General features: G+C 46.1%; 2 protein-coding genes and 1 long non-coding RNA gene across 10 annotated transcripts; 1 reads left to right on the top strand and 2 right to left on the bottom strand.

Annotated features, from left to right (window-relative positions):
- Positions 1–5453: 5453 nt before the first annotated feature.
- Positions 5454–6523, bottom strand: LOC144616010 (uncharacterized). The gene is made up of 3 exons (XR_013554855.2): positions 6342–6523; positions 5905–6149; positions 5454–5573 (listed from the first exon to the last, which is right to left on the bottom strand). It is a non-coding gene; the product is annotated as an uncharacterized LOC144616010 (long non-coding RNA).
- Positions 6524–12534: 6011 nt separating this feature from the next.
- Positions 12535–84476, bottom strand: ACSL1 (acyl-CoA synthetase long chain family member 1). 8 transcript variants are annotated; one of them, XR_013554992.2, is made up of 22 exons: positions 84327–84476; positions 62261–62487; positions 48462–48576; positions 44254–44318; positions 41588–41689; positions 39182–39281; positions 38782–38960; positions 33318–33350; positions 33102–33153; positions 31773–31846; positions 29113–29190; positions 27075–27209; positions 23574–23708; positions 22549–22644; positions 21521–21593; positions 19666–19754; positions 18072–18188; positions 16329–16472; positions 14730–14831; positions 14552–14623; positions 13993–14187; positions 12535–13716 (listed from the first exon to the last, which is right to left on the bottom strand). XR_013554992.2 is itself a non-coding variant. In XM_060652898.3 (21 exons), exons 2-21 carry the CDS (start codon positions 62453–62455, stop codon positions 14047–14049), a joined length of 2097 nt encoding a protein of 698 aa, XP_060508881.1. In that variant the 5' UTR covers positions 62456–62487; positions 84327–84476; the 3' UTR covers positions 12535–14046. The 8 variants fall into 8 exon arrangements, 7 of the variants coding, with proteins under 7 accessions (XP_060508881.1, XP_060508880.1, XP_060508884.1 ...); XM_060652898.3 differs by lacking the exon at positions 29113–29190 and adding an exon at positions 28961–29038 and having other exon boundaries at positions 12535–14187; XM_060652897.3 differs by having other exon boundaries at positions 12535–14187; positions 84327–84475.
- On the top strand, positions 24424–25771 carry LOC144615940 (heterogeneous nuclear ribonucleoprotein A1). Its single transcript, XM_078444607.2, is given in 2 exon segments — positions 24424–24649; positions 24652–25771. Coding segments are annotated over 2 exon segments (960 nt in total). The 5' UTR covers positions 24424–24504; the 3' UTR covers positions 25467–25771.
- Positions 84477–110322: the final 25846 nt, after the last annotated feature.

Below are 110322 nucleotides of genomic sequence, written 5' to 3'. Positions count from 1 at the left end.
TTCCCAGTCCCTTCCTGATTCCTCCTCACTGAAATCACCTTACCCAGGAATCATTTGGGCAGTTGCCATAGGGGAATAAATCACCTTTCAGGAACTGAAGGTACCACCCTGCTGATGGGTTTAGAAATAGGGTTCCTGGAGCCACTGAAACTCGTCACTCTTAATAGAGTCGACAGGTAGCTCCATTTTCTGGAAAAAGGGCCATGGGTCTCAAACTTGTGGATCCGAAAAAAGAAACTGCCCAACTGTGAAGACGGGAAGATGTTCAGCACTGGATATGAAATAAAAACTGAACCCAAATAGGTGTAAAAAAATGAAAGGAGTTTATGAGCTTATGTCACTGAAAAGCCCAGATGCAGGATGGCTTTGACAGCGATGACAGTTTGACCTAGAGGTTTGAGAAGCCGTCAGGGCTCTGACGGGGCCATTTTCTTGCCCTTCTTATACATCAGCTTGTTATCAGGCCATGTATATCAGCAGCAGCATTGGCAGCGACACTTGGGTTTATTGAGCATTTACTATGATCCAGGCACTGTTCTAAGTAGTAAACCATTTCAACCTTTCCCTAACCCTATGTGGTGAGCACTATAATCCCACTTTGCATACGAGGAAACGAAGGAGCAGTCCCACAGGTGCTAAGAGGTAGTGCCTGCATTAGATCTTAGGATCCGAGCCCAGAGCTTGCACCTAGCAGCTGTTCCAAATCTCACATCAGAACTCCACCATTCAAAACAAAGGGAGTAGCTATGTCCCAGTATTCCCAGAAAAAAGCTTAAGCTTTAACGGGGTTTTGGTGACATACCTACATGTGTCAGTGTTCTCCTGGGAAGCAGAACCAATAGGAGGTGCGTGCACACCCACACTGCCTATATATATGTATATGTATGTATATTTATAAATATAAAATAAATCTCTCTCTCACGTATACGTATTTAAAAAATAAAGTACCCAACTGTTAATACAGGAAGAGGTTCAGCACTCTGGATGGAATATGTATATACATCTACATGAGAGAGATTTGTGTTCGGGAATTATCTCACACGATTGTGGAGGCTGGCAAGTCTGAACTGGAGAGCGCAGGCCAGCAGCCTATACATTCAGGTAAGAGTTGATGTTGCAGCCTTGAGTCTGAATTCTGCAGGACAGCATGCTAGAAACTCAGGCAGAATTTTTAGGCTGCAGTCTTGAGGCAGAATTTTTTCTTCACTGGGAAATCCCAGTCTTTGCTCTTAAGGCCTTCAACTGATTGGGTGAGGCTCACCCACATTATGGAGAATAATCTGCTTTACTCAAAGTCTACTTATTTAAATATTAATCACATCTAAGGGGCCCTTGGGTGGCTCAGTTGGTTAAGCAGCTGACTTTGGCTCAGGTCATGATCTCGCGGTCCGTGGGTTCGAGCCCCGCGTCGGGCTCTGTGCTGACAGCTCAGAGCCTGGAGCCTGTTTCAGATTCTGTGTCTCCCTCTCTCTGACCCTCCCCCGTTCATGCTCTGTCTCTCTCTCTGTCTCAAAAATAAATAAGCGTTAAAAAAAATAAAAAAAAATATTAATCACATCTAAAAAAAAAAAACAAACCAAAAAACCCTTTCCAGCAACATCTAGACTTGTGTTTGACCAAGCAACTGGGGATTATAACCTTGACCCAAAAACATTAACAAAAAAACAACCTCTGGATCAACTCCTGGGGTCATAGAACTGGAATACACTCACAAACTTCCCAGAACCACATGGATTCCTATTGGGATTGGGGTGGTGGGTAGGGGTTGGAAATTGGGAAAGCAGGAAATGGATGCTGTGGAGACAGGCAATTCCAATTCCTCTGCAGAAACTTGCCCACGGTTGGTTGCAGAGCTCATCTGTCATAGGGAAGGCAGGATTTCAACCTAGGTGTTCTAATACCAAACACATTCGTTCCACTCCCTCATGCTGCCTTCTCGGTTAAACTGTCAGATTCGAGCAGCGATTCTCAAATTGGGTGAATAAAGGGGAGAGGAAAGGGGGCGGATTCCAGGCTCTCTGGGGTGCGCGTGGTATGATGAAGCAAGTAATGCTATAACATGGACAAGACTCCCAGTTGCTCTGGTGTAGAGCCCAGTCTGGGTGGAAGAAAGTGAACGCGAAGGCCTAAGACAAGTATCAGAAGTGTGGGGGCTGGAGGCCAGCGGCTCGAGAGGGGAGAAGGATCAGTAAAGGGAAAAAGAAAAGCCCAGCAGATCAGAGAGGTTGCAGCCAAGGGAAGATGCGGTCACTGGGAAACTACGAAGACAGTGGCAGATTACTTTTTCAGGAAGCCGTTGCCCATCAATACAGGAAAACCTTGGTTTGCGAGCATAATTCATTCTGGAAACATGCTTATAATCCAAAGCACTTGTATATCAAAGCGAATTTTCCCACAAGAAATAATGGAAATTCGGATGATTCATTACACAGCCCAAAAGTATACATATAAAAATGATTACAGTACTGAAATACAATACAACAAAGAAAATACAAAATATAAAGAGAAATAAACAAATTAACCTGCACTTCTGTTTGCAAACTTCATGGCTGGTGTGAGAGAGACAAGACAGAGGAGGGTTATTGTGTAGGAGACTTTCATTATCACTAATGGGTGTTGACTGCAATACAGTATTAATAAACTCTTGTCATTTACTGTATTTCATGTAACTGGCAATAAGACAGCAAAGGAAAGGGTCCATATCTGCAGGCAGCCTGACCTAGAAGGAAGCAAAGCATTCCTAAGCTTACTCTTGGATGGAAAAACAAGGGACTGTCCATAGGTGCTTGGAAGTGACATAAAATACACAAGTGCCAGTTGTGGGACTTGTGGGACAAGTGCCAGACACAACCTTCCAATGTTCTGAAAGATCACTGATTTCTGCAAACACCACAGCCTGAGACCAAGCATCCAAGCGTGGGAGATGATCACCCACAGTCCCACAGTGCATGCGTGCGAGATAGAGAAAGAGAGAGAGAGAGAGAGAGAGAGAGAGGAACCGTTGGCTCGGTTGTGATCATGTGACATCCGGCGTCTCGTACTACTCATATTACAAGACATCGCTCATTTATCAAGTGAAAATTTATGAGGAATGTTTGCTCGTCTTGCGGAACACTCCCAGCAACAAGTTATCCGCAATCCAAGCTTTTACCGTATTTTCTATTGTCAGATGCGTGCGTTGTGTGCACTCTTCCCATCGTCGTTAACCCTTTGGGAATGTTCGTTAAAGTCAACAACCTTGTAATCTTAGCGTACCTAGGGAGGTTGGGAAGAATCAGGGACAGTGGCCAGGACGGGTGAAGCATGGGTGTGGGAAGAGGGCTAAACACACAGGAGTGGAGGGAGGACGGTCTGGAGCCCTGTAAGTAGCCTGGGCAATGTGAACAACCAGAGGGTGCTGAGGGATAGCAGAGGACAGGTGATTGCAGAAATTCTGGAGGACATCACGGTGGGAGGAGCGTGATATAACATACTTTCATGTTTGGACAGTGAAAAAAACCCCACCACTATTGGAGGACATGGGTGGCTCAGCAGGTTGAGCATCCGACTCTTGGTTTCGGCTCAGGTCATGATCTCTGGGTTGTGGGATCAAGCCCTGAACTGAGCTCCACACTCAGCGTGGAACTGCTTAAGATTCTCCCTCTCTTTCTCTCTCTCCCCGCCCCAACCCCTCTACTCTGCTCCCATTCTCTCCCTAAAAAAAAAAAAAAAAAAAAATGTTTGATAAAACAAAACAACAACAACAACAAAAAACCCCACCACAACGACTGCTTTTATAATACAGATGTAGAAAATAACTACAAAACATCCTGGACCTCGGGATGTACTGAATGCTTGGGCACAGACACTCCTCTGTGGAAATATATCTTCCCCATGAAATGGGTTGATGTATATATTAACTTCATGTTTTGGAATTATTAGTTTGATTTTCATTTCTTTATTTATTTTTGAGAGACAGAGAGAGACAGAGTGCGAGCAGGGGAGGGGCAGAGAGAGAGAGAGAGAGAGGGAGACACAGAATCTGAAGCAGGCTCCAGGCTCTGAGCTGCCAGCACAGAGCCCGACGCAGGGCTTGAACTGGGCCGCCCAGGCGCCCCTATTAGCTTGATTTTTAAGTGAGAATATTATTTACCTTACAGGTTTACCATGAAGATAAGAGGTAAAGAATATGGGGTATTCATATACATTTATGTATACACTTACATATATACTTACATATACACTTACATATACGTCCATATCCATACATATACACATGCTTATTATTTCTTACTGGGCCTCTGCTTTCTTTCGGGGGAGCTCTTCTGTGGAATTTCCTGTTCAGAACCATGGCCACCAGAGGGCAGATGAAGACCAGGACTGGAGGTTTGAAGATGTAATTGGAGACCAGAGTTCACATTTTCTGGTTCAAAGTCTGTTCAAGATTAGTAAGGCTACGTCTCTTAACTACCTGTTGCTCGACTCATTTTTCCTTGTCATGTGCATTATCCTTTCTTATACATCAAGCTCATGCCTTTAAGTCTCCCTGAAGGCAAAGGGTATGATATTCTCATGTGGGAAAGAAAATAAAGGAAATAATTTCTTTCTCAAATTTCCCTTCTGTGTTTTTTTTTTTTTTTAACTTCCTGCGGCACCTACTAATTACTGGGTGCACAGGAATAACCCACTGAACTTGGCAGCTCTCTTTGGGAAGAAACTAAGGTCGTTATCTGTGGTAAACAGACCAACTGCTCACCATCTGTAACAATGACGCTGCGAAACTAACTGAAAACGTCCCGCGGGGCAAGGCCAGGGCCAAGAAGGAGGAGACCTCGGCTTGGACGTTCCCTTCATGACAAAGAGGAAATAAAATTCAGAAAGGCAGTAGTACGCGGTATATTTTTCAGTTGGGGGGCAGAAAGAGTTTTCCATTGCCGCGAACTGCGATGACGTTCGATCCCTCCGTGTGTCACAAGCTCTCTGACGTTTCCTTGGCTCTGATACCCACTACTGAACTTATTTGCCGTGCAACCAACGTCCTACTTTTTCTAGACCTAACTGGCACTGCCCGCAGCCAAGCTGAGATCACATGCCTGACCACTGCATCATGACCTGCAACGTCACATGTTTCAGATTCCATTCCCAGCTCCCTGCAGGGCTGCGTCTGGTGCAGGAAGCCTGGCAGGACCATTCCAGCAAAATCCAGGATTTCTCTGGCCAAGCAATAGCTGATTCCAACCTGCAGAGGAATTCGTTTTATGACTCAAACTTGCGAAAGGGACACATGAGCGGCACAAGTGAGAAAGAGAAAGCAAAAGAATACCCCAGAGGAAGAGATTTTGGTAAGAAAATAAGAGAAATAAAATCTCTACAGTAGAAACTTTCTTTGTCTCTATGATTCGCTCTCAAGCTGTGCCCCCCCCCCCCCCCAAAAGAAGAAAAAGAAGTTTCTGGAAACAGTTCTCATCCTTTTAATGTCCTTGCTCTCTGACACGACTTTTGGGTGGCCTGAGGACACACAGTTGTGCAGCTGACCTTGTTCACAGAGTTCAGGGCAACTGGAGTCCTTACCTCAGGGATCCTTCACTGCTCAGCTGAGAATGGAAAAGAGCCAGAGTACCATCAGCCAGACAACCTCACGCCAGACGTACTTCCCTCTCCAACCCCCAGGTGACACAAAAACCTTCTTTCTGGAACCTTCTGTAAGAGTAAACAGCTACCCCTACCCTCTGGCTGCCACCCTGTTCTCACAGGCCAGCTTGCTCACCCCTTTAACCTTGTCACTTAGCATAAAGAAAATCACTACCAACCACCCTACCCCTCCACCTCACACCATTGCCAGGCCGCAAACATGCCAGGCTCTTCATTTCCTAGGCTTGGAGAATGGGAGAAGGCTTCTCAGAGGAAGTGGGATCTACAGTTTACCTGGAATAGGAGCAGGAGCCAGGTAGGCCAGGGGAAGCGTGCTCTAGGGAGACAGAGCACGTGCAAAGGCCCAGTGGTGAGCGAGCATGTGACGTATTCTGGAAGCTAGCACAAGTTCAGCGTGGCTGGAGCAGGGTTGGGGAGGGAGCAGAAGACGAGGCTAGGGACATCAGCAGGGGTCCTCCAGTTCCTTGCTCCTCAAAATGCCCTGCCCAGACCAGCAGCGCTGGCATCCCCTGGGGAGCCTGTTCAAAACGCACAATTTTAGGCCCAGCGCCCAACGTGTTGAATCTGCATCTGCATTTTAAGATCCCCAGGGCATCTGAGGCACAGTAAAGTCTGAGAAGGCCTCCTCTAAGTCTTTTAAGCTGTTCAGACTTGGGAGCAACAGGAACTTTCTGAAGGTCTAAACAGGGCAACCACACGATAAGACTTACGAGTTAGAAAAATCATCCTTGCTGCAAAGCAGAGGAAAACAGGGTGAGTCAGTAGAGACCAACACAGAGACAAGGAGGCCAGCGAAGAGGCCGGTGCAGTGGTCCCAGTGGAAGACAGCTGCCACTCTGGGCAGCAGGAAAGGGGGAGTGGACACATCCAACAGATGATAGGAGAAAGCCTCAGCAAGACAGTGGCGGCCCTGGAATCCCTCCTGGGTGCACCACCTGGCGGGGTGGGCGGGGGGTGGGGGGGGGGAGGGTGCCGGGGGAGCTGGCGGGAGTGCAGCAGGGTGGGGCAGGCGTTATCAGTGGGTGTGGGAAAGCACAAGACTCTTAAGGGAGAGTCCCTCTGTATGTGCACAGGCTGCACATGTTGCCCAACGCAGAATGTGAGCAAACCGGTTTCACACACACTTCACACGTCCCGGACCGTGCCTGGGGCTTAGGTGGCCCTGTGGCAGGGCCCCACTGCTGCTCTCAGGACTTACCCTCCGACTTTGGCCACATGCAAAGCAGGGAGCCTGCCCAGAGCTCTTGGGGGAAAACCCAGCAGCTTCAGTATTTAGCAAGGACAATTTCTCTTAGGGAACGCTGACGTTCCCCTCCCCACCCCCACGAAAAATCTCAACGAAAGTGAGTGGCTAAGAACTTGTATTTACGCAAAAACAAAACCCTGCATCTGGCCAAGAGCAGAACATCTCTGTACCTTAAGAACAGTGCCGAGAAGCAGAATTGAGCCAGCAAGACGCCTACCATTTCAGCAGGCCGACAGTGAGAAGTTAAAAGTCAAAAAGGAAAAAATGTGGATTTTTTTTTTTTTAATGCCAAATAATGGATAACGGGTAAGGTGGTCAATTTCCCCGTGACTCGTGCTGAGCGAAGGAGGGAGTTCAGATTTGGGCATCTCTTCCAGGACCCCGTGGAGAAAGGGCTGCCCTCGGGGACCTCACATCTGCAGACTCACGTGGTAACAGGGGCTGCACTTTCTCAGCTCTGGGTGCTGAGGCTGCTGCGGCCGAGGACGGAGGAACGGCCACTTCCGGTGATACATGCAGAGGGGGCTGGGGGTGGAGGGATGGGAGGGACGCTCGGTCTCCAGCCCTAAGGCCTTCTGCCCTCTGTCCTCCTGCCCTGCCTGGCAATTGGGACGGACTGGCAGACTTCTCTCCTGCTTCTGCTGCCAAGAAAGGAAAAGATCACTGGAAACGTGGACGAAAATTCCAGAGTCGATGGCATCTACCCGCCTCCACCTTGTGACATGAACTAAGCTGCCAAGTCTCCATTTACAATGGAGAGATTAGCTGTACCTGAGGACTGTCTAATGAAGGAGACTTGTCTGACACAGTGATGGGCATCACACCAGGGAGGGGGAGGGACAGCAAAAAAGTTGACCGAGGTAGAGAGGTCCTGCAGTCGGAAAACTCAGGAGTAGTTAGCTGATCTCCCTGACTTCCCCGGAGCCCCTGTCCCCACCGCCCGCCCCCCCACCCCCCGGCTTCTGCCCTTTCTGCCCTGCTGGAACACTTATGTCCACGGTGGCCACCACTGCGGGATCAGCGGACTTTCCTCTGTCCCCTACCTTTTGATAGCATATGACATAAGTGATCGCCTTCCTCCCCGAACCTTTTCTCTCTTGGCTTCTGGGACACCCCATCTTTGGTTTCCCACCTTCTTCCATGGTAGGCCATTCTCAGTCCCATTGCTGGCTCCTTAATTCCCTTTCAAATAGGTGAGGCCGGTTCTGTCTTAGACCTCCTCTGGTTCCCATCCAGGTTTTCTGGTCCCCCAGGGTCCCCGGCCGAGTCTCTTTCACCACCTCCAATAGAAACGGCCCAAATTCAACCTCCTGACTCCCTCCCCCCAAAACCGATGTGAGTCTTCCCAGCTCGGTGAGGGCGGGTGCACGTCTACCCCCCTGCGCTCACATCCTGAACCCTCCGCTCCCCTGGTTCCCCACACGCGGTCCTCCCCCCCCCCCCTTTCCTCCTCTGTCTCTGCTGCCACCAACCTGGTTCAAGCCACCATGCCCTATGCTGTCCTCACACGGTCTCCAGGAGTGGTCTTTGAGAAGGGGAACTCAGGGAGGGTAACTCCTTGCCTCAGACACCTCTTTGGTTTCCTCCTGAACCCAGGGTAAAATCCAGATGCCTTCCTGGGCCGCGAGGCCTGCTAACTTGGCCCTCCTTCATCTCTAACTTTTCCCCAGTACTACACTTTCCCTTGCTTATGATGCTCTAGCCTTACTCACTTTCTTTTGGTCCCTGGGATACATCGGGCTCTTTCTCACCTCAGGACCTTTGCACTCACGGTTCCTGCTTTTTGACCTCCTTCCCCAAAACTTGCAAGGCTGGTTCCCCTCCTCCTTCTTCCAATCATCCCCCACAGTCACCTCCTCAAAGGGACCTCGTCTGACCGCAACACTTAAAACAGGCCTGTGGTCCCCTCCCCAATCCTCTAGCAATTGTTTTCTTCAGAGCACCATCACAATCTGAATTCTTGTGTTTGCTTTTTTGTTTCCTGTGTGTCCGTCCATCTCTGTTACACAGGGAGCCTCGTCAGGGCGAGGATCGTGTCTGCTGAGCTCACTGCTGTGTCCCCATAGCACAGAACTGGGCCTGGCACTTAGCTGAGGGTAAACACATAACCGTGGACTCACCCCCTGCCTAACAGGGGTTTGTGAGGACTGAATGCGGACGTCAGTAAGGAATGCACACTGGCGGGCACACTGGCCGTACCAAATCCACAGCCCCTGCAGCTGTTACTGAGGAGGGTTTCTAGAACTTCTCGGGGACCTCATGAACCTGCCGTTGGCCTGTGACCCAGCTTTCCACGTATCTTCTTCCTCAAACAGAGCGGCTGGCTCTAGGAAACTTTTAGTCCTTGGTGGATTTGGGGTTACCAAGATCACAGAGAGCAACTCTAATTTCTGAGAAGCCGTAAAACCAGAACAAAACTCTGGGAGGTGGTGTTAGCTCTTGCCAGGACAAAGAACAATCACAGGGCAGGAATCGAAACCATCTGCACCGAAGCTTCGAGGCAGAACTACTGGCACCGAGAAATAACTCTGCCGGCATGTCTCGTCAGGAAGTTCACGGTCTAAGACAAGAAGAAACATCCATGGCGTGGGGTTGAAAGCTTGGGTCCGGAGCCAGACGGAGTCCATGCCGTCTGGGCGTGGGACACTGACCACATTATCTGTGTGCTGACATTTCCTCGTTGTAAACTGGGGACAACGGTAGCATTTGGCTCCAGGGGTTGTAATGTAAAGTGGGTCATCTGTGTAAAAATGCCAAGAATCGTGCCTGGCACGGGGCGACGTCCAAAGCGTTTTAGTTATTATTATTATTCCAAGTAATCTGAAATGTGGGAGTGGGGCAAAAATATTTACCAAGTGCCAAATATACTTACAAACAAACTGCTTTTCTGAGTTTAGATCTAGAATGAGGGTGGGTCACAGCTGGGGCCTGCAGGGAGGGGCAGGAGGAGCCGTGAGGGCACAGCCACTAAAGCGCTAAGTGGTTTGGCATTTCTGCCCCACTCACACCTCCTCGCTAGGGCTCTACGGGGGAGACTCCTGACCTCTGGCTGTTGTGTTGTTTTGTTTCAGAGAGAGAGCATGCACAGGGGAAAGGAATAGAGGGTGGGAGGGAGAGAGAGACAGAGAGGGAAGGAGGGAGGGAGGGAGGAAGAGAGAGAGAGAGAGAGAGAGAGAGAGAGACAGAGACAATCTTAAGCAGTCTCCACGCTCAGCATGGAGACCAACACAGGGCTCGATCCCACAACCCCGGCTGGGATCATGACCTGCGACGGGATCAAGAGCTGGACACTCAACCGACTGAATCACCTCGGTGCCCCTTTGGCTGTTCTTGAAAGAAGCTTAACTCCCAGGGCATCTGGACGGAAGAAAAGACTGCCTCATTCCAAGTCAAGCCCCTCTCTTCTGTTCTGGCTGGGTTTGAGACACAGACCACAGGGCTTTCGAGGTCTAGTTTTGATTTGTGGGATGGAGTGCCACTGAATATCTACTGCCGTTGAACAGGCACGGACCCCCAACAGAGCACCATGAAAGTTCAGAATCGAAAGGCAGTGTTAGAACTCCCAGAGCTCAATAAAACACACAAACAACCCAACTTGTAAAAAAAAAGAAAAAAAAAAAAAAAGGGCAAAGGACGTGAAGAAGGCATTTCTCCAAGGAAGATGGACAAACAACCAATAAGCACAGGAAAGGGTGCTCACCCTGACTAATCACCACAGAAATGCACAGCGAAACCATGATGAGATAGCTCTTCACACCCACTAGGATGCGCACTGTGAAAAACACAGAAACCAACAGGAGAGGATGTTTACAGACAGGATGTGGAGAAACTGGAATCTCTGTACATTGCCAGTGAGATGGTCAGTGCAGCCGCTGGGGAAAACAGTATGGTAATTCCTCAAAGCTTAAGCACAGAACTACCCTATAATCCAGCGATGGCACTTCTAGGTAAATACCCACCAGAATCGAAAGCAGGGACTAAAACACGCTCTCAGCAATGTTATTCTCAATAGCTAAAAGGTACGAGCGACTCAAATATCCGTCAACGAACGAACGGATAAAGAAAACGTGGTCTGTGCACACAATGGGGTATTCCTCAGCCTTAGAAAGGAAGGAAATCCTGACACATGGTACGACCTTGAGGATATTGCGAACAGTGGAAAAACCAGTCCCAAAGGACAGCTACACCGTAGGATTTACCTAGGGTCAAATTCATGGCGACAGCCAGTAGATTGGTGGTGGTCGGAGGCTGGGGAGAGGAGGGGATGGAAGCTAGTGTTTAATGAGTAGAGTTTCGCTTTTGCAGGATGAAAGAGTTCTGTGGACCGATGGCGCTGATGGCCGCACAATGTGAACGCACCTGATGTCTCTGAAATGTAGGCTTGAAAATGACTAAGACGAGGGGCCTGGGTGGCTCCGTTGGTTAAGCGTCTGACTTCGGCTCAGGTCAGGATCTCACGGTTCATGGGATCGAGCCCGTGTTGGGCTATGTGATGACAGTGCGGAGCCTGCTTAGGACTCTCAAAATAAATAAATAAAACATTAAAAAAAAAAATTAACTGGGGGCGCCTGGGTGGTTCCAGTCAGTTAAGCATCCGACTTTGGCTCAGGTCATGATCTCACGGTTTGTGAGTTCGAGCCCCACGTGGGGCTCTGTGCTAACAGCTCAGAGCCTGGAGCCTCTTCGGATTCTGTGTCTCCCTCTCTCTCTGCCCCTCCCCCTCTCGCACCCTGTCTCTCTCAGAAATAAACATTACACAAATATTTTTAACGATTAAGATGATACATTTATGTATAGGATACAATTTTTTTTAAAAAAAGGATAAACCCAACGTGTACATCAGCTTCATTATAAGAGAAGTTTTGTTCAAAATTCCAAGTATTTGTTCATATTTACATGGGAATCCCCTATTTAAATGGGATTTATTTAATGAACTCCTACTGGTGTGCAAGCCACGTTGGGCACGAAGGGAGGGAAAAGGAGGTCATGTCCTAGTGTGAAGAAACTCACATTTCCTCAACTCAGGGGAGGAAGAGAAAGATGAGGGAAGACAAGATAAGGAATTTAATAACTCAAACAAAAGGCAGAACGTGTTTGGAGGCTTTCAAGAGATATGCGCAGAGGGCTTGAGCTTTAGAGGGAGGAACCAAACATCTCCACACCAAACATGAGATTTAAGGGAGGGAACGAGGGCAGGAGGCGGATTTCAACGTCACAGACTCCATAAGGAGCCGGGGGCGGACTACAGAGCACCTGGAGAGGAAATATTTACAACGAGAGCACAGCGTGGAACCAGAGGAAAAGGGAAGAGAAAACAGCAGCTGCTGTAAGCGAGACATCTAAAACAGTGCTTCGTAAGGGAATTACTAAAACACACAGAATCAAACCCAACTACAGCCAGTGTCTCCTGAAACCTGGCTGCCCAGCAAAGAATTTGCATTTCCAAGAATATCTGTATTGCTCACACCATGGTTTTCTTCACCACCCAACAGGGCTGTCGCCAGAGAGCCCAGCCAGGGGCCCCGGTTGGCCCCTGTAAGTGTTGGCGAAGACACGGGAGGGCGGGGCTGAGGCCAAGGGCCCTTCTGGCTCCCTTGTGCACATCCAAGGCTATCCCGAATATTACCCCTGACACGAAAAGAGAGGCTTTCACCCACTTGAAATGCAGAAATATTTATTTTGGTTTCCTTCATTGTTTTTGGAAATTCTGTTTTGGTTTATAAAACATAGAAATAGCCAACACTTAAAGCAAACATTCAAAACCCCAAGGTGACAAATTATTGACTTTGTGTGCAATTAAGAATACACGTACGAAGTTAGGCTACCAAATAGTGTTACTACAATGACAATTCTTTAGTGCAAACCCTGTTGTGCTTGTATAATACACGGACGCTCACAAATCCCAAACCAACTGCTTTCGGTATCGAAATGACAACTTGATTCAGTCACACGTGGCAAAGACTTGCAGTAAAGTGAAATGCAGCTAATTTCCCAAATTAACTTAGAAAAAAAAAAAAAATCCCTTGAGAAGTTAATCCCAGGAAATGAATTTTCCAGATTTCTACATCCTAGAATTTTGGCTTGGCAAATACATTTCATAAAAATCAGGTAGCATTGTAAGAGTGTTTATTACTGTCCATTTCAATAAGTACCCAAGTAGATCTATTCCCTTAATATTTTGAAAGACATGCCTTGCCTGAGAGTTTACTGGGGGCCGGGGGAGCCCGTTAATCACAACGTAATCTTCTGATGTGAAAACCACATTAAAACTCCATCGGCCATCACAAATAGTGACTGGTTCGGTGAAGATAAAGTCAACAGTTACACAGGCGTCACAGTTGAGCATGGTTGTCCCAGGTGATTTTATTTCCTTCTTGAAATGCTTCTCTTCACTGCAGAGTCTAAGGCAGATTTTTTAATAACCCCTGGGAAGGGATGGAGGGAGGGAAGCGGGCGTAGAGAAGAGGGTCTGAGCGCATTCTGCCCCATGGATGCCAGAATCCATTCATTCGCTCAGGTGAGCAGCCATTCATCGGAGACTCCGTAATCTGTGCTGTTTTCAGTGGAGTCTGTTCTGTCCTTCTCTGGGAAACTTCTGCTCCTACAGGACAACGGGGACAGCGGGGAAGCGTGCGCGCTCCATACCCCGGGATCAGAGGGGTCGTCAGAGTGCGTGTGAGGTGGTGAAGGGAAGGAGGCAGGGATTAAAAAAGAATCTCTGGTCCACTTGTGATGTTCTCCAGCTGGGACAGTTCTTGTTTTTAAGGGACAGGTTCCCTCCAGGGCACTGTACTCGAGAGCAGCAGACAAATGCAGAATTTGCAGCAAAATCCTAATCCCTTGGTTAGAAAAACAGGGAGACAGGAGTTTTCACCCGCCTTTTTTTTTTTTTTTTTAAACTGAGGAAGTCATAAATAACTTAGCACATTTATAGTTCCCCCTTTACAATTTTAAGGCTCATTTTGGAAATTGTGTATCACCATAAGCATGGTCTGCAACACGAGGGGACTGTAAGGCAGTGTTCCACGTCCTCTAATATTCCTATGACAAGAACCCCGAATGCACAAGTCAAACACGGACGCTCCCTTTCCTACGCGTGCTCTAGTCAAAATTACCAACGTGAAGGCCATCAGTAGGAGACGTTGGAGGTGTGTGGTTTCTTTCTCACGTTAAACTTTGATGGTGGAATAAAGTTCATCTATCTGTGACCTGAAATAGTTCCGAAGCTCTGGCCGTTTAGCCTTCATTGTTGGGGTCAGGAGGCCATTGTCGACAGAAAATAATTCAGGGTGGAGAGTAATGCCTTTGACCTGCAAATAAATGAGGTGATTGAAGCAAAAACGAGGGCAGACACAGCTTGAATCTAAAAAGCCCGTAGACCTGAAGGGACGGAGGCCCTGTGGCCAGTCCAGTCCCTCCGACTCAGGCCAGCCGGCTCTGTCCACACGGCATAGGGGCTATGCCCACGACAGAATCCGGGCCTGGATCCCCACCTCCAGGAAAGGAGAATGCCTACTCCTTGGTTACAGAAACCCCCTCCCGCTGCCGAGCCGCTCCATCATTCATTCCCCGTGGGTTTCTTTAGGTCACCTCGTGCTCCACACCTACTCACACGAAATCCTCAAGTCGGAAACCTGTTTTGCAGGGGTTCGTGCGCAGTGATGAAAGTCTTACCTGTTCAAATGGTTTCAGGCCAGAGTCCTTCCCGAGCCTCACCATGTCTTCTAGGATGGCTCTTCTGACATCCTAATAAGGCAAGAAAACAACACGCTTGCTGTGCTGGAGGTCCCTGGAGGCAGGCCCGGCGCCAGGCGAAGGTCCGGGAGGTGGACCACATGCTTCGGAGCCTTACCTTGTTCCTGCAGAGTTCCTCAAAGGAGCCTGCAAATCCTCTCTTTTGGGCCCAGGGACATAACGTCTCAACATCCGGTACCACGATTGCGATGAGAAATGCCTTTAACACAGACAAGTGGGTTAGGACACGGCTTGATGCAGATACTCTGAGATAGTGCTTCTTTGTCATCTTGTACCACGGACCCCGGGAGGATCTGACAGAGGTCACGGACGCTCTCTTCAGAACATATTACCAGCCCCAGGGGTCGATGGAGCCCAGGTTAAGAACTCCCAGCTGTAAACTACACCCAGCATCAGGAATTTTGCGATTAAATGTTTTAAAAGGGCCACTGGGCATCAAAATCTGACAAAACCCTAATTTGTATTTACTTTTGCATATTATATATATACAGATTTTAATAAAACTGCATCAAATAAGCAAGTGGGGCAATATATATCATCAAATAACTGCTCTAAAAAAGAGAGAAAATTTATACAGATTCATTTTCTTTACATCTTTCCAATTCTGTCTCCCTCTCTCTTCCCCCCCCCCCCATTTGCACTCTGTCTCTCTCTCTGTCAAAAATAAACAAAACATTAAAAAAAAGGGGGGCGGGGCGCCTGGGTGGCACAGTCAGTTAAGCAGCCAACTGCAGGTCAGGTCACGATCTTGCGGTTCATGGGTTCGAGCCCTGCGTTTGGCTCTGGGCTGACAGCTCGGAGCCTGGAGCCTGCTTCCGATTCTGCGTCTCCCTCTCTCTGTCTCTCCCCCACTTGTGCTCTCTCTCTCTCAAACATAAAACATTAAAAAAATTTTTTTTTAAATCTCTAACGCCTTTTTCTTTTTTACAATTTAGTAACAATAAAACTAAATAAAAATCAAACGCATGGTAAGGTACCAGGTCAAAAAAAAACCAGTACACACTCAAAGAAAAATAGGTGTATTCCTTACAAGATAAGAAAATATTCTTTCAAAAGTATTTAAAAGTCTCAAGATTTGAAAAAAAGATGAACTTTCAGGAAACCAGACCCCTTTCTCTTCCTTGCCATCGTCCGCCCCACATTTTGCAAAGAGACGTGCCCCTACAGCGTTGACCTTGGTTTTCAACTTTATGTATATATACCGGTTCAGAACCACCACTGCTCAAAAACAGTTCAGGAGGCACAGCATAGCTATGATGCGTTTAACATGTTCGAAAATTCTAAACTTTCTCATAATCAACATATCAATATTTCCTTTCATAATTAAATTCGAAGCGTATTGTACCCTCTCCCTCATATCTTTTTTTTTTTAATATGAAATTTATTGTCAAATTGGTTTCCATACAACACCCAGTGCTCCTCCCAACAGGTGCCCTCCTCACTCCCTAACATCTTTATCCAACTCCCCTTGGCACACCAGGCCACTCGAGCCAGGTAAAATAAAAATATGCAATTTAAAGAGAAAAACTCTTCTGGATAAGAAATGCCAGGCAGCAAAACCCAGTAGTACTCTGGCACGTCGCACATGAAAGTCAATTCAATACCCATCGCCAACTCCCCGTGGCACCGAAAAGCTCCGGAGCACGAGGCCTGGCCGTGCCCCCGTGACACGGCTCCCAGGGCAGAGGGCCCGTACCTGCAAGCTCTCTCCGTACACAAACACCTGAGCGACAGGTTCGCTTCGCACGTAGATGTTCTCAATCTTCTCCGGTGCTATGTACTCTCCTTGCGCCAGTTTAAATATGTGCTTTTTCCTGTCGATAATCTTCAAGGTACCATTCTGTTTATTAGAGGGGAGGGAGGGGCTGGCAGTGGGTCCGTGGCTGGTGCCCCCTGCCCCTGCCCTCCCCGTGTCAGTCACACACAGTTCAGGGCACTTTGCACAGGGCATCATTTAATCCTGGTAACATGGCACAGAGGTGGGCTATCAGCCCATCTGAGAGACAAACTCAGGCTTGGAGAGACTAAGTGACTTGCCCAAGGCCAGTGAGTCAAGTAGAAAGAGAGAGAGAACAAGAGAGAGAGAGAGAGAGAGAGAGAGAGAGAGAGAGAGAGAAGGGACCCCAGAGCTCATGCTTTCACTTCGTCCCTAGTAGCTTGCTACCTATCTGGCTCCCTAAGAATGAGTCCTGCTCCTTGAGAGTACAGACAGGGACGTATCCTCCCAGAGCACTCTGTCTGCACAGAGTGAGGGCTCAGTGGATGTTTGCTATAGAGAGGCCTAACGCCTGCTTCCTTTGTCATTGTTTTGGGGCGGGCGGGGGAGGGGACTGCTCCTGGCCCCCGGGGCAGCGTCGGTCAGCTGCCCACACAATAACCGTGGGGAGGCTACAATCTCTGCGCTAGACTGGCCAGATGCCAGGAGTGCCCGCTTCTGGTAACCCAAACCTCACCCCATTCAACCCATCCCCATCCAAGGGTCATTCTTATGCTTCCAAAAGTCAGCTGTTGGGGAGTTTCTGTGGTTCTCTCATTCCACGTTGGTTCTGCGCCATTTTCACAAGGAGTAGACTGAGGTCCAGAGAGATTATGAAATGTGTTCATTAGCGCCAGAGCCAGAATTAGAACTGACACGTAATCCCTCTTGAACTTGGAAAGAGGGACTTAATTTATTTCTGAATAACTGGGGTATGCTGAAGTCTGAATTAATTGGCTCGGCGGGATGAGGGGCGGATTTTCCACTTCACTAAAAATTTCGGGGAGTATTGTGCACCTTAACTCTATAAGAATCGACCAATACACAATAATGAAAATTATATTAGCCATTCCAGTGCTTGTAATTAAACATGGTAACCACTTAGAAAAAGCAGTGGTTGGTACCACAGCAAGCAAAATTGGCCCAACCTGTGGATGTGGCTTCTTGTACATGACTCTCCCTCTTATGGTGGACTCTGGAATTTCTCTACATAAATTTAAGACTAAATCCAAAGGAGCTGGCCTAATCCGTGGAACACTTCTCCTATTTGTAATGAGATGGCAGATCTAACAAACGCATATATTCACAAATTCTTGCCCACCACACCTTCCTGGAGGCCTACCACAGTGCTCCCCACACCTTGTTAAACCAAGGCCTTAACATCGAGGTCCAGCCCGGATATATAAAAGGCCGTACGGAGTCTCTCTGGATTTCAAATGGGAAGCAGCCACCAGAATTGATGTCAAGCATCAAAAACAAACCTATTTGTTATAGTTAAGATGAAAATCCCACCCGGGCACGCTCAGAGCGTAAGCGTGTTCCCTTCAGGAAATGGAAGAGCCTACACCATACCCCCTTGGCAGGAAAAGAGAAAAATGAGGCCGCCCCCTGCAACCCATGGGACATTTTCTTCCCTATGGCAGAAAACAACAGTCTCTGGGGACAGGGGAGGGGAGAGCTTACTGGTAACCACTTTCCAATGTCCCCTGTGTGTAACCAGCCATCTTTATCCAGAACTTCCGCCGTTTTTGCCGGGTCCTTCAAGTAGCCTTTGAAGACATTTGGCCCTTTCACACACACCTGAAGAGGAAAAGCATGGAGGGGGGTGAGGAGAAAGTAGAGGAAGGGGGTGAAAAGGTACAAACTTCTAGTCAGAAGAGAAGTACCAGGGACAGAATGTGCGGTGTGGTGACTACAATTGACACTATTATGGGATATATTTACATGTTAAGAGATGAGGGGGCACCTGGGTGGCTCAGTTGGTTAAGCATCTGACTCAGGATTTTGACTCAGGTCATGACCTCATGGTTCATGAGTTTGAGCCCCATGTCAGGCTCCACGCTGGGCTTTTTCTCTCTCTCTCTCCCTGCCCCTCCCCTGCTCTCTCTCGAAAAAGAAGTAAACTTTAAAAAAAAGTTAAAAAAAATGAGATCCTAAGAGTTCTCATCACAAGGAAAGAATTTTCTTTTTTTCTTATATCTGTGTGAGATGACGGATATTAATGAAACTTATTGTGGGTAATTCACTTCACAATATATGTATGTCAAATCATCATGCTGTTTAGCTTTTGTTTTTAATGTTTATTCATTTTGGAGAGAAAGAGACAGAGCGTGGGTGAGGAAGGGGCAGAGAGAGGGAGATACAGAATCTGAAGCAGGCTCCAGGGTCTGAGCTATCAGCAGAGAGCCCAACACGGGGCTCGAACCCACAAACCCTCACAAACCGTAAGATCATGACTTGAGCTGAAGTCAGACACTTAAACTGACCGAGGCACCCAGGGGCTCGAACCCATGAACGCTCACAAACCGTGAGATCATGACCCGGGCTGACGTCAGATGCTTAATCGACTGAGCCACCCAGATGCCCCAATCACTGTGCCATTTAAACATACAGCACATACAGTGTTGTAGGTCGATTACATCTTGACAGAAGTGTGGGGGGAAAAGATAATCTGTTAACAGCATTTACTGGGGGCTGTCCAGAGAAAGCTGGGGTGCATGTGTGTGTGTGTGTGTGTGCACGTGTCTCCACCTTTAGCCAGAAGCCCTGAATTCTATAATCCAGGAGTTACCAAAGCCACGCTGGGATCTTGGGGGTACCTCCAATGCTCCTGTTTCCTTGTCTTAACGACCTCAGCTGCAGTCAGGTTGTAGGGCTAATGCTTGCCTGAGGTTCCTGCTCACAGCTGCTGGAAAGCCCCAAGGGGGATGAAATCACTTTGAAGTCATTAGGCTTTCCTTCCGCTAGCCAGTAGCTCGCTAACAGGTATCCAGGGCAATTAGCCCACCAGAGCTGTGCTCTAGACCCTGCAGCACTGGAGCCTTTGCTCTGAAGCCCAAGTCCCTCTGCTGTCTGATAGACGAGATGTTAGTGGTACCCCTCCCGCATTAGGAACCTTCAGAAAGAAGCCTGTTGGATCCCGGAGCACCAATGACATCAAGCTCAATGCCTTTACACGACGGTGCCGAGGTCACGGCAGTGCAGGGGTCACGGCCGGCCGTCAGAGGAATGGCGAGGAGGGTGAACGACGAGGGGCGGGGGAGGGGGGTTCACTTACCTCGCCCTCGCCCTTGGCTGCCAGGTAGTTCATTTCTTCTACATCAACAAGTTTTATTAAATTACAAGGCATTGGGGCACCAACGTGGCCTGCATGTTCAATAAAAGAATGATCATTCCCAGGAGGACTACTAATACCCTGAAGCCGAATTGCTTTTATAGCAAACAAGCCTGCTCCTGCTCATAATAACAACAGCTGGTGTAAACTCCTGTTTTCTCCCATTATATCCTGTCCCTCCCCCCCCCCCCCCCCCCACCCTCCGCAGGAAGTGAACATAGAGTGTTTATTCTTCAAAGAGAGACAAATATTCAAAAGTCTTTTAGGGACCTCTCCCAAGTTTGGTGCTCCAAATTATTTTTCAGAGTAGAAATAATTTGGCTGCTGGTTTTAAGGGTTTCCTACAAACACCCGGAAGCAAGCTTTCTAAAACTTCAACTAGGCTCCCAGGATCCGATGGCCTCTGCTTATCACCTGCCGCCTCTCTCTCAACAGACTTAACATCCCTGCTTTCTGTAAGAAAACGACACAGGGGTGCCTGATGGGCTCAGTTGGTTAAACGTCTGACTTCAGCCCAGGTCATAATCTCACGGTTTGTGAGTTCAAGCCCTGTATCAGGCTCTGTGCTCTCAGTACAGAGTCTGCTTTGGATCCCCTGTCTCCCTCTTTCTCTCCCACTCACGCTCTCTCTCAAAAGTAAATAAACATTTACTAAAAAAAAAAAAAAAAAAAAAAGAAAGAATATGCGCAGCTTTGCCAAACCTGGTTTATTCTCTCCCACGCCCCCTGGCTCTGACCAAGACCATCTTTACTTCCTTACATACGGGAGAACTTGTTTTAGATTTAAGTTTATTAAGATAGGATGGTGCTTATTTTCACAGCTAACTCAACTCTCCTGCCCAAAGTGGTTCAGACTGGGGCTGTCTTTTCCCAAACAAACAAACAAACAAACAAACAAATAACAGAAATGAGATAGGTTCTAAGAGCATCACAAAGAATTCCTCCTATGTTTTAATAATTTTTGCATAAGTTAAGCCATGAAAAAGGGTCACAGACAGTTGGTGGCAGTCCCAGCAGAATTGTGCTACTAGGGTCCAAGACACTAGAATCCGTGTTACTGGATCGCGCTCGTATTTCTAACACGCCAAATAAATCAGCGGGGTCTGCAGAGTGGAGAACTCTGTACTACCTGTGTGCTACAGAGGAGAGCACAGAAACTTTGCAGTCAGACCTGGGCTGGAATCCTGGCTGCAAAGCCTACTGCTGTGCAAATTCTTATACATTATTTACATGCTTTTTAATCAACAATCACTTCCTCTCCGGGGTCACAGGGCCTACTTCACAGGGATGCGATGAAGTGCACATGACGTACATCTCAAGCACCTAACACACAACCTCATCCATGACAGCTGCTCCATCGATGATTTCCGTATTTGCCTCAACTTGTGCCTTTTTGGAGAAAGGACTTGTTTCTTTTGCTCTGCGGTCTCGTCACCTAGCATAGCACCCAGTGTAAATTCAATTCAAATTTACCAGCAAATAATTAGACCCCAATCAATTCCTTGTAGGCTCTGTTGGGCCCAACATTCTGAACCTGGTAAAAAGGGCATCATGTCTCAGCTGTCAGCCTCAGAATCTAGGTACATTGCCCCCTGTGTTACAGCTGGGTCCTCAAAGCACATCCTGCTCTGCCACAGCGGCTGTTTTCCACCAGGCGCCCTGATTTATGAGGCTGCCCCAAGGCCTAATCACTCGAGACACAGAACTTAAGTTGGTTAATGAACCAATGATGAACCCAATTCCAGTAATTCTGGTTGGAATAACAGGCTTCCAATAAGCAGTGGCCCGCTGTGCGTACCTGCTGTCCAGTCTCCAGGCATGGTCAGGCAGCACCCGGCAGTGCATTCGGTCTGTCCGTAGCCTTCGTAAAACTGGACCAGCAAGAGATGAAACGTTATTAAAGGAAACAGTCACACCCATGCTGCAAGTGCACAAACCATTAAGTTCTTGTAACTCCTGAGCAACGGCTGACCATGACCATAGTGAAATCTCTTTTTAAATGTTGTACAAGTAAAACCTTGGATGGCAAGTAACTTGTTCCGCGAGTGTTCCACAAGACGAGCAAACATTTCTAATGAATTTTAACTTGATAAACGAGCGATGTCTTGCAATAGGAGCAGTATGTGAGGCCGAACGTCACATGATCACAGCTGAGCCAATGGTTCTGGAGATTTGCTTTGACATAGGAGTGCTTTGGATTACAAGCATGTTTCCGGAACGAATTATGCCTGCAAACCAAGGTTTTACGGATATGGTAAATTTGTAGGCTACTGCTACGGCTTTGTTATGGCACCCAAACATCTTCACCCCCAACACAAAACACCAGCCTCTGTCCATGGTCATCTTCTTCTACTTAACCTCCTGCAGACAGGCTAGGGGGACACTGACGTGGCCCGACAGGTCACACTGCACACCACCCACTCGGGAATGTCCTGGCTCTGTGAGCTCTCGGCTCTGCCCCACGCATGTCTTATATGTCACCCAGTCTCTCCTGCCTCCCCCGACCCCTTTAAGGCAGGTTTTTCTCCATGGTTTGCAAGTGGGGCTTATCGCTTGCGACCCATTTCTATACCTCAGGCCTGGTTAAAGGCGAGTCTCCTGGACTGTGCTTGACCCTAGAGAAAATCACACAGTCCGTGGTGGCCACAGACGCATCTTCTCGCGCCTCGTGTTAAAGACATACACGCTCCTTTCTCCGAGCAACCCACGCATGACACGATCTTCCCAGCCAAAATAAGACACCGAACTATAAGGATGACTTTTGGAAAGGAGATTCCTGGGCTTGGAAAAGGCGGAGACAACCGGCTGCAGTGACGCCCATCTCACCTGACAGCCGAGCGCTGCTCTCAGAAACGTCAGCACGGTGGCGGACACGGGCGCGGCTCCTGTGACCATCAGCCTGACCTTTCCTCCCAGGCTCGACTTACAAGGCAAGGAGAGAGGAGACAGTGAGGGTCAAATGGCTGCACGTTGGTGGGCTTCTCCAAGACACCTTTTGGGAACCCAGTACCCCCAATCCACCACTCCTTCTCCGCAGCCACACAGAGCTCACCCACGCACACACAATTCACAGGCGTTCAAAGGAGGAATGCCTGGCTGGAGCTGAAGCGACACCCTTCACTCTCAATGGGTCTGAAGAATAACCCAACACCACTACTTGTGGGTATTGTTTTGTTTTTTTTTTTTTACTTGCAATTAAAAAATATTATTTTTTCAATGTTTATTTATTTTTGAGAGAGACAGAGACAGAGCTTGAGCAGGGGGGCGGTGGGGGGGGGGGGGGGGGAGACAGAGGGAGACACAGAGTCCTTAGCAGGCTCCAGGCTCTGAGCTGTCAGCACAGAGCCCAACACGGGGCTCGAACTCACGGACCGTGAGATCGTGACATGAGCCGAAGTCGGATGCCCAACTGACCGAGCCACCCAGGTGCCCCTACTTGCATGTATTTTTAAGGAATTAGCACAAGAGTGTGGTGGACTGGGGGCAAACGCCACATTTTTTGGCATTTGTTTGGACATAATATCGTTATTCCACATTCTTTATCACTTGTACCTAAAAAATGACATTGAAAGTAACATACCTGTTTCAGAAAGCAAAGCAAAATAAACAATTAGAAAAGCTCTAATACCCTGATTCCTTTCCTTCCCTGCCATCTCACCACGTTGCTCAGGTTTATACTGGATACTGGGGTTTACTTAGTGGCTTGGTCCTTAATTTTTAGAAATGTGCCAGACTTAATAAAAACATGCCATTCTCTCTTACCTTCATACTTTGCTTTAAAAAAAGAGCCCTCATAGAAACTCTGAAGCCAAAGTTAGTTTACATGACAAACAACAGTTTTGATCTGTCACCTGTATCTTGTGGAAGATCAGTTTATCCCACAGGCTGTTGTTTCTAATGATGCCACTGCGAAGCTCTGATTCTTTTCTCTTGGAGGCAAAGTCCAGGAGCCATCGCTTCAGGGTGGTGTTTGCCTGCCCAAAAATCTGATGGGTCAAGAAAAGAGAAGGTTTTAAAATGACGAGGATGGCTAGAATCAGAAAGTCAGACAGCAACAGGTGTCGGCAAACGTGCGGAGAAACTGGAACCTCCCCCCCTACGTTGCTGGGGGTGGGGTGGGAAATGTCATACAGCTCGGTCACTTTGCAAAGTAGACTGGCAGTTCCTCAAATAGTTAAACACAGAGTTACCATGTGACCTGGCAATTCCGCTCCAATGTAAGTACCCAAGAGAAAAGAAGGCACGTGTCCATGCAGAAACTTGTACATGAATGTTCATAGCATCATTATGCATGATAGCCAAAGAGGGACGACAACCCAAGTGCCCACCCATGCATGAAAAGATAAATAAAATGTGTTATATCTGTTCAATTTAAGAAACACAATAGATGAACATAGGAGAAGGGAAGGAAGGAAAAATAAGATGAACACAGAGAGGGAGGCAAACCATAAGATACTCAAATACAGAGAACAGCCTGGGGGTTGCTGGCAGGGTGTTGGGTGGAGGCGGATGGGCTAGATGGGTGACGGGCAGTAAGGAGGGCACTTGTTGGGATGAGCACTGGGTATTATATGTAAGTGATGAATCACTGGGTTCTGCTCTTGAAACCAATATGACACTGAATGTTAATTAACTTTAATTTAAATAAATAAATTTAAAAAATAAAATGCCAAACCATTATAACAGGACTGATCTTGTTATGTCAAAAAAAATGTGTTATAGCTTTCTGCCCGTGGATGCCGCCGAGTAAGCATCGTGAAAGTCTCCCCTCCCACCGCCGTCATGTCTAAGTCAGAGTCTCCCAAAGAGCCTGAACAGCTGCGGAAGCTTTTCATTGGAGGTTTGAGCTTGGAAACAACCGATGAGAGTCTGAGGAGCCATTTTGAGCAACGGGGAACGCTTACGGACTGTGTGGTAATGAGAGGTCCAACACCAAGCGCTCCAGAGGCTTTGGGTTTGTCACCTATGCCACTGTGGAAGAGGTGGATGCAGCCACGAATGCAAGGCCACACAAGGTGGATGGAAGTGTTGTGGAACCAAAGAGGGCTGTCTCGAGAGAAGATTCTCAAAGACCTGGTGCCCACTTAACTGTGAAAAAGATTTTTGTCGGTGGCATTCAAGAAGACACTGAAGAACATCATCTAAGAGATTATTTTGAACAGTATGGGAAAATGGAAGTGACTGAAATCATGACCGACCGAGGCAGTGGCAAAAAGAGAGGCTTTGCTTTTGTGACCTTTGACGGCCCTGACTCTGTAGACAAGATTGTCATTCAAAAATACCATACTGTGAACGGCCACAACTGTGAAGTAAGGAAAGCTTTATCTAAGCAAGAGATGGCTAGTGCTTCTTCCAGCCAAAGAGGTCGAAGTGGTTCTGGGAACTTCGGTGGTGGTCGTGGAGGTGGTTTTGGTGGGAATGACAACTTTGGCCGCGGAGGAAACTTCAGTGGGCGAGGTGGCTTTGGCGGCAGTCGAGGTGGTGGTGGACATGGTGGCAGTGGGGATGGCTATAACGGATTTGGTAACGATGGAGGCAACTTTGGAGGTGGTGGAAGCTATAATGATTTTGGCAATTACAACAATCAATCTTCAAATTTTGGACCCACGAAAGGAGGACATTTTGGAGGCAGAAGCTCTGGCCCCTATGGTGGTGGAGGCCAATACTTTGCCAAACCACGAAACCAAGGTGGCTATGGCGGTTCCAGCAGCAGCAGCAGCTATGGCAGTGGCAGAAGGTTTTAATTACGGCCAGGAAACAAAGCTTAGCAGGAGAGGAGAGCCAGAGAAGTGACAGGGAAGCTACAGGTTACAACAGATTTGTGAACTCAGCCAAGCACAGTGGTGGCAGGGCCTAGCTGCTACAAAGAAGACATGTTTTAGACAATACTCATGTGTATGGGCAAAAAAACTCGAGGACTGTATTTGTGACTAATTGTATAACAGGTTATTTTAGTTTCTGTTCTGTGGAAAGTGTAAAGCATTCCAACAAAGGGTTTTAATGTAGATTTTTTTTTTTTTTTGCACCCATGCTGTTGATTGCTAAATGTAATAGTCTGATCATGACGCTGAATAAATGTGTCTTTAAAAACAAAAATGTGTTATAACCATACAGTGGAATATTACTTGACCATTTAAAGGGATGAAGTACGGACCCATGTTACAACATGGATGAACCTTGAAAATACGCTAAGTGAAAGAAGCCAGACACAAAAGAACAGGTATGTCATGATTCCATTCATATGAAAGTCCAGAACAGGGAAATCTATACATGCAAAAGGTAGATTCATTTTGCCTGGGGGTAGAAGGCGGTAGAGGATAGCTATAGGTCAGGTACAACGTTTCCTTTCAAGGTAGTAAAAATGGGTTCTGGTGATGGGTGCAGAGCTCTGTGAATGTCCTAAAAACCTTTGAATTTTACACTTAAATGGGTGAGTTAGGGCGCCTGGGTGGCGCAGTCGGTTAAGCGTCCGACTTCAGCCAGGTCACGATCTCGCGGTCCGTGAGTTCGAGCCCCGCGTCGGGCTCTGGGCCGATGGCTCGGAGCCTGGAGCCTGTTTCCGATTCTGTGTCTCCCTCTCTCTCTGCCCCTCCCCCGTTCATGCTCTGTCTCTCTCTGTCCCAAAAATAAATAAAAAACGTTGAAAAAAAAAAATAAAAAAAAAAAATGGGTGAATTATACGGACGGTAAATTATATCTCAATCAAGCTATTCTAAAAAGTTTCTTTAAAGAACCATTAAAAAAACCGAGCAGGTTCTCATAGATAACAGAAGCCCTGCTTTCCAATAAAGAGCATGAAAACTGCCCGGTCCAAATTCATCTTGAAGAATGCTCATGCCACAGGCTGGTCTGGCCCAGGATGTGTGGTCCGTGCCACAGTGACGCCCTACGGAGAGGCTGGCGTTCTCTCCATCCCTGGCTTGGCTCGGTCGTTTCTTTCTACGTGGCTAAGTAAGTCATGTTATGTGTGCGTGGACATTACAATTTATAGAGTCGTTTCACAGTTATTGTTCTCATGTGATGCGATTAGCGATTTTATGAGCTACACAGCATGGGGCGGAGGGAACAGTCCATGGTGCAGATGAGAGAACAGAGGCTCAAAAGAGTTTACTGTGCAAATAAGGTGACCTCCCACTTACACCTGTGTTGGGCCTTTCAGTTAACAAAGTCTGTTGGTCTGGTTTTTTTCTCAGAGTCCTTACCAACAGCTCTGTGAGGTAGATGATTTCTGGTTTTGCCGATGGGTAAACTGCGCTCTCCTGAGACCACGGGAACAGAAGGTGCCCGGCTGAGCCCGATTCAAACCCAAGTCTCGGACTCGAGGTCCCCCCTCTCGGCTGCTCAGAACTTACCCGGTCAAACATCCGGTTCAGCAGTCTGGGGACCACAGGGAAGATAGTGGGTTGAAGTGCCTTGAGGTCGTCCATAAGCAGCCTGATATCTCCTTGGAAAAATCCGATTCTAGCTCCATGACACAGCATTACACACTAGGGCAGGAAACGAAAACAACATCAGCATCGCAACAGGCGCTACACAACATACACACAGACACACAGGGCTTCAGCTCGAGCATTTTGGACCGGTTTCCAGAAAGCTTGAAGCTTCTACACGTAGGTATCTTTTCAAAAGGTGTTCGTACATTCCCCAGTCATTGCACAACATGGAAATGCGGTATTTCTCTTGATCATCCTGAAGATAAAGGAGCTGGTTAAGAACCAGGGGGTGGTGTTTTTAGGGACGATGATGGAGCTTCCGCTGTTTTAGGTTTATGATAAATGGGTGGTGAATGTCATGTGATCCAAGTGTTTTACTCTTCTAGAAACTTTAGGCCTAATTTATTCTCAAAACAAAAACCTAGCTATGTTGCAAACTTGGCTACTTGCCAAGCTTATTAAAGTCTCATTTTGAAAATCTGAATCTAACTAAAAATTTCTGAAAAGCCACTGGATATGTTGCCATTGAGATCCCGGGCCACCAAACACCAGAGTGGCCTGCTGTAGGATCCATTGTGTGGATGTGTTCCTGTCTGATGCAAATGGCACTGGCAAGCCATAAGTGCTTGACAGTCAGCCTGTTTTAAATTTCAAAAAGAAAGAGAGATTCAAAAGATGATGTCACGGAAGTACAAATGGTCTCAGGCCCGAAAGCAGAAACCACTGGAAAGGGACACCACAGTTCACAGTTGAAATTTTCAAGCGCAGGGGGCTTTTGTTCAGGTGTGCCCTGACCTCCCAGGCATCCTTCCAAAACTGCCATTAGTTATACATGGTCCATTATCAGCTCGCTTGAGATCACTCTGGAAACTCACAAGATCTCCTGAGGTGTGCAGTAGCAGAGGTAACAGATGGAAGATGGGATCTCGTGACCCTTGATCCTTTAGGGCTAAGAGTGCCCTTGAGGGCAGCAGCCAATCAGAGGGCCGCTAGCTCTGGATTAGTCACCTCTTTGTCACAGACACCTCGCACGGTGCCCGGCACACAGCTGCTGCTCAGTAAATATTTGTTAAATGAATGGATGGCACCCATTGTTTTTTTTCCTAGAAGTATACGATCCAAAATTGTCCAAGAGGAAAAGAGATGGTTCTCGGTCAGTTTTTAAACTAGTCACACAGTTGTGCACAGGGAGCCCGGGCAAAGGTCAGCTGTACATCACCCTGCTTTCCCAAGGGCACTGAGAATACTGGTGAAAAAAAGTGTGTCTTAAGCCTACTTGTGCGCTATTAACAAGCACCATCAAAAATAGAGACTTCTTACAGAGGCAGAAGCCTCTCAAGGCTTTGTAGGATGGCGTTCATAAAAATTCTACTTTTAAAGTTAAATTTCTGGAATCATGCCCACATGCATATTCTTTGAAAGTCTGAGCTTCTAATTTTAAGATGAATGATTAATAAAGTTCAGATATCGGGGTGCCGGGGTAGCTCAGTCAGTTAAGCATCCAACTTTGGCTCAAGTCATGATCCCACGGTTCATGAGTTCGAGCCCTGCGTCAGGCTCTGTGCTGACAGCTGGAGCCTGGAGACTGCTTCGGATTCTGTGTCTCCCTGTCTCTCTCTGCCCCTCCCCTGCTTGTTCTCTCTCTCTCTCTCTCTCAAAAATCAATAAACTTAAAAAAAAATAAAGTTCAAGTATCCGGACCCCCACTCCCAAATTTATACTCCTTAAAATAATCAGCACCATTTCTAAAACGGGGCTGAGCAAAGAATTAACTGTGGGGATGACAGTCTACACATGAGACTTACCTGCAGAAGCTGCTCATACATGTGTGCGAGTGGCAAAAACGAAATGTGTGTGTCACTGGCATTCAAGGCAAGTACCTTCTGTAAAACATGACAACTTAGCACAACAAAAACAAGCAAGCAAGCAAGCAAGCAAAGTAAAACAAGGGGCCTACCTCTACAACTCTTTCAAACATATGGGCGAGAGGCAAGAAAGAGATCAAAGTATCATCTGGGGAAGGATCAACCGTATTCTGCAAACAGATACCAGCAAGCAGAAAAGCATTAAGATTCCCAGAAATTCCCCATTTGTATTTCAGAGCACATAATACCTCAAAACCAAGGAGAAACAGCTTTTGCTTACATTCTTAAATTTTTTTTTTTTTTAACGTTTATTTATTTTTGAGACAGAGAGAGACAGAGCATGAACGGGGGAGGGTCAGAGAGAGGGAGACACAGAATCTGAAACAGGCCAGGCTCTGAGCTGTCAGCACAGAGCCCGACGCGGGGCTCGAACTCACAGACCGCGAGATCATGACCTGAGCCGAAGTCGGCCACCCAGGCGCCCCTAAAATTGTTTCTCTCCAAAGGATTAAATGAAAATCAACACTTTAATTATACAGTTAGAGTAGAGCTCACTCCTGATGAAGTAAACCCACTCCTGACGACGTTAATCAAAATAAGGCAGATTTTGTCCAGATTGGGATATTAAGGAATCATGTGCTTGAGTTATTCAGTGTTTCCAAGATACAGTACCCCAAAGCCCAGTAAGCTCCATGTCACCTTAAGAAGTAAAAGGTCCGTTCCAACACAAGGTAACATATTATGTTGTGGAAACAGAAGATCTATTACAACATAAGATAGTGTATTGTATTGAAAAGGGAAAGGACGAGAGAAGAGAAATTGAATTTCCAAGCTCTTTTATAGTATAAACGCCTGTTGAGTATTTTAGTTTGATCAACGTCTTCACCTGAATGGCCTACTTCACCCCATGAAAAATAATCTTGATTTGTTTGGTGCAAGCTCTGATCTGGCACCATCTGCAATAAAATGCTGATTGTGATACAGGTTGCAGCTGGATTGAGCAAGGCATCTGGTTTCCGTTTCAAGGCTAAGAATGTTCATGTTATTTACGTACAAAATTCTGGCCAAAGCAGGGGCTGCCTTACAGCAGCTGTTGCCACACCAGCTAAGAAACGGAGGCCTCGTCGGGTGTCTACGCAACCATTTCTGGGCTGTGCCCGTCCCCTCCTTGAAGCTGGCCTGTCCCTCACGATAATGTGGTGACAGATGGAAGCACCAGCAAACTCAGCAGCTCCAGAAGCAGGTGATGGAGGCTGCACACGCCATAATCTTAGCTTAATTTTATTCAAGCGTGATCTGCGTCCCAAATAGTACATCTTCGTAGGAAACTGCTACATAATGAGGAGTCAGACTCGGTAATTTCTATACTTTTCAATTTTCTGATTTGGTACCCGCCCAGCCCCCCCCCCCCCCCAAATGTATGTTACTAAGATTAGAAGTTTTACAAAGTTGTGAGTGCCCCCGATAGTATAATTAATGTTAAACAAAGTTTGTAGCCATTCGCCTCCATGAGCCACTAACCTTATTTTAAGTTTTCTTTGAAGGCTAATTAGGAAATTAAAATTCCAGGTGGATGAGGCACTAAATGTTGAATTCTGTTTATAAAGTTGTATGTCGAAAAAGGAACTGGGGACTAAGAAAGTGTGAGTGTAGGTAAGAGACAGACCTTCTCCAGCCACCAAAGATGCACATTCCCCAAAACCATTTGGCACAGGCTCCCAGCACAAAAATTAGGACCTACACAACCCTCCCAGAGACCGCAAAAGCAAATTATGTAAAATGTGCCAAGGGCAGGAGGGAAAGGCATGATATTGCTTGATAAGTACTTTTTTTTAAAAGGCAAGTTTGAAATATACCCTTGGTGCTACAGACTGAATTGTGTCCCCCTCCCCAAATTTATGTTAAAGCCCTAACACCCAGTGTGACCGTATTTGGAGATAGAGCCCCTGGGGAGGTAATTCAGGTTAAATGAGACCATAAACTGGGGGGCTGACCTAATAGGGCTGGTGCCCTTGGAAGCAGAGGAAGAACCACCAGAAACCTCTCTCTCATTCTCTGTGTGCACAAAGAGGAAAGGCCATGTGAGGACACATCGAGGAGGCCAGAAGAGAGCCCTCACCAGAAACCAAATTTACTGACACCTTGATCATGGATTTCCAGCCTCTAGAACTGTGAGAAAATAAATGTCTGTCATTTAAGTCACTCGGCCTGTGCTATTTTGTTATGGCGGCCCCGCAGACTAGGACACTTGGAGGGCAAACTTTAATAGGAAACCAACTGAAGGTCAAGGTTTTAATCTTCTCATAAAATAGAAGTCAGATCAACTGTAATAAATAACAGTAATTCAAAAACCTTCCGCAGCATTTAACGTTTCATTGTCCGCTTAAAGAAATTATTTTCCCCACCCCAGGATGGGAGCACTAGAGAGTCATTTCTTCTTGGTCCTCTCCTGGAAACATTTATATAGGGCAGTACCCACATGAAGTGTTACTACATAAAAGTTATAATAACTTGTCCGTCAATTCAGCTTAACGGTCACAAGCAGGAGTTGGAGATTAGGTCCACAATGAAAACTATCTGAGAGAAGGTGATCTTAGACCATATTAGAGCTCAGACCTCATCCCCACGTCAAACAGTGCTCCAAACACAGCAGGGACCAAACATGGCGGTTCTGCCATAAAACACTTTCATTCTTGAGGCCTAGTGCCAACCACTGAGCGTGAAGAAAGATGGCAATATCCCAAACACTTACCTCTGTGATTTTCACAAAAGCTGAACAATCACTCACTATATTTCGATGAGTGATCAGGGCTCCTTTGGGGTAGCCTGAGGAACACACATGAGCAGAAACCAAGTTAAAGAAACACCATCCCCAAATGACAGGAATTAAGGAAGCCCAGAACCCTGTATAATTGGGGCCTCAAATGCCTCTAGTGTTCGGTGCAACTGTGAAAGCCAGATGCTGAATGACACTAAATCCCTAAACAATCTGCAATCCTTTACCTGAAAAGATTGTCTGAAACAACCTTTATTAACATGGGTGAGTTTTAGAGGGCGTGTGTAGTGGGAAGAGGAGAAAACACAGGAATTTTATTTCTGGAAATAAAATGTTGGTTTATCCCAAGAAACGGGCGGATCCACTGTCGCCTTCAATAAATGTCTGAGGAAATACACGGCACACTCAGATCCTGGGAATGTCTGACAGGGCCACAAGGACACTGTGCTCGCAACACTTCGGTCTCTTCTGCTTTTAGTCCATCTGTAGTTCGACTATGTCACCTGTCGGTCACCCAAGAAAGGGGGCAGGGAATACACACCTCCGGATACCACTTAGAAGCAACCGCATTTCATTGGGTAAATTCCTAGCAGTGCTACTGCTGGGTCCTAGGGTAGGTCTATTTTTAATTTTTTGAAGAACCTCCACACTGTTTTCCAGAGCGGCCGCACCAGTTCGCATTCCCACCAACAGTGCAAGAGGGTTCCCGTTTCTCCACATCCTCACCAGCATCTACAGTCTCCTGATTTGTTCATTTTAGCCACTCAGGAGTGCTGATGCATAGGGGCACTTGTACCCCAATGTTTATAGCAGCACTTTCAACAATAGCCAAATTATGGAGAGAGCCTAAATGTCCATCAACTGATGAACTGATAAAAACATTGTGGTTTATTTACACAATAGAATACTACTTGGCAATGAGAAAGAATGAAATATGGCCTTTTGTAGCAACATGGATGGAACTGGAGGGTATTATGCTAAGTGAAATAAGTCATACAGAGAAAGATACCATATGTTTTCACTCTTATGTGGATCCTGAGAAACTTAACAGAAGACCATGGGGGCTGGAAAGACCATGGGGGAAGGAAAAAAAAAAAAAAGGTTAGAGAGGGAGGGAGCCAAAACATAAGAGACTCCTAAAAACTGAGAACTGAGGGTTGATGGGGGGTGGGAGGGAGGCGAGGGTGGGTGATGGGCATTGAGGAGGGCACTTTTGGGATGAGCACTGGGTGTTGTATGGAAACCAATTTGACAATAAATTTCATATTAAAAAAAAAAAAGAAGCAACTGCATTTCAAACCTTACCTGTAGTTCCACTGGTGAAGCAAATCACTGCAAGATCTTCAGGTGCTGGCGGCTAGAGCACATTAAAAACAAACACACAAACAAACAAACAAACTCAAAGGTGTGTAAGTCAGAACAGAAAGAAAACTGTAAGCCATACATTGATCCCCAAGGTTTCTACTAGTCTTGGAGACTAGTTATCAGCAGGGCTTAGCAGGGCTGACATCGTGTACTCACCTTAGGTCTCTGTCTGTTGGCTCTTCCCAGGTCCTTAAGGAGAAGAGAAAAAAAAAAACTTAAATGGAAACATTTTCAAAATGTAAAGAATAAGGCGACATCGATAAAGTCACTTCAACTTGACTCTACTGCGGGATTCACTCAGAGCTGGCTCAAAGACAGTGTCCGTTTCAAATGAAAGAAACTGACCACTTTAATTAACCTGAAGTGACATATTTATGCATTGCTCTAACAAGCCATTTTCCAGGGGCATCTTAGTGGCTCAGTTGCTCAAGCATCTGACTTCCACTCAGGTCATGATCTCACGTTTCTTGAGTTCGAGCCCTGCGTCAGGCTCTGTGCTGACAGTTCAGAGCCTGAAGCCTGCTTCGGATTCTGTGTCTCCCTCTCTCTCTGCACCCCCCCCCCCACACATGTTCTCTCTCTCGCTCTCTCAAAAATAAATAAACATTAATAATTTTTTTTAAAAAGGAGCCACTTTCCAGTTGTCTTCTCTCATATAAAACCAAATAAATGGTGTCAGGACTAGCCCTTGAAACAGGATTTATCCAAAAGACAGGAATCAGAGATTTTTTATGATGGATTTCTTGTCCGCACTCCCACACCCTTTTATGGCTGGCTCTTGACCAAAAGCAAACCATAGTCATAACCAAAGAACTGCAGATGCTCTGCGCCCTCCTGAGACCAGAGCACAGCACCGACGTGTGGTCACCCAGCTCTGGATGACTGGATCACCGGCAGTCCCTGCAGGATGAAACGCTACAGGCTCAAATATCTATACTCCCCACATGGAGTGGATAAAAGATTTGGGAACCTCAGATTATAAAACAGTCCTTGACATGGGGCACCTGGGTGGCTCAGCTGGTTGAGCCTCTGACTCTTGGTTTTGGCTCAGGTCACGATCTCACGGTTCGCGGGTTCAAGCCCTGTGTTGGGCTCTGCCCTGTTAGTGCAGAGCCTGCTTGGGATTCTCTCTCCCTCTCTCTCTGCCCCTCTCCCATTCATTCTCTCTCTCTCTCTCTCTCTCTCAAAATAAATAAACTTAAAAAAAAATAAAAGTGTCCAAGACAGAAGACAGAAGAGCACTGCTGGATGGACACAAAGAGCTGCAGGTTCATTTCCAAGGATGCATCTCCCAGCAGCTGGTTCCCAGTCACTACCTGGGGTCCACTGTGATGTTGTTCAGTTCACTGCATGGAGGTATCTTGGTGGCCACTTCAATTAGCTATTAATTTCTTTAATGAACTATTTATATTCCTTTCCTATTAAAACAGAATAGCTTGAATGAGCATATGGAGTGAGCATGCTAGAATTACATGGAAATTCGATCAGTGTGCTCAGGGCTCAGTGAGTTTCTGCCCAGCATACACTTTTAAACCATTTTTTTAAAAAAGTTTATTTATTTCAGACTTTGAGCTGTACTACAAAGCTGTAATCATCCAGACAGTATGGTTCTGGCACAAGAACAGACACTCAGATCAATGGGACAGAATAGAGAACCCAGAAATGGGCCCACAAACATATGGCCAACTAATGTTTGATGAAGCAGGAAAGAATGTCCAATGGAATAAAGACAGTCTCTTCAGCAAGTGGTGCTGGGAAAACTGGACAGTAACATGCAGAAAAATGAACCTGGACCACTTTCTTACTCCATATACGAAAATAAAGTCAAAATGGATGAAAGACCTAAATGTAAGACAGGAAGTCATCAAAATACTAGAGGAGAAAGCAGGCAAAAACCTCTTTGACCCTGGCCACAGCAGCTTCTTATTCAACATGTCTCCGGACAAGGGAAGGGAAACAAAAGCAAAAATGAACTATTGGGACCTTGTTAAAATAAAAAGCTTCTGCATAGCGCAGGAAACAATCAGCAAAACTAAAAGGTAATGGTCAGAATGGGAGAAGGTATTTGCAAACGACATATCCGATAAAGGGTTAGTATCCAAAATCTATAGAGAACTTATCAAACTCACCATCCAAAAAACAAATAATCCAGTGAAGAAATGGGCAAAAAACATGAATAGACACTTCTCCAAAGAAGACATCCACATGGCCAACCAGCCCATGAAAAAATGCTTAACATCACTCATCATCAGGAAAATACAAATCAAGACCACAATGAGATACCCCCTCACACCTGTCAGAAGGGCTAACATTAACAATTCAGGCAACAAGAGATGTTGGTGAGGATGCGGACAAAGAGGACCTCTTTTGCACTGCTGGTGGGAATGCAAATTGGTGCAGCCACTCTGGAAAACAGTATGGAGGTTCCTCAAAAAATTAAAAATAGAACTACCCTACGACCCAGCAATTGCACTACCAGGTATTTATCCAAGGGATACGGGTATGCTGTTTTGAAGGGGCACATGCACCCCAATGTTTATAGCAGTACTATCAATAATAGGTAAAGTTATGGAAAGAGCCCAAATGTCCATCAAAGGATGAATGGATAAAGAAGATGCGGCGTGTGTGTGTGTGTGTGTGTATATGTATATATATATACATACACATATACACACACACACACGCGCGCGCGCGCATGCACACACACACAATGGAGTATTACTCAGCAATAAAAAAGAATGAAATCTTGCCCTTTGCAACTACATGGATGGAACTAGAGGGTATTATGCTAAGTGAAATTAGTTAAGTCAGAGAAAGACAAATATCTTATGACTTCACTCATATGAGGACTTTAAGACACAAAACAGATGAACATAAGGGAAGGGAAGCAAAAATAATATAAAAACAGGGAGGGGGACACAAACATAAGGAGACTTAAATAGCTGAGTAATAAGGAGAGGGTTACTAGAGGGGTTGTGGGAGGAGGTATGGGCTAAATGGGTAACGGGCATTAAGGAATCTCCTGAAATAATGGTTGTACTATATACTAACTTGGATGTAAATTAAAAAAATAAATAAAAATTAAAAAACAGTAAAACAATAAAAATATTAAAAAAAAGTTTACTTATTTTGAGAGAGAGAAAGAGAGATAGCACACAAGCAGGGGAGGGGCAGAGAGGGAGGGAAAGAGAGTGAGAATCCCAAACAGGTTCTACACTGTCAGTGCAGAGCCCAATGCAGGGCTTGATCCAATTAACAGTGAGATCATGACCTGAGCTGAAATCAAGAGCCAGATGCCTAACTGACTGAGCCACCCAGGCACCCCCAAACCATTTTTAATCTTAATTACATTTTAAATTATGTATATAATAGACTGCTGATTAAAAACAGGAACAGTGAAGTCCAAATAGAAGTCAACTAAGAGCTAAAGCAATAATAATTCCTTTTTTTTTAAAAGTAATCTTTATTAGACCCAAATCTCCACTCATCTGTTCAAAATTCTTACATAACTTCTTGAGATCTCTAATTCTTCAAAAATTGATATTAAGTAAAATACAGCCACAGCTACATGCAGTTTGGCTTTTATTTTATTGGGAACACACATGATCAAAATTAGTGCCCTATATGCCAAGAAGGTTCATAGCCTCAAACCTGTATAATGACATCATGTAGAAAAGAGTACGGCAACCATAAAAATAAATGAGTTGCCATCTTCAGGCTCCAAATGCCCAAACAAAACAAAACAAAAACCTCGCCCAGAAGGAAAACTGAATTCTAGTTAATGAATAACATGCTGAAGTATTTGGGGGTAATAAAATCTGCAACTTAATGCAAATGCATTAAAAAAAGGTAATGAATGAATAGAGGGACAGAGTAATGCACGAATATGTGATAAAGCAAATATATTAAAACATTAGCTGCAGATGTTTGGTGGGCATATGGCAGTCTACTGTACAATTCTTGGTACTTTGTACCTGTTCTTGTTCGCATGTCTGAAAATATTCATAATAAAATATCCCCAAAAGCAAAAACTCCAAATACCAATATTTCTCTTTTTGATCCTATAAAAACATATATCAACATAAACTTGATCATATGATCAACCGGAAGGCCAATGTTAAATTCCCTTCTTAAAAATTACTTAATCTTTTGCTTACAAATTTTTAAAACCCAAGTATGAATCATATGACACAGGTAAGTGGAAAACAATGTCTTTTATAAATAAAATCTTTAATGTTAACTTTACATTACAATCTTCATTTACCTAAATGTTTTCATCTTAAAATTATGTCATCATAGAAAAATCAAAAAATACCAAAAAATTCCTGTGGGTGTGTGCATGTGTGTGCACGTTTGTGTGGTGGGGTTAGGGAAAAGATGGAGGAAAAAGATTACATTGTAAATGGCATTATTGCGATCACAAGTGAAATCAACAAATGTGCAGAAATGCTAGGTAAAAAGCTAGCTAAAAACCCAACTGAACAGTACAGCACACCCATTCTTATGGACTAAGCATCTATTCTACTGTGTGCGTCTCTGTATAAATGTGAGGCAGAAGGCTCTGTTAGAACAAATTAGTTTCTCTATGACCGCTAAGTTCCTCCGGGAAGGTATTATATAGATCCTTGTTCATAGCCTCCAATTCCTTGTAGAAGGAGAACTATAAGTAAAATTTCAAACCCTATTTATAACAGTTCCAGGAAAATATTTATAACATTTTCAGAAGGAGAACAGCCAATTCCTGTGATATGTACCTGACAAGATCCTCCTCTTACTAGCTTCTCTGGATTAAACTCTAATCCAAATCCAACTGGGAGAATCAGCTTTTTACATGTGATGTCAAACAACCAATTTAAATATACGCCACATTCGTTTTCCTAGAATGGTTACCCTTAAAGTTCTGATTAAGGTGAATCTCAAGAAATTTAACATAAAAATAAACCAAATCAAACATCTATGCTGGAAATCCACCAGGACGCTACAAAAGCAACTTGGGAAAAAGAATAATGAGGCAGATTTCTATAGCTGGCTCCATTTTAGAAACAAATCAGTAAGTAAATGGCATTAAAGGCTAAAAAGAACATACAAACTTAAATCTCCACCTGAATCAGAAATTCACATTTCTGGAGCACTTGGGTGGCTCAGCTGGTTGAGCATCCAACTTCGGCTCAGGTCAGGATCTCGCGGTTCACGAGTTTGAGCCCCACATCGGGCTCACTGCTGTCAGCACAGAGCCTGCTTTGAATCCTCTGTCCCCTCTACTGCCCCTCCTCTGCTTGTACTCTCTCTCTCTCTCTCAAAAATAAATAAACATTAAGAAGAAAAAAAAATTCACATTTCTACCATTTATTGGCATGGCTGGTCAGTGCTCTAGAATAAATGTGTGAGCACCTGCAACTTGTTTTACGAGAGTACTTTTTATCAGATGGGATGGATTCACACTGAGACATGCACGTAGAACCCTTCCTTCCAGTAATGAGGCAGCAATTTCCACCCTATGTCTTTTATGGGTTGCTGCGATGCCCAACCAGAGCTAGGATTGCATGATTGCACTGGATACCACATGTGAGCCGAAATGGCCTCAGGGGCGCCCACCAGGGAAGTGGGAAGGATGACTCACCTCCATTGCCTTCAGACTGATGATTTCTACGCCACACCTTTTGCCTCGTTCTAACAGATCGATGCCATAGGAGTCCATGATGACTATGGTTTTAAGGCCTGGCGTTAACTTATTTTCTACACCTTCTAATAGCGTGTTGGCCTTCTCTGGCTTGTCAACAAAAACCAGAGAGAGTTCGGCTGGGAATGAAGAGATACAATGAAGAATGAGCTCCGAGATATTAAAAGCCTGACTGTACGGTATCTGACACCAGGCTATTTTCAGGACTTACAGTCTTTGAATAGAAAGACAGATGTGTATTTAAACATAAAATCCCTATCAAATCAAATATAACCAAATGTAAAGTCATCAAATCTAACTGATAACTAGGCCAGTGCCCACCTGGAGACCCCAGACATACCTTTGTTGACTATGTAGGTGATGGCTTCAGCTCCAAGCGTATCATAGAGGGGAACGGACACCATGGAGTAAGCAAAGCATCCCTGTTCAATGATCACCCACTAAATGAACAGTAAAGGTCAGGGAAAGAAAACGAGATGTCATCACGGAACCACTCCAAGGAGAACAACACTCTAGAGAGATTCAAAGTGGAAACACTGGATGGGGCAAAATCAACATTTGTGTGTCTACTCCTATGTGCCAGGCACCACGGAGGATTCACGATGCAAACAAAACACTTGCCCCCTTCTTAGAAGGACAGTGCAATTGGCCGGAAGAATCGAGGCAAATATGTGACAAGATAATTAACCGTACGAGATAGTGACCGGCTCAGACACGAAGGAGCCGGAAGTGACCCACCTCCACGGGGCACGTGACTGAGCTCGCCCTCTGCAAGGGCAGCACGGTTTGGACAGATGGAGAGAAAGGCAAGGAGACTCCAGGAGCGGGGACTGCGTGAACAAAAGCAGGGGGGAGGGCAGTGAGCACTCAAGGGTGCCCCGGCAGGCAGGGTCGCAGGTGGTCTGTGGAGGGGCCTGGCCCCATCCCCAGGTAATGCGCGGCCACTGAGGGCTTCTCGGTGAAATGGAGGCCCTGGGGTGTGAGAAGATCAGCTGTGCAGCCGTGTGCGGTGAGACCTGGGAACTGGGGAAGGAGGGACACCCCTGTCTAACAGGAAAAATGTTCTGGGCAAAATCTCCCCAGAAAAGTGATGAAGAAGTGGTACCGGGACCGGTCTCCTTGCCTCTAACTCAGCAGCCATGTGGCAACTGATCTGCCTACAAGGCATACATGGCAAGATGAGCCTTTCGCTAAAAATCCTTGCTGGTGCCCCTCATCTCCAGCTGCAGGTCTCGAATCTGCAGAATCCGACACGCGGCCACGGCACAGATAAAGGCACAGCTGCTGTGGAAAGGCAGCACACCCACTTACATTCACTCGGTCTGGGGCAGTTTTGCTCCTTTTTCTTTCCTAGCATCAGTTTCAAGTTACCAACATGGAGGGCAGGTCCAAGCTCCTCAGCAGGGTCCATGATGTGGTACATGTAGTCCTGTCTTCCCTGCCCCTCCAAGCTCTACCAGATTGAAATCCCTCAACCCCCAGCACAGATATGCTGCTTGATGCAAACATGTCGTTGTTCCCGACACTCCCTTAGCTTCCCTGCTCTCATATCCTTCAAGACTCCACTAGGAGGCCACCTCCAGGAAGTCCTCCTTGACTGAGCTCCCCATAACCCTTTTCCCTGTGTCCACGCTTGCCACGCTACAAAGCAACACCCTACGGGCCGGTCTTCCCTCACACGGTACCTTAAGAGAAGGATCCAAATCACTGTTGTGCTTTGGTGCCTCGCGATGCCTGGCACATAGTAGGTGCTCCATACACATTTATTAAACTAGTTCATAAATGTAGGAAGGAGCTTATCCTATGAAGTAAGGTCCTAGTGATAGATTCAGCATAAAATGCCACTAATGCAAACATCTGGGATGTGTTCACTTGAATGGGTTTCACTTACAATGAAAGAAACAAAATTCCATAAGCCTAGTCGTAGTCCAACTGTGGAAAATGCTGTGTATCCCTTACCAGTACATAAAACTCTAGGAAACCAGCCTAATTTATCCAATAGTCGATAGCACAGCGATTGAGCCAACATGTCTTTTAGACACAAGAACCAACTCAATTCCTTCGAGCCTAGTGCTTGAATTTTTCCAAGCCAAGTTATGCCATTTGTTCACCAACGCTATAATACGTGTATTATATATATTTGGAACAACAGCTCCAGAAGAGCTTCTCATTTAAATTGACCTTAATGCAAGGGTTTACAGAAGCACCACGCAGGGGCCTTGGCAGCCAGACAGACCGTGTGTCTATACCGAGGCTGACTCGCGGTGAGGTACTTTTCCCGCTGCCCCCGGTATTTTAAATTTTGTAACCTGATCACAGGGAAAGCTCCCACCTTTCAGAAAGCAAAGAGGGGAGTCCGCTACTGCCAAAAACGTATCCAAGTTTCTCTATAATTTATTGATGCTATTTTTCTAATTACAGAGGTAGGCCTAGAGGCTAGGAGGATTCTTTGTTAGTTATCTGTTCTAGTAACTTCTTTGTTAGTTTTTGTTTGGGACCTGGTTTTTGAAAAAACAAAAACCAATAATCAAAAAGTGATATATAGATTTTTTCCACCTAAAGGCCAAGGAGGACCGAGCCTGGGTTTTCATATGTGTAACTTTCTAATGAATAACATAGAGACATATGCTCAGTAGAGATCAGAGCACAAAATCGGGTCCCAAGCAAAGGTCTGTATGAACTCCAGTTGGCTCTTACATGTGAGAACTCTCAAAACCGCACACAATTGGCGTCTAACGGTCAATACCTCAGGTCTGTTCTGAGAAAAGATGCCAATGTACTGATCCGGGGAAGTCTTGAAGCCCTTCTGGATGAGCGCTGAGCCCACACACTCTGACATGTCCGCAACCTGAAACGGGGAGGAAAAAAAATCAGGAACCACGTCAGGCCCAACTCAGGGAACAAAGCTCACTGGAGCGACAGCCGACCGAGTCTGCTATCTTGGCCAGCAAGTGGCGCCGCACGGCGAAGGGCAGCAGGAGCGAACGGGGTTCCGTCAGCCCTACAGTTTTGTAAAACACAAGGCTGGCTTCACCGGAACTCACTATTAGGAGAACTGGTCATAGGGTTCCTTCTGCAAAGCAGAGGAATCGGATTCTGACAGCTGCAGGTCAGAGGTCACTGGATGCCCGGGCTTCTCATGCACATTTCCATTTTACACTTCAGTTTTATAAAATTATAAAAGTAATACGAGGACGTAGAATAATAGAAATTACTTGCATTTATAAAGAGCAGCAAAGCGACCCAAACTTGTCATTTGCTATAAATACAGAAATAGCAAGTTTGGGGGACACCTTCAAAAAACTTGTAACAATTTTAAGTAAAATGAATAAGTAAATAAATACTATTATTGCAACTAAGTAAAAATAGGTAGATTCATAAAAATGAGGTAGGATTATAAACCTGCCCCCAACCTCTCCCCATTCCCACCCCAAATTAACTACAAAGAAATTTTTTTTTTTCAACTTAAAGTTTGGAATTATTTTCTTCATCTCAGTTGCTGAGTTCTCGGGAGCAGTCCGAATTCCCACGCATGCCCGTAGGGAATGAAGCCACACCTGTTCCTGCCCAGAACCCCATTTGTCCTGGCACACAGTGCCACCTCGCTCTGCCTATGGGAACGAGAGCTGAAAGGTGAGGTGACAGCAAGAATGATGTTTCCATATCCCCCGGCCTTCTCACAACCTCTGCTTGCACATAAGGGACGGGAACCCGTGAGATGCTACCCTGGTTTGCGGAGCTTACTAGGCTAGTGTGTGTGCATTTGTATCTCTAGAAAGAGGCTCCCTCAGGTTTTCCCTCAGAAAACCTCACAGGGTTCCGAGCCCCACAAAGGGCAGAGGCACCAGGCTGACGAGAAGACTTAAGTCTACAAATCCAAAGCTGGCTTCTGTTATGTCCTGTTTTATATCGTCACCAGCCTCTGGCTGAAATGTACAAAACACGGATTAGCACCTTCAGGAACCGCCGTGATTTTCAGTCTGCCTTGAAAAGTCCCATCTGCAACGGACCTGTCTTCCGCCTTCCAGCCGGCATCTAACACAAGTAATTCACAACACACCTGTGGATTCCGGGAGGCCGGAACACCACCACGCAGCGTTACGTGTCCAACGCACACGCGCACGACTGTTTCTACACCCCTTGCGAAAATAAGGGACCTTGGCAGCTATTTTACCTTGGCTCTGGAAAGGCACACGAAAAGCGGTGAAATCCCTCTGGTCCCCCGGGCCACGCATCTCATCCCTCCTTCCCCAAGAAAGGTCTGCTAAGCTGTTCTGCCTCTTGGCTCTCTGTCAAGAGATACCCAAGCCAAGCCTTCTGCATCTCACGGATCCTCAGATGAGGGAAGGGAAGGAAAAGTGGTGTGGGGTTCAGTCTAGGGAGGGCCAGCGAGCGCTATTCCCGAGCCGGCTTTGTGGCTCCTCGTGACGACCCCCCTGTCACATATACACTCCAGAGCACAGCTGCCAAACGTGGAAGGAGGAAGCTCACGTGGATTCATGAATGCCACAGGATGATCTGCCTCTACGGCAGGGAGCCATTTCCCGGACAGCTGGGCCGGAAACAAAAGGCAGCAGAAACTGATGCTTCCGGTGGCTCCCATACGTCCTTGGGGTCCTGCCTCCCCAGGGAGAGGCGGGGGCATCGAGATGTCTTGCTATCACGATCGAAATAAAAAGCAGCATCTTCCTGCTCCGCTCCCTCCCTGCCAGTGGAGGCTACTGAAACAGCTGTAGCTGTGGATCAGCTAGGACCCACAGGAATAAATAGAAATACACCCAGATCCCAGCCTCCTTTGTTTGTTACTGTTTATACAGTAACACAGGTGTCACTTCCACATATCTGTTCTGCTCGCTACGGCCGCCCTGGGGTTCTATGTCAGTGCAGTCCCAAGTTGGTCAGGTTCATACAATGCACCAAAGAGCCCTGTACCGGAAGGTATGGACCTCGCTTCTGCTCCTGTTTCTGTCATTGACCAGCTTGTGACGTTAGGCGAGGCCCATCCTTTCCTGGGGTATATTTTCCTCATCTATCACATGAGAGGGCTACTCTATGTTGGGGCTTCTAAATATCACTAGTACCCCCCAAGGCAGAGGAGAAATTCTGTTCTCCCAATGGACTCTGAGCACACTTCTAGAACATCATCTTAGAATTAAATTCAACTCCATAATGCATCCAACGTAAGTTCTAAAATAAAGTGCTTTTGAACCACCAATTAAGTTACTTAACCAGTTTTTCCCCAAACTGCTGTGTAAGACTTCTCCCTTTGCATGCTGCACATTGTCCCTGAAGCTCTGAGCTAGTGCAACACAGGGACTCAGTAGCGACCCTCCACCCCTCACAGCGTCTCCGAGAGCTGACCTATTTCAGTACCACATCCTGCACGAGGACACACAGAGCCAGAAAACTCACCTCTTTGTATGAAAGCCATTCATAGGGTTGGTCTGGCTTCCGAGAGCCTAAACAAGGGCCATTATCTGGAAAAAGGAAAACAAAAAACAAAAAATGGGCTTAACATGCATAAATATTCTAATTTGTACTCCATTCTATAAAGGATCAGGTAGACAGATTTTTGTCCCTAGATTACAAATAATGAGTTCAGGTCGAAAATATGTCCTCCCTAGGTTTCGGTCTCATTTGTTTGTTTGTTTCTATTTTGTTTCTTAAATGGAGTGGGAGAAGAGGGAAAAAATGAGAGGATATAGGTAAATACAATTTTTAAAGACACTCAATTTGTGAATTCTTCTTCAATACCCTATCGGTTTAGAAAGGAGTCAGGAGCTGAATGGCAAAGAAATTCTGGTGTAGGTGTTCAGAAGACTCCCTCAAAATTTCTAAATTTAAAGCATTCTAACTCAGAATATAAAAAGGAAAATACGATTCTTTGATGTCCAAATTCTGATGACCTGGACTTTATTTACACAGGCGAAGTCTTAATTGCAGAGAAACAAAAATAAAGAAAAGATGCAAAATGAGAGAAAATAAGGGGGTATTTATAAAAGTAAATGTTAAGAAATATCAGGATGGGAGCACCTGGGTGGTGTTAAGCGTCTGACTCTTGATTTGGGCTCAGGTCATGATCTCTAGGTTAGTGGGATTGAGTCCTACGTCGGGCTCTGCACTGACATCGCAGAGCCTGTTTGGGATTCTCTCTCCCACTCTCTCTCTGCCCTCCCCACCACCCCACCCCCCACTCACGTGCACTCTCTCTCTCAAAAATAAAATGAACATTGAAAAAAAAAGAAAAGAAAGAAATATCAGGACGTGTCCTGATTCTAACCCGGGTAACGAATAAACAGGAAGAAAGAAAACCCGGTATTAATTATTCACACTAAGTGCTAGCACAGTAATAAATATCATTCAAGTCATTTATATTTGGAATTATGCAAGTTTCTTTCTACAGATTAACCCCAAGCTAACTTTATGCTCAGTTTGTAGTTGTTGAAGGAAAACTATGTCCACTCCACCCCCAGCCCCCCACAAAATGCTGCCATATTCAGATGATGATCAGGGTTGACCACATACCAGAATGTTTCTTTTTTTTTTTTTTAAGTTTATTTATTTTTGAGAAAGTGGGAGAGAGAGAGAGAGAGCACGAGCCAGGAAGAGGCAGAGAGAGAGAGAGAGAGAGAGAGAGAGAGAGAGACAGAATCCAAGGCAGGCTCCAGGCTCTATCAGCACAGAGCCCAACGCGGGGCTTCCACTCACGAACCGTGAGAGCCAAAGTCGGACGCTTAATCAACTGAGACACCCAGGTGCCCCCCCCCCACCGAATGTTTCTCAACTAGGAACACGGGCCCTACCACCATCTGTGTGCCTGCACGGCTTCTACTACAGACTGTTTTGTCACCTCCCCTCTGAACAGGGTATCGGCATTTCTGTCTTGTGACTATAACATATCTGGCTTCCCCATTCCAGGCTCGAGTGGCAGTTCAGATGTTCTGATTTGGTCTGGGGGCCTGAAGAAGAGGGAGGGACAGTGGAGCACAGCCCCCCGTGGCAGCCTTGATACGCTGGACCTATTACACGGAGTCCCCCCGCTAGAGACGGGTGCTGCCTGTGCGGGTCAGTTGTGAGCACGGGGAGGACCCAGGCTGGATGAGTTCTCTGCTCCACACTGACTTCCTGGCTCTCTCTACAGCAGCCTTCATGCAAACAGAAAGAGCACAGAGGGCCTTATTCTCAGACCCACTTCAGTTCACAGGGACTGTAATGAAGACCACGCTGGACAACACAAGGTCCATCAGGGGCTGTTTTCAGACATTTGCCATGCGAAATAATGTGATTTTATTCTTTAAGAACAGGGACTGGCGATCTGTAGGCAGGGGCCGAATCAAGCCTGCCACCTGTTGTTGTAAATACAGTTTTACTGGAACACGGCCTCGCTTGTTCATTTACATATGATCTAAGACTGCAGCTGAGCAGTCATGGCAGAGACTGTATGGCCCTGAAAGCCAACCATCTTTACTCTCTGGCCCTTTACAAAAAATATGCAGACTCCAGCTCCCGGACACTGGGAACTTAAAAAAAAGATTCTATACCCAGGCCCTACTAACAAAATTTTTGATGTAACTGAACAGGGAAGGGGCCTGGGCCTCAGTGGTTTTTAAAAGCTCCCCAGGTGATGTGCAGTGTAGCCGGGGACAAGAATCCACTGACTGGCAGGCAGAGGGCCCCTCCTAGAAGTGGCTTCCTGCATGCGGTCTGAAAAGACCAGGTTTGAAAACTCCAGGCTGGCTGGCTCCTCCTGTCATTCACCAGACTCCTAACTACCTTATCTAGAGGATTTTGCTCTCCTGTAAAGGCTTAATCTTATGGTAGTCTAGAAAATTGAAGCTTAGAATAAAAAGCTCCTCTGGGGCAGGGGGAAGAAGGCAAAGTGATCTGCTGAGTAGTTTCCTTCAATCAGTACAGGTTAAGAAGACTGAACTTCGTTTTCTTCAACTTCTCGGAAACATTCACGTAAGACCCTCATTTTCCAAGTAGAGGAAGGTGACTAAAAAAAAAAGTTACTGTCCTAAGATGAGAGGAGAGTCAGAAGTAGAATGTAAGTTACCACACGACCTAGATGAGTTCATTCTCTACTAATAGTGGAAAATCATATAAACATTTATACACGGGACTCTGTGGTACTGGTAAAGATTACACACACATATGAACATGCATATACATACACACATATGTTTATTTTATATATATATATATATATATATATATATATATATATATATATATAATATATACAAATATTTTGATGTGGCCTTATGTTAGGCTGCTGTACCTTATGGGTATTTACTATCACAGACAAACCCTGCCCCTCACCCCAACTTTGAAGAAGTTCACAAATTAAATGCTCTCCCTTTATCGTGGGGCTTAATGAATCTGCTACAGGAACACCAGGACAAAAACACAACAGAGCAATCCAATTTTACCAGTATCAAGTAAAAACCACGGCACTTCCTGAGCACATACCACATGCAACATGTCGTGGGGACAGAGACAGTAATAGCACACGGCCCCTGGCAGTCAGGAGACTACGGCCTAGGGAGCAGTAGGAAAAATAAAAGCTAACCACCGAAAGATTTAAATAACAAACGTGTGGATCCCAAAGACCATTTCTAGAGAGTAACCCGGAATAAGCCAAAATGAAGGGGCTGAAACAAAAAGGGGTGGGGGGAAGTAGAGAGGACTCTCTCCATCTCTGAGGACACATTAATAGAGCACCTACGGTGTGCAGGTGCCGAGAGAAGAGACAGCTGCCTGGTTCATGGAGCACTGGCTAGTGGGACAGATGGGCAGTAAATGCCTCTGTTCCCTGGAGGGGCTGGTACAGAAATAGGTACAAGATGCTGGGGAAAGTGGGCATCTCCACCTGGAGGTAGGAGATGAAAACAAGGGAATAGGAAGGTTTTATAGAAAAGGTAAAAAAAAAAAAAAAGCAATACGAGGTTTACAGGATTAGTAGGCATATAGCAAGCGCCCGGGGCTGAGGTAGGAAAGAAGCAGCTTTATGATCAGGAAAAAGACAAATGCACAAAGGCACGGGGTGATGAGAAAGGAGAGGGGTTCTGGTTTTGGGAGAAGTTCAGTGTGACGTGAGGCAGGTATACATGGAGCCCTGGAAGAGAGAGAGGCTGGAAAGGCACGCAGGTACACGGGGTCTCTTAGGCCACCGTTGCTAATGAAGCGCAATCCCACGGGCCAACACTCGCCAAGTGTCTCAGGGAACACTGCTTCCTTGGGATGTCAGTGTTTATTTCTCAAAATATGGGTCTCATGCTCAAGTAAGTTTGAAAATGTTGGATTGGGTCCAATTAAACAGACCTTTTGACCTCAGGATATGTCAGAGCCCACAATGAGCTAACATATGTGTGACCCTCCACAAAATGCGGGACATGATGAAAACATATTCCACCATGGAACCCGCTCTGCCAGGGGATAAGCTGGAGGGGCTGCTGTGCTTTGGAGGTCACTCTGGAGAAGTTACAGGAGGAGACAGGGAGACCCGAACAGGTGGAAACAGGTGGAAGATGGGAGCAAATATGACTTTCTCCAGAAAGACCACTCATGCCGAATGAGAACCGTCAAGCATTCATCACACAAATCCCGCGAATGCTTACTTGACACCTGTATGCCCCGCAGGAAACCCTCGTACATGGTTGTGACATCATCATAGAAATACACCAAGGGCTCGTCGCCATCCAGTAGCACGGATCTCCGGGCACCATCACTACCCTGTAAAAAGACACAGACACGCGAGCGGTTAGAAGAAAATGTTGAAAATAAAAGGCCTCGCGTGCACGCCCGCAGTGCCCTGCGGGGGGGCCCCTGTGGAGCAGCTGCTCGGTATTTGCTGAATGAAGGGAAGTGCAGGATTTGCCAAGATGGGGCATTCAGCTGGGGTCAACTCCTGGCTTCAGAGAAGCAAGGCTAAGAGGGGCCCTGGGAAAAGGAAACAGGGGAGCAGATGTCTGAGCAGGGGTCTGGCAGGAGGACTGGAAGCCTGCCACCACCACACACTGTGACAAGCCTCAAACCTCTGCCATCGACAGCACAGGAGACTGCGTCTGGGTCAGCTCTCGTGGAAATGACACACCATTCAGTTGTGCTTCCAAAATGCCATGTATATTCCTTCCGAGATTATTGCCACTGTTACATCTCTGTGTCAACAGCAGTGTAACCTGGTAGGAACTTTAGACGCTCACATAGCATCTAACAGTTAACAATCACCAGCTACAAAACTTAGGGAGGTGCAGGGACATGTCTTGACTGCTTTGACTCGCTGCATTTGTAGGTGCACAGATTTTGTATCTCTGCGTACCCGTCTCTTTGTGGTCTTCCTTGGTTGGTGCAGAAAGTTTACCTCCTATTCACAATAACTCCTAACTAGTTGCAGAACTTATCATAAGAGGAAGTAGCTCTCTAGGGGTGCCTGGGTGGCTCAGTCGGTTGAGCATCTGACTCTTGATTTTGGCTCAGGTCACGGTCTCACAGTTCGGGAGTTTGAGCCCTGTGCTCTGTGCTGACAGTGCACAGCCTGCTTGGGATTCTCTCTCTCTCCCAAGGGGGTAGGGGGGTAAGAGGTAGTAGCTTTCAACCTCTGAGCTGCGCAGCCCTCCAGGGCCACAGAGATACTGTGGGTCCAGATAGCCACAGAAACACCAAGCATTCTCTAGGAACTGATAAATCAAAGCTCAACTACTATGATGTCAGAGCCTACAATTTTTTTCTTTTGAATTTCAGAGAGGGGGGTCTTCACATGTGCAATGGTCAGGAAACACTCTCTTGGGGAAATCACGCTACGATATAAGAACTTCTTGGTACTAAGAGAAAGGACTGTTCATAGTAGGAGAGATCATTTCTAGCATGAGATTTGAAGAAAGTAGATAGGAAAGCCTTCATGAAGAAGGGGGCAAAGGACTAGGTCTCAGAGACTAGAGTGTGAGATGGAAAAACGGGACACATTCCAGCAGAAGAACCAACATGGAGACCTTTATAGGTAACGACGGCCAGAGAGATTTTGGTGGATTCTTTTTCTTCTTCTTCTTGTATTTTTTTGTTTGTTTGTTTTTAGGATTTAATTGGTATCCTTCATACTCCTCCTGCAAGCTCTCCTCCCAACCAATTTATCATATATGTACTTCAAAAAGAGCAATAGTACAGAAGTATATTAAGGAAAAAAAAAAAAAAAAGACTTGTCCCTATTACCAGTTTGATGAGTTCCTTCCAGACTTCTTCTATGGTCTACATTTATATAAAGTCTTTCATTATCTACTACATATCAAATACGTGTTTGACACTTGCTCTAAGGCTACTAATAGCTTTCTGGAGTAAATATCATCCAAAGATATATTTTACAATTGTCACACAGTCTTCTCTATCTTGGCAAAAACTTTCTAACACCTGTAGCCATGATTCCAAACATAATTATTAATTATAACACACTATTTTATAAAGCAGTTATTCTTTGTGTGTATAATGGTGGGAAAATCTCTGCACTGTAGACTCATGATTATTACTCAATCTCTGCATCTGTTTGTTTTGCAAAATGGGGATACTGTGTGTCCACATCCAGGGTTATTTTCCGCTAAACAAAACTGGCCTTATAAAACATGAATATGTAGAATACTACTCGGATATCCTATAATATGCCATAATTATAATACCAGTCCTTCTTAGACTGTATCTTTTCTCCAACAAATACTCAGATTAAAATTCAGAAGCGATTTTGTTGCTTTATATTAAGCATTGGAAGCCTTTTCAATCCAGGAAGCCACCAAAAAGACCCAGGGCCTCACGGCTAAGGTAGGGAAAAAAGGCGCGAGGGACTGAGTGACAGAAAGCTAAGAAAAGAGGCATTATCAACTCATGGCCGGGATGGACAGGCAGCGTGGTAGCCCACAGGGAGGTCCTCATCACCTCAGCCTGGGACAGGGTCCCCTACACCTCTTATCATGACCCTCATTCATTCATGGTATCCCTCAGTGGTGTCTCTGCTAAAGCAATACTGCCCTCCTCATGCGTTCTGCTGAGGACCCTTATAGCTGTCAATGGGTCAGATGGGAATCAGGCGAACAAGACTCAGAGCTTTTTCTGAAGGAGCCCAAGTCTTATTCTTACATCACTCGAGGGGCTCCGAAGAGCACCAGCTAAGCAAAGAGCACAGAGGAAGTCAGAAAGAATAGACAGGAGTAGCCTGGAGTCTTGGGAGCACGGGCTCACCCTCAAGCTGAAGTCCTCCAAGGATGGTGTGGGGAACACCAGGCCTTTGTGAGGAAAGCAAACTAGCTAGCCCTGCGCCAGATGTACTGAATCAGAAACCCTGGGGGTGTGATCCAGCAGGCCGTGTTTTAGCAAGCTCTCCAGGGGATTCTGGTGCACGATATAGTGACAACCACCAGCCTGGAGGCATTAGGATCCCAGCAGGGATGTGGTGAAGATCCGAGTAATGCTTCAGAAAGAAATCTACAAGAAACCTGCGCAGCCTGAAGAAAGGGAGGGAGGGAAATCCACTCATTTGGACCTGAGTGAGGGCAGTGGCAAGTGGGCATGGGGAGAAGGGTGACCCCAGAAGCAGTACTGGCTAATGAATGGGATTTGGCAAGTACCTGGGTGTAGGAGCAGAGAAGGAGGTCTAAAGATAGCAGTTCCATTTTTTATCAGAAACAGAAGGCTGGGCATGGGGGCCAGGTTTGAGAAGAGAGTTAGCTAAGCTTTGGATATACGGAGACAATGTCCCTCTCAACACAGGTCAACTTCCCAAGTCCTATTTTGAGAATCCACTGCTGTAGAGTATAATTTCACAACAAACTCTGGTTAAATAATTCTTGAGTGAAGGTTAATCTTTTGGTGGTATATAATCTTCAGAACTTTGAGAAACATGGAGGTAAAACAGCCAAATCCAAGTTCAAGAAGTTAGTCATATCCCAAAATCCCAAATCATCTTAACAAAGTAATCCGAAGACAAGATATTTATTATTATTCTAATTAGCCATTAGAATAATTAGCAGAAGTTTGAAGAGGAAGCAGTGAAAGAGTTCTATGCCAAAAAGGCACACCGATTCGGTGAGACTGGATAAAAGGTCACACTCACTGACTTGTAAGGCAAGTCTGTAATTTCAACAGAGGAGCCTGAAATGAAGGGGGGGGGGGGCAGGGAGGGCACTAAACAAGATCTATGCTTTGAAATGTGTCGCTCTGTGAAATGAGCACGCATTCCCCTGAAGAATCATCATTTTTGATGTGCATACGTGTTACCATTCTTCTCGAACAAAAATGTTATTTGTAAACACTGGGTGTTAGCAACCTTACTTATGCCTACCAAGGGGAGGGATTGCACGGAGCATTGGGAAGCCCAGCTATAACCACCAAGCTCAAGATGTCTGTATGTGCTACAAATTCGAATCATTTCAAAAGAAGGGTATTTCATTACTGGGTCGTGCAAGTACATTTAGCTATTTCTAGGAACATCTACTTAAATGGAAAAAAAAGTACTTTAAACTTGGCCCTTCTGGACTTCTGGTATAAACCTACAGATTTGGGGGCATGGGGGTGGTTTCAATGGTGCTCAAGAAACGGAGAGCTAAACAGACAACCCCAATTCAATGTGCAGGAAATCAGTCAGTAAGATTGAGTGTCAAGGAGGATTATGCTATACGCTTCTTTAATGTGGTTTTATAGGTTTTCCAGCTAAAAAAAATAGAAGATGATGAATCAAACACACGATGGGCAAATCACTGCTCATGAGTACATTCTGCAACATCTATAGAAGCTAAGGTTCCTCTTGAGGTCAGTCTCCCCACGTGGGCTGAATTAGGAAATAAAGGTTCAAGTTCAATCCACTTAGGGCCAATAAGGGCAGGGCCACAGTGGACATATGCACTATCAGTGGTCCCCAAGACCAGAACCCTTGCCAATACAGGGATCCCTTGCTTTCTGAAAGTTCATTTTATGGCACTTTTATGAAAGACCCAATGAGTACTTGTCTGTTTTCACTAACCGGAAGAAATCTGAAGAGGAGTTCTGCTTTTATGAAAGAGCTGTTACTGTACTAATGTAGGTGTTTTATAAAAGGGAAGTGGCTAACTTGAACTTTTGGAAAATGGCGGACGCTCTTGACTGATGCCATTTAGACCTACAGAAGCTTTCACGGGGGCGCTCTACTTTCGGATAACAGGGGAAGCCTGTATTTGACAAAAAGGACTCTTGATGGTGATGGTCATTTTGTGCACTCTCATATCTAAATACAAAACAAAATGACACCCTTGAGGGTTTCTGAGGGTTGGAAAGACCCAGGCCTTAGAAACTGTGGTGTCACTCACCTCAATGTGGGCCCTGACAGGCAAGTTCCTCCTTTGTTACTACTGTTTAGTCCCTCTAACGGGGAAGGGGCCGGAAGATGGAGGGAGACACGGGAGGGAAGGAGAACAGAACAGTGGTGTAACTTGTAAGGAGACTGTTGAAGACGCATGTGGATTTTAATGTTAAATCCGTCTCTGGGGGAAAGGTTCCAGATGGAATCACAGCCCTGGGTGGGGGGGGGGGGGGCATGGTGGGGCTGGTGGGGAGACCTTTTTTTTTTTATTTGCTGTTGCCGACATCCTCCATGTGAACTACTCTTCCCAGCACTGGCATTTTTACACGTTTTTACGTGCATCTTACCCTCCGCAGACCACACTGTCTGCTTCTTTCTAGAAACAGGCACAAAACTACTCTTCCATCCAGTGACCTCTTGGACTCTCTGCTGTATCCAACCAGGGCCTGTAAAGGCCAGCCAGTAAGTGGCCTTCCAAACCATGTTTCCCGAATGATAAGAGAACATCTAAAACACACCTAGATGCCCCATGATAGGCTACACCGTAAATGCCCCCGCGGAGCGAAGAACCCTCAGGCTCACCGTTGATGCTCACCCTTTAACTAGCTGACTTCCCCAGATCCTTTCCGCCCAGGGAGTAAAGAAAGGGCGGAACCATCACGTCAGTGCTGGGTTCTGTCATCTGAGTGCAGGAACGACGGAGGGTAAGTATTTCCTGAGCACCTGAGTGTAGCCAGCCAGCCACTCCACAGGTGAGCGAAGAGCCTGCGGGGGAGGCTTTCATGTGACATCTCAAATGTTGTCCAGAGACACGGACATCCGATACGGTGAGAAGTTTCTTTGTGGATCACAAGCAGGGTTCAAACTCGCCCCCACGCTGTTAGTCTCCATCTTGGAGGAGCCGGGCCCGGATCATAGATGGCCGCCTGGGTTTCTTCCATTCTTCAACACTTTCCTCTAAAGCCCTAGAACACCTTCCATCTCACCCCTAGTTTACTCTCCTGTTTCCTTCTTCCTGAGCACCTCCCCACTGCCATCCCAAGGGGAGGAGTTGCTTAGGTTGGGGGCTGGGGGGGAGGCTGACAAGCACATTTCAGGCTCATCACCAGGGGAAATCGGCCAACCACAGAAGGGCAAATGGCACCCTCCCACCTCTGCGAGAGGGAAGAAAGTCTGGAGTCACAAAATCCAAACCCCCACAAACACACATTGTTCCAGCAAAACAAAACTGCCTATAACATCTCTACATGCCTGCCATTTGGAATATGCGAAACATTCTGCCCCACTTCTGACTTCTAAAGGGAACCGGTGTCTGTTTCTCATCCATGGTTGGCCTTCTAAGACATGAATGCGAAGCAGGGATTTTTTGTCGAGAGGCTCAGAAGGGTTACATTTGCCATTTTTCACCTGGCACCCGTTGACCCTGCTTGGGGGACGCTATTTTTAAACTTAAATAAATATTCCAGCACACGCGTCTGTCGTTTATGAACATGTGTATGTTCCCTGCTTAATGAAGCCTGTGAGAGGCAGCATCATTTGTACAAAATCAAATCGTGTTCTCAGACCTGCTTTACCATATTCCTGTTCGGTGAACTGAAGCTTTTACTGCCAGGTTTACATGGAATCCAGAAATAAAAAAATTTTCCCCCTAAAACAATCACCTTTCTTTCTTTGAATTCCTCAAGGCCGCTACTTAATACTTCTGCGGCCTAGTCTTGGCACGAAGATCAGAAACCTGCCTTCAGTTCTCTGCAATGCCCGTCTTTCACTCTGCAGCCCACTCACGCCACCCACCGCTGCCCCATGACCATGACCAGCAGTGACACTTCTACCGCCTCATTCGAATCACTGGTCACTTCTAATTAGCAGACAAGCCTCAAAACACAGAGAACCTCAGTTACGTTTTCTGCAACGTGAGTGAAGACAAAGTAACCAACGAGGTTTGTTATACTTAGTTACGAAGAAGCCTGTTTCGTTTTGGAAGAGGTGCTAAAGTTACCTAAAGGCATGAAAATGCTGACGTTCGTACACTCCCAGAATATTAGGTCTAAACAAAGGCGCCCCTCCAAATACATTCTCTGCATCCACCCCCACGGCCCCAACTGCTAGGGCCGCTGGCTGAAAATGCCCTCGGATGCCATAGCACTTTAGAAAAATGCATTTGAAAACTCTCTGAGCACCACAGCAGGCAAGCTACTAGGGGTAAGATTAGAAAGGCGGGGTGCCCGGGGGGCTCAGTCAGTTGGGCGTCCAGCTTCGGCTCAGGCCATGATCTTGTGGTTCGTGCGTTCGAGCCCTGCATCAGGCTCTGTGCTGAAGGCTCAGATTCAGCCTGGTTCAGATTCTGTGTTTCCTCTCTCTGTCCCTCCCCGTTCATGCTCCGTCTCTCTCTCTCTCTCTCTCTCCCTCAGAAACAAATTCAAAAAAATGTAAACATTTTAAAAAGGATTAGAAAGGCAAATCTTTGCCGACATCTTTGACCACATGCACAATTATTTTCCAATCAGACCAGAGAAGAACAGGCAGTGGGGAACAAGGACTAGAAACCTGCAATTACAAATGGCAAGTAAACGAAAGCTAATGCCTAAAAACAGGATTTGCACAAGCATTACCCGCAGGGAGGAAGCCAGAGCATCAAACCAGGAGATTCTTCCAAAGTCCTGCACGTGCTTCTGCTCCACCACTCCGAGTCTTGCCGGAGATGGGAATTCTGTTTTTATCAATGTTTGTATTTACAAGTGACTGCAGAAACGACTAGACCGCTCCTAATATTTCTCCTTTCCTCGTCATGCTCACCTGCTACCTCCCCCTGGGTTCAAATTCGGGAGTCTAACGCCCCCTCTTACAGACGCTCTGCCACTTGTTGCACAGACCGTGGGGCCGGTGTTAGTTCCACCATCTGACTGCACCTGCCCTTCCCAGACAACTTCCCTTCCTGCTCTGCCCTCCCAGCTCCCACTCAGACTCTCCCTGCATCGCTGCCTCACTGTGGAGTTTGGTCCTACCCCACTGGACGACAGCACCCCCACCCGGAACCAGCCCCAGCCATTCAAGTCCAGGGTATTGCCATGGTTTGCCCTTTGTTTTTGTTTGTTTGTTTGTTTGTTTTTTGTTTTTTTTGTTTTTTCCCCAGCCTTACTGAGGTGTAACTGACAAAAGTGTGAGATACCTAAAGTACACGATGTGATTTGATGTATGCTTCCATGAGTCAACTTCTTTTTGGCATTGCCACTTTTGGCTTTGCCAATGTCATTAGCCCAGAGGTAGACACTTTGTCTCTGCAAGTCCTATGTGAGGAAACCATGACATTTATTGAGCAATGCTTCCACAGGCCAGATATGTTCCATTTAGTTTGCTTTTTTCGGGGTTCTTATCAGAGAATGAACCAGCGTTTTGGCTTTATGGCATGAGAACAAGTTGTCCTGTTAGTTTAAGGACAACCCTCACCCTCTGCCAGGGACAGAAGGAGACCTCAAGAGGACCGCTGGCCAGCCTACAAGCTGCATGAGGACAGCAGCCTCTTCTTCCAGGTATTGGGCGCATATCACATGGCAGGTGATCAAGTGCTTGCTGAAGGGAGGCCATCAGATAATTACCCTGTGAAGCATGGAGGATCGAATCCAGAGTGTCACCTCCCATAGCACAGGCTTAAAATGCTAAGGCAAGGGGTGCCTGGGTGGTTCAGTCGGTTAAGTGTCCGACTCTTGATTTCAGCTCAGGTCAGAACCTCACAGTTGTCGGATCAAGCCCTGCATCGGGCTCCATGCTCAGTGTGGAGCTTGCTTGGAATTCTCTCTCTCCCGCTCTCTGCCCCACCCCTGTTCGTGTGCACACACATGAGCTCTCAAAATAAATAAAAAAAAAAAAGAATCAAATCTTTTTTTTTTTTAATTTTTTTTTTTTTTTAACGTTTATTTATTTTTGAGACAGAGAGAGACAGAGCATGAACGGGGGAGGGTCAGAGAGAGAGGGAGACACAGAATCCGAAACAGGCTCCAGGCTCTGCGCGGTCAGCACAGAGCCCGACGCGGGGCTCGAACTCACGGACAGCGAGATCATGACCTGAGCCGAAGTCGGCCGCCCAACCAACTGAGCCACCCAGGCGCCCCAAAAAGAATCAAATCTTAAGGCAAGTTGCTAATCATAAATATCCCAACATGTGGATGTATCAATCTCAAGCTTTTACGCCAAAAGGCCAGCCAGCCAGCATGTGCCTGAATGTCATGAGATCGTTTGGTGTGGAAGTCATCCAACTTGGGAGCCAAGATGAGTGATCCCCGAAGAGCCGATCCTGCATATTGAAAGATATGAACCCACACCAGAACCAAGGTCCAGTAACCAACAAGTTTAAACAGTGAATCTGTTATGGACTGACTTGTTTGGTTACCCGAGGTAAGTCTGAAACTAAGCTCTGATATTCTGAAAATGAAGTCTTAAGAAAGCTATGGACTTAGAGATATAGAAAAGTTTTTTACGTTCTGCAGTCTACTCCCTTCTCTAATATTCAAAGACAAGGCAAATAGCTTGGGTTTTCATTTAAGTACATCATAAATCCTTCCGTCTTAATTTGGCAAGTGAGCCATTTCAATGCTTCTGACATCTCTCACCAAATCTAGGAATTCCCATACTCTTTCCACTTCCTCCTTCAGCAATTACCTGGATTCTCATTTACGCTTTGGAATGGTTTGGTGCCTCAATCCCTTAAACTCCGGTAGGTGGACCTACGACCGACCGGCACCAAGTTTTGCTCTGACCCCATCTACATCTGACCTGGGGCACGGGCAGAGGATGCGGGGAGGCAGAAGCTCACCAGAAATCCGGTTTTGCCACCGCCGCCCCGGCTGTGACAACACTATGCTCCCAGCCCCGGCCTCACGCCCACACCACCCCGCTTTCTGCTCCCACACCCATCTCGTGTGTGGAACCTCAGCCCCCGTTCTTACATCACCAGCCCCGCTTCTTCCTTCCATCTGCATTACCTTCAGACGGTTTTGCCTCCAATACCCATTTTCAGAAGAGCCTGCTCCTGGGTTCAAAGGTCTAACCACTGACTCTTCAGATTAATCTAGACAGACCCCAACTTTATTATCCTCCCCCACCCCCTGTAAAGCCCTATTACAATACCTGACGTTCAAGCACTGTAATGAAGGCAGTATAACAAAGCTCTAGATAGTTCACTAACTATGTAATATAATTTCGCCTCTTGGGACTCGGCTGTTTTCCTGTGTATAAAACTTGAGGGTTAAAAGAGGAGGCCTTCATAGAAGAAGAAAACTAACACTTACTGGACACTCGGTATGGGCCAAGTGGACCCTCTGCAAGTATCTAGGCAGTCCTCTTAACCGTGAGGGAGGGAAGGATCTATCACTTCTGTTCTCCAGATAAGGAATGTGAAGGTCAGAAAAGTCAGGGGAACTTGTCCAAAGCTGTCTTCCTGGTCTAAGCAGAGGAGCGAGGTCCAGCCTCTGCCAAATCCGCTTGCTTCTCCGGTCCCTTCTAGCTGCATCACGCTCTCCTATGTCCCTAAGCTGCGACCACCAAGGCCTGGGCCCCTGACTAGCCCCGAAGGGTTTCCGGTCACTGCGGTTAAGGTCATCTTCACCCGGGGGACACGGGGATCTCAATCTCGGCCAACAGACAGAGACCAGCGGAAACCTGGACACGTGTGAATCACTTGTGAAAGTGAGTAGAGACTACACGGACACAGAGAAACTCGCTTCCCCCCGCAGCTTGGAGTTAGGGAGCAGAAGCAAAAGAATTCCGCGGAAGATGGAACTCCTCCCTGACACGCAGGGAAAGGCAGGCCTTCGGGTCACACTGCTGACACACGGTGTCAGCTGCCACCACAAAGGCACGGGCTCGGCCCTCAACATAGGGTCCGGATCACACCGTGTGTGAAATTGAAGAGACACTTGTTGGACTCAGTTCTGAACTTCAGCTTCTCTGTCCCGTTCTGCAGCTTATGGCCTCACTGCTTTTCTTACACGGGGCACAGCACGGTGCTAATGTCCTCTTTATCACCCTTTTTATTTATTTATTTATTTATTTATTTATTTATTTATTGACTTACTTACTTACTTACTTTTATTTATTTTAGTTCATCCAATTTCTTTAACAGGAAGGGAAATACTACCATAGCAAAATATTTTTTTCTTCACAAAGTAGCTTAGAGAACTATAAATGGGATGTTACTTTTATTTTTATTCATTTGTTTCTCTTGTCGAAAGGCTGACAATTTAATTATTCCCACTTTTATGCAGTTCCCCAAGACAATAATTGACTATTTTCCTTCACAGAGGACACCCTCTACATGTCCACAAAATCAGAATCTGTTTCTCCAGTGTCACCCTGACTTCTAGAAGGAAATGTTAGAAGCTGTAACTTCTCAAGAACCTCCGGGCCACAGCTTTAAGAAGGTGTAGCGTGGAATCAGCCAGTGTGGCTGGTATCAGATGCAGCAGAACCAAAAAGTGCAGACGCCTCATTTTAACACCCATGGAAGGTTTATGGGAAGAGGGGGGTGGAAATCTGGAGGCGAAATGGGGGCAGGGCGGGAGACCAGGGTGTGGACTGGCAAATGGCACTTGTTTTCAAAGGAACAAAGGAACAAAACAACAGTATTTTATTCTGACGATCAGTTCCTACATCGGTGCCAGATACACAGGCTCCTGATGAATACTTAATGAAATGAATTAAGTGCTTCTTTCTGCCACAGAACTCCTTATGACCACGCTACCTACAGGAAAGCACCTGTCGTTATGGAGCATCAGAACTCAAAGCTTGTCTTTATTTCAGTATTTTAAGTTCTCTTTTTAGAAATGCAAAGCAGGGGAGCCTGGGTGGCTCAGTCGGTTACGCGTCCGACTTTGGCTCGGGTCATGATCTCGTGGTTTGCGGGTTTGAGCCCCGCGTCGGGCTGTGTGCTGACGGCTAGGAGCCTGGAGCCTGCTTCGGATTCTGTGTCTCCCTCTCTCTCTCTCTCTCTCTCTGCCCCACCCCCACTCACTTGCTCTCTATCTCTCAAAACAATAAATAAAATCTTAAAAAAAAGAAATGCGAAACAAATTTTGTATCTACTCCCAAGACCGACAAATTCTGAAAATCAAAGCTGAATCCAGTTCTGTAGGCGAAGAGAAAAATCAGGGAGACTCTACCAGGTAGTGGAATTATAGATTTTAATTTTCTTTGTGCTTATCAGTAGTTTTCCACCGTTCTGCAGAGGACATGAATGCTTATTTTAATAAGTCTCAGAATGACTTTATGCTAAGCTGGAACTTAAAAAGCACACTGTAAGTGCCTCCACAATTTCTCATACAATTAGAATTAGGCATTTACAGTTACTGCTAAATTATAAATATCTTAAATCTGCACTTGCCAAGTACTCTTTTCATAGCGATGGCGATGCTACCCTGAGGCACCAGGTCCTCCGCCAGAAGAGAAGGAATGTCAAAAACCCCACACTCATGTATTAGAAAAATTAAATTCTACTCCTTCTTGGCTTGTTATTAGCTGAAGTGAAATTTTGTTTTTTTAATTTTTAATGTTTATTTATTTCTGAGAGAGACAGAGGGTGAGCAGGGGAGGGGCAGAGAGAGAGAGGGAGACAGAATCCAAGGCAGACTCCAGGCTCCAAGCTGTCGGCACAGAGCCCGACGCGAGGCTCGAACCCACGGACCACGAGATCATGACTTGAGCTGAAGTCAGACGCCTAACCCACTGAGCCACCCAGCCGCCACTGGCTGAAGTGAAATATTAAGTCACATTTACCTTCTAAACAAGGTATGAAAACACCTTTTCTTGGCAATAATTCGGCCATTTTATCTTTACATTTTGGTCTGAATTAGACTGATGTATCTTCTACAGATTATAAAAATTTCAAATTAATGAATCCAAGAAAATTGTCTAAAAGAACTAAAACCCTGTAAGTAATAAAATGGTCCTTATCAGGCAGGCCAAGGCTTCGTGTGGAAGGGTACCCTCTCCTCCTCATGGCCATCAGCCTGGGGACCAGGGCAGGAAGGGGAAGAAGAGACATTCTTTATGTACATTTAGAGTTATGAATACTGAAAATCGATTCTGACTTAGGTAGGGAAAAGCAAGAAACCACAACGCAGAGAGTAGGTGGAGAGTCAGGGCACCAGTGAGAACTTGGCTGCTTCATCTTTTCAACCCCTCACATTTTATACGAAAGAGATTCAAAAGGGAGGAAAGCAGAGCAGAAACATCAAGAAAGAATCTCTCTGGGACGCCTGGGTGGCTCAGTCGGGTAAGCGTCCAACTCCTGATTTTGGTTCAGGTCGTGATCTCATGATCTGTGGGTTCAAGCCCTGCATCGGGCCCTGTGCTGACAGTGCAGAGCCTGCTTGGGATTCTTTCTCTCTCTCCCTCTCTTTCTGCCCCTCCCCTGCTCGTAGGCACTCTCTGTCTCTCTCTCTCTCTCTCTGTCTCTCTCTCTCTCTCTCAATAAATAAACATTTTTTTAAAAATTTAAAAAAAAAAAGAAAAAATTCTTTCTGAAAGGGTCCCTTGCTTTCCCTGTCCCATCCCACCTGCTATGCCCTAACCAGGGAATGCACACTCTGGTTTCATTTTCATGAGGACAAGAGCATGGCCTGTAGTTTGGCCATGTTATGTACAACCACAGTCCTCAACAATTCAACCTTGGATCCCTCCCGAATGCCCTTGCGTGATCACGTCCTACCTGAGATTCTGTGGCCATGTTATTCTGGCAAGTTCCTAGCCTCGCCTCATCCTAGGTGCCATCTCAGAGTCCCTTTCAACAGCTGGGGGATGTGTTCTAAGTATCAGGTATACCGCAGATGAAATCCTTCTTTCTGGAACATTTGTTTGACATCTCTCTTCTCTGCTGGAACATCAGCCCTGCGAGAGCAGGGACTCTGGGCCCATCCTTTCTGGAATCCTCCGGGCCCCCACCCTCCATTTATTAACATAGACAAACGTCAGTCTGTTGAACACAGTTTAGCTTACAAAGTGGCCTTGCAAATATCTGATGGTGACGGAAACCGGTCAGTGTCGCATTCAATGGGAAATCTGGGGAAATGCAGAGAAAACCCACATGGCAGGCCGGCAGGCCCCTCCACTTACCGCCACCTCCACAGACTGCAAGGACAGGTCGCATGGTGGCTTCAGGGCTTTGGGTCTCGTGGCGTACCAGAAGGTGGTGAGGGCTGCAAAAGCTCCAAAGCCCATGAGCGTGTTGGTCGGAAGAGTGCGAACGTACTGTCGTAAGTCAACCAGCTCTGGCATTCGAAAATACCGGAACAACTCGTGGGCTTGCATTGTCCTGTGTCGCTGGCTCCCTCAGCTGAATTCTGTCAGGAGAGAAAAGATGTCATGTTCATTCCAGCAAGGCAGGACTTGTCTCCAGAATTCCCGACGGCCAAGCATCCCACTTGATGCCTGGCTGACCAATCGAGGCATTAAACCCACAGGCCTGATGGTCCAGCTCTCTTCCTGGCTGCCGAATTTCATTTTTCTAAGAACACGTCAGAAATTCATTTGACTTCCATCATTTTGTGCCAAGTGTCCATTCCCCACGTTAAAAAGATTTTACTCACAAAGAATTCTCGCCATAACATGCTCAAGTGGCGTAAGTTACCAGTTTCTTCCCTGATAGTGTGCCTCTGTTCTCTCCCACCTAATCAAATACACTCAAGTCTCGCTATCAGGGCTAATGAGGAGAAAAGGGGAAGAGGCACAAGTAAGCCCAAACTACCCAGCAGCCGTCTGCTCCCCCTTCTTCCGAAAGATTTCTCATCAGCTCTGGATCGGTCCAATGGACCAACCTACATGTCGGTATGTCTCTCGCTTTCCCCATGCTCTCTGTACCATAAAAGCAGCAATACAAATGCAGAGGAAACTGCAGTTCTCTATTCTGCTAAAATAATGTTTTATATTCCTCAAGATATTATAACCAAAATATAATAATAATAATAATAAATGGATGTACATAAATTCTAAACCATCTACCACGTATCTAGAGAGAGACTGAAGCATAGTATTTGAGAAGTATAGAATAATATTTAAGATCCCAGATTCTACAGCCAAATTCTGTCTTCCCAGCTTATTAGTTGTATGATTTGGAATTACTTAACTTCTCTGTGCCTCAGTTTCCCTAACCAAAAATGGAGATTGAAAACAGACCTATCTCATGGGGATTTTATAATGGTTACATGATTTACAGAGAGCTTGGAATGGCATGGGGCCCCAGAAGCTACTCAATAAATGCTAAGTACTATCATTATTTCATCTACCAACATCCTGTGATTAGTCCTTTATGCAGAACCGTAAGGTACAGAGTTAATAAAACAACAACAACAACAACAACAACAACAACAAAGCAGTCAGAACACAGGGGTGCCCGGGTGGCTCAACCGGTTAAGTGATTGACTCTTGATTTCGGCTCAGACCATGATCTCGTGACCAGGGGATCGAGTCCCTGTCAGGCTCCATGCCCAGTGTGGAGTATGCTTGGGATTGATTCTCTCTCTCTCTCCCTCTCTCTCTCTGCTCCTCCCTCACACACTCTGTGTCTCTCAAAATAAATAAATAAGTAAACTAAAAAAAAAAAAAAAAAAAAGCCAAAACACACAGAAGAAAATTGGACAAACAACCTAATGTATATGAAAGCCTCAAATTGGATGGGATAGACAATTTATATATACATCAGCATAAAAAGTGTCAGAACAGGAAATAAGTACAAATAATTCTAATTAGAAAACGATTGATGAACCACTACTATAAAGTATGTTTGGCAGTAAAGGGAAGGAAATCATAGCGAATGCTCTGAAAGGCTTTTCTCAAAAACTGCCTGCCAAGTGTGAATGCTTTAGCTGTGCTTCAGATGGTAGCTGTGAGTTCCTTCTTGTATGTCCTTTTAAATACCGAGGTCACAAAACTGAACATAATTTTCTTTTTTCAGATACAGAAATCTTTAAATCTCACTCTCTACCGCTGTAAATTTTGTTTAGAGAGGAGCAGAGTATCAGGTGTTTTCACTGGCCATCACTATCTTAATGTATTTGCTCAGCTCGTGCAATCTTGCGTCACAACTCTGTGTAGGTACGCGCGCGCGCGCGCGCACGCGCACACACACACACACACACACACACACACACACACACACACGAAAGTTCCTTCCATGACAACCGAGAAGGAACAGATAAGCAAAATTTCTTCAGGTCATACTTCTGGAGGAGAAGCTCCCCTACTTACAATACCACTCACCATAGGTGCCACCAACAGCTGACTGCTAGGTGACTACTGCGGAGCAGAAGAGGTGGTGGGAGGGGGGCGGGGGGAGGAGCTCAGCTGGCGTTTGCCCGACCTGCCAAGGTCTCTCAGGACATTTGTCACAGGCCGACTCCTGTCCTGCTGCCCACTGGGCTAAAGGTAACTATCAGACAAAATTCACACTTGACTTCCCAGGAGAAGCGGGTGGAGGATGGGCCAATGAGCAGCTGGGAGCACAGTCACCCCACTGCTCCACCCATGGGCAGGGACAGGCATCAGCCAGTGTCACTGCCAGTGCCAGATCTGAAAACAGACACTGTTTTCTTTCTGCCTGGCTTCCCAATGAGAAGAGACAATGGGCATATTTTTAAAAACCAGTGCAATAAACGATCAGATGCTGGGCGGCATGTCGAACCAACAGGCGACGGACCACGAAAGAAACAGATTGTCCGTGGTATGGCCACGGCAGATTTATTCTAGAGGAACGCACAGGAGCGGAGCTACTCCAGTCCGGGAGCACAGTGAACACTCGAGGCCAGCCAGGGTGCGCCGGGGGGAGGGGGGGCGCGGGGGGGGGGGGCCTGGAGCCGGAGGCTGGGAGGACGGCGCCCACCACCAGGTCCAGGCTCTCCGGGGCGGAGCCAGCTGGTGGGGGACGCACGACACTGAGCCGGCGGTGTCGGCAGGGCGTGCTGAAGTGAGGGCTCCCTGAGCAAGGCCCGCACTCACGGAGACCGTGAGGACCAGCAGACAGATGGAGTCGGGCCCGCTGGCAGCAGGCGGCCAGATTCCATACACAGCACAGCCAGCCGACGCTAAGCAACCCGACTGTGCCCTGTGCGGACCTGCCTGGCCCTCAAGTCACGCCCCCTGGCAGCCTTCACGCCCACTGCGCCCCTGCGGGCTGGAAAGGAATCTCCCACCCCTGGCAGACACACCCCTGCCCTTGGCTCTTCTCTCCCCGGGGTCCCTGAAGTCATTTCCATACAGCCCAGATCCTGTGAATCTGCAGGGGCTGTTCGACAGAATCCAGTCCTTGGAGGGGAACGTTAAATAATCCCCCCATAAACAAATACAGTCATAAACTGGTGATTTTTTTTTCTATTTTAAGCATCAGCAGGAGCCAAGCTGTAGACAGCATTAGACGAAGAAAGAAAAATGTCTATTTCTAGAGATAAGTCTAGGAAAGAAACTTGAAGAAAAAAAAAAACACTTCAGAAAATTACTGATTTGGTAATCTTGCAAGAACACTTTATTAGATACTAATCTGTAATGCTAAGGGTTGAAACCCAGCTAAATTCTTACCTTTAGTGGGTGATAATGACAAGGTACAACAGTTTAATTCATGCCTCTCAGCTCGCAGCCAGGTGACAGACAAACTGAAAACCAGCTTCACTTAATCAACTGGTTAATGCTGTCCATAGGAAAACTAGAGCCCATCCAATAAAGAACTAAGACAATCCTTCTTTGAGATCCACGTGAAGAATGACTCTTAAACATGAATACAAAGCATTCTAAATCTTCTTCCTTCTATGTAACTGCTATTAAGGAAAAGGCACTTCGAGTATTTAGAAATGCAGGCAGACCTCATTCAGAGAATATTAGCCACAATAAATAGCCCTTCAATGCTGCAGGTGAACATTAACACCACGCTTTAAGACAGCCCCCAACAGGTCTCTAAGAAGAATCAAGACCCACACTTGCCAACAGATGACTAAAACCCAGACAGATTGTACTTCTTATTCCAATGGTGTTCTAGTTGGAATATTTTTTTTTATTAAATTCTTTCAAAAGCAAATTTGCACATCACCCTCTCAGGAAGTTTACAGCCCAGGCAAGTAATAATGCTGCTGTTTGCTAAGAATATGATTCAATCGGATTAAAGGCTTAAGCAGCCAGTATTTCTCAGTTGAGAACACACAAGACTATTGGCAGCTGGCTTCTCCCTTCCCCAACAGCTACACCTGCACACCCTTCCTCCCAGCACTTAGGAAAAGTGTGTTTGTTCAGTTGGGTCCTTTGAATTTCCCAAAGAGCTGGAGTCTAAAACCACAGAATGACAGAGAACACAGCAATGGTTGGGGGAACATGGCACACATCCAGCGCAAAGAACCATTGTGAAGGATGCCTTTAAGTAGCCCTGTGCACAGGACAGGACACAGGACAGGATACACAGGACACGGTAGTAGAAACTGGATTGCACGACTGTCAGGAAACAGAAGTCCTGGTATTTATCCACCCAAACTTTGGGAAGAAGAGCTGGCAACACAGTTAGCATTGATTTAGTGTTTCAGAAAGGCTTTCACATCCTGTAGCTCACCGGAACATCGCAATACAAAATGATCATGAGGAAACTGAGGCTGGAGACTTAAGAGGTTTCCCCAAGGTGTATCCCAAGACGGGGACACCGACTTGACCCCAAAGTCATGCTTGTTCCTCTACACGAACAATTCCTAACCTCTGCGGGGCCGCTGATCCTCTCCACTGGGAACACGCACATACTTCTCTGCACATGCGGCTCACAAGTCCTCCGCAGCCCACTCCGGCTTAGAGACCGTGACAGCAGGTGGTTTCTAAAGGTCCTCAGCACTGACACTGCATGGCCTGATGAGAACCGGGCATCTGAACTCCCTTGTCTTACATAACCACCAGGATTTGCCCCATCATCCTGGACTCCGAACATATGGGTCTAAGGCCACCCGGACACAAAGGTTTACCTCCTACCATTTTGTTTACACCACACAAAAGTGGTTTGGGGCCAGAGGTGACTCACAAGGGCATCATTCTCTAAGGACACAGGGACACACACACACACACACACACACACAGACCTCCTATGATTTTGCAGATTTATACTTACATCAGCATTTTATTTTCTTCATATTGTTTACAAACCCCCCAAAAAAATGGGTGACCGGGATGTTTCTCCCCTTCTAAAGTTCCTCAAGCTTTCATTCAGTTGAATAACAGCCGTTTGATGAAATACTTTGCTAGGAATGCAGCCTTGAAGCAAACCCACGTAAATAGCACCCTTGCCCCAGCAGCAGCAAATGCAGAAATCCTGACATCTTTCCTTAAAAGCAGCGAGCCAAGCTGGCAACGCTGCCATTCCTTGCCCCACCTCCTGCCCTTGTACAATAGGCTATTTACAGAAGGCTGAAACTCCCCCTTTGTCCTGAGCTGGCTGGGCAGAGCTCAGCCTTGGGGAGGAACAAGAGAGCAGCAGCCAGACCGCGTGCTGTTCTTTCAGTGTGCCACTCCAAAACCCTTGGATTCGTGCTCCTTGACCCTGGCTGGCAATTTACCTAAAGCTAGATTTGCTTAAGCCGTCCCCTCCTGAACCAAAAGAGCAGTCGGGCTCTCCCCAAACAGGGATGCCGACGTCCACCAGTTAGAAAGGAAAACAGAGGTCTCTGTCCAAAGCCCATCCTATACATGAATTCCTGACCACGTTTGCTGCCTTTGGATCATCTCCTCATCCTGAGCATGAGAAGGAGAGAGACCATCTGGGTAACTTCAGGATCCCACGCACGGTGGGCAAATACTTCCACAGGGAATTAGTTACTCCCATCCACTGCCATGGGGTGTTTCTTCCCAACGAAGTACAGTGAACCTTAAACCCACATAATTTTCATTAAAGTGACTCTCTGGGATCACGAATTCAATTTCCAAGCAGATTTTAAAAGGAGAAATGAAGGAGAGGTGCTCTGCTTTTAGAAACCTGATTTGCTGAAATATTCAAGTCAACTTGAAAATTCTTTACGACACCACTCTCTGTCCACGCCATCAAAGTCAGAAAGAGCAGGACACAAAGCTTTTAAAGGTAAGCAGGGGGATGCTTGGGTGGCTCAGTCGGTTAAGCATCCGACTCTTGATTTCGGCTCAGGTCATGATCTCGTGGTTTGTGGGTTCGAGCCCCGTGTTCGGCTCGGTGCTGACGGCACAGAGCCTGCTTGCGATTTTCTCTCTCCCCTTCCCTCTCTGCCCCACCCCCACTCATGCACGCACGTGCACGCTCTCTCTCTCTCTAAATAAAGAAATAAACTTAATAAAAAACTGTAAAGGTAAGCAGAAGGCCAATTTTCTAACCAGTAATATTAGGGCCATACCTCACCTGTTCATATTGGCCACCAAGCCACGACTCCCATATACGCCCCCAAGTAATGAGATTCCAAACACAATGTGCCCAACTTGAATGGGTAAACTTGTAGGGCTTAGATGCAATGGCCAAAGTCTACCCGTAACAGCTTCTGTATTTATTAAATTACATATCTATTGAAGTCACGTGACAAAAATAAATTACTTTAGAAATGTGTGCTCTTTCCCTACTTACATTTCCATGATATTTTATTAAAATTCTTTGAACACACTTCTTCACACAGGGTCTCAGGCATCCCTAGAGCCAGCCACTTTTGGAGCCACTTTTGCCTTCGTAAGGTCAAGCCTCCAGAAATAGCAACCCAGCCAGTGTTAAATTCCTTTGCTCAGGAAAAGTCGAATTCACTTAGTTGGCCTTTCTGAGAACGAGGTGGTTTCAGGAAAGGTGCCTTCTCTACCTGATGGTGTTCAAAAGGAAGTGACCAAGAGGACACCCCCACAAAATGAAAGCCTCAGTGACACATGACGACTACAAGAGGGTTGTCGGGAAATCCTCACCCTCTCTTGGGTGCAGGTGCATTACTTAACATTCAAATGTGGGTGCAAACCGTGAAAAACCTGCAGACCCCATTCGTGAGGCTTAGAAGTCAAAAACGTAACATAAATATATACACAAAACAGTGCAAAACGAGGTGGCAGTAAGTGCACAAGAAATTCTGAGAGAGGTCACACGCTCTCAAGGATTGCTGCATGCAGAAAGCAAAAGTGAGCCGGTCCTCGCAGGATGAGGGAGGCCCAAGAATGTGAGCTCCACTTCGGGCTCTGGGGATAGGACGGGACGGCCAGAAGCAACTCCCCACCTCAGCTCTAGGATTTTTGGCCAGGTAATCTGGAACAAGTGACAGGATTCCACTGGGTAGGAGAAAGGAAGGAAAAATCAGCTTGAAATTGCGCTTTCTTTAAGAGCCACCGTTTGCTAAGCACTTGCTGTGTATCAGGCACCGTGCTGAGTAATTAGACACATGACGAAATGTCATCCTCCTAACGGTCCTTACTGTATGGAGTCCTCATTAGCTTCGACTCAAAGACAGGAGACTGTGTAGGAAAAGCCCAGTGTCCTGCCCCAGCCCCACACAAGAACAAGACCAGAGGCCAGGACCGAAGGCAAAGCCTATGGACCGTAAGAGGCAGGCCTGTCACCGAGGCACACGGTGGTTCAAATGCAGATGAACGTGCAAGGCGATGAAGAGGATGCCAAGAAGCTGGGACAGACAGAGCTTTAAAGAGCCAGGATCTGAATCCCAACGTCCACCAAGCGTTGGAGGGATACACACGAATTGTGGCCTGTGCAGGCGATGGAATAACCCTCTGCCTTAAAAAGAAAAAAAAAAAAAAAAAAAAAAAAAAAAGAAGGAGATTCTGATACAGGCCATAAGCTGGATGAACCTACAAAACGTTATATGTGTTCCAGGGACTTCGATGAGGCAAACTCAAAGAGATAGAAATGGAGGCTACAGGAGTGGAGGGTGGGAGGGGAAAGGGGAGTTATTGCTTCACAGGTACAGAGTTTGTGTTGGGGATTCTGGATCCCCAAAACATTCTGGAACATCCCAAAAATTCTGGAACTCGGTAACGGTGACAGTTACACAATATCGATAATGTAATGAATGCCAATGAACTGTATGCTTGAAAGTGGTTAAAATGGTAAATTTTATGTTATGCCTACTTTACGATAAGGCATTTTTAATTGCTAAAAAAACAAAACAAAACAGGATTTAGTAACTCAGTGGATATCAATGGAAAAAAAGAGTCGGAGTCGGAGAGCTGGGTTTTTGAGCCCGGGAGATTGAAGAAGATTGACCGGTGGAACAATGAGGAGCAAAGCAGTGGGGGAGGCTGGAAGGCGGTTTGTAGGCAGGTTCCCAGGGTCCTGGAAGCCTCCTTGTGCGAGTGGACCGGCCCATCCTCTCCCCACGCGTCTCTGGGCGAGCTCCCCTCCGGCTCCCTGCCTCAACAAGGCTGGGAGGGTCAGTATCCCAGGGCGGAGCTCTGGCCCTTTCCAAGAGTCTACCAGAAAGTCTCCCCATGCTTCCACACCCACGCTGCATTCTCCAACCTTGGGGTCTCCTTTCCTTACGGCCTCTTCCCGAGCCCTGTCTTAATAACATGTCCAAACTGACCCAAATAGTTCAGTTGCTCTAATAAATCCTTACGTGACCTCCTCAGTCAGAGGCAGTCCTGAACTCCAGGAATATGTTATCTGTAGCCCTTGCGGGACCCTTAGCATCTCCTATTTTATACTTATGGTGAGCGTGTTTCTCTTACATAGATGCTTCTCTCTCCTGGGGCCAGGGCCCCTTCCCATCTGTCTTCATAGGCCCCTGATGCTGGACATACTGCCTTGCCCAGAACAGGTGCTTCATGAACAGTTACTGAGTTAGGAACGACCCTCTGTGATTCTGACCAGTTTTCTGCTACAGGCCCCAGGAGGGTGTATTTATAGAACAGTGATTCTCCAAAGAGCAAGGAGGTATTTGAAACATTTCTAAACTTTAGCATTCTCCCTGTACACCCCACCCTGCTGCTGCTGCCGCTGCTGCGAGCCATTGTGCTAGAAAGGAGTAAGCAGCACCTCCTAGGTGATGTGGAGGGGAAAAGAAAAAGCTTGCAAGACACTGATTTAAAGGCTACATAAAAATACTCCCTTGCCCCTTGTTGTGATGAGCACTGGGTGTTGTACGTAAGTGATCAGTTACTACATTCTACTCCTGAAGTCAGTAATGATAACTAAAAAAAAGCAAAACTCTCTTGCCCATCTTCCCATGATGTTTTTCATTTCTCAAACTGTTGCACTTCTATATAATGTCACCTCAAGGTCATCTAAGGGCAAGGATCCTCTTTCTCCTTAGCAGATGTGTAGACAAATATTCAGACAGGAGACTGTGGATTACTTTTTGAAAGATCAAGGTTGCCCACAAGAAAGGGAAGAGGGTAAACAAATACCTCTCTTGAGTAGAAGTGCAAATGCCTGAAGGAGGGCTTGAGTCCAGAGCTTGAGACCCGGCTGTCCACCAACATCTAGAAGTGACTATTCTACGACAGAAAAGAGAATCCTCTAAACCAGAGAAGCATCCCAGGAGCTATACAGCAATGGTGGGACTGCGGTGAGGAGAGCCCTCAGGGACTCCCCGGCCACCGAGCACGAGCACGAGCACCGGGTGGGTGGCCATCTGAGCCGTAAGGGATGCTGCAAATATGACTTGCCCAGCATTCTCCGGAGGGCGGGGGGTGGGGGGGAGCCATCTGGTTCTCCTCCCTTCTCTGTTCAGCATGGACACGAAGACCTGCCATGTCCAGCCAATTGGGGAAGAGATAATTCTAGTTTGGACATGCCCAGCGAAGACATCCAGGTTATGTGAGTGGCACGGATTCACGAGGAAAAGTTTCTATTGAAAAAAAAAAAAAAACTCTTAAGAGAAGCAAGATGTTTCCATTGGCCTTCAAACACTGTTAACACTGTTAAGTGAGTTCTCAGAAGTCACTTAGACGAGGCAGGGACATTTCTTGGTAACGGTCGGAGAAGGGGCAGGCTTGGGCAACATGGGTGACCTCAGCCAGTCAGCCTCACTTCAGCTAATGGAGACAAGACCAGTTTGCTAGGTTGACCCAACCCTTCTGAAGAGGCTTCCGTGGGCCCGGCTCCCCACTTGTCAACTCACCAAGTGAATCCAACAAGGCATGTTATCTCAGCTGACATCTGGCCCAGGAAGGGCCCTAATTATACACAGTCTGTAGGACTGTGTATTAGAGAACACAACGCCATGGTCCGGGGGGTACAGCCCATTATGTACAGCCTATTATGACCATAGCTAGAGAAGGAAATAAAATTCCTGTTGCCATGAAAATAATCCACAACAGACTCTCCATCTTCCCGGCCTCTGGGGAACCACAAAGCAAGGCAGGAAGCAGGAGGCTCCTCTTCCTGGGAGGTGGAGAAGAACTTAATAGTTAAGAGGACGAATGTCCTTTTACAATAGCCAGAGCCAGACCCCGTGAGGCAGGAACTCCTGTCCACTCAGGGTCCTGGAAATGGGGAGTAGGGTCCCTTTGTTTGAGAAACCGCACACAGAGAGGGTACCTAAGTCCCAGGGTCCCTCCGGATGTTTTGTCCCAGACTAGTCACTTTTAGGAGTGAATACGGAAGGAGACAAAACAGGAAGAGTAGGAGGTAGGCTCAGATGTAACAATCTGGTTGTTTCAGGTCCCGGCGGTGCCCCTGATGGGCAACAAAAATCTTGAGCCAGCTTCGTCGCTGCCTGTGTGGGCCTCCGTGGGGATAAAGAAAGGACGGGAATAGAGGAAATGTGTGCCCCCTTCAATCACTGACACCATGGAGCATTTCCAAGACAAGGCCAGAGAAGACAAAAGATGGTGACACACCCCTGACGTTCAGGACTGAACAACAGGATTCCACTGCCACCCAGAAACTCCAGATGACAGCACGACACAGAAGGAAAATAACTGTTAGAAACTGCCAATTCTAGGGGCGCCTGGGTGGCTCAGTCGGTTAAGCAACCGACTCTCGATTTCGGTTCAGGTCATGATCTCATGGTCTGTGAGTTCGAGCCCCGTCCGGCTCTGTGCTGACAGTGCGGAGCCTGCTGGGGATTCTCTGTCTCTCTCCCTCTCTCTCTGCCACTCCTCCCTCCCCTCAAAATAAATAAATAAATAAATAAATAAATAAATAAATAAATGAAATTAAGGAAAAAAACTGTTAATTCTATGCTGTGGCATTTGGGTATTTATGATTTTATTATTCTACTGTGTACTTTGCTGTGTTATTTTTTTGTTATTATTTTTTTTATTTCTCAAGATAAAGAAGATATAACTAGGTCAATTCGGTTCATTTCCTCTTGTATTTATGTATTTCCCACCTGCTGCATAAACGGCCTCGGGCGGCAACCTGTCCTTCTAGGAGAATGACAGATGGGGTGGAAGCCCTGCCCAGAAAGTCCATCCCTAGGCTCCCACCGTCCGTGTTGGGCCCTGACCAGCTATGTGGGCACTTCCACGTAAGGGCACCTTTGAGAAAGGTTCCACTGCTAATGAACAAAATCACAGGGAAAAAAACCCCACTTTCCCTCTCTCCCAAATAGAAGTCCAACAGCATTTGCAGTGTTGCCTCTGCCTTCAACGAGTTTAGGGTATCAGTGAACAAACACACCTGCGAGAAAGAGTTAACCTAACTATCTAGATGAAAAGTGAAGAAGTAAGTGGTGGAGGGCTTCGGGAGGGAGAGAACACTATGGATGAACCAGAGAGCGATGGGAGGGCCGGCTAGAGAGCCAGGTGGAAGCAGCCAGAGGCAGGTGGTGGGGGTGAAATGCCCTGAGACCCAGCTCGCGCCGGCCGGTGCTGGGGCAGGGGCGGCTGGCAGTTAGGAACGACAGAGCCATAAACCAGGGTGGAGGATGCCCTGCCTCCACCCGGGCTAAGCAGCCGTTAGCTGCAGGAGCTTGTCCCCATGCAGCGGGGTGTAGTTTGCTGAGCATCCCACGTCCCCGCCAGGGTGAGGCCTGGTGCAGGAGACAGCGAAGAACAAGGCCCAGTCCTTGCTCGCAGAGGTCACCACGATCAGATAGCAGTGACCTGGATAAGAAGGCTGAAAGGACACAAGGTTGGGTAGAGTTACTCACACCTCTTAAAATAGATCGCGGTTTCAGAGGGACTGACAAACTAGTGGACCAGCTTAGCGGCGCAGGGTTAAGTGGAAGATAGAACATAGACAGACCTCTACCCAGAGAGGAAGGCCGGCCACTCACACATGGGGACGCTTCTGAGGGTTTACAGATTTCAGCGTGGAACTGTTGTGTCCCTAAACAGCAGAGATGAAGGGAGCCCACCAAATATGCTTAGGCGGTGGGCCTCCTCAAGACAGAACAGAGCCTTTGAAAGAGGCTGGGACCCCGTTCTGACTTTTCGATTTCGTCAGCTCTGGGGAAGACGTTGGTGGTGTCGGGGGAAGCAGCACGTGAAACAGAGAAAGAGTTGCAGGATTAAGCCCACTGTAGGAGGAGGGAGAAGGGCGGGGCTGGAATAACTCCAAGGGTGCGGGGAACCATGGGAAGAGTGGGTGGCCCACGGGAGGCTGAAAACCTAACAAATCCAACAAGTTGCAGAGGACTGTAGGGTAACGACCTGACGTTTAAAAGAAGGAAAGGAAGACAAAGAGATGGTCTCATCTGGCTGTTACCTACTTGGAACACGTGACACTAGCTGGGGGTCTACTTTCCCCGTACGTTTTGTTTATATTTTATTATGAAAATGTCCACGTGGATTTAAAAGTACATAGAATAGGAAAACAAACCCCCATATGCCCATGACCCTAGCTTCGGCTTTCCCAGGATCAACACTTTGCTAATATTGTCTCATTTTACACCCATTAAAAAAAAAAAAAACAAAACAAAACAAAACAATTTTAAAGCAAATCCCAAACATCTTACTATTCAGGTGACACTTCTGAGGCCCATTCGGCGCTATGATCCTGCGGTTTGGGGAACGATTTGCGGGGAGTAAAACTGACTAGCACATCCACATGCTGCTTCCTGCTAAGTGACTAAACGTTCAACAAAGAAAGCCAACCTAAATATTGACTCAAGGTGCTACACCCAGCATGATATTTGATTGTCACACAAGGAAAGGTCTATACGTTCAATCTGAGATTTACAGAGCACTCCATATCAAACATTGCTCCCATCTCAGGAGACACAGTAGTGAATAAATCAGAAAATAAAATAAAATCTTTGTCCTGATCTTAAGGCTTCTGCGTTTTCAAGCTTTGGGTCCAAAGTCAAAATATACTCTGGATTTAACACGACTCTCCTGAAGTCCAAGACCACTTTTAAAAAATTTTTAAATTTATCTCTTTAAGTTCAAGTTAATTAACATACAGTGTCATATTGGTTTCAGTAGAACCCAGGGATTCATCACTTACAACACCCAGTGCTCATCCCAACAAGTGCCCTGCTTAATGTCTGTCACCCATTTAGCCCATGCCCCCCCACGTACCTCCCCTCCGGCAACCCTCAGGTTTGTTCTCTGTATTTAAGACTCCCTTATGGTTTGCCTCCCTCTCTGTATTTATCTTATTTTTCCTTCCCTCCCCCTATGTTCATCTGTTGTGTTTCTTAAGTTCCACATATGAGTGAAATCATACGACGTTTGTCTTTCTCCGGCTGACTTATTTCACTTCGCATAACACACTCTAGCTCCATCCATGTTGTTGCAAATGGCAAGATTTCATTCTTTTTGATCGCTGAGTAGTATTCCACTGCATATGCACACCACATCTTCTGTATCCATTAGTCCATCGATGGGCATTTGGGCTCTTCAAATGACATACTGGCTAAAGGGTTAGTATCCAAAAGTCTATAAAGAACTTAGCAAAATCGACATCCAAAAAACAAATAATCCAGTGAAGAAATGGGCAGAAGACGTAACTAGACACTTTTCCAAAGACATCCAGATGGCTAACAGACACGTGAAAATACGCTCTACGTTATCAGGCAAATACAAATCACCACCACCATAAGATACCACCTCACTTCAGGACCAATTTGACATCAATCACAACCTAGTTTCGCAAGGGAGTTTCGATTCCCCCTTAACTGACAAACTGAGTTCTCTTGCTCTTTTTTTTTTTTTCCAAGTGGCATTCAGAGGTATCTTGCCATGCTGTTGGTAGAGAAGGAGTTAATTTTCCGGTTCTCTGAGCTTTTCATAATGCATCCAAACTAATAAATAAATGCCTCTTAATAGGTAACTACATTTATTTATTTATTTATTTATTTATTTATTTATTTATTTATTTTTAAAAAATTTTTTTAATGTTTATTTATTTTTGAGACAGAGTGAGACAGAGCATGAACGGGGGAGGGGCAGAGAGAGAGGGAGACACAGAATCGGAAGCAGGCTCCAGGCTCTGAGCCATCAGCCCAGAGCCCGACGCGGGGCTCGAACTCAGGACCGCAAGATCGTGACCTGAGCTGAAGTCGGACGCTTAACCGACTGAGCCACCCAGGCGCCCCTGTAACTACATTTATAAACTCTAGACATTTGCAAATATTTTCTGAACATTATAAAATACACATATATGAATTTAAGCTAAAAAATGAGCATCTGTAGTAGTTGTAATATACCCACCCTGCAGCCTGGATGGCCTACCTCGGCCACGGGGCACAGGGGCCCCATTTTGGGACGACTGAGCAGTTCTTGCAGCTTCTCTGGGCACCTGCCTGGCTAGAGTCTCTGTCAGTTCTTGACTCTGGGAGGCAACAAATAAAAGTGCTAACTGCAGGGGCGCCTGGGTGGCTTAGTCCGTTAAGTGTCTGAGTCTTGCTATTGGCTCAGGTCCTGATCTCACAGTTCGTGAGATCGAGCCCTGAGTCGGACTCCACGCTGAGCATGGAGCCTGCCTGGGATTCTCTCTCCCTCTCTCTCTGCCCCTCTCCCACTCATTCTCTCTGTCTCTCTCAAAATAAATAAATAAACATTAAAAACAAGCGCTAACTGGAGCACCCCCCCCCCCCGAAAAGCTTGCCGCCGCTAGGGGGCAGTGTAATAGTGCTTGCACACAGACTTTCCGTCTAAGAGAGAAACAGAGGTAATCAACAACTCCGTGAGGGAAAGGAGTTGGAGCGGGCAGGACACTGGAGTGAAGTCACCTGGCCCAAGCCTGAGAGCCCGAGGGGGCTGGACCGGCTAGTCTGGAGGAAGGAGAATCAAGGTTGCAGGGCCACGGCAGCCCAAAGCTTCAGCCCCTACCTCACGGGCCAGGGATGTTCAGTCTGCCTACACTTTAGAGGGGTGCCAGCCTCAGTGGCGCTCATCTCTGATTCCTGTCCGAAGAGGGCAGCACAGGCTGGCTCTGTCTTCAGAGTCTAGCCTGTCTCTGGGCTCTCAGCCACACCTCTCTGAATCTGGGTTCCATCCTCCCATGGGGTGGTTGGTTGGACTGCTTGACAGGCAAGTTCCCTGCCAGCCCCACATTCTGGGGCACCTTGGAAGCGTGCCTGAGGAACAATGCGGGTAATTGTCCTACAGAAGGAACAAACAGCTATTCGACCATTTCACTAGTAGCACAGAAACAAGGTATGATTTTAAGGAGGAATACCAGGTAAATGAAGGCGACGGTACAGTTATGTAAGATTATCTAGAACTTGACACTGATCCGCTTCCCTTCCACATCCTGCAAAGCCTACAACCACCTGCTGTTGAAACCTCTCTGAAAGTACCCTGAAAGAGACACCACGGCTGTACTCCTAAACACTAAGCTCAACCCAACGAAAGCACAGGCTTGGTCTAGTGATTTTCGATACCTTGATCTTTGCTGCAAGATCTCAGTTTTGCGCAGCATCATAATTTACAAATTTGGAACACTGAAACGTGTATTCTTGTCAGCGATCCCCTTCTACAGGACACCGGACTGTCTGAATGTCTCCTGGTCTCAACTGGACATCAGACAATATTAAGTGCCTGCTAGCAGTTAAGGTGCCACGTTAAATGCTGCCGAAAACATGCAAAAGATAATGACTAGTTCTCCTACGTGCCCAGAGCTTAGAATGCGGCTGGGGAGTCTATATGAGGAAGCAAGATATGCTCACATGAAAAGGCAAATGAAGGAGAGAGGGGGTGCTGTTCATAACATGAATGACCAGTACAGCCAGGTATCAACCGATCCAGAAAGAAGTAGGCCACTGCCCCAGAACGGGTTCAGGAGATCCTTGGATGGACCAGGCACCAACCCTTCAGAATCTGAATTAGGGGTGGGGGCACCTGGAGTAGCAGCTATTCCTACCCAATGTGGCAGAATTTCAGCATTTTAACCACCGCTGCGGCTGCTGGCGCATCTCAGCCAGCTGAACGTTAGCCTAGGGTTCCAGTGAGGGATCCAGAGTCTCTGAGGAGCAGGTCCATGAGGAAGGAGGCTGGAATGAGGAATGTCATTGCAGACAGGTCACAGTAAATGCACAGGGTCCATGAGGCCCTTCCAGGGCATGGGAAGGCCACTCAGGCCAAAGAGAGAGCTCACGGATAGAATCTTGGGATGCAGAGACCTTGGTGCAATCCCGTGCTCCCAGAGTCTGCTTTCCAAAAGTCCCAGGATGTGGGTGGTTTGGGACAGGCACGGGAAACAGCAGGTTGGAACCAGATTCTAGAAGCTCCCAAGAGCCAAGCTAAATAAAGACTTGGGACCTTATAGAGGGAGCCCCGGAAGGCTTCTGGGCAGAGGAGGGATTCAATCAGAGAGTTGTTCATTAAGGAAAGTCATCATTCTCTCCCTCTTTTTTCAACGAAGGGTCTCTACTGTCTAAACCAGAGGTGACAGGCTATGGTTTGGGCAGTGACGTTGAGGAAAAATTGGTGTATGTTGTGCAATACTGTACAGAGTAAGTGAAGATAGGTCGACTGCAGGGCACAAAACAAGAAGTACACTGAGATCTGGTCATTCTCCGAACAGGCCCGGGGCCCAGGAACAAACTCCACTGGGTATCATGGCCAGAGGGGAACACAGGTTGTGTAACCTGGGCTAAATCACCCATGACCTGCACAACGATTACTGGGTCTGCAAGGGAGCAAGTTACGCTATTTCGACGGTCAGGGAGCCTGGGATATTTAGAAGTGCCGCAGACAGAGGTGACTCAGGAAGCAAGTATATATGTGGGAGCTGGGGTTCCCACCCTTGCCCCCTTCAACCACAGCAGCCCTGCTTTTATTCTGTACCTTGGGGTTCTGCCTAACACTGTACTAGAAAAAAGGCACCCATATCCAGTAGACGATACAACACTGTGCCTCCAAACCCTGAAAACTCACAATTCTGTTCTCTTGTCTCTAACATGCTGAGAAAGTCTATTTTTGGTAAAAGTAACCCGAGATGCACAGCAGGAAGCAAACCTATGTGCCATGGTGAGACCAATCTCTTACTTCAGTGAGTGGCTCGCCCATCTCTGCTGAGCGTGGGTCCCTGTTCCCAGCCACACCCTCTCTTCCTGCCACACACTTGATGCATTAACCGTGCACCTCGACGGTTCACCAGTCTTAATGAGACCAAGGGCAGGCAAAGCCTTTAACTCTTTAATTCTCTAGAAAGTCATAGCTCTGGACCAGGTGATCTTGTCACTCACTGAAGCAAGCTGAATCAAAATTTGTTGTCATTTCAGCGCTCTGGTGGTACAAGACAGAGTGTAAAAATGAGGCCAGGAAATATCAAGGAACAACGACACGGAAAAAGAACCACTTCTGTCCTGTCTCGCCACTAGCTAGGTAACCTGGAACTTTGCTGACGCTCCTGGGCTAAGAACCTTTCAAGCTCTAGGGAGGCAGTTGAGCCAACCAATTAGGAGCTCAGGCCCCGCAGTCTGACTTGCCTAGGTTCAAATCCTGGTTTGGGCAACTTCATTCCTGCCCTTATTCTTTTATCTTTTGTAAAGCAGGGATAATAGCAGGACCTACCTTGCAGGGAGGATTAACTGAATTCACAGGATATCAGAAGCACTGAGAACAGCGCCTTGGACCGTTGGCTGTTATCATCACCTTTCACGTCCTGAGCCTGCCCCTGCCGGGCTGTGGCCACTGCCTCAGTCAGCTCACAGACCCTGCTTTGTAGCTGACGGCTGAGCCCTGAGGGAGAAACTAGTCTCTGTAGCAACCTTCTCTTGCCTCTGGTTATTTAAAGAATAAACAGTGTTCGAGGTATTTGGGCCTTAGATATATGCACATTTCTCTCACAACCAACCTGAGGGGAAAGTACCAATTTCTTCCTCCGCCAAAACTGCAAAGGGACAGATAATACACTTATCAGAAGTCCTTCCAGAATGAGGAAATGGTATAAACGTCAATCCATGTTTCCTCCTTTGATGCCATTTTTTCCATTTATCTTTCCAGACCATGAAATCCAAAAATCGACAGCTTTGCACTAGAACACAGGAACCCAAAAGTTCATTAAAACCATTCACTAACAAAAATAATTTTCAAATCATTGCCAGTGTCAACAGTTTTAAAGCAGAACACGCCTTAATTTTTCCAAAAGATACATTAAATACATAAGAAGCTTGGCAAACCGTTCGGACGCAGTTGTTCTTAAATATCCAACAGTAGGAGAAGGGTAAGTAAATTGGAACATATCCCTTACACCACATTATGCAGCCATTCTCAAAACTTAGTTTTGGAGGAGAAGGTAACAACATGGAAGAATGCTCACAATATAACTTAGGTGATTAAAATTAAACTATCAGGAGCGCCTAGGTGGCTCAGTCAGTTAAGCGTTGGACTGTGGCTCACGTCATGATCTGGTTTGTGAGTTCGAGCCCCGCGTCAGACTCTGTGCTGACAGCTCAGAGCCTAGAGCCTGCTTCAGATTCTGTCTCCCTCACTCTCTGCCCCTCCTCCAATCGTGCTCTGTCTCTCTCTGTCTTTCAAAAAAAAAATGTTAAAAAAAATGTTTTTAAAACATTAAGAAATTTTTTAAATCATCAAAATTTTTATCTTCAATTAAAACTATATGCTTAAAGTACAAAAAAAAGTTGTTTAGAAAAACACTAAAAGGAAATACACAAAAAGGTTAATAGCATCTATTCCTTGAAGACCTTTTTTTATAGTTCCCAAATTTTCTAGAAGCAGAGGTTCGTGTTATAATATAAAAAGTATATAATATATAATATTCTTATGTTAATATAATTCTTATAAAAGCATATATTCCTATTATAAATACTTTCACATTTACATGCTAAACTTTTTATCATTTTATATTTTATGTACATCTACATACACACACATATGTAGGTTTTCTGAGGCAAATGGTTTTGAATTAGGTGTTAGATAGCTTTCAAATTTCATTTAAAACTTGAAAAATTCTCATAAAGAGAATTAGCCCAGGTACCTACACAGAGCCACCAGTTTTGAAATCTTAGATTTTTTTTGTGCCTCCAGCCAAATGCATTCTTCTAGGCAGGCAGCACAGGGGAAGAGAGCACTCACCTACACCTAAGCTTTCGTCCAAAAGAATGTGCCCTCCCTCCAAGCCAGCCATGTTTCAAGAAAAGCTCCATATTTCATTCTTCCTCGGAATTGCACAAAAGCTACAACAAACCAAATTCGATATTGTCTACAACTCAGCCAAGAACTTCTAAACGTCAGGATGTAAAGAAAAAGCAGAGAAAGTAACATACCACCGATTACGCAAGAGCTTCCTCTTGTCAATTTTTTCAAATTATGTACCACTTTGGGCTCACACAAACTAGAAATTCCTGTTGAGCTGTCATCTGGGCATTTTCGGTAAGGAACTGGAGATAAAAGGACAATCTTGGAGTTGCAGCCACAAACACTGGGAAATTGCCTCCACTTTCTAGCTTGTGCGCTTTCCAAACGCGTTTCTGTAAAAGCTCTCAGAGCCCCTTCAAGTACTACAATGTTGAAAATTAAACCTAACCACGTGCAGCTTCAGATCAGCTCGGTTCAAGGAGACTTTGTCTCTAGGCATGAGTGCCAAAGACAAACGATCCTGATGGGTTTGTCTGACCACCAAGTTGGACTGACCACCTGCAGCCAACACTGTGCACCTACAGTCTACCTCCTGACGAACCTGCCTGCGAGAGAGAAAGGCTTGAATCCCAAGATTTCAAGTAAGGCCACAGGATACCAATAGCTTGGAGCTGCCTTAAAGGAAGTTCCTCTGTATTTTTTAACACAAGAGTCTATCCCATTGCATCATCCAAACAATACCGTTCATAAAACGTTATTAATGGATTCTAACTTAACAGTATTTGGATACGAAAGTCGGTATGTGCAGAAGAATAATGAGCTTATGCTTTATGAGGCAAACCTGCCCAATACATTCAGCAACTGCCCTTAAAAATTATATATATTCATCTCGGGTTACGGAGTCTCAACATCTAGAAATTACTAGTATTCCTATAGTCTTGCTCTTTCCAGAAAAGTGAAACTTGAAGGGAGAGAGGAGAAATCCCCAGCTGTGATGACAGAACAATCTGATCTTTCCCCAGCCCCTCCTCTGAACACCACCATTTTCCACAAGCCAGCTAACATCAAAAACGAAAGACATAGTAAGGCCTGTGGCATGTGAGCATGCTTTCAGTTATTTCAAACTTCATCTGAAAGAGAGGTAGCTAGGAAAATACCTCTATGATATAAACTGAAACCTGTCCCAACCTGCACTTGTCACAATTAGCTATCTCTTAAACACCCCAAGTTAAAAAGCCCAGAGATCTCTTTTTAGTCAGGCTGCCTGCAATAATAATGAAAATATTGCCAAAATATGCATAACAGAGCCAGGAAGGAAATAAGTCAAAATGCTTATAATTGTGAGGGAAGGGTGATTAAAAAAAAAAAAAGTTTTTTTCTGTTCACAGTAAATGCATAAAACAGAGGTCTATAATATGCCTACACTATTTGAAGGGAGGAAGGGAGGTATGAGGTTGGCTACTTTTGAAGATTTTTTTCTAGTCCTAGAATCTTAGCTCATGAAAGACTTTCGTTTAACGCAGACCTTTCACAAATAAGGAGTCAAGTTTCAGACTGGGAAGGGATTCTCCCAGTTGAGTGAAGGCAAGAAAGAACATCTCAGAAGACTGGCTCCATGCTGATGGGAAGCAAGATTTCCTTTAAAAGTTCCACCTCCTCAAGTCCACTAATGTGCCCATTGAACCTGCCATGGCCACTTGAAAATGCAGAATCAACCAGAAACTTTCGATTGACTTTTTGTTTGTGTTAAGCAAATAACTGTTTACACCGAGATAAACACAGGTGAAATTTGTGTCAGACACTATGACATTTCATGTTTTTCTCATGCTAAGCAAAGACGAAAAATAAAAGAAAGGGTCCTGACAGTCGGGGGGCACTTTGGATGCTCCTGTATCAAGAAGATGCTCAGAACTGTTAACTTTAAAAGGCAAACAGCACTTCTACAATGGTCTTAATTAAGCTCCATAACCTTGTAAGTAGGTGGGGTGGGGAAGGGATCTGCGATTGTAAATACACACTGATAAGTGTCTGTCTCTAGGTTCTAGTCCACGTGACCATTCAAGTCCTTTACCACCACTTTCCCAGGCTACAAGACGATAGGTATCATCGCTGCTTCCTAATTTCAAAAAACACCAGGCTTCTTACATCAGTGACTCCAACACGGCTATGGGCACTCCTCCAGAGACACCGCGAGAATTTCTCCTTTTAGCAACCGGCTTTTGAGGCTGCATTCGACCCTCCTACAAGCGCTCCGCGCAGGGGCCACCATCACGCCGAGGAAGCAGGACGTTCCGGCTCCGACGCTTTCAGGCGCGGTCCGAATGCGCCTCAAAAACCCTGTCACGGGGACAGGCGCCCCGGCCCCGCTGGACCATCCCTCGCATCTGAAGCTCGGGGTCCGGCTTCCGGGACGGGCGGGTCCCCGCCGTCACACAAACCAGAGGCCGGTTCCGCGGCGCGCGTCACCCGGACCCCGGCGTGCACCAGCCCCCGCGCCCGCGCAGCCCGCGGGAAACGGCGGCCGGGCATCCCCGGCTCAGGCACAGGAAGCGGCGGCGGGCTCTGGCGGCCCGAAGGCCTCCGCTGCCGGGAGAAGGGGAACCGAGGGCAGAGGCCGGAAAAGCGGAACGTCCCCGGGAGTCGAGGGGCGGCTCACGCGTCTCCGCCGCGGCCGTCGCCTCCCGGGCTCGGGCCGGCGGAGCAGCCTCAGCCCAGCGCCTCCGCCGAGACCACCGGCGCCGCAGCCGGCAAAAAAGCGGCTCCCGGCGGCAAAAGCACTCACCTCCTCGGCTGGCCGGGCCGCTACGCCGCCGGCTGTCACCTCAGCCCACTGCCTGCCCAGCGCCGACTCCGGATGCTATTTAAGGGCGCCGCCGTAGTCGCTGCGCCCTGGCTGCGCCCCAGCCTCAGCCGCCGCGGAGCCAAGCTGCTGCGGGTGCGCCAGCCGCTCCCGCCCCGCTGGCTCCGCCCCGGCCCCGGGCCCCGCCTCCGCTCTCAAGCCCCGCCCCCGACGCGCGCCCACCTCCTGTCTGGGTGCGCGCGTGCCGGGCTGCCTGCTGGCGGGTGCAGGGACGCGGCGAGCAAACTCAGGAAGAGTCGCTTCGCCTGCCTTCGATTTCATAGCGAATCTGTGGAAGGGCAAACGGTATATTGTAGAGCTTCAACCTAGAAGCCCGGCCAGCCCTGGGGTCCCGTTGCCATGAGGACCGGCAGACGCCCTTTGTCATTTTCCTCCCTCAATTGCCTGCCTTGCTGACTTCTAGGAGGGCAAGGATTAATGCGGGAGCAGGGGCGGGGGCGGGATCCTGGTGACCAGAGGTCTTCCTTTGCCTTTTTTTTTTTTTTTTGTCATCCACATGCACGACCCCTTTTAGCCCGATTTCACCACGGTTTTCACATGGAGTTTCGCCATAGTCTTTGGCTTGGGAACACTCTTGTCTGGACTTCTGCAATGCCCTGGTCGTGAAGCAACGTTGAACAAATCAAACCGGGTATAGTGAGAGCAGAATGCAGGCTTGATATTGCTCAAGGGCAGTATTCACCTGCCAAGTTCTTGGGGCCTGTATATCCTGCTCAGCAGTGGCTGTGGTTTTGAGGGGTTCTGCATCCCTGCGTTGGCCATTTGGAATGAACTGAGGCACAGAGGCTGAATGCTAGTGAGGGCGAAAGTACTCTTGGAACTCATGCAATCTGCTTCCAGAGCATATGCACATAATAACCACTGGACTGGACTGATACTTATGTTTTTGTGAGCCTGAGCTCCCCGGACACCTCAAGCTTATTGGGTTCCCTGGAGCAACTAATATCTCAAGGACTTACCTCCCAAAGTGTGCCAGGCACCCCAGGACAGCAATGGTGAGGGCCACCCACACTCCAGTGGCCTCTGTAACCGCTCAGTTCTCCAAGATCCCCTTCTACACATAGGCTCTCCATCTAAAATTAGAAATGTACTCCACTTTCATTTTTATGGCTTTCCACTTGGCTAATCCTTGGTTTCTCTGCTCAGATCTCTCTCTCCTCACCCATGATTTCATCATTTGAGCCTCTTCTTTTTTTCTCTTGCTTCTCTAACTGGTCCTTCCGCCTCTCCATAGGCACGTCCAAGTTCTGTGCTGTATTGGTTTGTAACCTGCCATTACACGGTATCACAAACCAGGTAGCTTAAACAGAAATGTATTGTCTCACGGTTCTAGAGCCGAGAGCTTCAAAATCAAGGTGTGGGTGCGGTTGGTTCCTTCTGAGGGAGAAGGGAACACAATTCAACCCCACAACACGTGACAGCTGTCACTGACTGTCTTCCCTGTCCCTTCCCCCTCCAAGACACGTTTCTTCTAACTGGCATGCCCTTCCCTGATTTCTAGCCCTAGTGCAGATAATATAATTCCTAGCGTAGGAAAGGCACACAACCAGGGATTACATCTCAATTCCTACTCTCTGTGGTAGAGCTGCCGTGTGATGTAGAGAGGCAAGTTCAGGTTTCTCCTCTGGAAATAAGAGGACTAGACTAAATAACTTCTCAGGTCCCTTTCAGTGCTAACACTTTTTTAAAAAACTTTTTAAAAAACCCTTGTCATTTCAAAAAGTTTCACACTTGATGGCGTTGTCCTGTGACCACCAGATAAAGACTTTGAAGGTAAGCAGTATTGCACGGTGGTTGAGCACATAAGCCACATAAGCTTTGGAGTTGGGCAGCAAGGCCCGGCTCACCCTCTGTAAGACAGGAAGAATGGGACCTACCTCAGAAGGATGTTGTTGGGACTGACAGCCCATGATCTCAGTTTTGTCATTAAATAAAGGTTCTGTACTCCATAGTTGGGGGCTCCATTTTGTGACTCCGGAAGAGGTAGAAACCCAGTCTTTTTTTTAAATTTTTTTTTTTAACATTTATTCATTTTTGAGAGACAGAGTGTCAGCGGGCAAGGCACAGAGAGAGAGAGGGAGACACAGAATCCCAAGAAGGCTCCAGACTCTCAGCTGTCAGCACAGAGCCCGACGCAGGGCTTGAACTCACAGACAGCAAGATCGTGACCTGAGCTGAAGTCGGACACTCAACCGACTGAGCCACCCAGGTGCCTCGGTAGAAATCCAGTCTTAAGACTCTTTTCCACCTTCTTTTTTCCCCAAACACTTCTGTAGCCAACCGAACAGGAGCCAAATGGGATGTTGCAGTGGAACAAAATTCCTAATAGAAGTTTGAGTCTCTCTTCTTAGTTGTTCTTGGCCCCATTTTGGCTCGATTAAACTTCTGTGGCTAATTATGGCTAGATCCAAATCTATAGCTGTCTAAAATTGATTGATCAACCTTCCAGAAAAGCGAAAGAGAGTCAAAGTGTTTTTTGGGACAAGCTGAGGGACCGGTTGACAATGACCTTGTCTCAAAATCTCCCACTTGTGATTGCCAACTGCAGAGTTGTGACAATTATTGATCTTCTATATCTACTGTTTTTGAGCATGGTCATCTGAAGTGTAGCCACATCAGTTATTAGTGGCCAATGGGCTTTAAATTCCAGACCTTGGTAAGTGGGTGGTTAAAGAAGGGGTTGGCATCAGTGGCTGGGTGCTTGTCACTCAGTCTGTTTTGAGGTTACATCTACATTAGGCGTATATCCATTTCCCCCAGGAGATGTAAGTACCTAGAGAGCAGGCACTGTATGCCATTAATCTCAGATTTGCTGGGAAATCTGAGATATTTCCACCAAACAGATGTTGCTCTGTAACTACTGATTATCACATGGTCTCCAGTGGCCCTAATTAAGCCATAGTCCTCCCTTCTCCCCCACCCCTTTTATTGTTCAAGTGCACTTGATCCACTGACTTCATTAACTTTACGAGGAGGAGTTAGTCCGCAGCTGTGTAGGCAGTAACTTCCACGGGTACACCCCTCTTCCTACTGGGTGAGTTGTTGGACAACTCCAGGCCTTCCAGACTCTACCCTGCAGCCCCACAACACGACTTTCTGTTTCTTGAGGTGGTATGAATATTGTATTCAGTCAATGTCAAATAAGTTATAAGTACTCCAATCTTCCAATTCAACTAGCTCTTCATTGTCAAAATCAAACTCTTTACAAGAACTTCTAAGATGCCCTTCATAACCTATCTCTGCTTTCCTACCAACCAGCTCTCCAGACACTCCCCCATCCAGGTGGATGGAAGTGCTTGCAGGGTAAGAGCAAAGGCCTGAAGTCAGCATGGATTCAAATTCCACAACTTACTGGTTCCAGACCTTGGGCAAGAAACCTTCTGATCCCTAGCTTTCTTACCTGCCAAGTGCATATAATACTGTATCGCATCTGATCTAAGTCACAATCAATTGTAAGATGCACCATTATTTTATGTATCCCCGAGAAAGAAAAAAAATGCTTCCCATTATAATTATGACATCATCAGCTGGAAGATGTACTGTGTACTGCTTAGCTTTTACTGCATAGCAAATCACTGTAAAATTTAGCGGCTTAAAAAAAACAATCATTTATTAGCTCATGATTTTGTGGCTTGGCACTTGGGCTGGTTCAACCAGGTAGTTCCCCTGCTGGTCTCTCCTGAGCTCTCTCTTGCAGCCAGTCAGCTGTGGATATGTGGGCTGGATGGCTCAGGAATGGCCTCACTCACTTGGATGTCAGGATATTTGCTGGGGTCCCTTGGTTCTCTTCTACATGTCCACTCCAGTAAGCAGTTCATCCGTCCTAAAATGGTGGCCTCAGGGCTCCAAGCTCTGCAAAGGGGATAAGCCCCAGCGTACCATTGCTTTTCAAACTTTGGCTTGCTTTGTGTTTGCTGCTATTCCATTGGCTGAAGCAAGTCACATGACTAAGGCAAGTATCCATGTGGGAAAGGATTACCCAAGGACATGGATTCAAGGAGAGGAACAACAGTGGCTATATTGCAAAAAGTCTGCTATACATCCTGATGCCAGAGATATTAAAAGTATAAAGTAAAAGTATATAGTAAAAGTATAGTAAAAGTATATATAGTAAAAGTAGTGGTAAAAGTAAAAGTAGTGGATGTTACAGATTTATTTTGGTGATCATTTCACAATATACAGATATGGAATCATTATGCTGGACATCTGACACTAATATATGTTCTCTGTATCGATCAAGTCAACCATATCTCAATTTAAGAAAGTAAAGAAGAAACAGGGGCACCTGGGTGGCTCAGTTGGTTGAGCCTCTGACTTCAGCTCAGGTCATGATCTCACGGTCAGTGAGTTCGAGTCCCGCGTCTGGCTCTGTGCGGACAGCTCAGAGCCTGGAGCCTGCTTGGGATTCTGTGTCACCCTCTTTCTCTGCCCCTCCCCTGCTCGGGTTCTGTCTCTCTGTCTCTCAAAAATAAATAAACGTAAAAAAAAGAAGAAAGTAAAGAAGAAACATATTAGCTAAAGTGAAAATAGAGTCAAAGAATATTTAATTTATAGCTCTGTTGGTGGAGCGACACCCTGTGTGTAAAGAGATGAGAGGCAAATGTTTTGAAAAGCAGCTGAAGTCATCAGCTTCTAGTGGAGGAAAACACATTTTGCTGGGACTGGAGAGAAAAAGGTGCAAATGGATACAGATAAAGTTTGAAAATATTAGAGCTGAAAGAGGAAGGAAGCCTGCCCTCCACTCTTGTGACCAAAATAAATCCAATATCCTACATTCCAAGGAATATATTGTCGTGACACCTTTTCCCTCCCCATCCCTCTAGTCCTGTGCTCCTTCTGTTTTCACAGAAGAAATCATGTTTCCACAGGAAAAAATCATGCTTTGGGGAGTATTAGCCAAGGAAATAGTTCATTGGTCAATCTGAAAACACACATGATTGTCCAGTTCAATGCACAGCGGTGGCTATATTGTTTCCCTTAAGAGTTTCTACCTTTGAGCATTCCTGGCAGCTCCATCAGTGAGCCCTCCAGCCTTCTGTAAACTTCAGTGAGTCAGTAGGGTTTCTAGAACTAAAGTTCCCAGTTCATAACCACTAATGCTCTAACAAGCCATGAATTTCTGCTCTAAAATCTGGAGTGTCACTTTAAACAGCTCAGGGTGACTAGATGAAATATATCACTGAGAAGGTCTCCTTTCAAGTATTTAAATATTAATCCCGCCTCTGCCTTCCAAACATTGTGTTCTCTTTTTGTCCAGTAATCCCTCAGCTGATCTAATAGAGGAATATGTAAATCAAAACTTTTGAAAGTGTGTTTTCTGCTTTTTAGAAGAAAACCATAATTTCTTAAGAAAATAAAATCCTATATCTGATTGTGGAATAAACACTGGGATAGATATGGAGAGATAGGTAGATGGTAGATAGATAGATGAGGGATAGATAGATAGATAGATAGGAAGACAGGAAGATGAGGGTCACCTGGGTGGGTCAGCTGGTTGAGTGGCCAGCTCTTGATTTCAGCTCAGGTCATGTTCTTACGGTCGGGGGCTCCACATTGAGCATGGCGCCTGCTTGGGATTCTCTCCCTCTCTCTCTGCCCCTCCCCCGCGTGCTCTCTCTTTCTCTCAAAATCAAATCAAGTCAAATAAAAATATGTAAAAGATAGAAAGATGAGTAGATAGACAAATTAGATAGAGATGGACAGATAGATAGATATGTCTGGAGTATGGTAGGCCTTTTGGGGATTGAGTGTATCTCTTATCCAAGAAAGGATGATTATGTTAAAAAAAAAAAAAAGCAGGGGGTGGCGGTGGTGAGTTGCTGTGTGAGATAATGTCTGCAAAGCACTTAGTACAGTACTTGCCCCCAGTGAATATTCTATAAGTGCTATTACTGACGATTCTCTTTGGAAAGCCTCTGTAGCTATGCTTTTTGTATCTGCAACCCTATAAATTCTTATTTATCATCCAAAACCTAACTCAGGCATCCCTTTCTCCAGGACACAGACACACACAGATACGCAGACACACACACACACACACACACACACACACAACACACACCTTGTTATCCCCAGAGTCGTGCTAGCCTGCCATTTAAGTTGCACTGCCTGTTTGTTATAGGTTGTCATTTCCGTGCTTCTAGGTCTGTGGACCTGGCTTTGAGCTCCCTGACAGCAGACGTTGTGTGTCTAGACATCTCCTCCCCTCATCCCAAGACAATGCCTGGTACTTGATACGTGTTTATTCCATTGAACCGGTGTGTCACCACCAATAGCACCGCTTCTCCTTCTCCAAGGTGTAACTGCTGTTTCCTCCGGAGGTGGTCCCACAGCTCTGTCTGATGGTTCTGGCACAGAACTTGTCACATTCATTGTGATTACTTGTTCGTGTAATGCACACGCAGATAGGATGTGCCTTCCTCTCCTCTACGTCACACAGAGACTCCCCCTCACCGTGCCTGGTGGTAGCAGTGAGTACTCTGCTCATCCTTGTGACATAAATAAAAAGTGTCTCGAATCTCCATTCTACTTATTCTCAGGAAGGCCTGTGGCTAGAAGTCTAGAGGAAAATTGGATTGAGTATGTGATTCATCAGGGGTTGTTTCTAGTCCATTCCTAGAACCTGAGCTCACTGGCTTCCCTGTCCTCTGAGGTCACAATGCTGCTCCCTCATCATGTGCTTGAGTGCCCGGGGGAGCCCAGCCCCCGTCCCTGGGGTCTCTCTCACCCTTCCACCCCACCCAAGGAACAGTCATGTCGCGGGCCCATGACACCCAGCAGTATTTGAAGTTTCTCTCAGTGAACAGAATGTGTCTAAAAATACCACAAGGAGTGTATGGGACTCGGACCAGATCATTTATCACCCGATGTCTCTGGGAACAGGACACTGGTAACCCTCGTGGGGTTGGGACATCAGTTCAGAGTAGTGTTGAAACTGGGTGAGTGGGCAACATGCATCCTCCCTCAGTTCTGCTCTGGCCCCTCCTTCATGCCCATTGCACCAGCCCAGCCACTGCAGGCTCCCCCCAAGCCCACACCTTAGCCTTCTGGAGGCCATGGCCCACCTTGAGAATCTGATGAAAAATATGGATCCGCACCTCATAAACGCTTCCCGTGTGCTGTCTGTGGGTGTCCGAGGCTCCCTAAATTAAGTGCCTGTGATAGAATAGAAAAATACAAATCTCTAAGTTCAAGGCTGGACTCTGCCTCTTCCCGGTGTTTAAAAAATGGTTAAAGAAGACAGTTTAAGGGGCACCTGGGTGCCTCGGTCAGTTAAACCTCCGACTCTTGATTTTGGCTCAGGTCCTGATCTCATGGTCGTGGGATGCAGCCCCATGTGGGGCTCCACACTGAGTGTGATTCTCTGTCTAAAATCAAAAGAAAGAGAGAGAGAGAGAGAACAGAATTTAAGTGATATGAATAAACTATTTAACACTTCATGGACCCGATAGTCCCCATTCAAGAATGGCAAAACAGAGAAGAAGGCAGGAAGCATTTATAAAATAAATAATAAAGAACAGGGAAGAGAAAAACAGAGAATATCTGATTGGCGGGGGCTACTTAGGCAACCTTGATTGGAATGAGAAGGAACAAGGAAATAAGTACAGAGCCTGAGTTGGCTTGGCTTTGGGGGACTAGCCAACTCACGTATTTCTGGTCAAGTGGATCATTTATAGGGACATGAAAGTGATCTGAATTTTGATTTGTTGATGGTACACCCCGGTCAGGAGCAGATCCAACTTGGGCCTAGAAATTTATCTTAACACTAGTTATGTGACTTATCTCTCTGAGCCTCAGTTTCCACATACGAACAATAGGTTGTAAGGGGCCGGCCACATAATAGGTCCTTGGTCCTCGCTTCCCCATCCCAAGCTTCCAGATATGTTTTCATTTTTAAGTGCATGGTGCTATCAGTTTGGCACATGTAGGCAGCAAAGGGTTGACGTTTGATCGTAAATTCAGCTTTTCAGGTATTCACTTAAAAACGTTTGCTGGGCATTTACTGTGTGCTATCTAGGAGGTAGGTGTTGGAGTGTGTAGGTAGGTGTGGGTCTGTGTGTATACATACCTGTTCACGAAGGATGTAGAGTTGAATATAAAATGGAACCTCAGTTCACAACATGATGACCTAGTGCCTATCTATCCCTAGAATATACCCTCTCTGAAAAATTTTCGCACAAAATATTTCACCTAATTAACTCACTACAAAGACACAGTATTGGTGCCCCAGTATTTTGGCCACGTGATCAAAGTCTGGCCCTTGTTTGGTGCCCACCTCCCTCTGTGACAATACCTTCTTGTCCTTGACTTTGTTAAATTCAATGCCAAGAGTCTCCATCGGGAATATTCTTACATAGATATCCATCTCCATTCTCCATCAGGAATATTCTTACATAGTCTGAATTGAAGGAGATGTCTTAGGCCTAAATATAGGAATACATGGCTGGTTTTGTATCATTGCTGAAAATCCGTGTGTGTGTGTGTGTGTGTGTGTGTGTATCTGACAGGCTTTTCTTCAGTTTAAAATGCAGGCTGCTCACATACATATGGGCTTCTGGTCATTTGGACTCACTATTGAAGACATTTAGATGACTCTGTTCTCATACGGTCTTCTTTTTTTTTTTTTTTTTTCCAATATATGAAGTTTATTGTCAAATTGGTTTCCATACAACACCCAGTGCTCATCCCAAAAGGTGCCCTCCTCAATACCCATCACCCACCCTGCCCTCCCTCCCACCCCCCATCAACCCTCAGTTTGTTCTCAGTTTTTAAGAGTCTCTTATGCTTTGGCTCTCTCCCACTCTCTTTTTTTTTTTCCTTCCCCTCCCCCATGGGTTTCTGTTAAGTTTCTCAGGATCCACATAAGAGTGAAACCATATGGTATCTGTCTTTCTCTGTATGGCTTATTTCACTTAGCATCACACTCTCCAGTTCCATCCACGTTGCTACAAAGGGCCATATTTCATTCTTTCTCATTGCCACGTAGTACTCCATTGTGTATATAAACCACAATTTCTTTATCCATTCATCAGTTGATGGACATTTAGGCTCTTTCCATAATTTGGCTATTGTTGAGAGTGCTTCATGCGGTCTTCTTCAGGTCAATCGATTTGCCAGAATTTACCAAGCTCTCATTTTCCCAAGCCCATGGCTTTTTGCTAATAATCTGGGGAGGTTACTGAAGACAAATAACTAAATTTCTGAAATCTCTGTCTCCTGGGTGTTGTTCCTACTGAGATACCCCCATGCTATTAAGCTTCTACACTTTTCGTGTTAAAAAAAATAGCATGGTTGTCTAGTCTAAACTTTGGGTTAACAGGTCTGCTTTAATTTGTCTCTTTTTCAAGTTTATTGAAAATCATCCTTACCATCCACTCACATTTACTGGGCAGCTACTATTTTGCACCGTCTGGGGCTGGGAACTGTTGTGGTGTAAGCCATGATTTCTGTTTCCAAAGGTTCTGGGCTTTTTTTTTTTTTTTTTTTTTAATGTTTATTTATTTTTGAGGTGGGGGAAGGGCAGAGAGAGAGGGAGACACAGAATCCAAAGCAGGCTCCAGGCTCTGAGCTGTCAGCACAGAGCCCAATGCTGGGCTTTAAACTCACAAACCAAGGGATCACGACTGGAGCCAAAGTCGGACGCTTAACTGACTGAGCGACCCAGGTGCCTCTGATTCCAAAGATGATATGATAAAGAATATATTTGGTCTTTGCCCTTAATTCCTGGCATGGAGTCCCTAAAATCCTTGGAATTTCCTGAGTGCTCAGTGTCTTTTGTTACTCAAAGTGAGCCCCTTTAGTTTTAGAGGGTCCCTTTCCTTTTATGCTAGCGAGGAGATTTATGTTAGCCTCAGAATAAGGTTGATCTTCTAGCCTCACTCATTGAGTTCCAGGAAGGAGCAGCTGGAGATTAAGTTTCTAGAAAACCTCCGAAAAGAAGAAATTTGATGAGCTTCTGGGTTAGTAGATGCATTCACGTGCCCGGAGGGTGGCATATTCCAGCCCCACACAGATAGACAGTCCTGCACTCAGGACCTTCCTGGACCTTGCTCTATGTACCTCCTCATCTGGCTGCTTATCTTTTATCCTTTATAACATCCTTTCGAGTAAACCAGTAAGTGTGTTTCCCTGAATTCTATGAATGGCTCTAGCAGATTATGGAACCTGAGAAGTGGGTCACGGGAACCCCAGTTTGTAGCCAAATTAGACGTAAGGGGGGGGCCTTACTACTTGCAAGTGACATCTGAAGAAGGAAGGCAGCGTTTTTGGGACTGAGCCCTTACCCCCTGGGGTCTGTGCTAATGCTAGGTTACAGATTGGATTGAATTGTTGGACACCCAGTTGGATGTCAGCAGAAAATTGGCTGCTGGTGTTGGAAAACACCTTGGGAACACAGGATATATTTATTTAAAGATAAATAATAATACCAAATAGCACATGAAAACTGTCAATGAGTGGTGCCTTAGTCAGCTTATGTTAGGTTTTGCTACAGTAATGTCAACTTTAAATCAGTGGCCGATAACAAAGGTTTATTTTTCATTCTCTTGATGGCTGAACTAAAGATCGACTGTGGACTCCACAGATCTTCGTCTTTCCAGGACCCAGGTTGGAGGGACAGCCTCTCTCTAAGGAGATGCCACTCTTATGACAGAGAATAAAGTGCAATGGGAGAGCTACAAGATCACTCTGAAAGCTCCGCTTGGATGGGACACATGTCACTGCTCACATTTTAGTGGTCCTGTCAAGTTATGAGGGTGATGTGTAGTCCTTCCACAAGAAAGGGCTGCGAATCATAGGGACCAAGAATCCAATCTATCATAAATAGCATAGGGAAAGAGTGCTATGGGAACGAAGAGGTGGCAAGCTCATGGGGGGGGGGGGGGGTTGTCAAATGGAGTCACTGAAGGGGCCTTGAAGGATGGTTAGGATTTAGACAGACGGAGTAGGTGCTACGTCCTTCAGATGAGGCAGCAAAGTGTCCAAAACATATTCAGGTGACAAGAAATAGACAATTCAGAAAGAATAGGGTTGGTGGAGACAGGCTGTCTTAAAGGAAGATTGAGCTCCCTGTGTCAATATACATGGCTAATGATACTAGTTACTAATATTTATTGAACTTTGTATTTAATTCTGCCATGAGATTTTCTCCGCATTTTATGGAAGTTGTGGGTTAGAGACGTCAAGCTACTGACCTGAAGCCACATGGCTGCTGAGCGCGGAAGTCGGGATTCAAACCCTGCCAATCTTAGGGGCGCCTGGGTGGCTCAGTTGGTTGAGCGTCCGGCTTCGGCTCGGGTCATGATCTCACAGCTCTTGAGTTCGAGCCCCGTGTCAGGCTCTGTGCTGACAGCTCAGAGCCTGCAGCCTGCTTCAGATTCTGTGCCTCCCTCTCTCTCTGCCCCAACCCACTCGCATTCTGTCTCTGTCCCTCTCAAAAATAAATAAACATTAAAAAAAAAAAAATAACCCTGTCATCTGCTGCAGAAGTGTGTAATCTTTACACTACTACTTCTGGGAGAGCCTGGGGGGATTTACACACCCGCCCTGTGCCAAACAGTTGGCTTCTTGGCTGTAAGCAACAAAAACCAATTATGACTGATGTGAATAGATACGGGACGCTGGAAAGAACTCACAGGACGTTGACCTGGTACCTAGGCTGAGAAGCTGGAAGAAGCAGAGCCATCTTCTAGCAAGATTAGTCTCGTCAGAATGCCACCACCACAGCCGCAGTACCTGCCATGAGGGGATCCCAGCCCTCCCTTTGTGTCTGTCATACTCACTCAAGAGTCCAAATTGTAGGATGGGCATCTGGTTGCCAGCCTCTGGCCCAGTGCCTGGGCCCAGGCTGCCAGGGATAGAGAGAGAAAGAGGATCTCTCTGCTTTGTCGTCTGTAGTCACAGACCAGGTCATGTGACACTCCTGCTCCCAAACAGAAGGAGGGTTGAACATCGCACAGTAAAAATGACAAATGTCCGCTACCTTCTGTAACCCCATGGAAGGGGACAATTCGGTTATAACATTTGTAGTGACAGAAGCAAGGACTAGGATTAGAATTAATGTAGAGGAGGGGAATTGGTTATTTCTCAGAGACTTGGGGGGATGGTATAATGGTAGGCCTCATGGTGGAATAGCCCCTTAAATAAAGTTTTGAAGGATAAATGGGTAAGAATCATCAAGGCAGACGATAACAGGTCCAGACACAAGTGAGCGTGTATGGAGGTACAGATGTGTGAAACAGCACTGAGTGAGATTCATTGGGAACACAACAAGGACGTGGGTCCAACATGGCAGCTGCTCTCAGCGAGCACAGCTGATTGGACTGAGAGATGGAGAGGCGCTGAACAGCGTCAAGTAGAGGTGAGTCACGCTTGCATTTTCGAAGCTCACTCTGATCCCTGATGGAGGGCAGATGGCAGGAACTGGTGTGGGTCAGGGTTAAGCCTGGTAGGCCATGGGAGATCAAGTTTCTAATTCTGGCCCTTTCACCAATTTACTGTATGATTTGGCCTCTAGCTTATGCTTTCCGTGTTTAGGCCTCACTATTCTCATCTTTAAGATGCTTTGGATGGATAAGATCATCTTAATGTAGTCCATTCTACCTTTGAAGTTCTAGGACTTAGTCGCCCCAAAGGAAGATCGGAGTACAAGTATAAAAGGCTTTCAATTCCAGGGTAAGGTATTTGAACTACTTATTTATTTATTCAGCAGATATTTATGGAGTGCTTCCTATGTCAAGCACTGTTCTAGGCTTCAGGGAAATAGCAGAGAATAAGAAAATCCTCCACCACTATGTGAAATTTTTGGAATAAGAACTTACACTCTAGGGGAGCCTGGGTGGCTCAGTTTGTTAAGCATCCGACTTCGGCCCAGGTCATGATCTCGCGGTCCATGAGTTCGAGCCCCGTGTTGGGCTCTGTGCTGACAGCTCAGAGCCTGGAGCCTGTTTCAGATTCTGGGTCTCCCTCTTTCTCTCTCCTCCCCCACTCATGCTCTGTCTCTCTCTTCTCAAAAATAAATAAACATTAAAAAAAATGTCCAACTCTTAATGATCTCATGATCTCACAGTTTGTGAGTCTGAGCCCCTCATTGGGCTCTGCACTGACAGCATGGAGCCTGTTTGAGATTCTGTCTCCCTCTCTCTCTGCTCCTCCCCCCACTTGCTCTCTATCTCTCAAATAAAAATAAACCTAAAAAAAAAGAGCTGACATTCTAACCAGGTGGAGATTAGACACAACTCTCTAATAATAGAAGGTGGCGCTATGTGCTAGGAAGAAAAAGGAAACAATAGAAAAATAAAAGTTGGGGGGATTGAGAGTGACAGGAGAAAGGCACTCCTTACATGGGCTGGCAGGGAGGGCTTCTCAAGGAAGCGAAAGAGACTTTTAGGAGAGATTTAAATGAAGGAGGGATCAAGTCCCGTGAAGATGGGTGGGAAGAATTTTCCCAGCAGAGTGATCAAATAAATGGCAACTGCAAAGGTGTCAGGGTGGTTTGTTTAAAGGAGAGCAGGAGGTCAGTGGGGCAGAGCAGAGTAAGAAGAGCTTCAGGTAAAGGAAAGAGCAAATGCAAAGGCTCTAAGTTATGTTTAAGAAAGACCAAGGCATTCAATATGGTGTAATGGAGCGAGCCAGGAAAAAGGTTTCAGTAGGTGACTTCAGAGAAGTGGCCAAGAGCCAACTTTCCTCCATGACTTGTTTTTTTATTCCATTATTTCAGTGTGTGACAGGCACTGGGCTAAGTTCTGGAAACACACCCATGAACTGGCTATGCCTTCAAGGAGCTTAAAATGTTTCCAATGGACTCACAAGTATGTCAAACACATTTTTAGTCATCAACCTTATCGTCTAGCACTTCATGTCTTGCCAACTTTCATCAAACTCTTCTGATCGACCAGGCTGTTGTTTAACGTGTTTGCTTTGCCTGTGTTTGCCCTTATCATCCCACACATCTAAAGCTTCTTTAGTCTTTAAGGTCAGCTCAAATACCAGTTCCTTCAGGAAATTTCTTTTGCCCTAGACTGGAAGAAATCTCTGTTGTTCTGTGTCATGCATCTATCAATTTGTCCCTCTATCCATTTGTCCATCCTTCCATCCATGCACCTATCCATCCATCCATGCATCCATCCATCATATTCTTTGATTCTTTTTCTTTTTAACAGGTAGCAGGCCTGTCCTGGGAATTGTTGATGCAGCAGTAAACAAAACACCATCCTGCTTTCAATGATGTCAGAATATAATGCCAAAATAACAAGAAAATGAACCATTGAAATACAGGAAATGTTACAAGCTATCTTTTTCTTTTTTTTTTTTTAATCAGGCACTTGCTGTTTGTCTAATGCCATAGTAAACACAATGAGAACTAATAAAAAGTGAAATATTGAATCCCGACTTTAAGGGCATCTCCTGTTTCATAAATAGAATTTGTAAACAATTTTTCAGTGTAGAGAATAGATATTAAATATCTGCTGATTAAAAACGTCATATAAATTTCAAGTAGTAGAAATACAATTGGATGATTTAGTCTGATGACAAAAATACAGTGGACCCCTGAACAATGCAGGGCCTAGGAGTGCTGACCTCCCCACACAGTTGAAAATCTATCTGTAACTTTGGACTCCCAAGAAACTGAGCCACTAGTAGCCTACTGTTGACCAGAAGACTTACCTATAACATAAACAGTCGATTGATGCATATTCTGTATGCTCTATGTATTATATATTGTATTCTTACAATAAAGTAAGTTATAGGGGGTGCCGGGGTGGCTCAGCATCCAACTCTTTATTTGGCTCAGGTCATGATCTCACAGTTCATGAAATTGAGCCCCACGTCAGGCTCTGCAGTGTGGAGCCTACTTGGGATTCTCTCTCTCCCTCTCTCTGCCCCTCCCCTGCTCGTTCTCTCTCTCTCCCTAAATAAATAAATAAGCTTAAAAACACTAAAGTAACCTAGAGAAAAGAATATGTTATTAAGAAAATCATAAGGAAGAGAAAATACATTTATAGAACTGTACTGTATTTATGAATCCCATACGTTTACATCATTTGTTCACGAGATGCATCATCTGTCAGTACCTACCTCAATATTACATGATACAAAACAATGCAGATGTTAATACGTATAACACTAGACATCCAACAATGAAAATATAATGTGGAAAGAAATTCATGTTTATTTACAGGTATAATGATTCATGCATTGACAATGAGAAAGCAGCAGTGTGATTGCTTTATGGTAGCCTAGTATATCCCACGTGACTGCTCCACAGTAGCCTAGCCTATACATTAATGAGTGAATTGCTATAAAATTTTTATGGCACAAAGCATCATGGTCAGATTCATAACAGTATTGAAAACATTGTTATGTTTTGTAAAACCACTTACATGTGATTGGCTGACACGCAGTTTCTCTGCTTACGAGAGACAGCGGCCTTCCTTTTGCTTCAAGTTGTCCTATAATGACTTCCCTTTTTCTTGAACCACCTTAGAGGCTACAGGTATGCCTTTCTTAGCAGCAATCCTGCATCCACATAAAAGCTGCATTTTCAATACGACCCAAAAGGGTATTTAGCAAGAGGTGCAAAGTTTTTTGGTGTGCCTGGGGTGGCACAGTTGGTTAAGCATCTGACTCTCGATCTTGGCTCAGGTCACGATCTCACGGTTGGTGAGCACATAGGGCTATGCGCTGATGGCCCAGAGCCCGCTTGGGATTCTGTTTCTCCTTCTCTCTGCCCCTCCCCTGCTTGTTTGTTCTCCCTCTCTCAAAATAAATACATAAACTTAAGAAAAGGAAGATCAAGGTTTTCATGGCTACTGGCCTGGCTGTGGTCATGGCCTCATGCAGTTTCTTTTGTTTTCTTTACAATGGTCTCTATGCTGGATTCATGCACTTGAAACCATAGGCAAAGGCAGCTGCAGATCACGGTCCACAGTACATATTAAGAAATTCAACTTCCAAAACAAATAACCCAGTGAAGAAATGGGCAGAAAACATGAATAGACACTTCTCTAAAGAAGACATCCGGATGGCCAACAGGCACATGAAAAGATGTTCAACGTCGCTCCTCATCAGGGAAATACAAATCAAAACCACACTCAGATATCACCTCACGCCAGTCAGAGCGGCCAAAATGAAGAAATCAGGAGACTATAGATGCTGGAGAGGATGTGGAGAAACAGGAACCCTCTTGCACTGTTGGTGGGAATGCAAATTGGTGCAGCCGCTCTGGAAAGCAGTGTGGAGGTTCCTCAGAAAATTAAAAATAGACCTACCCTATGACCCAGCAATAGCACTGCTAGGAATTTATCCAAGGGATACAGGAGTACTGATGCATAGGGGCACTTGTACCCCAATGTTTATAGCGGCACTCTCAACAATAGCCAAATTATGGAAAGAGCCTAAATGTCCATCAACTGATGAATGGATAAAGAAATTGTGGTTTATATACACAATGGAATACTACGTGGCAATGAGAAAAAATGAAATATGGCCTTTTGTAGCAACATGGATGGAACTGGAGAGTGTGATGCTAAGTGAAATAAGCCATACAGAGAAAGACAGATACCATATGGTTTCACTCTTATGTGGATCCTGAGAAACGTAACAGAAACCCATGGGGGAGGGGAAGGAAAAAAAAAAAGAGAGTGGGAGAGAGCCAAAGCATAAGAGACTGTTAAAAACTGAGAACAAACTGAGGGTTGATGGGGGGTGGGAGGGAGGGCAGGGTGGGTGATGGGTATTGAGGAGGGCACCTTTTGGGATGAGCACTGGGTGTTGTATGGAAACCAATTTGACAGTAAATTTCATATATTAAAAAATAAAAAATAAATAAATAAATAAATAAATAAAAAAGAAATTCAACTTCCTCTTGTCATGTCAGGACTTTGCTTCTTGGGAGCATTTCCAGCGTCACTAGTGGCACTTCACGTGGATTCCATGGCATTATTTAAGGTTTACGGTATTGATTAAACATGATGAAAAGTACGCAAGAACTGTGAGCGGTCACTTTTTACCGCAATATGCAATTGACTCGAGAGAGGAGCTGCCCACATGGAGATAATTAGCATCACAGGGTGTTTTAAGCGGATACTTACGACACTTGAGCTCACCACAATGGTCACAGGAGGTAGCTATGAAATTACCAGTGTAGTGAAATATGTACTACAGTTAGTTTTATGCAGTTATGATCTAATACTGCATCTGCGTTTACATTTCTCCTAACTGCAGACGGGAGTATGTATGGTCTGTGTGCATGAGTTTTGATAAATTTTAACTTTTTATGATAGATTTGTGTATATTTTTTTTGGCAGCAAGTGATAAAATAGTCTGTACACATTTTATTCATTTGTGACGTACCTAACTTGTGCATAATTTCTTCGATGTTTCTAGGCTATGTGGTTTGTCTATGAGTTTTTTTTTTCAAATTGTCAGAAATCTCCATAAAATTTTCCAATATAATTACTGAAAAGAATTCGTGTACAAGTGGACACACATAGTTCAAGTCCGGGGAGTTGAAGGGTGAACTGCAGTCTATGTATGACTTTCGCCGATAATGGAGCAGATCTCTCACAGAGTAAATTTCTAATAGATCAATCAATCAAAAATATTGCAAAACACTCTATCGGCTAGACACTGTGGGAGAACCCCACTCAAAGTATGTATATTTATGTTTAGCTGTGGGGATAAGACCCACACATTTCGAAGAGTAACTGCACTAAAAAAATAAGACGCTGGGGCGCCTGGGTGGCTCAGTCGGTTGAGCTTCCGACTTCGGCCCAGGTCAGGATCTCACCGTCTGTGAGTTCGAGCCCCGTCGGGCTCTGTGCTGACAGCTCAGAGCCTGGAGCCTGTTTCAGATTCTGTGTCTCCCTCTCTCTCTGCCCCTCCCCTGTTCATGCTCTGTCTCTCTCTGTCTCAAAAATAAAATAAAAACATAAAAAAAATTAAAAAAAAAAAAAGACGCTGAAGAATGGCAGTGAAATTAGTGGTGTATGCAAAATAAACGATATAAATTCAGACAAGTATCGAGGAGGGATGCTTTAAATCGGTCCTTTCGCGGTGAGCAAAATTCATAGGATGATAACGAACGGAGGGTGGAAGCCCCGTTTGGGGAAATGATGAACACAAAGGCCCAGCTGAGAGATGGCGAAGTGTTAAAAACCACAGGGAAGAGCGTGGAGCTCATTCAGTCTTAGGGAACTGGCACTGGCCTGTTTCGCTAATCAGCATCCCGAGCATATGGCCTGACATAAATGTATGTTGGATGAATGAATCTTTAAAAATGAATGAACGAGCCAGACGAGCTACCGCGGATTCTTATTTAGGAACATGACTTCAAGAATATGGTGCTTCTGGAAGATTCGCCTGGCAGAGTAGAACTGAGTAGGAGAGAGTGAAAAGAGGGCTCCCCCCTGGGAGGCGTGGCGTCACACGTAAGAGCCGAAACTCACACCGGAGAGGGCCAACTCGGGCACAAGGGACTGGAAAGGTGGCGGGGGGTGTTCGAGGAGGGTCGTCCTAGGAGAAGGCGAAATCCAGGGGCAGCGGGAGGGGGGACATGGAGGTGTAGAGCCCCCAGTCGAACTGCAGAGATGTGCAGGGCAGGCACCTGCTCTCCTGCATGGAGGGAGCTGGCAGAACCCCGTGTTAGGGTTCCATCTCAGCGTGCCCTCTTCCTTATCTAGGCTGAGTTAATTTTCCTTCAATTCTGTAGCAATACAAACTCTTTATAGAGCCAAACCAGCAAAGCGCGCCTATGGTTTATTTCCGTAAGTGTCTGAGATCTCCTTTATCTTTTCCGTGATCCAGCAGATAGATGACGGCTATCATTTTATGTTTTGTATGTTTTTTTTTTTTAATTTTTTTTAACGTTTATTTATTTTTGAGACAGAGAGAGACAGAGCATGAACGGGGGAGGGTCAGAGAGAGGGAGACACAGAATCTGAAGCAGGCTCCAGGCTCTGAGCTGTCAGCACAGAGCCCGACGCGGGGCTCGAACTCACGGACCGTGAGATCATGACCTGAGCCGAAGTCGGCTGCTTAACCAACTGAGCCACCCAGGCGCCCCTATGTTTTGTATGTTTTAGGTGGGGGCAAGGGGTGCACTTCATTGGCTTCTGAGCTGGGGGAACGCTGTTGGCGGAGGTCCCCAAAAGGCGGCAAGAAGCTGCACTGGGCGGGGAGGGGGAGAGTGATGTTTACTCTGCTGTTGCACCAACACCCAGGAAAGGCGCGGATCATACAGCTAATAAATGATGAGGTTAACACCTCCACTCGCCTGTCTCTGGGTCCCACATCTGTGGACAGCTCAATAAATGGAACAGATTTTTGTCTGGACAAGCTGAAGCCCTGCCGGAAGGCTGGTGTATATTTAGATGACTGCTCACCCGTGTCCATCCTGAAGTTGGTGTGCTCTTTTGAAACACATTTGTTAAATACAAATAAAAGTCGTCTTCCCATAAAGTTTGTTGGGCATCCATTTTGTCAGAAGGATAATAACGGTTCACAGAATTTCTGAGGGCCACGGCAGTAGTACACGGTGCAATTCGGAATATGGTAGAGAAATCGGGATGCATCTGGAATATATTTTGCAGTGAGAACCAATAAGTTTTATTTCTTGATTGGATGGGGTTGGGTTGTGGTATTAGTGGGGGAAATAGAGTACTCCAGAATGACTAGTGTTTTTGCCCTGAAAGATTGGTAGATCACGGTGCCATTTATCGGCCATTTATCGGACGGGAAAGATTTGGGCGGGAATCAGTTTGTGAAGAAAATAAAGAATTCTGCTCTGGAGGTGTTAAGTTTGAGATGTCTGTGAGCCACCTCCGTGGAGTTTCTGCGAAGGCAATCAGATATACACCCAGGCGAGTTCAGGGCTGGAATTCAAGTTTGGGAGATGGACTTTTGCAAATCTCCTGCCTCTTTCTCAGATGTTAGGTTCAGGAAAAAGGGGACAGAAATGTTTCTTGCTTCAGAGAAATGAATAATACTGATGTCCATTTGCTCATTCATATTGTTATTCATTCCTCGAATATTTGTTCAGTGCTTTTCAGTGCTGGATACTGTGTTCAATTTTATGAATATAATGGCAATTCAATGAGCACATACGATCACTGCCTTCGTTGGATCTGACATCTAGAGCGGCACGGTGAACATAATCTGAGCTTCATACGAAAGTTTAAATTTTCTGATAGCCACATTAAAAAAGCAAAAGGAAATAGTTGAAGTTAATTTTAATACTGTATGTTATTTAACTCAATAGGTCCAGAAGAATGTCATTTTGACATGCAATAAATATAAAAATTATTCATAAGATATTTTACATTCTTTTTTAAACTTTGGTTTCCAAACTCCATTGTGTATTTTATACATACAGCACGGGGGTCAGACTGACCCTGCACTTGAGGTACTCAAGGGCCACATCCAGCACAGATGGAGAGGGTGTTGTGCAACTTGGCTCCTTAATGTCTAAACCCCTTCCTTCTGCCCACTGGTCATTGTGAGTTCAAGCCCCATGTTGGGCTCTGTGCTGACAGCTCAGGGCCTGGAGCCTGCTTTGGATTCTGTGTCTCCCTCTCACTCTCTGCCCCTCCCCTGCCCGTACTCTGTCTCTCTCTGTCTCTCTCAAAAATAAACAAACATTTAAAAAGTTAGTAAAAGAATTTTATTTTCAGTAAATCCATCTAAGTCTCAGAGTTCCCGTAGACAGGTTCCTTTGTCTTGTTTCCCTGACATGTGTTAATGATGCTATTAGACAGTACTTCCTCTCTGAATCCCAGCACCCAGCCATGATAGGGCACAGGGCGTATTTAATGAATGAACACGAATGGTATGCTCGCTCTGTGACCCAGGGGAGGAGAACGTGTGGGATTCTGTTTTTGGAACTGGTTCCTTCTTCGAACAACAGATCCAAAGACTAATGCCTTCTGTGATGTCATTCACAAGGAATCAACATGGACGGTTCTTTCTTTAATGAGTGTGTATCATATGTGATGCCTCTTCCCCATCGCATGCAGTTCAAAGGTCAACAAAAACAGATTGTAAGCAAATAACATTTCATTCATGTGTGGAATTTAAGAAACAAACAAGCGAGGGGGCGGGGGCAAGAGAGATACAAGCCAAGAAACAGACTCTTCACTGTAGAGAACACATTGATGGTTCCCAGAGGGGAGGGGGTGGGGGGTGGGGGGGGGGGGAAATAGGTGATGGGGATTAACTAGCACACTTGCTGTGATGAGCACTAATATTACACTGTATGTTAACCAACTGGAATTTGAATAAAAACTTAAAAAAAAAAAAAAAACAGGTCGTGAGGACAGCGACTTTTGAAACCTAAGAGGGGTACAGAAGGCCAAATAGGAACAACTTTTGTCAGCAGGACACAAAGGAGCTTCGTGGGGGTATCACTGCTTAGGAGCAACCACTTCTCCCCGACCCCTCCAAGCAGGCTGCCCAAGCAAACATGCCCATAGCAGCCTTAATTTCCCCACCTAACGTTCTCCCTTGAAGATTCCCCCGTCTAAGGACAGGTTTGGGTCAGCATTGGCATGCATGCTGAAATTTGCCCGATCTTTCTGTCTTTTGCCTTCTTAGTTCTGCTAATTCACCAGAGTCTAAACACTAGGTTCTCCTCCGGGTCCCTGAGCCTGGGGATGCGCCTTGCAGGGGCACCAGCAACGAAGGAATGAGTCAGGCTGGGATAATCGGGGCCTCTGACCAACAGCAGCCAAGGATTTGCTTAGGGAGCTGGAGAAGGGTGGGATTGCCATCAGACTGGAATACAAGTGTGATCTTGAGTGAAGGAGGGGGAGAAGGGTGGAGTGAACACTTCCTTGGCTCCCGAGCTGTCAGGAAAGTTGGGCAAGGCCAAAGGGCGTCCTGAGACAAAGTCACCAGTCAGTGGAGTCCCATGTATCCCACAAAGGGGCCCGTCCTAGCGCCCTGCCCCCTCGGTCCTCATTGGCGGGCACAGCCTGTGGGAAGGGTGATCTTGGTGACGCAGAGGTGGATTTCAGAGAGAGCACAGAGGCCGGTGCCCTGGGCCAGTTATGCCCCCAAGCAGTCGGAGGTCTGCATCCTCAGGGCCCCTATAGGCCCACGTCCAGGCTCTGTCTGGAACAAGCTGTGTGGGCCCAGCTCGGCTCCTACACAGAGCAAGTCCATATGGCACGGTGCAACGTGCCCTGAAATTGGCACGGAGGTTCTGGGTGAAGCCCCCGATCGCCACTAGCTCCGTGACCTTAGATGAGGCGCCAAACCTCTCAGAGACTTGGTTTCTTGATTTTAAAGTAACACCTCTCTCACAGCGTCGTGGGGAATGACATGAGCCCACAGGTGCCGACCGCCTGGTACAACGTACGAATAGGCATGTTGTGACACAATCAACAAAGAGCAATTGTTAAAGGCTGATGACAGGAAGCCTGGAATTCTGCTGTGAGGAAAGTCTGTGGCAATGATAGGGTTGTGCCCACCTTTGTGGTTATGTTTGTACCGCGCTGTGAGCTGGTTCAGGATTCAAATTCTGTAGGGTCTCATCACTTAGTAGATATCAGTTTCTACATTAGGTTCTAGGCAGATTATTTATTTATTTAAAGTTTATTTATTTATTTTGAGAAAGAGCGTGCACGCAGTGGAGGGGCAGAGAGAGAGGGAGAGAGAGAGACTCCCAAGCAGGCCCCGAGCTGTCAGCGTGGAGCCCAGTGTGGTGCCTGAACTCATGAACTGTGAGATCGTGCCCTGAGCCGAAACCTAGAATCGGACAGTTAACCGACTGAGCCACCCAGGCGCCCCTAGGCAGATATTTAAAAAAATTTTTTTAATTTTAAAAATTCATAGGGATTGGGGGAGATAGAGTATTTCCAGAAAGACCTAAAATTTTACAAAAGATGGCTATTCTGCTGCTCCCGAATAATTCACGGTTGATGATAATTCATGGTTAAGTCATTGGTAGCTGCTTCATGCGTCCTGCTTTCCTTTTCTGCCTTCCAAGAAGAGGAAGATGCTGGTGAGAAAAAGCTGTCCTAGTTAAAGGGTGTCCCTCAGTTTTTATTGTAGGCAAACATTGAGGTTCAAAGGGCTGGACAGCCACCTCTTAGATGGCTATTGGGTAAGATCACACGCCTCAGCAGTGACTGAGACCTCATCCAGAGACTCAGATTCCTGGGCAAATCACTCATTTCGTGAAGGATTCCAGAGGATGGAGTGTGTGATGCTGGAAAGCAAAGCTGGAAAGATCCCATGGATTTATTTCTAAATAGTTGAAGGATTCAGAACTGTATAGATTTTATTCTGAAAATGGTTGAAGCAGACAATACGATGTCAGACCCTTGGGTTGTAATGTTAGCTCTGGGGCTGTGGGTAAATGAAATGACATGTTGGACCGGTAGGAACAGGTAGGAACCGGGTGGCCGAGGGTGGAGCCTGCACCACACCGAGTGAGTCACCCCCGTAACAATTTATTCCACTATGAGAAAACAGGCCACTCCACCCAAGGACACCCAAGGACACCCCCAGAGAGAAGATTCCCCAACCAGGCTACTTGCCTCCCTGCTGATCTCAGTGAAGTGTTTTGTTTCATTCTGCCGCCACCCAAAGATTAAAGGCGGTGATTTCTCCTTCAAGGGCAGCGATTTCTCCTTCAAGGGCAGCCCTAAACTGACACCTTTCCCAACTTCCCCTTCCTTCTGGCCATGCTACCTCTTCCACTCTATGGCAGTCCTGCATCCGTGGCCAGTTCAAAGGGCACATGACTACAGCGACGAGGGAATAAACCAGATGCAGAGAGAGGGGTTTGACTAAGCCAGGGTTTCCAAAAGTGAGGTTCACTGCCCGCCTGCCTCAGAGTCACCTGGAGACCTCATTAAGAAGGAGGCTTCATCAATCTCATCTAGACCTACTTATTCAGAATGCCTGGGTGTGGAATCCAGAATCTGTATTCTCTCCCCCACCACACGTACACTAATTTTCCCCAGGTGATTCTTTTGCACACACAAATATGAGTCCCAATTAGATGATGTCTCAGCTCTCAGATCAAAAAAAAATCCTGCGGCTTCATGATCCTGGTTTGAGAAAATTTATCTGATTTTTCAGTTATTTACAGTCTTAAAGTTTTACGCTCCTTTTTCTCTTGGGTATTCTCTTTGCACCTTCTCTTTTATTAGTCAGAGATCTATTTTTTAAGTCTCATCAAATCATTTTAAAATAATATACACTGTATATTACACACAAGACTCTATGCTTTGCGTGGGGGATGGGATACTTCCAAAAATATATAAAGTGCCCTTCCTGAAAGGTGCATTCAGGTCAGAAAAGGAGCTAAGAGCATGTGGAACCAACTTCACTGCACGGCTGAGGGCAATCCCAGGACCCTAGGAACTCTCCCCCACCCCCGCTCCTGATTGGTCAATGCTTGGACATGCCAGTTAATAAATATCGGAAATATCAATCCTGGCAATAAGTAGAAAGAAAGTTCTTCAAGGTTTGAGAGGAGGAAGATATCACAGTCAACTGGGGCAATGGGGGGGGTGGGGTTCATAGAAGTGGCAATTGAGGGAGACTTTAAAGGATAGGTATGACTTCAATGGGAAGAGGACATTTCAGTAGAAAAAAAGTATGAGAAAAGGCACAGGTGCAGGGAATTGTAAGATGTGGTCGTGGGAGAGATTCAGTTTGGAATGAGCGGAGGGGGGTTTAATTGGAAACATGGATGGTGTATCTGTTCTCTAGTGCTGCATGACCAACCACTCCAAAACAACAGCAATTACCTATCTTGCTCATGAGTCATGAATTTGTTTCATCCGTGTCAGCTTAACTGGGGGGGAGGGGCTGGGGGGGAATTCATTTTCAAGATGGCTCTCTCACGTGGCTGAAAAGTTGGAGGTGGCTCTCTGTTCTTCCTTATGTGGGCCTCTCTGTAGCTTGGCCTTCCTCACAGCCATTGGGTTGCAACGTAAACATTCCAAGAGGGCCACATGAAAGATCTCTCACCTTGTATGACCTTTGGGAGTCATAGTGTCACCTCTGCTGTGCTCACCAGTCTACCCAAATTCGCAGAGTGGGAACAGAGACTGCAACTTTTTTTTAAAAATGTTTATCTATTTATTTTTTAGAGAGAGATTGAGAGACAGAGAGAAAGCACGGGTGAGCAGGGGAGGAGCAGAGAGAGAGGGAGAGAGAAAATCCCAAGCTGGCTCCATGCCATCAGCACAGAGCCCCACGCAGGGCTTAATCTCATGAACAGCGAGATCATGACCCGAGCCAAAATCAAGAGTCAGAGGCTCAACTGATTTAGCCACCCAGGCACCCAACTTCAGAGGCTGCAGCTTGTAAAGGTAGGAGTGTCAGAGTCTTTGTAAGAAGAGTGCAGGAAGGGAGATATTGATGTAGCCAATATTAGAAAATACATGTGAAATAACTCTAATAATGTATTAGATAGTAATACAAAGTGCTTTTTAAAAACATAGATGATTTCATTATATGTAGCACAACAACCTCCCAAACAGGTAAATAGTATTCTTTTTTTTTTTTTAATTTTTTTTAACGTTTATTTATTTTTGAGACCGAGAGAGACAGAGCATGAACGGGGGAGGGTCAGAGAGAGGGAGACACAGAATCTGAAACAGGCTCCAGGCTCTGAGCTGTCAGCACAGAGCCCGACGCGGGGCTCGAACTCACGGACCGCGAGATCATGACCTGAGCCCAAGTCGGCAGCTTAACCGACTGAGCCACCCAGGCACCCCAATAGTATTCTTATTTTGCAGATGAAAAAAGAAACTCAGAGGGGTGGAGTGGAGAGGTGGATGTGCCATGAATTTGATGAAACTTCACTAGCACTCACACCTTCTTCCAAAGCCCTAGGAGGGGCCCAGAATGGTGGTTACATAGCCATAACTTTCATAAATATTCAGAGGTAAGATGTATTAAG

This window comes from Panthera onca, chromosome B1 (genome assembly GCF_046562875.1).
Source record: "Panthera onca isolate mPanOnc1 chromosome B1, mPanOnc1 haplotype 2, whole genome shotgun sequence".
Taxonomy (NCBI): Eukaryota; Metazoa; Chordata; class Mammalia; order Carnivora; family Felidae; genus Panthera; species Panthera onca.
The sequence above is the reverse complement of the archived record's forward strand: the minus strand, read 5'-3'. Positions and strand labels throughout refer to the sequence as shown.

Bases quoted from the DNA above. Each gene is read 5' to 3' on its own strand.
- ACSL1 (XM_060652898.3), bottom strand. From the start codon at position 62,455: ATGCAAGCCCACGAGTTGTTCCGGTATTTTCGAATGCCAGAGCTGGTT. The intron at 19,755-21,520 runs GTACGCACAGCG...TTGAACATGCAG, and splicing joins GCCTGGAGACTGGACAGCAG to GCCACGTTGGTGCCCCAATG. The intron at 18,189-19,665 runs GTAAGTGAACCC...TTTCCTCTTCAG, and splicing joins CAGCCAAGGGCGAGGGCGAG to GTGTGTGTGAAAGGGCCAAA.